The sequence below is a fragment of the Eublepharis macularius genome, chromosome 4, assembly GCF_028583425.1.
Source record: "Eublepharis macularius isolate TG4126 chromosome 4, MPM_Emac_v1.0, whole genome shotgun sequence".
Classification (NCBI taxonomy): domain Eukaryota; kingdom Metazoa; phylum Chordata; class Lepidosauria; order Squamata; family Eublepharidae; genus Eublepharis; species Eublepharis macularius.
The window spans coordinates 2,747,982-2,884,964 of record NC_072793.1 but is presented as its reverse complement, the minus strand read 5'-3'; the positions used below and the strand labels follow the sequence as shown (position 1 = coordinate 2,884,964).

Genomic DNA, 136,983 nt, shown 5'->3' with positions numbered 1-136,983 from the left:
TTTATTTTTGTCAAAGGGGTTCTGGAAGAAACAAAAATAACCTTGGCATCTATTTACGCTCCAAATGACAAGCAAATTGAATTTCTTCATGAAACTCTATCTAATTTAAGGTTGTATGCGGATGGTGAAATTTTGGCAGGGGGGGATTTTAACTGCATAGCAGATTCAAACCTGGATCGATCCCAAAACAACAGGGTACGTCAGAGAAACAAAGTAAATCGATCAAACCTCAATTTACTATTTGACAAATTTGAGTTTAAGGATGTGTGGCGCTCACAGCACGGCCTAGAGAAAGACTTTACCTATTTTTCTGCCCGTCATCAAATCCATACTAGAATAGATTACATATTGGCTTCCCCCAAAATTTATCATAATATAATCTCTTCCACCATAGGCAGTAAAATCTGGACGGACCATGCCTGGGTAGACTGTTTTTTGACCTTTCCGGAAAAAATAAAACAAGACACTCACTGGATACTGAACAAATCTCTTTTATTACACCCAACAATTAAAAAAGAAATTGAATTAGAACTGGAAAATTATTTCAAAGAGAATACAGAAGGTGAAGTCTCTCAAGCAATAATTTGGGAAGCCATGAAGGCTGTAGTCAGAGGTAAAATCATATCATTAGCCTCATTCTATAAAAAAGAGAGAGAGAAGACTAGATCAGAAATTATATCCAAAATCCATGCTCTTGAAAATAAACACAAAAAATACTGCAATAAGAAAGACTATAATCAATTGACTTTAGAAAGGAAAAAGCTGGAGGCACTTGAGACATCTTCCATACAAAAGAATCTACTGTTTTTAAAACAGAGGTACTGGCACAAAACCCCTAAAACGTTACGCCTCCTAGCTTGGAAAGTTAAAAAGAAATCCTCTTCCAACCAAATTTCTTTAATTAAAAGAAATGGTAAATCTCACACTTCCAATAATAAGGAAATCCTAGATATATTTCGTGACTTTTATTCTACTTTATATAAATCAAAGACTCCAACACCATCTGGTATTGAGGACTTCCTAAGCTCTCTTACAACCTTGAAACAAATTACTCCAGAGCATAAAGCTTCCCTAGATCTACCGATCTCCTCTCAGGAAATCACTGAAGTCATCAAAAATCTCAAACTAAATAAAACTCCCGGCAGAGATGGCTTCCCTGCCGAATTTTATAAAAAGTTTATACACATTCTGACAGAACCCCTTCGCCAAACTTGCAATGCAATCCTTTTAAAAGGCAACTTCCCAAAAACATGGTATGAAGCTACAATTATTGTAATCCCTAAGCCAGGGAAGGATGCCACCCTCCCATCTTCTTACCGTCCCATATCATTACTAAATCAGGACGCAAAGATATTTACAGCAGTACTGGCTAATCGTCTGAATAAAATCATAAGTCATTACATACAATCTGATCAAACTGGCTTCATACCAAACAGGAGTATTACAGATAATGTAAGAAAAACTCTAAACATTATCAATCACTGTAAAACCAATCAAATAGAGTCGATCCTGCTCTCATTAGATGCTGAAAAAGCCTTTGACAGCTTAGAAACAAATTATTTAATAAGATTGCTCTCTAGGATGGGATTTGGCCATTCTTTTATTCAGATTATCAAACTATTATATGCTTCTCCTAAGGCCCAAATAAAACTCAATGGATTGAAATCAAAAGACTTTGAGCTCACAAGAGGAACCAGACAGGGATGCCCGCTTTCCCCATTATTATTTGCCTTATCCATAGAACCTCTGGCTGAGGCTATACGGCAAAACAACGCCATTAGTGGCATCACTATTGGAAAACGCGTTTATAAAATTTCCCTGTTTGCGGACGACATGGTCCTTTACCTTGCACATCCATGCACCTCATTACCAGCCCTGGAAAAAACCCTGCATGATTTTGGTTACATTTCAGGTCTTAAAATTAATAAAACCAAATCAGAAATTTACCCTATTCACCTAACTCCAATCATTAGGTCAGAGATGGCTTCTAATTTTACATATCAATGGACCCATAAGCAATGGACTTATTTAGGCATTAAGATACCAGTTGATTTACTGGATATAAAAGAAGCTAACTTTAAACCGTTACAAAAAAAGATAAAAGACAAAATTAAAGAGTGGGCGGAAATGAAGTTGTCGTGGGCAGAAAAGATTAATCTGGTAAAATCTATGATTCTCCCACAATTTTTATTTAATTTCCGCATGCTACCAATTAAACTTACAGATCAAGATTTCCAACATTGGCAAAAAATTATAAACAGTTTTATATGGGATGGCAAACGCCCTAGGATAAACTATTTAACCATGAAACGGTCTGCTAAGAAAGGTGGATTATCAGTCCCAGACTTAAAACAATACTACATAGCTGCCCAACTAGCAAACATCGTAATACTATTAAATACTGTAGAAGGTTCAGGTTGGCCACAAATTGAATCATCACACATCTACCCACACGACTTACAGGATGTGATATGGGCTGAACCTAAGAATAGACCACCTCAAATTCATACTAACCCCTTTCTAAGAACCACCTTAGACATATGGGACAAGTTAAGGCAACATCTTGCTCCAACCATCTCGCCATTATCATCTTTTATAGATCAGAATTGGTTCCCACCTGGCATGGACTTAAATTCTTTTAAATTATGGAAAGTAATTAAACAAAACAGGATTATTGATATAACCAAACATGGGATTATCCTGAACAAGGCTCAAATAGAAAAGGATACAAATGCTACGATCCCATGGTTTCAATACCTCCAAATCAGACACCTACTAGAAAGTCAGCCACTTGTAACCTCATTAAAGCGTGAACTAACTGACTTTGAATATTTACTTAAATTAACACAATCTCATAGGAAAGGTTTAATAGCTAAAATATATGCTATTTTAAACTCAAGGAATGATCAGCTCACATTGAAATACCAAGCAAACTGGAGCAGAGACTGTAATACAATCTTATCTGATGCTCAGTGGTCTTCCATCTGGTCAGGAAACTGCTTGCAATCTAAAGCAGTGAGCATCAGAATGACATCCTTTAAAATAATGGCGAGGTGGTACCTGTCTCCCACTCTTCTCCACCACATCAATCATGAAACGAATCCACTATGCTGGAAACAGTGTGGACAAAATGGAGACTATATTCATCTATGGTGGTCTTGTCCTAAAATTCAGTTGTTCTGGGATCGAATCATACAAAAAATTAAAACAATAACAAACTATGCAATTCCCAAGTGCCCTGAAGTAATCCTGCTAGGACTCTGGGAGGATCAGACGGTCCCATCTACTAGGAAAAATCTGATATTTTTATTGATTGCTGCGGCAAAATTGCTTTTAGCCTCAACCTGGAGACAGGAAAAAACTCCAAGTGTATCACAATGGCTCAGAAAACTATGGGACATTTTCATAATGGAAAAAATAGCGGATCACCTTAAAGGCTTAGATAATCCACAATATCAATCGTGCTTTCTTGTACAATGGCTACCATTTTTAACCTATTGTCATAATACCAATCAGTTACCTAACGTAGATTTACATACACTTAGCTTCTTTGCTATAATGTGACTTCTTATACTCAGTGTATTGTTTTCAATGTTAATATTGGCTGTTTGTTAAAACATCAAGGTTTTCATCTCTTCCATGTATTGCCCATTATGCTGTTGTTTAATTTGGTTATTTGTAGTTTTGGAAAAAGTTATATAAAAATGCAAAATAAAAAGTTAAAAAAAAAAAGTCTTTTGCAGTTTTCTAGATCTCTTTGTCACTTTATTTCTTATTGTAATCAGTCCCGTAATGAGAGATAGCAATCTTTACCTTCTTAGATGTTTCTCTTGGGTTGTAATCGCTGCTTCGATTATCCAATCGATTCAGGTTCCCTTCTTAGTTTGCTGAAGCTTGGGCATGTAGGTCTTATGCCAAAAATTTACTCCAAAGTCGCTGCAGAGATCTCAGCAACCTCTCTTCGGGTGGGACCTCAAGGGTGGATGGGGGCTCATTACGTAGAACCACCCTCAGACCCGAGATCAACGCACCCTCAAGGTCTTGAGCGTACTTGCCTGTTCTCTGCCTGAGAACAGGGGGCTGCGGGCAGTTTGCACCCCTCCAGCCCTACAAACAGCAACTCAGACAGCCCAGCTCCCTGAGCTGCGTTAGACCTCCATGGATCCCAAGCCGGAAGTTCCGTCATCCAGCAGTCTTCATGGCCAAGCTGGGCAAGATTGCTATCAACACTCTGACCGCCCCATGTTGGAGCATGGAAACTGGGCTGTGGTTGAAAGGGACCCTAAATGCAATCTGAAGCCCAGTCTTTTCTGGTGATACATTCTGTAGTTGAGATCTTGAACTGGAAACAGGTTTCCTAGCTGAGCAGTAACAACTCATGCCATGACTTTTTCAGCCCAGCCACGCCATGTCCCTGCCACGTTCTTCAGTAATCCATTGTGACTGGATCATTTACTCTTTTGACCAGCTCCTACTTAATTTGTGCTCCACCTCAGTTTAAAACACCTGCCTCCCGTAGTGTGGAGCTTTCTGCTCGCCTTATAGCAACCTGCCCCTTCCCTTTTGTCTGGCTGCCAACTGAGGGCAGGATCTGACGGAATGAGTTTGGCTGTTTATGCCACATTTATTTCTATTCTTTGAGGTACCACAAGATTCTTCGCTGTCGTAAACACAATGCAATTTTCATTTAACATCAAAAAGATACATGAAATCAAGTCAAAATCCTGCCAACCATCATGTTTACTGAAAAGTATTATAAAATTTTTGTTGTAATATTACCAAAACACTTTGAAATCCATGACCATACATTGAGCCATGAAACGCTGAACTAATTTGTGCCTAAATATTTTACTCTTGTGAACTATCACTCTGACAGAGAGTGGCCACCAGTCCTCTCTAGGAATTGACGATTCCTGGACAGGCATGATGTCATGTCCAGGTTTTCCCTGTTACTGATGGCCACTCCCCCATATATTGCCACCCCACACAGTTTTCCACTGGTTCTACAAGCTATGCCTGGCAATCTTAATGACAGAATCTGGCAGAACTACACTTAACAATTGAGTATTGTTTTCTTTTGCATTCTATACTATTCAAATCAACTACTTCTGATTTAAATGAGAAATTGTATTTTCTGTGTGCGGAATTATTACCTGGTGATTGCATTATTTATTACACAGAAAACATTTTTGAACGGTGTTCCAGTATCTCTGTAGGTAAAAGCAGGGCTTTTTTTCTGGGAAAAGAGGTGGTGGAACTCAAGACCGCACAATGATGTCCCTTTGGGTCAGCTGGAACAAGGGGGGAGTCTTTTAAAGTTTAAATTGCCCTCGGTGAAAATGGTCACATGGCTAGTGGCCCCGCCCCCTGATCTCCAGACAGCGGTGCGGAGGGCAATCTAAACTCCCCTCTGTCTGGAGATCAGGGGGCGGGGCCACCAGCCATGTGGCCATTTTTAAGAAGTGCCGGAACTCCGTTCCACCGCGTTCCCGCTGAAAAAAAGCCCTGGGAACAAGTTCTGCCTTCTCATCATTCATCGTAACCATTGATCATCACTCCTACAGAAAAAATGGGGCGTATATAGGTAATTCTCTTCTTGCACTCAGCTCAGGTCTTACATATGTTTGCTTACATGTTGCATTCTGGCGGCATGAATAGATGAATTGTTTCTCTCTCGGTGCACCGTACTTGTTTCCCCACCCTTCTTCCAAAGGGCTCAAGGCAATGTACGCAGTCTCTCCATTTTATCCTCACAACTACTCTGTAAGGTAGGTTAGGCTGAAAAGCAAGATTGGCCTGAGGTCAGAGTCCCTCTTTCCTTCCCCTCAATAAAGGGGCCACAGGTTATAACTGCACATCAGAGCCAAGCTACAAATGATGCCTGACACAGGTTGGACACTTGTCAGCTTCCCTCAAGTTTTGATGGGAAATGTAGGCATCCTGGTCTTACAGCTTGGCTCTCCATTTAATTGAAGTTTACAGAAACGCCCCCCCCCCCCACGCACACACACACCCAGCGGAGGGGAAGGGGGGCTCGTGGAAAGAGCCCAACACCTGCATTCCCCTTCCAACCGCATGTTCTCCCTCCCATAGACTGCCACTCTGTAAACTTCAATTAAATGGAGAGCCAAGCTACAAGACCAGGATGCCTACATTTCCCATCAAAACTTGAGGGAAGCTGACAAGTGTCCAACCTGTGTCAGGCGTCACTTGTAGCTTGGCTCTCAGAGGCAACTACTGGCTCAATTTACCAGGTCCTCAGACCGAGCAATGCTCTTGGGTACCCCCCCCGGGCTCTCGGCAGCCCTGTTTGCAAGGCTAGAAAGAGGAGATGAAGCCAAGATTCCTTGTTCTGGACGAAGAATGAATCCGGTACCTTACTTAAGGACTGACAGTTTAACTGACTGTTACATATATCTTGCATTGTGGATATATTGTAGCAATTCAGTGTTGTTCTAACATCCTTTGAATAGCGGGCAGGGGTGGAATTGTCACACGTGGTGAACTGACAGAACATTCATGAGGGATGAGAAGTCCTTCTTCCTTGCCTACAAATTGCCTCCAGCAGAGCTCACACACCCATGACTCACGATAAAACTGTAAATCGAAAACTGGGTCAAGAAGACTTGGTACTGAGAGATGGTCGCTGGGCCTATCTCTGTGCCGTAGCTTGCTTTTCGTTCGTATCATTCCTCTTGCTTGCGGCACATTAATGTCTCTGTTGGAACCTTTCGGGGGGGGGGGCAGTGTTGAAGCAAGAAGATAGGAAATGAATGAAATTTCATCCCCTGCTCGTTTCTAAGAGGGGGGGGGGGAAGTCACAAAGAGAACATTTATTGTTGATCACTGAAGCTTCTCTCCTCCTTCCGTGATACTCATTTAGCAATAATCTCTCTGCCATTTTGAGACGTTCCCCCTCCTTTAAAAGAACAGGTGTTAACTGGCTGTAGGCACTCAGATACCTGCAAAAGCCTCTACAGGGTACCTTTCTTCACTACTGAGGAACTCCAGCAGGAGTAGACAACATTTCTAACCATAGTGTTTAACCTCTCCCCCCCCCCTGCAGTGTCTACCTGTGGTGTGCCAATAGATAAAAAGAGGGGAGGGTTCTACTCAGTCACACACACTGTATATAGGTTTGGGGTTGTTGTTTTTTGCATGTTTCCACTGCTGCTCCAGCTGGCCCCAATTCAAATTGGCCACAGAGACAGTACTACCTGAGGGGCACTGCTTCTTTTCCGCAGATGGCCACCACCACATCTCTGGCTGGCAAACTCCCACACCCACCTCACAGTCCAAGCGCACTGAGCCGCAACGCCTGTGCACCAACCACTGGAGCATAGCTGCCAGCTCTCATTGGAGGTAGGGCCAGGAGGAGCATTGGTAGACATCATTGCTCCGGGTCCAAAGAGGGTCCCAGAGCTGTATAATGTCTCATCCCACCCTTACTTTTAAGGTAGAGCAAAGGGGCTAATGAGCAGAGTAAAACCGCCGGGGGCAACACCGCTCAGCCTCTGTGCTGGGGGTTGCACACCTCTGAACGACAGCATTTCCCCGCACAGTTGAAATTAAGGAGCAGGGCTTCTCTCCAGGGCCAAAGGTTTATCCCCCCCCCCAAGTCTTCTTTTTCCCTGCCACCTGTTTTTAGTATTGGGACCCTTTTATGGCCCCTGCAAAACTCGTGCCAGCATTCAGAACCCGCATTCAGTTGCTGCTGCTGATTTTCACCCCTGGGAGGGAGAGCAAATAAGCACTTGTGGACCAGGGCTTGTTCACAGGAGCAGAGGGATGAGCAAAAGCCAAAGGCCTCTGCTTATGACCATCGCTGCTGTCCCTGGTAGTGGAGAGCTGGGGCAGGGAAGTCGTCAAAGAGGTCACAATAAAGAAGGAAGACGAAGGATGCCTTGCCAGTGGGGAGTACATTTGGGCCTGTCTCCACCTTAGCAAACTGCCAAGATAACGTTGAGCAGACAGAAAATGTACCTGTTATCGACAGGACTAGTCTTGTACACCCTTTTAGGTATATAGAGGTGACTATGTCCAGCCAGTGTTCTTCTGTGAGGACACTTGCGTGGGAAGCTGGGAATCCTCAGAAGAAACTTTGTTGTGTGCAAGAAAGAGCCAAAATCTCATTTACCGGGATGCAACACTAGTAGTTTGGGGGGACCACTCTGCTCTTCTTATGGCTGTTAACAAGCCATCTCTTGGAAAGCTGATTGCTGGTAATAGCCCAGAATGGCCAGCTGATGCTTCTTTCCGTGGAAACGAATGGCCAGTGATCCTGATTACTCTTTCTCCTGCTTTCTGACCGGGAACGTTCTGCCATCAGACCCTGAAGGAGGGGAGCCCTCTGGCCGAATGGAGAGGACAGCGATGGAACCACCCAAAGGCAGCTGGAGCGAAAAAAGAATGAGAGAAATTTTGGAGAATGTAAGTTGGCTGCAGACTCCGGCTGCTTCAGCACAGGTTGTGTCCATGTAAAGCTCTCTCTCTCTCTCTCTCTCTCTCTCTCTCTCGTTAGAGCATCCACACAACATTGTCCCCTAATCATTCACTTTCTAGGTTTTCCCATGCTCAGCTCCACTAGCAGGCCAAGTGTGTATGAACATGGTATGGACATGCAGGCGCATACTTTTGAAGGTCCTACCCACATGGGCACCATTTCCTTGCCTCCGCCTTCTAGGACTACCATTTTTCCTGCCATGACACTAGGCTTTAACAGCTATTGCACTGACAATTTATTGCCACAATCTCCTCATTCCTCAGAATTCACAGTTTTCATTTTTTTAAATAGCCCTTTTTCTTGTGACCTCCAAAAGTAAAGGACTAAAAAGGGGTTTTTTTTTAATGAAAATTGAGAATCCTGTAGTGAGAGTATATCAAGGCAATAGATTGCTACAACATTATTGAACTTTGTGCAATGGCAGTTATTGCAGGTTTTTTGTTTTGTTTTTAAAGAAATTTGGGAAATGCCCTCTGGTGAGGCAGTGAGGAAAAATGCAAAGAAAGCCGCAGCTGATGGATGAAAATGCACAAAACTCCCAGGTGGTGCGCTGTTGCCCCCACGAATACCTTTGCTTTAACAGTGGAGATGACAGGGAAGTGGAGAATCCTTGCCATATGGATGCCATATGGATAAATTGACTTCTCTCTCATTCTCTTTTAATACAAACTGCCTTTGGGCTGTTTCACTCACTGCCCTCCCTTCTCATTTAGAGCCCCCCTCCCCCCTTTCACGTTTTGAGGGCAGTTCATCTCCATTCCGAAATTTGGAGAGATTCTCAAAATCTTTGCCTTTGCAGTGGTGCTGATGGCAGGGAAATGGCAGATCCTCACCGTACGTATGCAGCCAAAGATAAGCAGGAGTTTTGTAGCTCCTCAAAGAGTTAACTAGTTTGTATTCTAGTGAAAGCTTTTATGGACTAGAGATGTCTTCATTAGACGAATGGAGCATCCTCACTAGACTGACCTAAGGGCAGGGCTTTTTTTCTGGGAAAAGTAGTGGAACTCAATGGGTTGCCCTTGGAGAAAATGGTCACATGGCTGGTGGCCCCGCCCCCTGATCTCCAGACAGAGGGGAGTTGAGATGGCCCTCCGCGCCGCCCAGCAGCACGAGGGCAATCTCAACTCCCCTCTGTCTGGAGATCAGGGGGCGGGGCCACCGGCCATGTGACCATTTTCAAGAGGTGCCGGAACTCCGTTCCTGCTGAAAAAAAGCCCTGCCTAAGGGTATGAAGGAGGGAAATTATAAACAGCGAGGTCCAAAGGCCATTAGCTGCCCGTTTTTCAACTAAATGGAGCCTAGCCCTGCACTTCCTCCATTTCATGGCCCTTTGACCTCACTGTTCCGCAATCTCAAATCTCTTAGTAATTCGGTTCCTCTTTGTCCTTCCAAGCTCTCCATTGGCCTGTATTAGATTCTGTTTTTTAATTCCAAATGGCTAATAACAGTGCAAACAGTTTTAAAAACTTCTGACATAATAGGTCTGAGATCTTCACCCATTTCTCCCACTCATATCAGATTCTCTTCACCTTGCTGAACCCAGGAACCCTTCTTCGTTCAAAACCTCGACCTTTCCCCACACTTGGAATGCGCTTTCTGAACGTATCCTTTGTTCTTTTTCTTGTAAAAAAAAAATCTTGAAGCCTGTTCTTTTGTTTGCTTTTCCAATTCTTCTACTCTTCAGTTCCTCATAGTTTTGAATTCTTGTTTTTAAAATGTAGAGCACAGCCCAGGCCAAACTGAACGTATTTTGGTTCCATTAATGGGGAAAGAGTAGTGTATGCGCCGTACTGAGTTCAGCAGAGTGTAAACCACAGCCTCAAATTAACCCCACACAGGGAGAGTTGAAAGAGTACCAAGAGGCAAATGTGTTCATAGACAACATTTTCATCATTTGTGGCTGAGGCACATGCATCGTTTGGGAGCGGGAGGACCTTTGTGTCGTCTGTCCGTGGAAAAAGCCACGTGCCTGGTGGTTTGCAGACTGATGCAGCAAGGCGTCAACCCCAGCCTCTCTCTGCTGTGTACCAACAGCCTGTCACAGAGATCCCTTCAGACTCTTCTCTACCACAGCCCTACATGCCAAACTTTTTGCTCTCATTAAGAATGCTGCTTAAGAACAGCTGAGCTTATTTTACCAGATTCAGTTCTAGGTACCGGCTGTCACATGCAAAGTTCTTCATGGATTTGGTCTCTCTGCAAGACTATCCCTCTCTCTATGCTCTGCCACAACAGCTTTGCTCATCTGAGCAGGGCCTTCTGCAGGTGCCACCCCCGCAAACAGGCAAAATCAACAACTGCTCATACACACACATTCTCTGATGTGGCCCCACCTTATAGCATAGACGCAGCAGTTTCCCGGTCTGCTTTTTTCCATCTTCGGCAGGCCAGGCAGCTGGCTCCCTCTCTCTCAACCCGTGACCTGGAAACAGTGATCCATGCAATGGCCACCTCCAGATTGGACTACTGTAACTCGCTCTACGTAGGGCTGCCCTTGAGCCTGACCCGGAAATTACAGCCGGTCCAGAATGCTGCTGCCCGTGTCCTGATGGGTGTGCCTTTCAGGACACCTGTAACTTCAGTTCTGCAGCAGCTACACTGGCTTCCCGTGGAGTTCCAGATCAGGTTCAAGGTTTTGGTATTAACCTATAAAGCCCTAAACAGACTGGGACCAGCATACCTGAGGGACCATCTCTTCCCATATACTCCCCGGAGGGGGCTGAGATCAGCCAGTAAGCACCTACTTGTGGTCTCTGGCCCCAGGGAGGCTCAATTGGCCTCAACCAGGGACAGGGACTTTTCGGTCCTGGACCCAACCTGGTAGAACTCTCTGTCTGAGGACACATGCAGTGATTCCACACACATTGGATAATGCACTTCCAATCCTCTTTAGAGATCATTTGGAACTGGATTTTTCAAGTGTGAAACAAAAAATCCACTTCCAAATGATAGCTAAAGTGCATTGAAAGTGCATTATCCAACGTGTGTGGAATCAGCCCCAGGCCCGCCAAGATCCTGTCTTCTTCAGGCAGGCCTGTAAGACGGAGACGTTCCGCCAGGCGTATGGTTGAGGCCATCAGGGTTTCCACCAAATGAGCCTCTCTCCCGGTCTCATCTATGTCTGTAGGGGGTATTGACCATCCACCCCCCATATATGAGCGACCACGCATGGTTAAGCTGCATCTCCACCTCCATCAGATGCTATATGGTTTTTATACGGTGAGCAGGAGTTTTATTAGAAAGCTGTGTTAATTTATTGTGATTTTATCTTGTATACTTTATCTTCTGTTGTGACCCACCCTGAGCCCGCTTGTAGAGAGGGGCAGGATATAATTAATAATAACGATAATGGTAATGATAGCAATAGCAATAGCAGTCATCTGCCTGAGGTCCGGAAGCCCCTCCCCCCAACCCTCCTGGCATTCCACAAACAGCTGAATTATTTAGGAGAGCTTTTTAGATGGGTAACAGGGATGTACTGTAACAGTTCAGAATAACAACAACTGTGCTTATAAACCACCCTTCTAGACAAATTAGTGCCCTACTTAGAGTGGTGGGCAAAGTCAGTGTTACCCCCACAGTACAGCTGGGGAGCTGGGCTGATAGGAACGGCTTATTCATGGCCATCGGCAGAGGGCTGATTCTCAACACAACCATTTAACTACTATGCTACGGCAGCTCTCAGAAAGATGCTTTGGTAAAAGGACACGGACTGTAGACTACTGGGGATCAGGGGAATGCTGCAGACAGAGTTTTATCTCGATTTCAGTAAGGCTTTTGATAAGGTTCCACATAATATCCTTGTTGATGAGTTGGCAAAATGTAGTTTGGATCCTATTACTGTTAGGTGGATCTATAATTGGTTGACAGATTGCACCCAAAGAGTGCTAATTAATGGTGTCTCCTCCTCTTGGAGAAGAGTGACAAGTGGAGTGCCTGAGAGATCAGTCCTGGGACCTGTTCCGTTCAACATTTGTATAAATGACTTGGATGAAGGAGTAGAGGGAAAGCTTATTAAATTTTGAGATGATACTAAATTGGGAGGGGTAGCAAATATGGTAGAAGACAGTCAGGATACAGGATGATCTTAACAGAATGGAAAACTGGGCTAAAACAAAATGAATTTCAACAGAGATAAATGCAAAGTTCTGCATTTAAGGTAGGAAAAATCAAAGGCATAATTATACTGTCAGGCTATGGATGACAGGATATGGTAGACAGGTCCCTGTACCATTGCAACAAGAAGTCCAGGCTCTTGGTTAAATGGTTTTATTCAGAAATCAAATCATTTCCATACATATGTCCACAGAATTACTCAGAGGCAAGCAGGCATCTAAGCAGTACACGCTTCCTTGATAGGAATAGAAATCTGAAGAAAGAGCAGCTCTAAAGACCCGCTCATTTCCCCCCTCCCACTTAGACCACAGGTTTGCACGGGAAAGGGTCTGGGAAATTCTTCTGGAGTTTCTACATCAGCCTAGACAGGACAAAAGGCATAACATTTCAGGCAGTACAAGGTCACTTCTGTGAGCTTCAAAGAGATAAGGCAGCTGTGTTCTCAGGCTGTTTGAGAAATGAAAGCGATGGTTAAAGCATTTGCAAAATGAAATTAAGTTACAGCATTAGCAATGGTTCATCACATAAAACAATGAGATGAATGTAGGGGTACAGACATGACATATAAGATAGGGGAGACTTATCTCGGCAGTAGTATGGGCAAAAAGGATCTAGGGGTCTTAGTAGACCATACACTGAACGAGTCAGTAGTGTGATATGGTAACTAAAAAGGCAAATGCAATTTTGGGCCATATCAACAGCAGCACAGTGTCCAGATCACGAGATGTGATGGTATCACTCTACTCTGCTTTGGTTAGACCTCACCTGGAGTATTGTGTTCAGTTTTGGGCACCACAATTTAAGGAGGATATAGACAAGCTGGAACATGTCCAGAGGAGGGCAACGAAGACGGTGAGGGGTCTGGAGACCAAGTCCTACGAGGAAAGGCTGAAGGAGCTTGGAATGTTTAGCCTGGAGAGGACACAACTGAGGTGATATGATAACCAAGTACTTGAAGATCTGTCATATAGATGATGGCGCAGAGTTATTTTTTGCTGCCCCAGAAGGTTGGACCAGAACTAAGAGGTTGAAATTAAATCAAAACAGCTTTCGGCTAAACCTTAGGAAGAACTTCCTGACAGTTAGAGCAGTCCCTCAGTGGAACAGGCTTCCTTGGGAGGTGGTAGGCTCTCGTTCTTTGGAGGTTTTTAAGCAGAGGCCAGATGGCCACCTGACAGCAATGCTGATTCTGTGAACCTAGGCAGATCACGAGAGGGAGGGCAGAATAGGTTACATCAGGGCTTAGTTCTCGTGGCCCCATCTTACATGCTCAGGGTAATGCTGATCGCCACATTTAGGTCAGGAAAGTAATTTTCCACAGGCCAGTTTGGCTAGGGCTCCTGATGGTGTTTTGCCATCTTCTGAGCATAGAGCTGGGGGTCAGTAGGGGTGAGGGAAGGTAGTTGTGAATTTCCTGCACTGTGCAGGGCGTTGGACTAGATGACCCTGTTGGTCCCTTCCAACCCTATGATTCTACTTTGTATCATATATACTGCCTGTTCCTGTATGATCCTACTATGTAATTTCTTCATCATTTACCATGTCAGGTTAACGGTTATGCTTTATTTCAGCTGTATTTCCAAATTTCTGCTTGGTTTCAGAGTTCTATAATCCAAATCCTATTGGACTGTTTATTGGATGCCCCATCCTATTGTGTTGACGTACACTGTGCAATCTGTCTTGTTTCTCAGAAAGGCAGACTACAAGAAATGCAGACAAATAAAAAATATATTTTATAGTTCTGCTTCAGAAATAGGGGGATGGAAAACAGAAGGAAGAGCACAAGTTTGCACAGAGATTTCTGCACGACAGGTGCTGTTCTGACCAGGACACAGCAGTGATCCTGCTACACTCAAGGTTGGCACTCTGGATCATCGGGTGCTCTGACACATCTTATGGGACTTTTATGTAGCACGCAGAAGCCACACAGATTGAAGATTTAAATGGACTTAATTCCCGTGATCTATGTCATCACTGTGAAAATAAGCTACCTCGGATACCTATTCCAGAGGGCCAGCCATGTTCGTTGGTTGCGCAAAAAATACCCCCCCCCCCAAATCTAGAGGCACCTGAAAGACTAATAATTTTATTGTGCTATGAACTTTCATGACCCAGAGCTTGCTATGGCACAGCCTATTGCCACACATTTTTAAAGCAAGTAATACAAGCCCTCCATCTAACACAGCCAGAAACGCCGACGCTCCAAAACACGGGCCCCCACTGCCCAACAGGCCGGAGGCCGCTCGAAGCCTGCCAACTCTTCCCCTGGTCACGAACTGCCCCAGGGAGCCCCCCTCGCCCCCGTCCCCAGGAGGCCCTTCCCAACCCCCAAGCACCTGTCCTTTCTCGCGGGAGGCACCTGCGGAAGGGACCGCCGAGCACCTGCTTTGCAAGCGCCTCCCTCTGAACGGCAGAATTGCGGGACATAAAAGCAGAACGAGGCTGGAACCCATTAAAACGGCTCGTGCGAAGCAACGGCCACGCAAACACTGCGCGGGGGCGGGGGGGGCGGGGAGAGGCGGCGCTGGATGAGACCCCCCGCGCTTGCGGGCGGGCCGGCTGGGGGCTGCACGGGCCGGAGGTGCCGCGCGCGGATCTGCAGCGCGGCTTGCGAACGCGCCTCAACCCGCGCCGGTCCTTCTCCTCCAGGCGGGTCTCTCGGGCTGCAGCCCCCGCCTGGGCTACCCTGCAGGGGAGGCGCCCGAGCAGCGCCGGGGCTCTCGGAAGCGCAGGCGGCCCCGCAGTCGGCTCGCCTGGGCTGAGCCCCTCCGCGCTGCCGGCTCTCCGCTGATCGCGGCTCGGGCAAGGGCGGCCAGGCACCCCCTTCCCCGCCCGCGCTCCGCAGGCGGGTCTCTCCCCGAAGGCTCTTTTCTGCTCCGCCCGGCTTCGCGCCGATGCTTGGCGCCGCCCACCCTCTCCTCCCATCCAATCGCGTTCCCGCGCTCACGGCTAAGACTCCTCCCCTCCGCTTCTGCGGCGCCTCTTCTCGGCCCCGCCCACTGCCCTGAACGCGCCAGGCGCGCTCTCCCGCCGGGGCCCCCGGATGCGCGCGCGGCTAGGCTCTCTCGCCATTGGCTCAAAGTAGGTCAATCTCGCCCCCACTCCCCTCGCTCTCACGTGACCCCGACTGTCCGCACCTCCGCCTGAGTGCGGGCGGAGGACACTGCAACGTGAAAACACAGCTGAGTGGGCGGGGTTAGCAAGGTAGACAGCAATTCTCTGGTTCGCCTTCGGTTAAAAGACTAGAACATCTTGCGGGCGGGTCATTCTGAGAACGGCAGAAGGCGGCTCTGCGGGCCGGCGGGGCGCGTTCCGACGTGCGCGCGGGAGGCAGCCTCGCCTCGGCGGCCTCCTCCCGCCCTCCGTCCTTACGGCGCTCGTTGCCCCACTTGCTCAGGGGAGCCGCCCTGTTTTCTCCCACAACAACCCTGTGGTGCAGGGAAGGCTGCGAAATCAAAGGACTGATCTCTCTTTTCTAGATAGATTCGTGCCCCACCCACAGTCAGTGTTATTAACATCCCCAAGGCCCCCTGCTGAGTTCTTGGCAGGAGTGGGATTTGAACCCGCAGAGGGCTGATCCACAGCCTCCGGGGACTTTCATGGCACGGTGCAGATCCTGCGGTCTTCCGGGCCCTCGCTTGAACTTCTGCCGCGCTTTGCGTTCTTGGATTTCAGCCTCCCCCCCCCCCCCCGCAGCTGATGTGAAGCTCCCCCTCCGTCCTGCGCAGCCTTTGGTTCTCCAGCCAGCCTCCTTTGGGCAGCTGTGGGACTTTGAGGCTCTCGCGTGGGTCCTTAAAAAGAGGGCGCTTGGGGCAATGTCCAGTACGTCCCCTGCCCTTCCTTTTTTCTTACACAGGTCACGTAACTGAGGCATTGAAACGGGGCATGCAGTGGTCGAGACCCAGCACGTGAATGGTGGCAGACTGCGCTTGTTTCGCGTTTGGTGCTCCTAAGTTTCCTTCCTATATATGGAAAGGTTAGGCTGTTCCCAGTGCTTTCGTGGATTACTGGGGCTTGCCTCAGGTCTCATGAGGTTTTCTAGGTTTTTGATCCGTTCCTTGGTTAGGTCGGGGAGATAGATGGGTGTGAGGTAGGAGCTTAAGCTTAGCGGTAATTCTGCAAACCTCATCTTCACGCTGCTCAGGGCACCTATTTCAATATGTTCTGAAATGCTGAAAAGGTGCTTTGTGGTCACTTTGTGCTTGCAACAACCAGTCAGCTATGTGAGACAAAACTACAGTTTGTTGCGAGGATCGCCAAGCGCTTTGGGTTTTAGTTAGGCTCCCCCCCCGGCCCCCCTTAACAGCACGATTGGTAGAAATCCGTTGAGGGACTCTGTCACTGTGCGGCCAGGCCTGGGGAAGTTTCACCTGATTATTTTTGCCAGGCGTGTAGTTTTTAAAATCCCCCTTCCAGAAGGAGGGGGGATATAAGGCGGCACCCCCCTTGCAGCACACCTGTTGGCAACATGTGCTCATTCAGGTGACCTTTAATCCTGCATACCAAAAAGTCAGCCTGCATTGAAACAGAAATGGCTTGCAAATCATAGGAGGCAGCCCAGCAAGAACTGGTAGCTTAAGCAAAGGACCTCTTGTATTGCTAACACTTTTCAGCAATATACCTTATAGGCAATACACAAGTGCATTTATTTCTAAAGGTTCTGTACTACGACTTTACCTACTTCTCCTTCATTTCCCCATCCTAAAACCTTCTCTTGGGAAAAGAGGGTTGTGATTGCAACAGAGCGGCATCCTGGGCTTATCTATGTGAAACGATCTGCTGTGGAGCAAGTTATCCCTGTTGCATAGCAACCAGATTCGGATGACCACGTAGAAGAAGTGCTGGCTGCTGCTCCCGGAGAAATTGTCTCGTGCCCCGTAGACAGCGGCTCCTATTTGGTTTGCTCAGCTGTCATTTGCTATGGGATAACCTGCCCCATAATCAAGGTTTTACCGTTCCATTGAAAAGGCTGGCAACATTCATGTTTTCTCCTCTAAATTGCCTTTCTATTGGGTTTTAAAAAACTCAATTTTTTCTAACGTCTAAGGAATGCAATTTTTTTAAAACCCTGATACATCTTGCTACATGTTTACTAAATTGATGAAAGAGCCACGAGTTAGTCCGCATCATCATAATAACACTTAGTAATGTTTTTATACATGCACATCAAGTGTTCAGAAGTGTTTTGCTGCTTGTTTTCAAAGTGTACAACAGCCCTGCAAGGAAGGCCAGGATTATGATCATCCTCCCTATATTACATGTGGTGGGTGGGTGTCAGTTTCTGTTCAGTGGATCTTCTCAAAATATCCGCCCCGATCAGATCAGACAGAGACAGATTCAGTAAATGGATTTTTTAAATTCAGGAACCACAGTACAACCAACGAACATGAGGCAACTGCTGAGAACGACCGTTTAACTGTAATGATGTGGACTATACACTCCTTGCGCCTCCCCTTTTCCTATGGAACGGAACTCTTGGCTTTGACAGCCTTTCAACGCTAGAAAACTAAACTGCAACTATATAACTTCCCTACCTTCTATGACTGACAGGTTAACCCCTGTCAAACATTAAACTGCAACTATGTAACTTCTCTACCTTCTATGCCAGTCAGGTTAACCCCTGTCTGACATTCTGCCCCCCTTATTTTCAATTCCCCCTCAGTTCATCTGGATATCATTTGTGAAACTCCTTTAACTTTGGAGCTTTAACATCTGCTGCTGTGACCCATTCTTCGTGTCTATGATTAAAATGTTTCCACCCAACAAGGTATAATAATGTCCCTCGTTTGTGTTTTGAATCCAAAATAGAGTCTACTTCATGATGAGGTTCGCCGTTCATCATCAAAAGGGGGGGGGGGTCCCCAGGTCTGGGTGCCTCTGATCCGGATCTGGTGCCCTTTTTCAGAGGCTGCAATGGAAAATGGGGCGGACATTCTTTAAATTCTTTGGCAGCTTTAATTTTACTGTTACTCCATTAATTACTTCTATTATTTCAAATAGGCCTACGAACTTCCATCCTAATTTTTTACGAGACTGTTCTCCCCATAAGTTCTTTGTAGATACAAATACCTGTCCCCCTACTTTTAAGTCCCATTGAGGCGAGCACTTCCTGTCTGCCTGGGCCTTGTAGTCATCTTTTGCATTTCTCAGGGTTTGTGAAATTAGGTCCCACCGTACGACAATTCCCCTCCACCAGTTGTGGAGTTCGGTTTTCTCCCCTCCTTCCACTGGACGAATGTCTCTAATAAACGGCATCGCCTTGCCCTCAAACCCTTGGGTGATCTTGAAAGGCAACGCTCCAGTAGAGCTGTGAATGCTGTTGTTATAACAGTATTCAGCAAAAGCTAAATATTCTGTCCAATTATCCTGCTGATAGTTTATGTAACACCTTAGAAATTGTTCTAACACCTGATTGACCCTTTCCATCTGCCCATCCGTTTATGGATAGTATCCCAATGACATCCCTTAAGTGATGCTGGTCACTTCCATTAACTGTTTCCAAAATTTGGCAATAAACTGTGGGCCTCTATCTGAAATTACTTTATCAGGGAAAGAGTGAAGCCTCACTACATGCAACATGAACAGACTGGCTAGCTTCTTGGCTGTGGGTAGCTTGGCACAAGGGACAAAATGATCCTGTTTAGAGAACAGGTTCACCATCACCCAAATCACTGTCTTTCCTTTACTTGGAGGAAGATCCATGATAAAATCCATTGATACTACAGACCAAGGTTGAGGGGGATTCTCCATTGGTTGTAACAATCCTGGTGGTTTCCCCCCTCTCGGTTTTCCCGTTAGGCAGACTTGGCAGGTGGCCACATATTGAGGCACATCCTTCCTCATTTTGGGCCACCAGAACTGCTTTTGGATTAGATTCAATGTTTTGAGGTAGCCAAAATGGCCCGCTAGCTTACTAACATGGCAATTTTTTAATACTTCTCCCCTCAGTCCCAGTGGGATATACATCTTCCCCTTTTGATACCAACATCCATTTATCCTCTTTTCCTTTTTTTCTTTTTTTAAAATAAATTTTATTGGATGGGTTGACATACATTTTACCAATCATTTTACAACACATTTTCCCCATACATTAGTATATGCAGCCCATCCCTCCCCCTCCCCCCGTTTCTATGTTGACTCCCAACAGCACTATGACTCCTTTATTTCTTATTCTTAACTCTATGTTACTTTCATTTGTCCCTATGATTAAAGGCAAAATCCTAACTTATTCTTTATTATTACATTTCTATAATTATCAATGGACTACTCTTATTCTATCAGAACCCCCCTAATTCCACATAGATTTGATTTTAAGTTTCCCCCATTCTATAAGTAGTATCACCTAAGTTTATCTCATAACCTTATCAATCTATTCATTTCCACCATATACAACAGTTTAGATCCAATCTTCAACCTATTACAATTTGTTTCTTTTACCAGTTACATATGTTTAACTTCAATCACTTAAATAGCACTTTTAACTTGAAATTAAAAACTTATTTTTTCAAATAATTCCATCTGTAGTTTCCACCTCTTTTACAAATAGATTTTACTTTTACATTTCCCCAGTCTATACACTACTTTGACTTCAGTCCCTAAGATGACACTTTTAACTTAGAACTAACAACTTATTTCTTCAAATAGTTCCATCTGTAATTTCCATATCTTTTACTAGTAAATTTTACTTTTACATTTTCCCAGCCCATAAAAAGAATTTTACTTAAATTTTATTCTCCTTATTTTCTTATCACTTAGTTCATTTAACTCTACATTTAACATTTTCCAATTTGTTCATTTATCTTACATTATTAATTTATTCCTTTAACTTTACATTTTAACCATAAATTCAGTCCCCTAGGAAACTCTTGTAGCTTAAAGCTAAAAGCGTAGTCCTTTAGGTACTTCCCACTTGTAACTTGAATCTTGTACTTGTGGCTCTTTTCCAGGTTTTCTCTTTCACTTGAACAATATTATCACTTGGTAAATTCTTCTGTTGTACATAACTGGGGTTGATTCTGTATTTTGTGTTTGTTGTTGACTCTTCTGATTGCTTCTTTAACAGTTCCGCCAAAACTTCAATCATTTGTTCCTGCACACTCTGCGTTGTTTCTCCCAGCATATCGCGATTTCCCTGCTTAATGCTTGTAGCTTTGTACTCTAATTCTGCCACACGATCTTGAAATATTTGTTCTTCAACTTTAAAACTCGATGTCAAATCGGTGGTTATTTGCTCCCTATCGTTACTTGTAGCTCATTCTTCACCTCGTCTTTTGCTTTTAGTAAATCCTTTATGTTTTTAATCAAGCTTTCTCCCATTTTCTGCATCGATTGGCTCAATCCTTCATAGCCCTCTGTAACTTTTTCCCCCAGCGATTCTATAGCCGTTCCTATGGCAACCTGCCATTCCTTCTCTACTTTCTTCATACTTCTACACTAGATTCTTCCCCGCCCTAGATATCTTTTTTATCTTTTATTTTGAAAATCCTGACTATTTTAATCTCACCAGATATCGGGCGGAGAGTCTCTATGGTAGCTTGCTTCATCCCTTTCCCTTCCGGAATGGTGGGTATCCACTTCCTTTTGTCCTCGTTGCTATATCTCGCATTGTTTCTTTTGTTTTCCTTCCGAGGTCTTCTTTGCTGTTTCCACTTCCTTCTTGCTCTCCAGATTAAGCCTTTCTAGGCAGTGTCACTCGCTGTTCTCCTTGCATTCTATCCTCTCGCGATGTTTGCTCCGCAGCTTCTCCACCTCCTCCCCTTTTCTCACTGCCGGTTATCTCTCTCCAAACCACAGGTATGTATAAACAAAAATTATTTTCACTTCTTTTACGCTTTATAGTCTATCGAATTTCAATTTTTCCTTCAAAATGCCTTGCTACTTTCTTGTTCTATCAGCTCAGTCCACAATTTTAACTTTTGATTAAATTTCTCTTCTCATTTTAAGTCCGAAAGCAAGATAAAGATCTTTTACCTCAATTTGTTCCATTTGGGTCTTCTGTGCTGTTTCTTTCATTTCCAATTGGCCAAATCTGGTTCTGAAGCTTGGTTTCTGGTGACCTTATGCTAAACAAATGACTCAAAGAGTACTGCAGAGATTTTAGCTCGCCCTTCTCCGAGGGGACCTCAAGGCGATGAGGAAAATCCTATGTCCAGGACCTCCCCCGCTGCCGAGATCGCTCACTCTCCTTTTCTACCTGTAGAGGAGTGGCAGCAGGTGATCTAAGCACCTGGCCTGCCCAAAACAGTCACTCTTGATGGTCCAGCTCCGTAGACCATGTCAGGTCACCATTAGCCAAACCGGAAGTCCCCATTTATCCTCTTTTCCAATTGCTCTGGTAATCCCTCCCCTGGTTCTTTTTCTAGTTCTCTCTTCACCCTCTCTTCCCAGTCCATGGAGAGGGACAGCAGCGGGGAAGTCCCCTTTCTAGTTTGGCTCCTAGTAAGTACTGCCCCCCCAATTGGGTAGGAGAAAACATTGTGTCTACCCCCTCCTCTCTCTGGCTGGCATGCTGTGGGAGGCAAGACAGGGCGCCTGCCAAAAAATAGATATCCCCGGGAAGTATTTAAGGGTGAAATTAAATCGGGAGAAAAACTGCCCATCTTAGCTGTTTTGCTCCCAGTCTGCATGGCTTTCTCAAGGCTTCCAGGTTCCTGTGGTCCATCCACATCTCAAAAGTTACCCTGCCCCCTTCCAACCAATGTCTCCATGTGCCTAAAGCCAGTTTAACAGTGGCTGTCTCCTTATCCCAGACCTCCTAGTTCTGCTCGGTGTCTGAATTTTTTTTTTGATATGTAAGCACACGGATGCATCTTCCCGTCTTCCCATTCTTGTAACAGAACTCCTCCCGTAGCCACATCACTTGCATCTACCTGTATTACGAACTTATGAGCTTCATTTGGGTGGCGTAACACCGGCTCAGAGGTAAACCTAGATTTTAATTCCATAAATGCTCTCTGGCATTCCCCAGACCATACTAACTTTGGGCTTGGTTTAGTTCCATTGGTTTTTAGTAAGTCAGTGAACGGTAGTGCAAGTTGGACAAAATTTCTAATAAAGGGTCTATGAAAATTGGCAAATCCCAAAAAGGATTGCAATTGTCTCCTAGTTCAGGGGGCTTCCCACCCTAATACTACTTCAGCTTTTGCAGGATCCATTCCCAGACCTTTGTGGGACATCTGGTAGCCTAGGAAGTCCAGTTCTTTCCTGTGGAATTCGTATTTAGAGAGCTTGGCAAATAACCAGTGCTGAAGCAGGGTTCTTAACACTTCTCTTACCAAGTTCACATGGGAAGTGAGCTCCTGCGTGTACACCAGGACATCATCCAAATAGACTATCACCCCTTTGTACAAGTACTTACGCAGAGTTGTTAATTAAGTTCATGAACACTACTGGGGCCCCTTGTAGACCAAACGGCATTACTCTGTACTCGAATTGGCCCAGTGGGGTGTTAAAGGCCATTTCCCATTCGTCACCCTTTTTTATCCGTACCCTGAAATACACATCACGTAAGTCTAGTTTTGTGAATACCTTTCCTTGGGCTACTACCCCCAAGATATCCCTAATGAGTGGGAGGGGGTAGGCATTGGACATGAAGACCACGTTAATTCCCTGATAATCGGTATACAACCTCAACCCCCCCATCCTTTTTTTCCTGAATAGCACTGGTGCAGCATGGGGAGATTTCACTGGGCGGATAAAACCCATAGCTATGTTTTTATCTATGAACTTGCGTAACTCCTCCTTCTCCCCTAAACTCATGGAATACAGTTTCCCTTTTGGTAGCTTTTCCCCCAGGATCAGTTTGATCACACAATCAGTTGGCCGATGAGGGGGCAGTTTGTCCGCCTCTCCTTCTTCAAACACTTTGCTCAGGTCCTGATATTCCAGAGGAATCTTATCCCTCTCTTCCATGGTTAAACATGCAGTTTTAGTGATAGGAGGGGGTTGGGACCCCCACTGATTGCTCCACATATGTTTATGACAATGTTTCAAGGGGAAATCCAGGTCACCTGCTTTCCATTTGACATACGGGTCATGATCATACAGCTATCTCACCACTAACACCAGCGGGAACTTTGTGGCTTGGCTGACCATGAAAGACCTGTCCTCCCAATGTTGCCCCATCCCTATCGAAATCTGTTTGGTTTCAAACCCTGGGGGGGGGCGTCCCTTCATGACTGTACCATTAATTTTCTCAAACACTAATGGTTCTGGCAGTTGGTGTACATTTAGCTCCAATCCAGTCACTAGAGAGGGGGCAATCAAATCCCTAGTACACCTGAGTCAATCAATGCTGTAACTCCGGAGATTAGTTCCCTGCCTCGGATTCAGCAGGATGACGACCTAGAAGAATAGAGCTCCCTTCTGTCTCACCTTAGTTGGCACCTGATACTCCGCGACCTGCTGACTGGTGCCCTTTACGGCAGGTCTCCGTCATTTCCCGCAAGTGGCTTGGTGTCACCTTCATCAGTTGCGGATGAGCCCCACTATATGCCTCAGTGTCCCCGTGTGCTCAAGCCCCCCCCCCCACCATCTCCTTCTTCTCGGCCTGATGAGGTCTGGGTTTAGGCCACCTCTCCTGAGTTCGCTTCAGCTTCCGTCTTTGTTCTGGATACACCCTTCTTGTCTCAGGGCACTCCACTATGAAATGGCTGCCTTCCCCACACCAATATAGGTCACCTAGCTGAGGTCATTTGAGAAGATGTCGCCCCACTTGCATAAGAATTACCCCACTTGCACAAGGAAGTACGCCAGGTCTTCAGGGTCTCCCTCAAATCGTGCTTCCAACTTCCGCCAACTCAGGGGGGCTTGACCATGGATGAAGGGGCTCATTGGTTGATTGTGATAAGGTGGTGTATGGCCCCCCTGTTGAAAAGGTGGCAATGGAGAAGGGTGCCTGAGTAAGTTGGAACATCTCTGTGGCAAGTCAGCTGGCGCTCTCAATACTTGGGTGCTTTGCAGGAGTTCCCGCATCCCTCCCACTATCTCCCTCATTCCCACTTTAAGCTCTTCTACTCCCCCCCCCCGTAGAGCTCGTACTTCCCGGGTGCCACGGCCTTTAGAGTCCTCCCCCTCTGTTTCCTCTTTGCTCTCTTCCCTCTCATCACTCAGGATGGCTTCTTCCTCCCCCCCACTCGGCATGAAGAGCTTAGCTCTCCTCCTGTCTCTAAGCTCTCTCTCCGCAGTGGGAGCCAGGTTAGGAAGTCCAGCTCTGTCTGCAGTATTACCCTGGGCCCCCTCACCTCCTCCGCCTTTAGCGTGGCTTCCTTCCGCTGGGTTCCTTGGTCTCCTTTGGATTGTCCTTCCCTGGCTCGACTGCCATGTTGCAGGGGCCAACGGTCTGTCCTCTGGGTCCCTAGGAGGAAAAGATGATTCTCGGCAAAATGTTAGTTTCTGTTCAACGGATCATCTCAAAATTTCTGCCCCCATCAGACCAGGCAGAGACAGATTCAGTAAACAGTTTTATTCAGGAATTCCGGTACAACCAACTAACATGAAGCAATTGCCAAGAATAACCAAGAATAACCGTTTAACTGTAAGGATGCTGACTATACACTCCTTGCCCCTCCCCTTCTCCTATGGAACGGAACTCTTGGCTTTGACAGCCTTTCAACGCTAGAAAACTAAACTGCAACCATGTAACTTCCCTACCTTCTATGCCAGACCGGTTAACCTCTGCCTGTCAGTGGGGAGCTAAGGCAGACAGTCTTGCCTATCGAGTGAGGGGGGGGTGACTTTGCTCAGTAGTGGAGTGTTTGCTCTGCATGCTGAAGGCCCCAGCTTCAGTACCAGCATCTCTATTTTAAGATGGGGCAGGTGATGGTGATGATGATGATGATGATGATGATAAAATAACTGTGCTTATATACCGCTCTTCTAGACAGATTAGTGCCTCACCCAGAGTGGTGAACAAGTCAGTGTTATTATTATCCCCACAATACAGCTGGGGAGCTGGGGCTGAGAGGAGGGGCTCACCCAAGGCCACCTACGGAGCTCATGGCAGCAGTGGGATTCGAACCAGCAGAGTGCTGATTCGCTGCCGAACCACTTAACCACTGTGCTAAGACCTCTGCCTGAAATCCTGGGGAGCCACTGCTCACCAGAGTGGACAATACTAACAATGACAGACCAGTGGGCTGATTCGAAACAAGGCAGCTGAATGGTCATCCATGTTTTCATGGCTGAGAAGAGATTCAAAGTGTATTTGAACCTGCTCATCCACTATGCCAGCCATAATCATTGGTGTTCTGTTTGTTGTTTTAAATGTGCAGTGTGGATTATTTAGATACCCTCCAGTCACCATTTTGAATTATCATAGATACAGTTAGCCGTGTTAGTCTGTAGTCACAAAACAGCAAATAGTCCAGTAGTATCTTGAAGACTAACCTGACGATGTATCTGATGAAGAGAGCTGTGGTTCTCGAAAGCTTATGCTACAATAAAGTTGGTTCTTCTTCAAGGTGCTACTGGATTCTTTACCATTTTGAATGGGGAGATGATATGTGGTTGTTTTTATCCGTCAACATGGAAGCAGAGGTTTACTTTTTCCCCCAGCAGAGATGCAATGTAATTAACTGAACTTCTGGCTCACCCAGTGAAACTGGCACAGCACCCGGATTTCCACGCTTCATTGCCGTCTCTGTTCCAGTGGTGAAGCCTTGCAGCATACATTCCATGCATGTTTGGTCTGCAGTCATATCTTTTCCCTTTCCTCCTTCCCAATCACTACCTAGTTTCAGCAGCATTATCAGTATTGTCAACTGGCAAGATAGGCCTGTGTTAACGGTAAGGAGGAATTGCAGCCGTCTGTTTTTCTGGCTCTGGCCCGATCATATTAGGGGCATCAATGGTGATGGTGATGATGGCAAGAGAACGTGACCACAGAATGCCGAGACGGGCATGGCTCAGTCATGGCTCCAAAATTCCCTCTCCAAGGTGATTTGTTTCTCCACCGCTATCATTGTCTTCAGCCCATGTGTGAAGACATTTCTATTTTGTTTGGCATTCCATCAACAAACCTCACCTTAACTAGCCCAATCTTGCCAGATGTCAGGAGCTAAGCAGGTTCAACCCCGGTTAGTATTTGGGTGGGAGACGACCAAGGAAGTCTAGATTTGCTGCTAGAGGCAGGCAATGGCAAACCACCTCTGAATGTCTCTTGCCTTACAGGGTTGCCATAAGTTGCCTATTGTTACCTGAATTGGTCTCCTTGCTAGTAAATAGAATTTGCGTGTGTGGGGGGGGGGGAGGGGGAATTAGCAAGCAAGGAAGACAGCTATATGATAGGCCAGTAACCGTGGGATTCTTATCACCAATAATTTACGGAGTCCTTTCCCAAGGATATACACACACGAAGCCAGTGTTCTTAATTAAAGGGTGATTTTTATTCAAGGGGCAAATGCATACACACACAAACACACAAGAGGCCTAGCAAAAGCAGTGGTGAAGGTGGGATAGATTTGAGGGATTGCAAGGTGATAATTAACTATCCAAAGAGCAGGCAAGTCTGCGGAGGGAGAGCTTCAAACGCCAGCATTCTTGGCCAAGGGAGCAAGAGGCTTAGGGGAGCAACCCTAAGGAAGCAGCCAGGAAGCACGCACAATTTGAATGAGGCCAAGGCCCTACCTTTATAGGTAAAATGTGCCCTGAGGTGGGAGAACCCACATAGCCATTATAACAAAGACTCGAAGGGTCAGTTCCTGGGACTGACAAAAGGTTTGATTGCCTCGACTGGTAGCTGCCGGGGCGTGTGAAGGCAAATGCAAAATCCATTCTGGTGCTGCACAAAGGGATAGTTTGTTAATGAAGTCCACAGGAGCTCAGTTGATGAATTTAGGTGGGGGAATGTACCTTCCCAGGAACACTGCAAATACTCATGAATGTCATTTGATTAGCTCCTCAATCAAGGACAGGAGATCTCATCACGGGAGGAGGGAAAATAATGTGTTAAGTGGGGATGACTCTGCGAGACCATTGTTGCGCTGGATTCCTTAGGGGCTGGAGGGACTGCAAATCTAATCACCGCAAATCTCTCTGCATTCCTGTGCGGCATTCCATACATGCCGGGGTCTCCTGGGCGGGACTTAGCAACTGTTAGCTGGAGGCCCTCTGGCTGCAATACAAGCTGCCATTTTAAATCCAGAGGCCTGGTGCCATTTTTAATATCACAAGTAGCCATGTTAAAATGGTTATTAAAGATGGTGGAGGCCGGGCCGACTGCTTACCCTGTGACTTGATGGCATTTTCCACCACCACCACCACAACCAGCAAACCTCACTGACCCTCCTCCCTGTTTATGTGTATGTGTGCCTATGTGTGTTTTGCTGAATTGTTTTGTTGTTGTTGTTGTTTTGTTGTTTTATATATGTACATTTTAAAATTTGTTTTAATGTTTTGGTATGCTCCCTCTAACTGGACTATCTGCGGTTCACGCCCTAGTAAAAGTGCGCTGTGAGCCTACGAATGCAACCTCCTTTTCTGTCCCCATCCCCTGTTCATGTCTTGCAGCCCCTTGTTCAGCAGCCAAGTTGCCCTCATTCCCTCTGTCTCCTTTCCTTTCTCAAAACACATCCAGGTGGCTTTATTTTTGGATATTTGGCATGCTGTTTCCATGTTCCTGGTCCTTCTTTCCAGATGTGTGGACTGATGAGCCTTCACTGAGATTCAGGACCAGATGAACAGGAAGATACCCCGCCCGTGGAGCCCGGCCTTCTTGTTCTCTTGGGCAGGATTAGCAATGCCTTCCCCACAATGTTCTGTCGCACTCCTAGGACTTAGCATGTGGCTGGGCAGGTAGGGCAAGCTTGATTTTCAAAGGTTTGTGCCACTAGGGGCAAAAACCCAGTTCAGCTTTCACCTCAGTCATGTCACTGAAAGTACCCGTTTACTTTTCTCAGGGTAGGAGACTGTTTGCCGTTCACTCCTCTGAGGAAAAGTGAAGTGATGCAACTGGGAACACTGCGGAAGTGAGATCCAAACCTGCTGTCCACCCTTAACCACAGGCGATCCACCCTCATGGACAGGAATGTGGCATGTGCACACGTGCACCGGCAAGAATGCACAGAGAAGGTCTCGGCCCACAAGAACCTTCGCCAAATAAAAAGATTTCCCTCCGCACACATGGATAGTTTGGTAGTGATTAAATGTTTCATCAGGTTCCTTCAGTGCCGCTCTCAAACTGTGACCTTTGATCAAGGGCTGAGTTTCATTAATTAAAGCAACAAAAACATTTACCGAGTTAATTTTTACCCAGGAAGCCAATAATATATTTTCTGTGTAGTGGGACAGGTCTAAAATGCCTCTGCCATGATCTTACATGTCATGTGAACACCGTTCTCCACGGAACAAATGAAGGGATGCCCTGTGGCTGCAGCAGGGAGGTGTCCTGTTGCACATATGTGCCTGTGGATTTTTCTCCATTTGCAGAACAGCACCCATTCTCAGCCCTTATTAATCCATATATGCTGTATAATTTACAGTGCAGTCCTAAACCACATTCTATGCTTCTCATTCCATCAAAATCAATGGGATTAGAAATATGTAACGCTCTGTTAGCTTTGGCACCTGTCGTGTAACTTTCACAACATACATTGAAAAATCTCATGCATGTGGGTGGTTTGGGAAAAGCAGCTGCATAAATAATTCAGTTCTCTCTGGACCCCCTCATGCGCTCGATACACCACCTTCTTCACATTGAACATCACATGTGATGTGCAAGTATTCAATCATCTCTGCGGTGATGGGATATATATGAATCAGATGAGCACCTGGTGAGACAGAAGTGTTGAGCATCACCTGTTATACAGCTATGCTGTGTACTGGCTATGTATACATCCCTCCCCTTGGCATGCTGGGACTTCTAGTAGTGATTAGATTCTACTGGCCTGCTGGCAAAATTGTTTGCTTCACAGATGAACGAGGAGACTCGTCTTCCTGGTTTTCCTGTTTAACAGCTGATCGCATTTCGTCTAATAATATGGCTGAGCACGTTTTGCATTAGGAAGTAGATATCCTTAAGAAAGTCCAATTGTCCTGCCCTTCCTTCTCAAGGTTTCCTTTTTCTAATCCTAATCCCAGATTAATATTGTTAGTCAGTATTTCCCAGATTCTCCATTCCTCCTTGAGCTTAGATTTCTTGTTTACCTTCTCTTTCGCTTAATTTTAAGCCTCAGAGGTTCACTTCTGTATTTGTTTGTGTGCATATCAAATAGAAATACATTATGTACCATATCTCTGTATACAACAGCACCAGTCATTTCTCTCGTCAGCGTCAATCCCTCTGTATTTATGTAATTAAAAGTCTCAGATAACTAGCAATTTAGCCTTTTTCTTCCACACGGAGGCTATCTGTACAACCATTGAACCCAGTGGTCCTTTCTGGGAGGGTGGTTCATAATTCACTGTGTCCCTGTTGTTGTGTTACGCTGTGAAATCTCACTGAATATATCCAGGATCTGTGCCAGGCAAAGGCTTCTTAATATCCCTTCGGTCATTGCTTTTTTCCCCCCCTGAGGGTATATTAAAGAACATTTTTGTCTTTCAACAAACTACCTGGTGGCCACTTGAGATTTTCAAGGATTTTGCCTGATAAAGAGGAGAAAGTGCTGCAGGCTGTTAGCTGTGCTAATCTACTGCATGGGCACACGCACACACACTCAAACACACACAATGTTGTGGAAAGGCGCAGGCTGACCCGATGCTCTTGCTTTCCTGAGGGATGGTGCAGGAGGCTGGTGTCACCATGACATCGTCCCCGTGTAACGCCTGCCACTCACTCACAGTGCCTTTGCATCGCCAGCGTTAAAGATAAGACCTCTTGCATGATTGCACCCAGCGTGTGCATTCTGGGTTCATTCTAAAGGTATATAATGTCAAAAGCGCTCAGTATATGAGCAGAACAAGGGTGCTTGTCAACATTTGCACCTGCAGTTCAAAGCACAGATACACCCTCTCCTCTGCTGTGCTATGCAGATAGCCAGTCTGGGCGGACAGAGAGGCTATCTTTACTGGACTGCTTCATGCTTCTTGCGGCATGCGCATGACTCTGTACATGCGGGTGCAGAGCTGCTCAGCAGTTCTGCATGGGATACCTTTATCAACTCTGTGCTGAAGACAGAACGGTGGGGCTATTTTTCAATCCAATGTACATTTGAGGTGACGTGGTAGTTTTATTGGAGCCAGGGGAAAGTGAACACGGTACCTCTTCCTCTGACTTTTGTGTCTGATACAGAAGAGGTCTAGGGCAGTTCAATGATACAGTCCAGCTAGGGTTGCCAACCTCCAGGTGGAGCTGCAGTTCTCTTGGATTTACAGCTGATCTCCAGGCTACAAAGAGCAGTTCTCCTGGAAGACATGGCATCTTTGGAGAGGGGACTCCAAAGCACCCCATCCCCACGGAGTGCCTTCCCTTCCCCAAACTGTGCCCTCCCCCTGCTCCACCTGCAGATGTGCCGGAATTCCCCAGCCCTCAACTGGCAGCTCTGTGCCCAACTAGGCGGCTGCTAGGAAGATCTACTTCAAAGGGTCAAAAGAAGCTACGTGCTGTTCCCTCCTGGCACCTCTGGTTTGCCGTAGGAAATGAACTGGCACGCGTGCTGCGTCTTTGTGTGGGGACATCCCGCCTGGCCTTCCACGGGATGGCAAAAAACCTTGTTCTGCTCCTGGAGAAGGCTGTTAGCTGAGTAGAGTGAGGAAAGGTGGCTGCCTGCATGCATAGGTTCTCCTGAGGCCCTTTCCTTTTTATTACTGCTTTCGTAAATGGACAACTTTTGATTTAAAAAACACTGGCCAGAATCGAGGTAGGATCTGGTGGAAGGCATTTTGTACATAATAGTATAGTACCAGGATGGAATTTGATGGGTAGAGGTGGAGCCAAAGTAAAATCTTGGAAACAGCCAAAACAGGACCTAGAATGTGACGGGACTCAAGACCAGCTCTCGCTAGTGTGAGAATTATCTCGTTGGGCTGTGCAGGGTGCAATCTTATCCCCCATGTTATTCAACCTCACTGTAAAGCCTTTATGAGGAATAATCTGTAACTATGGAATTAGATATCGTCAATACGCAGACGACAGCCAGCTCTGTGTCTCTCTATCCAAATCCCCTGGTGATGTAGTAGAGGTACGGACTGGCTGCTTGACAACTGTGGTCGAAGGGCTGGAAGCAAGCAAACTTGAATTGAAACCAGAAAGGATGGAACTGTTGCTGGCTGGAAAAGCAGAGATCTTGAAGAACGTTGCGCTTCCAACCTCAGATGAGGTTCAGTTGACCCTGGCAGACTCAGTTAAGAGTTTAGGATACTAAAAAAGCAAGTTAATGCAGCTGCAATTTTTTTTTTCCAAATTCAGTCTAGCCCAGAGGATGGTCCCCTACCTAAACACCTGGGCTCAAGCCACAGTAACATTGAGACTAGATTACTGCAACACACTCTGCGTAAGTCTCCCCTCCAAGTCAGCTCGGAGACTCGTTCCTGTTCAGGAGCTAGGGGGAGCAAGCATATGACGCCCATTCTGCAGGCACTCCTTTGGCTACCCGTCAGTGACCAGGCTCAGCTCAAGGTTTTAGCTATCGTCTGCACAACCCTTCCTGGCCTTGGTCCCTCATATCTCTGGGACCAGCTGTCTCCCTGTGCCCTGCCACGACAGCTTCCCCTATCTGAACAGGGCCTCCTGCAGGTGCCGCTCTGCACATGGGCAACATCAACAGCTGCCTGCACAGGTGCCTTTTCCAGGGTGGCCCCCACCTAATAGACTGTCCGAGCTGAAGAGGCCAGGAAAGCTCCCACTCGCCTGGCTTTCCACAAACTGGGCAAAACTGAATTATTTGCAGGTCATGGGACTGCTGTACGGAACGGTTCAGACGGATGCTTTGGTAAAGGGACTGGGGACTGTAGACAATACTACTATGTAATGTCTGTTGCCATCAAGTATGCCCCTACTGGGTAATTTCCATGTCGTTTAATATGTCATGTCAAATTGCTGATGTTTTGTTTCGGCATTGTTTCATCTCTGTATTTAGATTTCTGCCCGATCGTATTGTTTATTGAATCTCCTGGCCTTTGAGCATATTGATTTATTGTAATCCATATTGAATCTCGCTGACAAAGGAGGACTACAAATTATGAATATAAATACAATAATACATACATAAATAAAGTGGGTAGAGTCTCGCAGAACCTGGCACATGAATAGTGCAGAGCAGAATCTGGAATTTCCTAGATGATTCCTGGTGTAGGGTTGTGATTGTGAGCTCTGGCATAGGGTTGAGGCCGTAGCGATCCGAGTGTCAGACTAGGACCCGTGAGGTCAAGAACTGAAGCCCCCGTCTGTCTGCCGTGGAATCACATGGCTTGATCTGGGGCCCCTCTCTCTCAGCTTCACCGGCTCCTTTAGAGGGTTGTTAGAAGGGGAGATGGGGTATTCTTGCCGCTGTGGAGAAAAGCAGGGTATAAATATACCTTCATACATTTTTAAAATATCTGATTAGCAAGTTAGATTGACTGGTGGGGCCAGATGAGTCAGGCTGTGTGTTAGGTCTGTGCCGTAAAGTCACCTCTGACCTATGGCAATCCTGTAAGTTAAACCTGTATTAGAATAGACAATATCATAAAAGCTCTGCAGTTCTTTACCAAAAGCTTACCTAACACTAGCTAGGGAAAAAAATGGTGCCTCAGAATAAAATCACGCCCCTCCTCAGCATCTTTCTCTCCAGCTTTCCCAGGCACCACCCCCAAGTCTCCAGGGATTTCCCAGTCGGCAGTTTGGCATCCCTGAATCAGCCAAGTGTGCTCCACTGTCCCAAGGTCGTTTTGATGCCTTTTCTAGTGTGTGAGACATTCTTACACACACAGAAGGTGCGTTTCTGTATTGAAATGTGTGTGTTATGTGCCCTCAAGCCACCTCTGGCCTGTGGCGAGTTGCGACCTCCCGAAAGGGCCTCCTGTGAACAGGCTTGCTTAGGGGCTTCTTTTCTCGAGTCCAGCCGTCTCGTTTCAGGCCTTCCTTTTTTCCTAGTGCCTTCTACTTTTCCAAGCATTCTTGACTTTTCCAGAGAGTCTCGTCTTCTCATCAGGATATGAACCCCTTGATGCTCAGAATACCCGGTTTAAGCCACAAATACCCACTACTGAGCCCGAGGCCCAATGAACAACTGGACGGGTACAATAGCCGATGGGTTTTGCCACCCTAAACTGGCCACAGAAAAACAACTCTGGGTCGCACCTTGAAGACGAACCAACTCGACTGTGGCATCAGCTTTCGAGAACCACAGCGCTCTTCGTCACAGGCAAGAGGCAAGAGGCGCCTGACGAAGAGAGCTGTGGTTCTCGGAAGCTGATGCCACAATCAAGTCGGTTCGTCTTCAACGTGCTGCTGGACTCTTGCCTCTTTTGCCACTACAGGCTAGCACGGGCAACTCCTCTGGCGCCCTGGACTGGAGTCGGAGCGCCGGGCGAGGCTCCTCCCTTCCCCTCCCCTCCCCTCTCCGGCCCCTGCGGGCGGCCGCCCGGGGAAAAGCAGCCGGGCGGCGACGGGAACCTGAGGCGGCCCCCGGGCGACCGCAGGCCCCGCCCCCCGCCGCCGAGGGCGGAGCCTGTGCGGGCCCTGACGTCACCGTGGGCCGGGGCTGCCGCACATGGAGGGGCCGCGGCGGTGAGCGGCGCGCGGCAGCCCCAGCAGCGCGCGGGTCTGGGCGGAGCGCGAGGGACAGCCGGGCAGGCAGCGCCTCCGCCTCGCCTCGCGTGGCCGCCTCGGAGGTCTTCGGGGAAAGCGCCTCTCCCGCGGCGGCAGCGGCAAAAGAGGAGCTCGCGCGGGCGTCCCGATCCCCGCGGAGCTGCTGCGACTTCCCCCGTTTATTTTATTTTTTAAAAATTGTTGCAATCTCTAAAGACTGTTTGGAGAGCCCCCCCCCCCCCACTCCTCGTAATAATTGCAGGAATATTTCTTTTTGACCAACTCGAGAGAACATGGCTCGACCGCTTCCTCTGAACCCAACTTTCCTACCTCCGACCTACGGCGTGCTGAAGTCTCTGCTGGAAAACCCCCTGAAGCTGCCGCTGCATCATGAAGACGGTGAGAGGGGCTGAGGGTGGGGGCCGGGGGGGGGAGAATACACCTTTAAAACGAAAGTTTGCCGGGGGCTTTGGCTCCGGAGGTCCCCTGCTCAGATCGGTGTGGCTTTTGCAGCGCCTTTTTGCAGCCCGCAATTTTGGTAAAGCGAGCGGGCTCAGTGGGCATTTAAAAGCAAAGTCCCTATGCAGGATCTTGTGCATGTTTACTCGGAAGAAAGTGTCGGTGACTTCGGCGATGGTTACTCTCTAATAAGCGTGCTTAGGACTGCAGCCATGCAGCCCCGTTCGTGCAATTCAGAGCATGCATGCGTGCGTGCATAAGAGTGCATCCCAGCTGTTGGGGTCAAGCCACATTTCAACATCATGGAATTTGATTTCAAGCGTGCAAGGGATGGGATTTTGGCTGGTTTATAAATAGTATGCTGTTAAATTGAACAACAAATGGGTCTCTTTTTTCCTCTTGAGATTAATGCTGTGTGGCAAGAGGTGTGATGGGGTTTTTTTCTAAGCAGATTCTAAAGGATATCAAAATAGGGAATGAATTGCGAGTGATATTTTGGAGCATTGGAACGGCCCTGTACTGATTTCACTTGTAAGTTTGGGCCCTTGGTTTCTATGGAACTTGATTCTAGAAAAGTGTATTTAGGGTCGCAGTCCAAAGAACATGCAGTTTCTCACAGGGGTGCGAGTTTACAGCGGTGTGCGTGCAAACATGCACCGCTGATCGATCGGCCATGGTTTTTTTAGAAAAATAAAACAAGTTAAAAAGAATGGAAGTGTACAAAGTATATTTGAAACACATTTCCAGATTTATGCCAAAATAAATAGCAGGCATTACCAAATGAATCCTATAATGGAAAAATTGTAGGGGAGATCTTGGGCAGCACTTTTTCAGAGGTGTTCAAAATCTAGGTGATACGAACAAAATCTCTATGACTTTGAATGTGCAAGTTACAGTCCGCACCCCATTAAAATCCATAGTCCTGTTACCTGTTAATGGTTGTGGACTGTACAGCACTCCTGGTTTCTCTAAAGTTTTCTAGACGATTTTGTTTACTGAATAGGCCTGTATTTCAATTCCGTGAGGTCTGCATGCATGCACTGCAGGTTTATCGTAGGCATGCTCGCACCAAGGAAAGTCCCATCATATTCCCAAACAAATATGCAGAGAATTGCATAGTCTTGTGAGTGATTCATTAAGGAAAAAAATCAGTAAAAACCATAAATAAGAAACGAGAGACTGGAATAATTCATTTTCCTAAAGGGAAAATTTAGGGGAAAATAAATGATAGCAAATTATAACTATATAGCTGCTGACAGATGAAGTCCGTTTCAGTCTTAAAAAACCCAGCGGGGTCTGCATCCAAGTGCAACGTGTGAGAATCAGATGCTGAGCGTTGCATCTTTTTAGCAACCTGTTAAATCTTTCTAACAAACGTAAACTGTCTCTTTAGCCACCACAACAATAGCAGCACAATTACTGGCTTGCATCTCAATTCTAAACACTATTTGCATGGGCTTGATGATGGAAAGTTTCTGCTACAATAAAGCTATGAAATTACTTGCAGTAGTAGACAAAAGGGGCTATTTGTCCCCGTCCCCCCAGTGTGTTTTTCCCATTCTGAAATTCCCCTGTGGGGGAAGATGCAGGTATTATGGAGCAAACAGTAGCTGGACGTAGCTGGACGCTTTTTCCTTGAAAATTTCTGGTGGGTGGAAAGGATCTCATTTATTCAGGTAGAAATGGAGCTCTCCAGACTATATTTCAGTTTTTAAAAAATCTGAGGAATTATGACATTTGCGTATTACTTTTTCTGCCATTAGAAACGATAACTCTTCATATTGGGAGCCAGTTCCTGTAATTGTTAAAGAGCAAACATTCCAGGTTAAGTTCTAGTTCTTCAAGTCCTGGCAACTTTTTTTTTTTAAAGGGGCCAAACTTTACAAACTCAGCTGTGTGGAGTTTTGAAGATAACTCACCCAAATGTTCCTCTGTTCAGACCCCATTGGAATGAATGGAGACAGTGCGGGAATGGTAACGTGGTCTCGCACCGGCTGGTTCATTGCCAGAGGATTGTGCAAGGCACCTTCCCAGTGGATTGTGCTCCTATAGGGAGCTCGCTGTTTTTCCTTCTGCCTTCCGCTATGAAGAACTCTTAGAGTAGTGTTTGGAGCTTGCTTTTGATTGCAGGCAAGAATGCTGGTGGGATGCCTAATTAAAAACAGGTGAAAACCGTGAATAGATTCTGTGAGTTAAAGATTTGGCCAGACCCTCTGTTGTGGTTATCGTTCTGTAGCAAAGGGAGAGACGGACACAGAGTAATAGTGTATTGTTCTCAGTTTTTCATAGCAGGAAAAAGTCAGCAAATCTTTTGCGGAGTATATTGACCCCCCCCTTCTTTTTGTGTGTGTGCTTATAGCATTTTGTAAAGAAAAAGGCAAAGAGAAAAAGCTGGACGATGACGGCAGCGGGGGCACTGTCCCACAGTCGGCTTTCTTGGGTCCCACGTTATGGGACAAAACACTTCCGTACGATGGTGACACTTTCCAGTTGGAATACATGGACCTGGAGGAGTTCCTCTCCGAGAACGGCATCCCCCCCAGCCCCGCTCAGCAGGACCACGGCCCCCACCAGCCAGCCCTCCAGCCAGCTACCTCCGCTGCACCTTCTGTCGTGGACCTCAGCAGCAGAGCATCCACGTCAGTCCACTCCACCCTGGTCTCTCAAAACTGCATGCAGAGTCCAGTCAGGCCAGGTAATTCTGCCCTGCCCGCGCCGTTATAGTCAAGCAAACAGACGTATCGTAGCTGGGGCACCCAGTAGCAGTAACTCGCACGTCAAGCCAGCAGGCCGTAGGGGTGGGCTTCCTTGCATCCTGACCCCGGAGCACTTTGAAGTAAGCCCCGTCGATTAGGCTGGAACCGTTCTCACATGTTACTAGCACAAACAAGGGGATCCCCATCCCGGTGGCTTTTGTCCTGGTAACCTTGTCATCCAGGGATTGTGTGAGCCATCACCTTTCAAAAGTCACCGTCCCAAATCAGGCAAGGCCAGGAGTTGCATGTCAGCGGCTCCACTTCCGCCCACAGGGTTCCTGGATCTCATTATTGCCACAGTGGTATGATAAGTGACTCCCACATCACTGTCGGCAGTGTATGATTTTGCCCCTGTCGTTCAGATCACAGTCGTGGTCTTTTTTTCCCTTGGATTTTGCTAGAATTTCACAAATCCCCGTGAGTATTTTCTGTTTCAAGAATTTATTCCAAACAGAGGAAGTCAGTACCTTGTTACTGGTTTGTTACTGGTAACAAACACAGGTGCTTGTTGATGAAATTTGAGAACGACGTGCTTGTTTTGAATGATGAGCTCTTCATTGCAGGAACGAGTTCATGAATGTAGCTAAAAGCAAACCAAATACCTTCCATACACGGGTTTTATAATGTGAGGTTGTGGTTGTACATACATCAGCAAGAGTTCATTTTAGCAGTTACAACGAGGATCAGGCCTCTATTGTCACTACGGTGGATTACAGAGGGTCAGCAGCCTGGACTTCAAAATCCAACAGCATTTATGATGGAAGCTTCTTGGCTTGTGGATTTGAGGGTGATTTCCTACATGCTTGCTTTGGAAACGTATTCCCAAACATGCATTTCACTTGCAAAATAACATAGTGTAAGAAGGGGGGACATGAGCAGGGGAACAGCAGCAGGCAGTGTAAGGGTAAAGCACCCCCCCTCCCATCTGTAGAGTCTCCCTGGCCAGGGCCCCCATTCCCAAAGGTGTTTGGTTTTTTGCAACAAGCCTCTGTAACTAGAACAGGGCGCAGGGGGGGGGATTTGATTTGTCAAGGGGAGAATTGATGGACACAGAAGGGCTGAATCACCCTCCCACCTGCTGCTTCTCCTTCTTCCAGTCCAGCATTTTGTGTTGTCTTAGCAAAGGCACCTTTGGGAACATGGGATTGCAGAGAAAGCCAGCTTCGTGTGGACTTCAGAGCTCTCACTTGAGAGTCTGCACCTGGAATTATTCTTTGGGAATTAGCCATCTGCAGAAACTTTCTGGAATCATATCTGCAAACGGGACGTCCCCGAATATAAACCTGTGTATAGAAACACCAAGGGAAAACTGTAGTCCCCCCCACCTGGCATTTCTGCATGGGGGTGTTCATGCGATTGCTTTAAAACGTTTGTGAGCTCAGCGCACTACGTTGGCAACGAGAGACGATGTTCTCCCGTGAGATTGTGAAACGGAATATAATATAATGGGGAAACAGACTGGAACATTTTTAACTTCAACGATACACCTGATAGCCCCCAAAAGGCCATGGACATCTTGTCCACTGAGGTGATGATATTTTGATGTCTTTCGCTTTAGAATTAGGGAAATGGTGTAGATTGGCAGAAGAGTTGCACCTTTTTAAAATCCATTAACTTCATTGTACTTAGAATTGTACCCCTCTGTCAAGATTGCACTAGAAATCAGATAAAATATAGTTCACTCTTGCTGGAGTTTATTTTGGCTCGTCATGCGTATGTGAAAACCAGAAGTGGTTCTCAAGAGCAGGAAACCCCTCCCCCCCTCTGCTGTCCCGGGATGGCCAGCCGTGCTGGGAACATGAAAGACTATTGTCAGAAACCATCAGATAAAAAGACAAAATAAATAAACAGAAAAGCCGGTGCTGGGACAGAAGAGAAGAATGGTGTGAAATCCTTCCACCCCACTCTGTAAAACTTGTGTTTCTTCCCAGTTCAGATACAAAAGCTATGAACTGGCCTTTCTGTCACAAACTGGGGGGGTTTGCACATTGCACAAATGTAAATACTTCATAATTAGTTGTTATGAATGGACCATCACAGCACAAATCTGCTGAAGTCCATTGAAACGGAGCACCTCTCAGGGGTGACGGTTCACACATGCTAGGAGTCATCCAGCAGTGATCACTCAAGAAACGTGAACGTGAGCGTGTGAATTAGAGCTAAGTCACTTCTTTGCCTTTTTTGACAGTTGCTGTTTAAATTTATTTGGCTGAAAAGGGTTTTTTTGTTGTTGACATATTACACAGTGACTTCTTGTATTATCCTTTGAATGCACATCACAGCAAAGAGCCATGACGTGCATAGGTTGTATTTTCGGAGGTATTCGTTTTAGAAGCATTCTTAACAATTGTAACATTTGAAGTAGAATACTACGGGCTTCTGAGGCTGAGCTGCATGTTATTTGGGGTAGATTTCTGTTCTCAGACCTAAATTTGCCAAGGCAGTGTGAACATGGGTGGGCGGGCGGGGCCCTTGTAACATGGAATCGGTGAATGGGGCAGGGAGCTTCGGCGTCTGGTATCCACGGACTCTCCTCTGTGCCTGTCTTCCCGAGGCCATTCAACTCTCCCCCTGCCTCACCCAAGCCGGGCTTATTCCTGGACTCGCAGGCTAGCTGTGTATGCATTTGGGGAGTGGGTTGCCTTCTGCAGGGGAGAACCCATGGGTTAAGCACCCCCTTCCTCCTTTCGGATTCTCCCGTGCTCAAAATTATAAGGCAAACACCAAGTTGGGAATCTCGACTGGGAGAAGTAAAATAAAAGTCTTTCTTAAAGAAGCGTTTTAAGCCATTTCCATGTGCTTATGGATATGTACCAGATTTCTGTCCCCGTTGTTTGAGAGCCAATTCAAGCAGAGGTGACACGTGGCAGAGTCCTCCATGCAGCCCCTCCTTATGCCCCCTCCATGCAGCCTGTCGTCTCCCAAGCACTCCCCTATCAAATGTTCCTTTCATACGGAAAGCTGACACGTTTGAGAAAAAAAGGGCTTGCCTTGTCTGATGCACCAGCTTGTGACGTGCAGCGGTGCTGTGACGCAGGGGGCTCTTTCGAATAAGCAGTCCTTCGTGTGCACTTTCAGGTGGTGCGGTTTCTTGGAGGATTGTACCATGTGCCTTCTATTTGTTTGGATTGGCTCTTGCGTGTACCACATGCACAGACATGTGCTGGAGGAGTGAAAACGATTAGGAGGCATCCTAATCCTTCCCTGCTCCCTTTTCGGAGGCCATGGAAGGCAGCCAACTTTTAACGATCACCTGACAAAATTAATTTGCACACTCTGTTACAGGTTAACTGGCTGTGTGGTTTACACACTCAGTTTATTGTAGTGGGGCCTCCCCACCCCTTCCCCAAGTTGTTTATAGCACGGCACAGATTTTAAATGCTTTTATAACCTTTTTCATTGCAGAAACTGTCTAGATTGTGGGGTAATTCTTCATGTTTGTTGGATTCCTATGATACTTAATAATAATGCCTTAGTCCAATAGATTATTTTCAATTTAGATCTGCAACACATGGGGGGGGGTGATGTGCCATCAAGTCATCTCCAACCTATGGCAACCCTATGAAGGAAAGACCTCCAAAACAACCGATCATTATCATTTAGGTCTTCCACTTTTCCTAGCATTATTGACTTTTCCAGAGAATCTTGTCATTTCATGATGTGACTAAAGTACGATAGCCTTAGTCTTGTCTTTTTAGTTTCTAAGGAGAATTCCGGCTTGATTTGATCCAGTGCCCACTTATTTGTTTTTTTGGCTGTCCATGGTATCCACAAAACTCTCCTCCAGCACCACATTTCAAATGAATCAATTTTCTTCCTGTCAGCTTTCCATTAAATTCACGTTTCTTCATCACTGTCCAACTTTCACACCCATACATAGTAATGAGAAATACCATAGTTTGGATTATCTTGATCTTGGTTCCCAGAGAGACATCTTTATCTTTAAGGATCTTATCTAGCTCCCTCACAACTGCTCTTCCAAGTCTAAATCTCCTTCTGATTTCTTGGTTGAAGTCTTTCTTTTGGTTTATGATTGAGCCAAGGAATAGAAAATCTTGAACAATTTCAGTTTCCTCATTGTTGGCTTTAAAATTGTGTAACTCCTCAGTAGTCATTACTTTTGTCTTCTTGATGTTTGAGCTGTAATCCTGCTTTGGGGCTTTCTCCCTTAACCTTCATCATTAGTCGTTTCAATTCTTCACTATTTTCTGCCAGTAACATGGTATCTTCTGCATATCTCAACTTGTTAATGTTCTTTCCACCAATTTTCACTCCACTTTCTTCTAGATCTAATCCAACTTTCCTTATGATACGCTCTGCATAGCGGTTGAATAAGTAGGGAGATAATATGCATCCTTGTCTGACACCCCTGCCAGTTGGAAACCATTCTTTCCCTCCATATTCTGTCCTGACAGTAGCCCCTTATCCACAATACAGGTTGCGCATCAGAACAATCAGATGTTGTGGCACCCCCATTTCTTTTAAGACTCTCCATAGCTTTTCATGATCCACACAGTCAAAAGCTTTGCTGTAATCTGTAAAACACAGGCTGATTTTCTTCTTAAATTCTCTGGTATGTTCCATTAGCCGTTGTAAATTTGCAGTGTGATCTCTGGTGCCTTTTCCATTTCTGAATCCAGCTTGAACATCTGGCATTTCTCGTTCCATATATGGTAAGAGTCTTTGCTGTATAATTTTGAGCATCACTTTGCTTGCATGGGAAATTAGTGCAATGGTCTGATAGTTGCTGCACTCTTTGGCATCCCTTTCTTTGAAATTGGAATGTAGACTGAGCGTTTCCAGTTGGTGGGCCATTGTTTTGTTTTCCATATTTGTTGACAGATTCTTGTTAAGATTCTGATGGACTCCTTTTCTGTGGCTTGAAATAGCTCTATTGATACTCCATCTACTCTAAGTGCTTTGTTTCTCCCAATTGCTATAGTGCAGCTTTTACTTCACTTTCTAGGATTTCCGGCTCTTCATCAAAAGATTCTTCATCAAAAGTATCTGTCATTCTTCCATCTCTTCTGTTTAGTTCTTCAGTGTATTGTTTCCGTCTTTATTTTGTCCTGATCAGATACTGTAGTTCCATGTTGATCTTTCAGCCTCCCAAGCCATGGCTTGAATTTCTCTTTGATTTCCCAGATCTTTTGGAACAGATCTCTTGTTCTTCCTTTTGTCCTATTTCTCTGCACTGGTTATTATAATAGATTTCCTTGTCTTTCCATGCAAGTTGCTGAAAAGCTGCATTTAGAATTCTGACTCTATTTCTGACACCCTTTGCTTTTGCTTCTCATCTGTCTTTAGCAATTTTAAGTTTCCTCAGTCACCCATTTAGGCTTCTCTGTCCTTTTGGCTACAGGAATAGTCTTTGTGCATTCTTCCTTGATAATATCTCTAGTTTCAGCCCATAGTTCTTCTGGCTCACGATCAATTAAACTTAATATTGCAAATCTGTTCCTTACCTGGTCTTTAATTTCTTCAGGAATATTATTTAGATTGTATGGGAGTAATATTAAGAAATGTTACTTCCAAGCATATACAGAGTGACTCCCCTTCCCCAGTGAGTGCCCCCCCCCAATTAGCCCTGAATAGCTGGAGTTATAAGGAAGGGCTGTAGGGTTTTCCCAGGAATCGTTATTTGTTCCTAAAAAGCAGCCTCAGCAGGTCTTAATGCGAATCAGACCCAGGGGCCTGGGGAAGAATGGACACTTCCCTCCCCCCTCTAATCCAGTTTTGTCATCAAAAATCCTTTCCCCAAACTAGTATGGCCTGTTTACTAAGCAGACTGGACCGTTCCTAATGGAGAAAGAGCATGTAAACAGAGAGGAAGGAGGAAAAGTTAAAGCTTTCCTCGGTATCGTGGCTCTCATCTGTACTGCCACCCTCCCACCCCAGTTCCATCCGCTCATTTTTGAGTATAGATCACACATTGGCCCTTACTGCTAAGTACAAGAAAGCTTCAGCCTCAGTACCTCTTATTTAGCTTCTGTAGGAAATTTAAATGCTTAAAGATAGTCCTACTGAAATGGTGAGTTCAGAGTGGTCCTTGATCAGAGCAGAGAATACAGTGCATGAAATCCCCCTTTTCGAAGCATAGTAATTTGAGTAAGTAGAAAGATCTGGGTTATCACAAAAATACCTGTTTTGATTAGAAGGTCAGAAATCCCAATTTTGAAGTCACTAATGGTTCATCCGTCATAAAGAAGTGTAGTAATTTGTGTTTTAAAAAAATATTTTTTAAGATTTGTAGAAGCAACAGATTGTTTCAAGGAGCTTCTGAAAGCAAAATGTGCATTTTGAAGTGCAGGTGGCCTGAATGGCAACAAAGTTTGATGCGTTTTCCTGCAACTGACGCCCGACTGCTGTGTCGGGTGAGGCCTCAGCTCTGCCCTGTGTAATCCATAATGTTTGAATCGGTCCTGAGAGATACGAGCTCAGCGTTTGTAGGGTAGGGGACGGGGATATCTCTTGAGTGCTTCGTGACCAGATTAGAGTAAAAGACGGTTGAGAAGTTATAGTTGCTGAGAGTTGTGCCGGTCTGGGGAACGAGTAGGTCCCTTGGCTGTGCTGCTAGCAAAACTGTGATGTCATAGTGATAATTATACCTCTGTTTGCTGAAGCCCATGCATTGCAGCCTGTTTGCTGTCCTTGGAGACTTGTCTCGTGTGATTTTGTTATCACTTCTCTTGAAGACGAATGCTTAGAAAATGAAATCCTTTAAAAACAATCTAATGCCTGTGGATCAAAGCCTGTCAGAATAGAATAACAACAACAACATTCAATTTATATACCACCCTTCAGGACAACTTAATGCCCACTCAGAGCAGTTTACAAAGTATGTATGTGGTTGTTATCCCCACAACAACAATCACCCTGTGAGGTGGGTGGGGCTGAGAGAGCTCTGAGAGAGCTGTGACTGACCCAAGGTCACCCAGCTGGCTTCAGGTGGAGGAGTGGGGAATCAAACCAGGTTCTTTTGGTTAGAGTCCTGCGCTGTTAACCACTCCACCAAATTGAACCAAATGGGTTTCTGCTGAGGGCCGTGGAGGAGTCTCTTGACAGAATTGAGGCAGGCATGTACAAACAGTCGCTGTGATGCTGTCTCAGACTCGAACTCACAGTGGGGGTGGGTGTCATGCATTCCCTAGTTTATTGCCGCGGGGTCCGTTGTGCCAGCCCTGGTGGTGGTGGTGGTGGTGGTGGAAAGGGCCATCAGTCACACCTGGCTTATGGAGACCTTTACTGGGGTTTTGAAGGCAAAGGTTTTTGGAGAGCCTGACGGAACCGAACGTGAGCTGATCTTTTGTTAAAAAAAGAAAGAAACCAAGCACGCCTGGATCTAGCGTGAATCCCACCCTTCCTTGAATCTGTAGGGATCTCCCCACCTCTGTTGTATGCCCACAGCAAACCTGTGAGGCAGGCTGAGCCCCACAAGAGAGTGATTGGGCCAGGGTCGCCGTGTGAATTTCGTGTCCAAGTGAGGATTGGACCCGGGGCTCCCTGATCTCAGTCCCAACTGCTCTACCATGTTGTCGCTTAAAAAAAAAAAAGAATTCCAGAACAAGTTACTAGTAGTGCAAGTAACCTGGATTTCAGAGGAAACGTCAAGAATCAAGTCTATTTCTAAAGATTTCTGGATGCCGGGATTGAAAAACACGGGTCAGTTGGAGCACTTGAACTGTAGTTCCTTCTCAGAATTTAGAGACTCTTTGCTTGCTCTGAACAAGTTTCAGGCTTTCATGGATGTGAGAAATAATTTTGAAAACTAGAGACTGCGAGTCAGCAAGCTGGACAAAAAGAAGTTTATTTTCGTAATATTTGTTTCTTCAAATGTTGTGACTGAGATCCAAAGGCATGGTGGATTCGCTGGTTTTGCAAGGTTTGCATGTAGCGTGTCCAGATTCATCCTAAATCCATGGCAGACCTATGAGAGCACCTAAACCTTAGGATCAGTTCGCAACCCAAAGGGGAAAATAACCTGGTCTGCCGCACCCTCCGTCATTACGTGGATTGGCCTGAAGTCCAGATCCTTCAGCCGTTCCACACAAGATACGGAAAAATACGGTAGACTAAGACCTGGTTGGCAAACACAGCAGAATGACCTGGTCGCATCCTGAGGTGTTCTAATGGTTGCAAGTGGGTGTTGCAGTCCTTGACTGTGCTCTACCCCCACATGGCTAACGCAGTTTAGCTCCCAGACTCTGACAGGCTTGGGCTAAGCTGGACTGTTTGGGTCGCTGGAGTTACTTTACATAGGCAGGCCTTGATCCTAAGACAGTTTCCTGAGAGTGAGGCATTGCGATGTAGTGCTTAGGGAGCTGGGCTGGGTTCTGGGAGCCCCAGGTTCAAATCTCCTCTCCGCTGGGTGACCTTGAGCCAGTCACACATTTGCAGTGTAACCTACATCACAGGGTAGTTGTGGGGATAAACTAGAGAAGGGGAGAATGTTGTAAGCCACTTTGGATTCCCATTGAGAAAGGCAGGGCGTAAATGAAGTAAAATAATAATTTTAAAAAATGGGACTTTCTGAATAGCCCTGCCTAGGAACATAACTAGTTTGGTATGTTCCTAGAGTCTGATTTTGACTACACTGGAGACGGAAGTTTGAAACACTGTTTATTGAGGAGAATTAAATATTGGCCGGAAGAAGACAGTTCTCGAAACGAGCCAAAGGAGACAGGGCTGGCTAAGCGCGTAGCCATCTGGTTGGAAATGCCGCCTCTGTGCTTCCCTTTTCTCAGGGGAACAAGCGGCTTCCACAAACTACCGATTGAAAGACTGTGTGCGCTCCGTGACAGGCAACCTTGAAAAAGAAATAAGAAAACATGGTTGTTGGGGGTTTTCCGGGCTGTATTGCCGTGGTCTTGGCATTGTAGTTCCTGACGTTTCGCCAGCAGCTGTGGCTGGCATCTTCAGAGGTGTAGCACCAAAAGACCCCCGGAAAACCCCCAACAACCGGAAAACCCCCAACAACCATCGTTCTCCGGCCGTGAAAGCCTTCGACAATACATCAATAAGAAAACACATGATAATTTTGTGAATGGGACTTTGATTATTCTGGTTTATTTCACTGTTACATAAAATTGTCTATTGTTATCAGGCAATTCAATTGTAACCTCTTTCTGTGCCTCCTTGAGCTTTAGCTCTCTATACTTGGGTTGACTAATAGGAGGTTTCCCTCTCAGTTTTTGGTAGTGGTTAAGAGTGGCAGGACTCTAATCTGAAGAGCCGGGTTTGATTCCCCCTCCTCCTCTTGAAAGCAGCTGGGTGACCTTGGGTCACTCACAGCTCTCTCAGAGCTCTCTCAACCCCACCCACCTCACAGGATGATTGTTGTGGGGATAATCAAGCAAGCAAGACTTTATTGGCATATATATAATATAAAATTTTAAATACAGAAATGAGTCCATACAGAGTAAGATAAAAATTACAGATAGGAATAGGACAACAGTGTAGCAAAACCAGTATAGGATATTACTTGTCAGGGCAAATAGCCATAGCACTGTAAAGAAAGTTTGCTACTATTTCAGTTATTTCCGTTGTGGGAATAATAATAGCATACTTTGTAAACCGCTCTTGAGTGGGTGTTAAGTTGTCCTGAAGGGTGGTATATAAATCAAGTGTTGTTATTATTATACCTATAGAGGCATAAAATATGATCCCCTAGCCAGAAATCTGAAGCAATAGAGTCCATTTTACCACCTTTGGACTCTACCCTATCATGTTGCTGTTTATATATAGGTTATGGACAATACCGCTTTCAGTGTTGCATCATAGGGTTGAATGTTCCTCGCATTAAAAAAAAATAGTTGCATGTGAAAAACTCAAATTCCTGTTTGCAGAACCTGGAAGGGGTTGGGGTGTGTTTAAACTTTATTCACTGATGCAACCGTTTAGTACAGAGACAGGGTTCTTCTGTGTGGGGAAACATTGGAAAATGTCGTTTTCCACCTGCGGTTTGAAGTGCTGCAGCGCCAAATCCAGGCACCTTGTTTGGTTTAATGAGCAGATTGACTTTTCTGAGAGGCCGGCTCAAATGCCATTTGGGATCTATAAATTCTGAACTATCTTCCTCTGCATAGTTGAAAAAGTGACTCCCCCCCCCCCCCCGCCCCGAGGTTTCCTGAGCTTCTCTGTGACTGACAGGAGAAAATTGCATGTAACAGGCAAGCTGTCTTGTGGGCAAAGGAGTCCCTCATGATTCTCTGGGGGGCTATGAAGAAAAGGCCCTGCTCATCATCTGTCAAGAGCATATTTCCTGAGGCAGCTTTCTGGAGTGCCATTTCCTCTGTAGACCTTAGGTCTGCCCCCTTCTTTTAGCTGTGCTGGTGTCCCACTGGAGTAAGTTATGTTTTTATTGAATTCTAAATGGGTTACAGTCAGTCTGTTACGGAGTTGTCAGAGATGCTTTAGGCTGATCTTGTCAGAGATGCCTTAGGCTGATCCTGCAGGGGGTTGGACTAGATGGTCTGTATGGCCCCTTCCAACTCTATGATTCTATGAGTTACTTGTGTTCTGTTTGGAACTTCTTTCATGAGTTTTTGAGCTTCATGCCGGCTTTCAGTTAAGCTCTGGAAATTTTGTGCAAGAAGAAGGACAGAACTCAAAATTTGTTGTTTGGATGATGTATTTTGTAATCACTGTAGAGGCAGTGTGGGGCCCAGGAAAAGGTATGAATGTTCGTAACAGAGCTTTGCTTTCGAAGTCAGGAAAGAGCTGTGGCTCAGTTGTGGAAGGTGTGAGGTTCAGTTCTCAGTGTCTCTCAGGATCAAGTAGTCAGTAATGTGGAAGACATCTGCTTGCGACTCAGGAGAGCTGTTGCCAGTCAGAGTAGACAGTAGTGACTTTGACAGAACCCTGATGTAACTCGGTCTAAGGATGCTTCATGTGCTGCATACACGTATGATTAGGGTTGCCAGACCCTCATGGCTTGAAAACAGGGGACAGAGGGCTGTGGGGGGGGGGGCAGGCAGGCAGGCAGACTTATCTTACACTAGATTGAGGGTTGATTTTTATCAAATCAGCCCTGCGCATGACTCATTGCTTCTGTGTCACACCAGGAATGACATCATTCCCGGCGCAACTAGGAAGTGCTCTGGAGCACACTGCAAGATTTCTAGGCCTCTTCCCATTACACACACCCCCCCCCCCCCGGTAAGCCAGGTTTGGGAGGGTGGAGGCTGGAAATGGGGGATCCCCCACTCCCACTGAGGGACTGATAACCCTATGTATGAAGCAGATTTGGTCTACTACTGGCGTGAGGGGTTACTTGGAATCTCCAAGAACCCTCTAAATTAATTATGGGAGAACCGAAAACAAATGTATCATATAAATGTATGGGAGGAGTGTTATTCTTTTGCAAACTCAGCATGCCTTAACTGGAAGTATTGTGTCTCAGAATGGCACCTTTTTTATTATCCTTGTGGAATTACATGCACCAGTTGAACCATAGGTGTGCATGCCATCATGGGTGGGAATAGATACACACAGCCTTTACACTATCTGCCAGCTATTCTCAGAGTAACAGGGAAGACATATCAGAAACCAAACAGAAAGTGTGTGGTGCATTAGTGTTCAGGTTGCGTTTGTGTTTGATAATACTGTTTTGAAGTTAGGATTAGGGGTGTGCAATTCAGGTTTCTGATTTGAGAAAAATACCCACATTCGGAAAGATTCGGGATTTCAGACTCGGCCCCAGCTTGTCGGATCTGTTTCGGAAACTCCGAATCAAAGACTCCCGAAGCTAGGTAGGATCAAGGGGTTTAAATGCCCCTTTCTGTGGTGCTGCGGAAGGATTGGGTGATTCCCTGGCCCCTTGTGCAGCGGGCCAAGGGAGCGCTCTGCAGCAGGGCTGCAGGCTGATGCCTAGAGCCCCATCACCTCCTTTGACCACTACAGAAGGGGTTGGGGGATTTCCTCCTGGCTGTTCCAGCAGTGGGCCAAGTGATCGGGGGTAGGAGTGTAACCTACACTTTCTAGTTGCTTGCAAAAACTTCCCGCCCCACTGCTTATTTCATGCTTATTTCATTGGGTGAAGTAAGTGGCTGGGCTGGAAGTTTAAAATCTTTTCGGTGTGCTCCAAATCTTTACGGAGCATACCGAAGCGGGTCAATAAGCAATTTCCAAAGTGGCTTACCACTTCAGAAATTGCTTATTTCCGACTTTTTTCCTGCTTGGGAAATTCAGAAGCGGGAAATCTGATTTTTTTTTCTTGCACACCCCTAGTTATGATCAGGAGAACATTAATTGTTACTACTAAATCCCAATGTAGTTTCTCCTTGCCTTTAGAAAGCAGGTGAAGAGGTTAATTATATAGTATCATTTATTTCAAATATTCATCTCAACTAGAAAATTAGTTCCTTGGGTGCTAACAAATATCAAAACAATTAAAATCATTTACAAAAACTAAAAAGAAAGGACAGGGGTGGAGGGAGCGACTAACAGTGGCTTAAGGAAAATTAAATTAATCAAGTACCGAAAACTAGCAGCAGTCAGCAGAATTAAAATCCAGATTTAAATTGGGAAAATCCAGATTAAAAGTAGCTGATAAAACAGATAAAATAATCATCCAAAGTGTCAGGGAAGGGGGAGGATTAAAAGAGAGGTCTCTCCTAAAAGCTTGAGAGAATAAATAGGACTCCGTTGACACCGAGAAAATAGAGAATCCAGCGCTGGGTGAGGACCAAGGGGGGGCACTCCAGAGTTTGGATGCCAAAGAGGCCTCGTTCCCGGTTGTTGCATGCCTTGCCTTTGAGAAAGGAGGGGCAGCACAGCAGGGTGTCAGATTTTGATCTCAGGGGATGAGCAGGAATATATGGGGGGTCCTCTAGATATCCCGGCCCCAAGCCTGCCTTAGAGACATGTGTACCTCTGCTTCTTAACTTGCGTTTTTTACTTCACAATTTTACCAAATTTGAGGCTTCCTGTCTATCTTATTTTATCCTACCTTATCTTCAAAGAGCTCAGGGCCCCTCCATTTTGTTTTTCCTTCTTTAAACTGAAGCCATAGTTTTCATACATGGCACAAAAAGAGCCCTCACGTGCATGGTCAGTGCCCTGTTCCCTAGAACACAGTTAACGTGGAAAGCATTTCTTGAAAAAGAACACCTCAAAAATGCTGCTGTATAGAGTTAACTGTTTTTTTCTCAGAAAATTCTGAGAGATCTTACATAACTTTACTGAAAATGGGGCCTGCAATTATTGTTTTAAAATTGTTACCTCATTGGTTTGCAGCACCTAACTGTTGAGGCAAAATGGCTACCTGAGTGCCACACAGAGAACCAAGACTATTTTGTAAGCCTTCACAAATTGGCCTGGTTTGTTGGAAAGGTTAACATATGACACGAAGAATATGTCATGGGATGGATGATGGGAAACACGGCGTGTAAACAGATTTAAAGTGTCGCACTGCACCTGAGGCCTGTTTACAGTGGCTCTCATAAAGACCAGAACGATAATTGTGGCATATGAGGTGGGAGTTGGTCAACTAAAGTAACGGTGAATACGCTTCTTCCACTTTCTTTCTTAAAAAAGAAGTGGGTGGTAATGCGTTTTCACACAACTTCTTTTTACACTATCTAATCAGACAGCAGCTGCCTGGGCAGGAGTACGCAGGGCTCTTTTGGGCTGTCACTGTGGAATGGCAGCCATGGAAGGAAGAAGGGCCATCCCCAGAAGGTATGAGAGTGGGGGTAGGTGAAGGATTAGGCCTGATTCACTCAATTCGGGTATGGCCATCCTGTATCTATTCAGAATTATCTAGAAACCTGTGTTGGTGCAGGTGACTGCTTTAAGGCCTATCTAAAGGCATAATGTGGCCTCATCATTGTTGGGTGAACCAGGCCTGTCAGCACTAGAGAGGGGCACGAACAGGGGAAAAAAACCCAAACATGATGTTCGTTGTTCATTGCCATCCATGAATAGGGACTCACAAACATGTTCACAAACTTGTTCGTGGTTGGCTGTTTGTGGGGGCAAGCAGGCTCTTCTCCAGCCACCATCCAAGTCAAGATCCCTACTGCACCACTCCCAGAAACCTGACCTGAGCAGGCACCAGGAAAGGTACCAATAATAAATAATAGCTTGGCCCCAGAGCCTGGCAGCAGCCCTGGAACTTGAAGGGGTAGATCCCTATCCCACCACACACAAAGAAAATTCAAGCTCTAATGCACTCTATCAAAATGCCAACAGCAACTTTTCTCTCCCACTCCGCTGTCTGCAAAGTCAGAGCTGAGAGCCCCCCTCCCCCCTGCTCTTAGCTCCCTTGTAACAAATTTGGAGCTCCACACTTGAAAGGAAGACCTGCCTATCAAGCTAAATTGGGCTTAGCTTGAGGTTTCCAGGGCAACAGCAGGAGTTCAGACAGAGTTCAGACAATCCCTGCCTAAGTTGCCAAGGGAATTGATTGCAGGTGCCAGACTGTCTGTCTTGACGAACAGCAATGAATGAGGCTTGTGACGACCACTTGTTCGTTCAGAATGGGGCCTCACGAACAGCTTATGTGCGAACAGCAGATTGGGCTGTTCGTGGCTTTTTTTTGTTTGTATTGCTGTTCATGCCCATCTCTAGTCAGCACCACCCATCCCTCCCTCAGATGCCTTCCGGTGCCAATCTTCTTGAAGTACAAGGGCCTTCCTTCCTTTTCAGCCACCACATCATGGAAATATTTGAGAGTATGGCTGTGCTGTGCTGCTAGATAGCGTATCTTGAGCATGTGTGTTGCTGGATTATGCAGCTGGAAACCCCGGCATTTTTCTGTACCCTAAGTAAAGTAGTCCCAATACAGTGTGGTTTGCCAATCCCTTAATCCTGGCTCGTTTTTCCTTTCTGTCTGTCTCTGTGGTACGTCTTGTTCCAGAATAGCCTTTCCGAGCTATGACCCTGTCATGGCATCACCCATCTTCTAGTGTCTAACGGCGCCTGGTTGTAAACAGGCCTGTGGGTCTGTCATGAGTGGAGCCGTCTTGCTTACATATTGGATAGGCTCAAGGAATTGCAGGATCCCTGAACCTTGGCCTCCCCAGGTGGATTTGCTGAAGCAGGCTAGGTCTTTCCTTGAGCCTTGTCTTTTTGTATTGGCGCTCTTTTTTTAAAAAAAAAATCTTGAGTGCTTTGTAGCCTGAGCAACGATGTGCTTCAGGCACATGGCAGAGCCCTGCGTAGAGTGTTGCTTTCCCCCCAGCAACAAAGCAAGCATATCCCTTCGTCTGTATCCCTGCTACCACCAGCCTTATAGTGAAATCCCAGCCAAATGGAAAAGCTTAGGTGTCTGGGATGTTATGCGCCAGGGAGAGACAAAATACGCAGAAGATCACCCCCCCCCCCAGCTATCTCCTCCCTTTTTCTCTGATTTGCTAGGCTGCAATTTAGATCTAACAGAGATGTGGAATATACTTGAACAAATTTTAAAAATAGAGATTCCCTGGGCATGGAAAGGGAATTGCTGGGTCAGAATGTGCACGATCTGATAGGCTGGAGGCGAGAGAGTGCTGTTCTGCTGCATAGTCCTATTGAAATAAATAGGGGACTTGCACAAGCACATTCATGTGCAGCTCCCATATATTTCAGAGACTTCTGTACAGGCAGAAATCAGCAAGTAGGCTTCAAAAATAGTCTTCCAGTCAGATGTTTTTCATCCTCCAAGACAGATTCTATTTTGCTCATCCTTCAAGTAGCAAGTGGCTCTTGGCCTTTTAAAGTGGAACTGTGACTGGCCTTTTAAAGTGGAACTATTAACTGATCTCGGGGAGGAAAAAAACATCCCTGTTTGGTCTGCTGTTATGCCTCAGCTTGATGTGCAAAAATCAGCACAGAACACTTTTCTCAGTGTGGCAAGGGGCAGGCTTACCTAATATCAGCTGTAGATCAGGCCGCTATGAAAGGCACTGCGACAGCACTACATTTAGTAGAAGGAGACTGTGCATCAGGGCCCGAGTGGTGGCAGGGATTAGTTAATAAATTATGGAGAGAGGGGAAATTACCCATTATTCACTCTGGCAGAGATTTCTGCTTTCACACATGCTGAATAATGCACTTTTATTCTACTTTCAGTGCACTTGGCAACTGGATTTTACTGGCTATTTCTGCACTGTCCATGGTTACTGCCTGTTCCCTGCTTTCAAGCTGTGTTTTGCTGCGTCTCAATTACAGCTCATCTTCCGCATGCAGCACTGATATGCACTTTTTTTTGTGGTTTTTAGTTCGCACTGGAATGTCCAAATGCTCCTGTGACGAAATGCACTTTAAATAAGGTTCCCTAAGTGCAGCAACCAGAAAGCTGGAAGGGAAGGAATTAACCGTTGCTTGAAATGAGAGCTTGATTGACAGGCTGCTCCCTCCTCTCTCTGATTGGCTGGTTAGAACCAGCTTCCCGGATGGCAGTTGGTTGCTGACAAGTTTTTGAGTTCAGTAGAATCTGTGCGAGAGTCTGACAGAGAAGGTCAGACAGATTCCCCTCTGGCATGAGGGAAAAGAAATCTTTTGACCTAACTATAACATCATTGTCTTGAGGATGGATTCTAGATAAGAATTCCAAATATAAAAGCCGGCACAAGCTGAAACCCATTTACACAGCCACAATAGAACTGAGGGTGTGTTTTTGGGTAGGATGTGGAGACTCCCATTCAAGCCAAGTGAAAAAGGGTTAATTCTTCTTAGGAGAAGAATATTAATTCCTGCCCAATGTCTAAAGGGATTTTGTCTCTGAGGAGGACTGTTGTAAAGAAAAAACAGTTTTGATCTACCATCAGGAAATCTAAATTGAGAAAGGAAACTCTGTGAAGATTGTTGCTGTAACCAAAATATTAAATGAAGCATCTCTCACTATCAAGGATTAAGAACTTAGAAGCTAAGCTTAAAGGAAATTATTTTGGCTGTGACATAAAGAGTCATCTGTTCAACCAACATATTTTACTTCAGCACTTTCATTTCCTGACTGTTGTTATTCCATCCCTGCCTGTTCAATAAAGTTGTTTCTTTTAAACGTTATACAGTCTCCAGTGCCATTTCCCACACAGAAGAAGAGGGCTCCTGCTTTTCCCCAATCAAGTTTCTGGGCTGGGCTAAAAAGCCAAAATTATAACTGCTTATCAGGGTGGGACATAAAAGAACTTTACAACCACAAATAGAGATACACTACTTGGGGCTGCTCAGCTAAAGTAGGTGAACATAGATTTTGGTGGGAAAATCTGCTTCAGTGTGAGGGAGTTTGGGTTTGATGGGGAGGCGGTCCTTCATAGCACCAAAAAACACTTTTAGAAAGAGGATTTCGGGCACTTTCGTAACCATTGATGAAAAGCACCCCCCCTTTTTTCTCTTTTGCACATGCTCTATCGCTCTAGAACGCTGGTCAAAAGTTCACGATGCCTTGAATTCTGTTTCCCCTCCCATAAAAAAGCAGTGATTGGCTGTGCGTGTAACCACCAAATTAATTTCAACGCCATTGGTGGAGCCTTTGGGATACCAGCTGCACCTGCGCCTTTGCAGATACTGGACCGTTATGTTGCCGCTCACAAACGAATATTATAATTTGCCTGCTTAGACTATTGTGGCCATGGCTGTGTGTTCATAATACAAGATTAGTGTTATAATGCAATTTTCTAGTGAAATAATTAAAATTGAGTGGGGGGGGGAGCCATTAGGATGTCCAGAATGCTTCCCACGAGTGTAACACTGAAAGTTTTCACTACTAATAAAAGGGTTTTGCCATGGAGTTGCCATTCATCAGCACAACAAAGGGATAATGTGTACGTATAGATTTCTTAACAAAATGGCGCTATAACTCTGGAAATAATGGGGCGGGGGAGGTCAGTTCATGTGGCAACAGTTGCAGGCAGGCGTCAGGAAATGAACAATACTGTAAAGAAGGAGGGGCAAGAGCCACAGAAAAAAGTGGGTAGAGATTTGTGGAGGGTCTCTTCTGAAGCACTTCATACTGTTCATATGCGTGGCAATGCTGCTGAAAAACATGCTGGGAACCAGCAACAAAAAAACTTTTGGAGCAAGTGCGATCTCGGAAAATGCGCAAAAAAACCCGGAAAAAGCACAAAACGCACACGGCTGGCAAATGATCATGTATGCAAGGTTGAGAATAAGCTGCCATAGTTCTGAGGGTGAGCTGCTTTTCTTACGGCATGCGGAAACGACCATTGTATGAAATGGGAAAATCCACTTGTAAATAATTGCTAAAGTGGATTGAACGTGCATTATTCTCCTCATACTGACTATATGATCCAAAAAGTACTGAATGTGATTAAGCGTAATTCATTCTGGTTAGGCAATTACAAGATCTATAATCTGCATAACTTAATTTAATCCCCTCCTCCATTTCAACACTTTGTAGATCACACTACTTCAGTCAAAATCCCTCTTTATGTGTAGAATTCTAGCAGCCGTGTCTGCAGCATCCCAAACGGTGATATCATGAAACAGAACCTGATGATACCACAATGAATAGCACACCTGTATGCCGCTAGGAATTGTACCATAAGGTATCCTGTGAGTGTGTTCAAATTATGTGCCTTGCCAGGGGAGGTCTCGTTCTCCTTTCCACTCACCCTCTCACACACACACATACTTGCGTGCTCTTTTTCAAGCTGTTTGCCTCCATTGCAAGCTTCTTCCCTGTTACGTGAATCGTATAGAGAAGAGATGTGATTAGTGAAAACTGCCCGTATAATCAGTTTACAGGAATAGGAAGCAAAGGGTTAACCGCCACTGCAAAACCTGGCTAAACATTCATAGAAATGATCACCTCCTGCCATTCATTCTCAAACTTGCAAAATTTACCTGAAGCTCTCAAGCTGGTCTCCCTGGGACGTTATACACAACCATCATTTTCTCTCAGTTACATTTAGGAAATCTTGGCACATTTTTCTTCCTGGTTTAGGAAAGAGCCTGGTTCACATGTTACAGTGAACATACGTACAACTTGAATGTATGTGTGTACACCTGTTAGTAAGAAAGAGCCAACTCGCATTAACTTGACAAACGAACCTACCTAGAGATCAGAACCTGTATTCATGTGGGATTTCAGTCACACGTTTAGCTGTACGTGTGTGCATTGTGACATGAGAATTAGTCAAGAAAAATCAAGTGTACACTGTACATGGATTTTATGTATGTTCACTGTAATTTGTGAATGGCTGGCCATGGATGAATGGCAGAGTGAACAGACTGATCTAAATAAGTGAGGCCAATAAGATTAGCTGTTTAACTGTATTAGCACTTCGCAACCCGCCCCCCCCCCCCCATATAAAACCCTATCACGAGACTTCATTATGTTGCGGATAAAAAAATTTGTTACGGGGGGAAAGCGGGGCATTCACATTTGCTTGATTTGGTGCCTATAAAAGAGAAAAAAATGTATCCCTGGTGACTGACCATAAGGTTACACACCACAGTCATTCCTTGCTTGGGATGTGTGCTTGTATGAGGGGGAAAGCTAAGGAGCTCTAACAGAATTCTTGGCACCGGCAGCAAAATAGAGTCCCCAGAATTCTTTTAGGGAAGCAGTGGCAATTAAATAGTACTGTGGAAACACCCTTAATGGGGCTGTTTAATTTGAAAGATCTGATGGATGGGTGTTTTCTTGATCCCAGCAACGCACAAGTTATTGGAGACCTGCATTAACAAGCCCCAGAGGTGGATTTTTCTACAAAAGCTTGGCACCCGGGTTTTTGTCCTGAAAGAAAATGGTGAACAGTATCCTACTACTCTGTGCGTGGAGTGCCCCCCCTCCCATTTCTCTGTTTTTGCAGTCTCTTTATCGCTCCCAGGGAAAGCCATTCTCTCAGCATTGGGCGGGGGAGGGGGCGGGGGGAGAACCACACGGAAGAACAGCAGGTGGGGGACGCTGAATGAGGACGAGGATGAAATAGCTGACCCTAACCCTTTCCTGCAAGCACAGCTCTTCTGAGGAAAGGGGTCGATTTATGTCCCTCCTCACCGCAGCCTCTGGCCCCTCACAGCTGTTTCTCTGCATGGATCCCGCTACCTCTTGAATAATCATTGCAGGGGTCAGAAGAGCAGAAGGAAAGGGGAATATGGGAAAACTCCGTGTCCCCCTCCACTCACAGATAGTAGGATATCGCCTGGTAACTTGAAGAGCCCGAAAAAGAAAACATTTGAACAGGCATAAAATGTCGGTGGGTACGATATTGCTGTGCTGTCCAGTTAGTTCACCAGCCCAGGTCAATGAAGCCTTCAGGGAAGGAGGCGGGAAAGCTGTTTGAATATTTCATTCTTTATAGGTTGCAGCTTGACAGTACACAAAACCAGATATTTCTCAAGTCAAACCAGATGATGCATTGAGAGTTCCAGGCTTGGACTTCATATGCAGACGATGCGCAGAGAGGCCTGATTTTGATGGAGGGGGACGTTGTCTTTCCTCCTGGAGCATTTTTAAGACTTGAAACAGCCCCGTGGAGCTGACATGCTGGTCCACGTATCTGGTTCCAGAAGGTTCTATGATGGGGGAAAGAGCCCCCTGAGGCTGTCTCAGGTCAGGAGAAGTGGCACGGAAGAGAATTAGGGTTACCAGCTCCGGGATGGGAAATTCCTAGAGATTTGTGAAGAAAAGGGAGTTTCTCCAGGGGAACGGTCTTCTGTAGCCTGGAGATCAGTTGTAATTCCCACCTGGAGGCTATCAATCCAGCAGTGGAAAACCACACCTAAGGGGCCCTTAGGTGTGGTTTTCCACTGTTGGGCTGATTGTTATTCACCAAGGGAGCTTCTGTTTTTTTGGGGTTTTTTATCCCACCTGGAGGCTGGCAACCCTAAGAAAAAGGCCGGAAAGCCCAGCCCCAAGTGCTGAGATCTTGGTCAGCAGCAGGGCTGTGTGAGCCTAGCAACATTTTTTAAAAAAAGAAGCAGCAGCTAGGATCCCCAACCCTGGAGCTCTCCGCATTATTTATTTACTTTAATTTAATTTATAGTCCATATAACATATATGGACTACATATATGTTATATGGACTACATATATGTTATATGGACTACAACATATAAATACATATAATAAAAACAATTAAAACTCTGGTAATGTCAGGTCTTGCCAGGTATTTCCCCCAAGCACTTCACTGCATCACTCAGGTATATGAGTTAAAGTTACTTAAAGAAGAATACCAGGACCAAGATGGTCAGGCAGGATCATTGGCTGAAGTGACGCAAGGTAGCAAAGCAAGGTTAATTATAGGGTAAAGTCCACGCCCTCCAGTGGGAAAGAAAGTCAATTAGGATTTTGGCACACTGAGCCAGGTAGCCAGAAGAGAGGGGAGGAGGGAAAGGATGAGCTCTGCTCAGACTCTCAGGAGGTTGGTGAGGTCTCGGCTGGAACTTCAAGGCCACATTCACAGGCCGGCCAGGAAATGGTACTAAAACACCTGCAAGATAAGCAGCTAGCAACCAGTCAGCAAAACAGGTTCCCTCTGCATGTTCTCAGAGGTACACTACGCTCTGCAGCAAGAAATTCATAACACATGGCAGATATGCTGGAGGCGTATCTGACAGGCAGCAGTCATATAAATACAGCAATAAAAACATGTCAATACAGTCTCTCTGTTTTGGCCTTCTGTGTGAAAGATGCCGCAGAGTCCCGTGCCACCCGCAGCCCATGTCACAGGAAGTCAGTTTGTTCTTATTCCTTGTTGTCGTTTGCACGGCTTTCTGTGTTCCTTCTTATTTCCCTGCAGGACTTCTCTGTGACAAAGCGTACTTGGGTTTTGAATGTTCTCTGGGTGAAGAGATGTTCTCGAGATGCAAAAAGTGTTCCAAGTATTACTGGGAAAGAGCTTGAAGTGGGTTATGTGTGGTTGGAGAGGAGGTTTTTGCTTCCTCTGTTTCCAATTGTCAGCTGAGGCTCACTCAACTCGCGCAGTATATTGTCTACTGTTTGCACTTTGAGGAAGAACCTTCCTCTCAATAAACTGCGTGTAATGTCTCATCTGGCTATTGGTTTTTACTCTCATGTTACAAAACATGGTTGCATTTCCAAGTTGGGTGTGTCATTGATGACTGCAGTCCTGCCTCTTTGGGAAGCAGATGGAAAACCTGATCCACCATAGCTGTGTACAAGTGCCACCTCTCCCTGGCAGAGCTTCTGGGGGAGTTGCAACAGAGAAGGTGTGGAGTGGTGTCCGTAACTCTGTGTGTCAGCTGATTTCCCCTTGCAACCCACTCTGCCCTGCTAAATCTGGTGGGATTCCAGACCCATGTTTGTCAGGTAAAATGGGTCTGAAAGCCCCCAGGGGGGGAAGCGGTTGTGGGGGTGAGTTGAGGGATAATATAACCTCCTCAGCTGCAGCTCTGCTGCTATGAATTACTCATTTTATAGTTGTGATTATTGTATTGTAATGATTTAATAAGTATATGTGGGCTTATATTTGGGTTATTATAACTTTTGTCATAAATTTGAGAACAGAACAGGGTAGAAATCTAAGTAGCCCAATTCAAGTACTTTGAGCCATCCAAAGCGTTCAGGTCATGCTAGCGCATAGTTTGCTTCTTGCATGGTGGAGATGATGGGGAACATCTGGCTGTTTTGCCCAGTAGCACATTGTGTGCGACGTGAAAGTGGAACTCGGTGCTATCCCCCTCCCCCCCATCCCTACAGAGCAGAGCAGGGGGTGGGGGCTGGGGCGGGAGAAGAGACGTCATTCCACAGGCCTTCGCTTTCACTCGGGCAAATGAGTCAGGGCGTGGAACCTCCCTGGTCACTTCTGAAGCCAGGCGTGGAGCCCCCAGCTCTTCCTTTATATATATATATAAAACTTGATCCTGCAACGAGTGGCGCGCTCAAGCCTGCCTTGCGCTGCTGTGCTCTGTAACGTCTGCATTTTTCAAGCCCAGTTAGAAGAGGCCAGTGAAGTAAGTGGGTTTAGAACAACAATTCTGAAAGGGATGGAGCACATAGAGGCATGGATCTCACACTGAAGGGACCTCCCACCTGCCCTTGCCTCTCAGGCCCCAAATGGCCATCGAGTCTAACCCTCAGAATTGCTGGTTTCCTTGTGGCCTGTAGGGTTCTCGGGCAGCCAGCCATACGGCTCTAGGGTTCTCGGTCAGCCAGCCATACAACGATTCCCCTCCTTTCCTCTTCACGATCAAAAGCAACTCTTTTGCTCCAATAAATAAATCCACAAAAGTCACTACCCGCTCATATTTTTCTCAATCACTAGGGCAGCCATTTATGACTTAAGAATGGGTAGGGCAGAACTTCCCTGCTCGGTTTCCGGCAGGCAGGTAGCTCTGAATCCAGCCCCTCCGGGAATGGTGGTGGTGGGAGAATGGTGTCTGCCTCCCCTTCCCCATTTCTCACAGTCTGAAATGTGCGGAACGGTTGGATTAAAGCACTAGTGGACATTTGACGAAGGACGCCAGATGGTGGCTTGGCATCCCTGGGAGCTTTAGGGGCAGGGCAAGGAGCGGAAATCACACTAGGCTATGAGCCGACGTCATATCTGGGTATTACCATAGAGTTTCTAAAGTGCAGGCTGACGTCACATCTGTTTTGTTTGGATGTTGCTTGATGTCATTTCCACCCCCTGCTGTTTTTCCACCGCCTGAGAGGCAGGGGCAGGTGGGAGGCCCCTTCAGTGCGAGATTGCCTGCAGGCATTTGGCGTCACTACATATAATACAAACACCACCCCTCCACACGCACAGCCGTATTTTTCATCCCCTTCTCTCTCTGGTCCTAGACTGCTGAAAAGGTCAGTGGAAGGGAGCTGATGCACGCACTCACATGCGCTCCCTGCTGTGGGCTTCAGCTGCCACTACACCTTGCTCTGTTCAAAAGGATGCTGAAGGTCTTGCGCATGTTCTTGTTGACTCAGGAAACGAAAGAAATCCACATGGACTTGATGGGACCTCTGTTCTGCCTTCTGACATCTGCGGGGCTTCCTCGCTGGCGAGAGCAGGTCGATAATTAGGGAAGTAAAACTGGCCAGGTGCCTCCAAATCAATGTGTTCCTTCGATTAATTCATGCTAATCCCTGGCAGATGTCACAATCAAGCCACAGCAATAAATCAGTCGTGGCACAAAGGTCCTCTTCAAATGTGCGGCTGCATAAATAGATTGGGTAGGGGGTACCATACGTTGTTTGGCATAGGATTCTGAACAGCCATAGCCAACTTCTTTCCCAATTATCCTTTGGGAGCTCAGCCTGTGATGTGTTCTTCTCTTTGGAACACAACTGTGGACAATAGGTCAGAGATTAAGTACATTGCAGAAAAAAATATTTTAAAGCCCTGCTCAGTACTGCTTAATAAACAAACCACTGATCGCGGTTTTCAGTCCACAGCAAGGCACGGTTTGGACCTCACACCTGTGATACCCACTTAGAGACTCCCAGTGGCCTTAAGTGCCTGCAAAGGACCCTGCCTGTGCTTTCGGGCAGCCTGGAAAACCAGCAAGCGGAGAGGGGAAGGGAGGGCTGAGAAGCCCCACCACATTTGGCAACAGTCCCAGTTTGGGCTGTATTAAACCAGGGATACCTCCTAGCAATGCTGAGGGCAAAGCCACAACACCCAAGCTGTGTGCAGCTCGTATGGGAGGAGCTGCCTTTGGAAGTGATCTGACTTGGGGGTGAGCGTCCAAAGCAAGCGCCTGGGGCTTTTTGGAGCTTTGGGTCGCTTTCCTCCGTGAAAGAAACAGTGCCTAAGAAACAGCGTAGTTGCTAGGCATACAGTACAGCAAACAGGCTGCAGTCAAGCACAGCGGGGACTGGTCATTGCCTGAGAGGGGGATCTCCCGGGAACTGTATATGTATCACCTTGAGTTCTATGAGAGGAGACAGCGTGGGATATTACGGGCATATACAATAAAAACAAAGTTAATGCGGATGGCCTAAGAGAGAATCGGGGAGGTGGAAGATACTTTGCTGTTTGTTGGGTATCACGTTGGTCTTTGGCCAGTCAGGGCGGCTTCCTTCTCCGTCCGGCTTCCCTGTCAGCCAAAGGTGGCCTCTTCTTTAGCCAGGGCAGACGAGGAGGCCGTTTCATTGACTGACCTGGACTGAGAGACTTACCCTCAGAGTACTTCACTGCATGGACGTCCCCTTGAGCTGTCTGCATTTCTCTGCTTCTGACTTCTGGAAAGATAATCCTTGGGGTCACGGCCACACAAGAATAACTGCAAGGGTCAGGGCAGCGCAGCGAGGAGAAATTGCCTCGTCCTTTCTCTCAGGCCGTTGGTGGCCGAGTGCTTCCACCCCTTCCCTCTTCTCTCTGCAGTTCCCCGGCCTGCATGGGCTGTTTCTCCATTTAGGTCCTGTGACCCCAGGAATGATATTTGCGGGAGTTGGAAGGAGCTGTGGGAATGTGGGGAGAGCTACTGGATACAAGCCACTGTTTTCTGAAAATACTGCAGGTTTTATTTAGTTTTTATTATTCAGAGATTGGTGGGCCGACTGTTGCTGGTAAGTAGATAATTTCTCTCTTCGGAAATGAGCTGCAGGTTTGTGTGTTCAACCCCTCCCTTCACAGATAGCAGTGTGAGTATGCTTTTTAGGGCTAAACATATTTCACAAGAGTCTAGTAACTTTAAGACCAACAAAATTTAATCCAACCTCAACTATCTCACGAGTCAGAGCTTCCTTCGTCAGATGCAACACAACATCCAAATTGGCAAGCTGTTGTTAGCCAAACAAGAGCCAGAAACTGTAGTTTGAAGTGGTTTTCGGATTTTACTTTATTTTATTTATGTCATTTATAGTACGCCTTTCTCACTGAGACTCAAGGTGGATTACACAGTGTGAGATTAGTACAGTCAATATGCCCAATAGATAAAAGTTCACAAAGATACAGCATTAGCAGGAATCCAGTACAACATAGTGGTGGGGTCTATGGTTCCTAACTCATTAATGGATCATCTGAGCTCCCCTCCCTACAATATAGCCCTCCTGTCTCAGTAAAAAGCCCTCTTGATGAGTTCAGTTTTGCATAGTTTGTGGAAAGCCAGGAGAATGGGGACTCTCCTGACTTCCTCAGGCAGGCCGTTCCACAGGGTAGGGGCCACCACAGAGAAAGCCTGCGTATGGGCTGCTGTCCATTTCGCCCATGTGCAAGGTGGCACCTGCAGGAAACCCTATTTGGAAGAGCGAAGCTGCCATGGAGGGACATAGGGAGGGAGGTGATCCCGTAGGAATGCCAGCCCAAGGCCGTGAAAAGCTTTGTAAGTGATAACCAATACCTTGAACTGAATCCTGTAACTGAGAGGTAGGCAAGGGAGAGACTGCAGAATGGGAGTGATATGCGTGTTCTTGCTGGCTCCTGATAACAGTCGAGCTGCGGCGTTCTGCATCAACAGGGGTCTCCTAGTTGACTTAGATAGGAGATCTGTGTATAGTGCATTACGACAGATGTTACCATAGCCTAACATGGATGCTGGTTCGGAGGCAAAGCAGTAACCATAGTTTGGTGATTCAGAGGTCACAGCAAACTACAGTTAGTGGGAAGAAAAGGAAAAAGAGAAGAGCACCTTAAACATGGGGAAGGAAGGAACATGTGATCTTGCTTGGTTATGATCCTCCAAGCGGTTGTCTGGACTGAGTCCACTCAAGCCATCCACAGTGCGCCCTGTTTTGTAATTAAAGAAGAAAGCATCTTATTCACCACAAGGACACGGCCTGCAGCCATGCAACTGTTCCTGCCAAGCGAGCGTTTGTGTCCAGTGTGAGGCAAGCTGCTTCTACAAAGCCCTTCCTGACTAATTCGTACTCAGCAGAAGGCTGGTATTCAACTGTGACAAGGCACAGGGCAGGTTCAATAAATATGGAACCGTTGCAGGCCCAGAACAGGAGAACAGGCTAAGAACCGCAAGGAAGAATCAAAGAATGGCTTTGGAGGATCCTGACTGGGACTGTTCCTTGCAATTAAAGACGTTCGAGTGGTGCGTGTGTGCGGACTCCTGAATTTCTGCATTAGAGAGTTCGCCAAAAAGGGGTGGGCGGGGGTGGTTTGGGAGCTCCTTCTGTCGGCACCTCTGGGAAACAATTATGCGGCTAGTTCTCTGGAGTTTAAATTTGGGGCCTTATTATCTTGAGCCTTTCATCTTACCAAAGGCAGTTCCCGTCCTGCAAGCGGAGAAGTGAGTCCAGATGACCTTAGGGCATGTTTCTTACTCTCTTCATGTACCCTGGAGCCGTCTTTCTTTTCTTTAATAAGCCATTCTGGAAATGTAGAAGGAACTATAGAAACGATACAGAGATTTTTTTAAAACAAAAATTGCAAGTGAGATGCAAGTGCATGGGGAAATGGAAAAAATAATAAAAATGAGGCCACCGTTGGGGGAAAAAAGAGCAGAAAGCCGGAAGGAGAGGGAGAAGTTTTGTTTTCCCTCTCCAGTTGAATAGAAGTTGTGCAATTGAAGCATCGGATTAACCTGGAATGACTTTGTGTTGTTTTTTTTTTCTCGCCAGCGTAGATAGGTTGAATTTCTTGGCACCGTGCGTTGTACAGTACACAGTGTGCTGTAAATAGGGGTGTGTCAGCCTCCAACTTCAGTGCCACAAAAGTCTCACGGAATAATACCGTGCATCTGTGCGGTGAAGGGCAGACTCCCCTTAACTGCTTTGTTTGGGTGTGCTGCTGTGTTAAGGTTTCAGCAGCGACTGAATCCACCCAAGGTTCTTGGAAACGGAGCAGTCTGACATGCAGACGGAGGGAGCATCTCTGCGTGGGAACTTTTCTCATTCTTAATCTGCTGGGGGGGAAGTTTTCCCGGCAAGGAAAGAATGAACTTGTATGCACGGTTACTTGGGCGTAAGCCCTGGTGAATGAAGTGGGGCTTTATCCTGAATAAACGTGCATAAGGTTGCCCGGCGGCTGGGATTTCCTTATAACCAGAAGGCAAGCTGCTCAGAAGTGTGGCACACAACTGTCCCTGTTTCTATCTTGAGGGAGTCTGTTAAATTTGTTCCCTGTTTGATTCTGGTGTTGATGTTCTTCAGGGATTAGCGCCTTCTCCAGAGTATCTTAAAGTTAAATCTCTGACTTGAAAATAGGGGAATCTTATTTCTAGGGTGCGTAACCTACCGTTTCAAACTCTTTAGCTACGAAGATATAATTTAAATTGTTCACAAGAACTTGTTAGACAATTGTACTTTTTCTAGCGTGTATTTAAACCAATAGAAAGACCGTTCTGTTGGCTTTTAAGGCACTGCAGAACAGACTGTAGAAGACAGACTACAACAGGCAGAGAAGGAAGAGTGCGGGGAGGTGTAACATCTGTTCTGAAACTAGAGGTGTTGGAAGTATGTCCTTGTATTTATTTAGATATTTATACCCGACTTACAACGTTGTTCTCTTTTCTCTTTTATCCTCTCAACAACCCTGTGAGGTAGACTAGGCTGAGGATTTTGTAAATTTTGAAGGAGTCACAGGACATTCGGTTGGCTTGTCCTCAGGTGCAAGTCCCCTGGTTTCACTTCAGGGAGGGGTGCTGTGTGGGTGAAACTTCCCTCTGCAATGGAACCACCTGCAAAGTGGTCCACAGGTTGACTTGTGAGATAATTTCTGTGCCTCCAAGTACATGAAAACATTTTGGAAAGCCGTGCAACTTTCAGTCAAGTACACAGGCCGCAGTGGCCTCAGGAGATGTTTTGAGCATGGAGTAACATACATTGGCTTTCCTAAGGGGTCTTTGTGTAAGGCTGAAAAGCAGCAGGTGACCGTAGCGTTGAAGGATGCAGGATTAAAGCAGTTCCTCCGGATCGGGCGTCGTCCAGGTCATCAGGGTTCTGCTTAGACCTTTCTGTACCCCCCTTTGACTAGCTGTTCTTGTGATGCGATGACTAAAGAAGTGACACCCTTTTCCTCATTTGAGTCCCATGGTCCCTGTCACCTACTTGAAAGGAGACCACAGCTGGAGTGCTGCAAGCGGAAAGAAGCAGGCTGGAGTTCCCTCTAAACATTTCCATGCCTAGCTAAGTGTTGGAATCGGAGGCTTCTGCCTTAAGGGGAACATAGGAAAAAGAAGACACGATGTGAGTTTCTGGGAAGGTGGCTGTTTGTTTCCAGTGGTAGCAGCTGAGTTTCAGAAGGGGTTTTTGAAATCCAAGTTGTGTGCTGTGCAGGCGACTTAACGTTGATGCAGAACAGTAAAGGGCATTTTGAGAACATCACCTTTGGGCCTTGTGAAGCGGCCTTCTGTTGAGCCAGGCCACTGGCCAGTCCCGGCCTGGATTGTCCACTCTGACCGAGAGCAGCTGCCCTGTGCCTTCCGTCAGAGGTCTTTCCCAGCACTTACTACGTGACCCTTTCCAATGGAGATGCTAGGAATAGATCAGGGACCTTCTGCCTCCAAAGCAGACTCTGTGCTTCGCTAATTTTGTTGGCACTTTTTTGGCCAATACATTACCTCAGAGGTGTGCCGTGGCTTTTAAAGATCCTCATTGCGCTCTGTGGGGTTTAAGTACACAGAAGACTTCTCTCCTGTTTCTCCGACAAACCCTCTGAGATGCCATCACGTGACGACGGCCAGGCCCATGTTGAAGTCCAAGAAGAAACTTGGTGGTTGTTGGCAAGACTCTGGGGATTGGCCCTCCTCATTCCAAGTAAAGGGCAACCAGCCACAGCTGGGCTTCCTCGAGGGTCTCTGAGCACAGAAAAGTTCTGCCCAGGACACCTGGAAGCCGAGAGAGCAGCTCTCTCAGCATCACTTTCTATATACAAGATTGGTGCTTGCAGCCTGTGTCTGACTTGCTCTTACGATGGGCCCGAGTTCCATAAAGCTTCACAATGTTATCCCCAGGGAATCGCATCTCATTTCTGTAGCCTAAACCTTTTTGCAAGTATTATTGCATGGGCCCTGTCTTCTTGGGTATCTCAGCTGCCAAAGCGGCACTTGGACTTGAGTTTCCTCAGTGCAAGAAATGCTGCTTGCAGCATAGCAAAGAGTCCAGTAGCACCTTTAAGACTAACCAACCTTATTGTAGCATAAGCTTTCGAGAACCACAGATGCATCTGATGAAGAGAGGTGTGGTTCTCGAAAGCTGACGATGCATCTGACGAAGAGAGCTGTGGTTCTTGAAAGCTTATGCTACAATAAAGTTAGTCTTAAAGGTGCTACTGGACTCTTTACTATTTTGCAACTATAGACTAACACAGTTAACTCCTCTGGATCTATTTGCAGCATAAATCAGTATTAAAAAATATTCAGCATCTCAGCATCTGAGCCAGTAGTTTTCAACCCATGGATTGGACCCCTTTGGTGAGTGCTGGAGCCCCACCCATTGAGTTGCAAGCCCTTAGAAAGCCACTATTTTGGGCCGCCTTTTCGAAAGACCTGCTCCTTCTGCCCCTGCACAGAGATCAGGGGGGGCATGCCTCTGGCTGCTCTTCATGTGTACATTGAGAGGAGCAACAGGGCAGTGGCTGGAAGCCAGTCAGTGGCATAGAGGACTCCCCGAGCTCCAAGCCCTTGACTGGTTCCTCAGGAAGGCACAGCCTCTGCTGCTCAGTTTGCTTCCTGCCCCCCAGCTTGCTAGGTCTGCTACCATTGTTCTTGCCTAATCGAAAAGAGTCCAGTAGCACCTTTAAGACTAACCACTTTACTGTAGCATAACCTTTCGAGAATCACAGTTCTCTTCGTCACGCATCTGACGAAGAGAGCTGTGGTTCTCGAAAGCTTGTGCTACAGTAAAGTTGGTTAGTCTTAAAGGTGCTACTGGCCTCTTTTCGATTTTGCTACTACAGACTAACACGGCCAACTCCTCTGGATCTGTTGTTCTTGCCTGAAACTGGTGAAGCCATAATTCTGTGAAACACTCACGTGACTGTAATGTTACATGATGCTGATGTTACCTGTGTGCCGTTACAGGGTCCTGGTTCTAGAATGGTTGAAGACCAGTTCCTTTGACTTTATTTTCCTTTTCCTTCATAATGAGTAGTTATACGCCAGCTTGTCCAAACGCATCTGATTTTGCATAATCCAAATTATAAATATGAAATGGTAGTAAAAGTTTTCAAATAATTTAAACTGGCAGTGGTTCCCCTGTTTCTGAAATTACGTTGCTGCTAATATAAAATGCTGGCAGGCTCTCTCTCCCCTAGTACTTTTGTTTCTGTGAGCACGCCTAGTAAAGATGCAAAACAAAACAAAAATTACCGGAGAGTCAGCTCTTGGGTGTAATCCTGCTCCAAGCGGCTTAGATGACACTCATTCTAGTTGGCTATCAGTATGCCGTTTCAGCTGCAATCCAGAGCCGTTCAGTGAGCCCCCAGCGCCCCACGTCTCCTTGCCAGAGCTGGTTCGGTCTGTGTACCCCTGCCGGTGCTTCATTCTTGCCCTCATTGTAATGGGAATGTGCGGCAAGGGTCCCTAATCTGCTTGCCTCGCTTGCAAGTCCGCAGCTTGTTCTCCAGGTACGAAGAAGGAGCACATAGCCCCCCCCCAATGGATTATTCTGTGCCGGCATGCTAGCCCTATTTGTTAATTTAAAACAATTGCTTTGTTCACTGCCGCAAAGTCAAAGGGTGCCTTGCCTTTACACCTGAGCTGCAGAGAGCCAGTTCCCTGCTCGCAAAGGCAGAGTAATGGTTGCTCCGGGTGTGTCGCTCCTTGCCCTCGCTTTTGCCTCCGCCAGCCTCTTTTCTCCCAAGGTCATGTTATCCACATAATCCCATCTCTTGCTTTCCGTGCATCGCTCCTCCCACCTTTATCAAATGAGCACCCAGAATTTGGGCCTGTGAGTTTAGGAAATGCAGTCCCTAAGGTAGGCTGCGCATTCAGGGCTGGGGGCTTCTCCGGGTTGAGATTCTGTCCTGTCTTACATGCCTTTGGCCAGTCTTTGTGAATCAGCCCCATGCTGTGGCCCTTCCGTACGACTGATGACAGTGCACAGTGGATGACCTGCAAATTCCCTCTCTTTGCAAAAGATTCTAGTACGAGGGAGACTGTGTGTGTGTCTGTCTTGCCTACAGTTGCATTCAAAAGCCATAGCTTGGAAAAGTGAATAGTGGGTCATCTAAATGCGAGCATTTGGCATCTGGAGGTGCTCAGCAGGCTCAAATATTGAATATAGGACCAGTCTCGTCATGTTAAGAGTGGTCTTTGCCATTGGTGGTGTTTGCTTAGTAGCATCTACGAAATGCTGAGTTCCTGAGAGTAATTATCTGTGTCCTGTTCTTTCTTTCTCATGTTTTCCTGGAGCTGCCGGTACATTCAGTGTGAAGATTACATTTTTACCAAGGCAAGGAAATCAGCTTGGCACGAGTGACCCCTGTGTCACGTGGACTGGAGTGTGTTCACTGTGTCCTGCCAGACTGGGGCTGGCTGAGCAAAATACAGTGAAGCGCTGGGCCGCCTGCCAAGTTTTGGTTCCAGTTGGAGCACACAGTCACACATTCGCTATTTGGCAGGACATCCACGCCAGGGTTTGTTTGGATAGTAATCTAGTATAGTTGTGAGGTTTTGTTTTTTTAATTTCCTTTTATACCTCCCCCCCCCCTTTCTTGCCTTCTTTTTAAATCACACATGGAAGGTAATAACAATAATGTACACACGGGAGCCAGTGGGGGCCGGTGTGGGTGCCTTGGGCCGGCCATTCTCTTCCAGCCTAACCTAGCAGGCTGTTGTGAGCGTAAAACAGAACAAACTTCGGCTACCCCATTCTGACTTGCCGGAGAATGCGAGGGGGAATGGAATGGGTAGTCGGAGGAATGAAATCCAGTCACGCTGCTTGTTTGGGGCTAATGCCTTTGACAAAATCTTGTTTTCTTGAGGCTGTTTTCATACCTGACATTTTTAGGCTGCAATCCCAAGAACGCCCTCCTGAATAACTGAATAAAAGGGGGATGAACTTCCGAGTAGAGCTGCTCAGGATGGGGAGGGACTGTGGCTCAGTGGAAGAGCCTCTGCTTTGCGTGCCGAATGCGGCAGGTTGGGTGCCCGGCATCTCCAGGTGGAAAGATCAGGTAGCAGGTGGTGTGAAAGACCTCGGCTTGAGGGCCAGTCTGAGGGGACAATGCTGGCCTTGGTAGGCGAGTGGCCTGGCTCAGCCCAGGGCAGCCTCCCTCGTGACGGCCGCCTCAGCCAACCCGTTTCTGCATTCTCAGGGGCCACTTTAACCCTCCAGATCATCCTTCGGAGACTGGAAGTTTATTTTTCCTTCCCACAACCTACTCAGGGATGGTTCTGGGATAAATCTGGGGCCACCTCCCAGTAAGAGCACCAGTAGGGGCAGAGTCATAAGCTCAGAATTACTAAATTCAAAGCAACATGTAAACAGTACAGGATAGAGCAGTGGTCGGCACACACCGGCACACGTGGTGGACAGTAGCCCACCGCCCCAGAAGGCTGGAACTCCACTCAAGCCACCAGGGCCGGCTCAGCCAGTGGCACTCCTGAGCAGTCCCCTAGGGCACCGGTGGGAGCGAGCCTGGGCTGAGTGGCGGGAGCGCTGCTTTGCGCCGACTATTGGCCTGTCTGTCCTGGGTAGGTAAGAGGCAGGCAATCACCTGAGGGTAATTACATATCCAGCCTCAGGGGCGGGTGTCTGCTTGCGGCTGGTGTTAACGCCGCAAGAGTGCGCTTGTATTTTGCAGCCTTGTGAAGCGGAATTTAAGTGTACTTTGGTGGACCTAATTGCTTGGCCCCTGATGAAATGTCTGTTTGTGAAACAAGTTTGAATGTAATAGCCGGCCACTTGTTGGGCTGGGGGGGTCTTCGGGTCCTGCCCCATCTTGTAGCTCCACCGGCAACATAGAAAAAGAATTACTTACTGTTGGATTGCATACCCACCTGTTGAGTTCTGGCTTCTGTCCGAAGGCCGTTCTTCAGCAACGTCACCTATAAAAAGAAAAAGAAAACTCTGAAGAAACAGAAACTGTTGTGGACTTGAAGTTCTATTACATGGCCGTAACTGTATGAATTTGTATGAATTTGTATTTTGCCCTCCTCTTATAAAAGTTTGTTTTGGATACTTTAACTGTAGACTTTTATGTATTTATGCATATTTATGAAGGCACTAGGCACTATTGCACTTTGAATACAATTATATAATATTTATACTTGAATGGTATTGATTGTATTTTCCCTCCAGTTGTGGTTTTTCCACTCTAGTGTGTTGGGTTTCATAGACTGAGGGAGTCTCTTGTGGTTTGTTACCTGACTTGGATAGCCCAGGTGAGCCCGATCTCATCAGATCTCAGAAGCTAAGCAGGGTTGGCCTTGGTTAGTACTTGGATGGGAGACCTCCAGGGAAGACCTGGGCTGCAGAGGCAGGCAATGGCAAACCACCCCTGTTAGTCTCTTGCCATGAAAACCCCACCGGGGGGGGGGCGGTCGCCATCAGTCAGCTATGACTTGAGGGCATCTCTCTCTCTCTCTCTCTCTCTCTCTCTCTCTCTCTCATTCACTCACTCTCTCTCTCACACACACACAGAGCTACCAGATGCTGGATTCAACCTGTTGAACGTTCCTAGTGTGGGTAATCTCAGTGGAGGAAGAGCTGTGTCACTTCGAAAACGTGGTGCTGGTGCTTATTTTGCCCATGGGAAGCCAACAGCAATAAAGCAGACCTCGTGCCGCACTTCAGGGAGGTGGGCCTGCCTCTTGCTTTCCTTGCACGGGGCGTCTCTGTGTAAGGAATACGAAGCATCCCTTGGCCTCTGCTTATTTATGTGCGCTGATAGCTCCTGCTCAGGATTCTGGATTGATTTAGGTTGTGAGTCTTATTAACCAAAAAACGAGGCCCTCCCCAATCCTCGTTTTCAAAGTAGATTCCACTGGGAATACAGCTGGACATGGAGGTGAGCCGTGTGTTGCCCCCATTCGGCAGCTGGAAGGGACTCGATCCAGAGGAGTTAGCTGTGTTGGTCTGTAGTTGCAAAATAGTAAAAGGTCCAGTAGCACTTTGAAGACTAACCAATTTTATTGTAGCATAAGCTTTCGAGAACCGCAGCTCTCTTCATCAGATGCATCTTTATTGTAACATAAGCTTTTGAGAATCACAGCTCTGTGTTGTCGAAGGCTTTCACGGCCGGAGAACGATGGTTGTTGTGGGTTTTCCGGGATGTATTGCCGTGGTCTTGGCATTGTAGTTCCTGACGTTTCGCCAGCAGCTGTGGCTGGCATCTTCAGAGATGTAGCACCAAAAGACAGAGATGTAGCACCAAAAGACTGAGAGATCTCTGTCTTTTGGTGCTACACCTCTGAAGATGCCAATCACAGCTGCTGGCGAAACGTCAGGAACTACAATGCCAAGACCACGGCAATACATCCCGAAAAACCCACAACAACCAATCACAGCCTTCTTCGTCAGATGCATCTTTATTTTAGCATAAGCTTTCGAGAACCGCAGCTCTCTTCATCAGATGCATCTTTATTGTAGCATAAGCTTTTGAGAATCACAGCTCTCTTCATCAGATGCATCTTTATTGTAACATAAGCTTTTGAGAATCACAGCTCTCTTCATCAGATGCATCTTTATTGTAACATAAGCTTTCGAGAACCGCAGCTCTCTTCATCAGATACATCTTTATTGTAGCATAAACTTTTGAGAATCACAGCTCTCTTCGTCAGATGCAACTTTATTGTAACATAAGCTTTCGAGAACCACAGCTCTCTTCATCAGATACATTTTTTGTAGCATAAGCTTTTGAGAATCACAGCTCTCTTTGTCAGATGCATCTTTATTGTAACATAAGCTTTCGAGAACCGCAGCTCTCTTCATCAGATGCATCTTTATTGTAACATAAGCTTTTGAGAATCACAGCTCTCTTCGTCAGATGCATCTTTATTGTAGCATAAGCTTTTGAGAATCACAGCTCTCTTCATCAGATGCATCTTTATTGTAACATAAGCTTTCGAGAACCGCAGCTCTCTTCATCAGATGCATCTTTATTGTAGCATAAGCTTTTGAGAATCACAGCTCTCTTCGTCAGATGCAACGTTATTGTAACATAAGCATCCGAGAACCACAGCTCTCTTCGTCAGATACATCGTCAGTTGCTTATGCAACAATAAAGTTGGTTAGTCTTAAAGGTGCTACTGGACTCTTTACTATTTTGGAAGGGACTAGAAAGCCACCCCTCTGGCTATACAGCAGGGTCCTATGGTCTAGATGCATAACCGAGACCATAATGTTTATTTCTTAATTAATTTACTTTGTTTATACCCCCACCTTTCTCTCTGGTGGGGAGACCCAAACTAGCTGTCATTCTCCCCTCCTCAATTTTATCCTCACCCCGACCCAGTGAAGTAGGTTAGGCTGAGTGTCACTCAGCAGGCTTCTGTGGCAAAGCGGAGATTCGAACCTGCTTCTCCCAGATCCTATTCCAACACCTCTAACCACTTTACGCTGCTGGCTAATGTGCTGCTAGCTGGAGACTCGACTCTTGCAAAAAAATACGGGGAGGGCACAACAGGGACTCCTCTTCGACGTGGTTAAGGGCAAGGGACATCCCTGCAGGCTGCCTTTGTGCTGTCTGGGAAGACTCCTGGCAGCAGAGAGCAGGGCACATAGGAGGTCTTTGGCCATCCATGGGGTTGAGAGAAGCCCTCTTTACTTCCCTTCAGTCTGGGGGTAAAGGGTAGGAAGGGCCCTGGGCTCAGAGGGCATGCCTCATTCCACAGACACCTGCAGTGGGTCCTTTGGGCAGCAAGAGAGCGGCCCCCTTTATCTCCAGAGCGTAGCTGACTTTGAAAGTCACACAGCACAGGATGCAAGACCAGGTTTTCTTCTTGTCCTTTCAGTGTCAAGGGGGTTTTGCTGCTCAAAAGAGAATAAGAAATTGGCCTTGGCATGTGTGATCTGAACAGCGAGCCCAGCCCACCTTCTTCTCCCCCCCAAGTTATTCTGTCTAAATATAGACTTTGAAAAATCCCCCTTTCCTGTTGTGTGGCTTAAAAAGATGGCCTAGTGCATGAGAGAAGGCAGAAATCCGTGTTAGCTGAGGGTGGAGTTTGGGTAAAGGAAGGAGCTCAGGTGGGATGTGATTGGGGCTGCGGACCTCTCCTTTCCCCCTGGCTGACTGCCACGGGGAGGGGGAATGGGTTGACTCAACAGCAACATGGTGATATGCTTTCCGGTGCAACCTGGAAGTGATGTCATCACATGGGGGCAATGCTCTAGTATTCACCTCAGTTCCGTGGTTGAACCACAGAGTTTTGGGTGAATGTTAGAGCATCACTCCTATGTGATAGCATCACTTCCAGATTGTGCCGGAAATGATGTTATCACAGTGAGCCCCCCCACCCCCACACACACTGCCATGCGATACTAGAGAGTCTGCCCTCCAAAGCTTCCATTTCCTTCAGGGGAACTGAACTCTCTAGCCCGGAAAGCAGCTGTAATTCCCAGAGACCTTTGGGCTGTACCTGGAGGTTGCCAAGCCTGCTTGGGTTCCATTTTGTAATTCACATCAGTCCAGCATGCTGATGTTGCAGTTGATTTTTGGTTGGTGTGCTAAAAAGTGTCAGCAATGTAAGTCTTCATAGCTCAAAGTCCTCAAATGTTGGGGTTTCCAAGTATTTGCTCAGGTATACTTTTTATGCATCAGTCTGGCCTGCTGCCCATGTGTTTTCTCAGATCAAAAACCTCTTTGGACTTAAAAATCAAAGTTTAAATAGGAAAGGAAGCAGCTTTGCTTGAGCGTTCAAAATAGCAAATCAATTCCATCTCTCTTCCCCTTCCTGCATGCATTTAATTTTTTTTCTTAAAGTTGTTTAGTTTTTGCCTGCAGGCCCAGGGGAAATTACAGATTGTTCATTAAATTACAGATTGTTCATTAAAAAAATGCCCGTAAATGTGTTGAGGAAAACTGAAGTATGCAGTCAGAACGAGTACCTGTCTTTGAAAGGTCTGTTTTGGTTGGCTTTCCAGAAGCCATCCTCCCCTTCATCTCATCCTCTTAGGAAGGTGGTTTGCCTGCAATCTGGTGTAAGCATACAAAAACAAATCCTTTGTTTCCTTTAACACTCTAGGAAGTTTTGCGTTTGAGAGGCAGGAGGTGGAGAATGACTGCTTGGTGGTACAAACTCTCTTCATTGAATATGGATCTGTCTCTCTCTCTCTCTCTCTCTCTCTCTCTCTTATTAACAAGCTTCTAGTTACCGGTTTTTATCTCAATCCTCTAAAGGGCTCAGGAAACGTTTTTGTTTCCTAGGATTTCTCTCTCTGCCGCTTCGCTTCATTCCTGGTACTCTTCCTAGTCTGTGTTCTGTTTTTAGGACAGAGCAAAACGTGGTAACATGCCAGGAGGGGATATGGGAGTAGCTCAGGATATTTTTCATTAGTGAGACGTAGTTCTCGTTGAAGAATGGGGACCTCCAAGCTTGTTCGCGGGTGTCACTCTCACCCATCCCTGGCTATAGAGATGGCTGGCCAGAGCAAAGGAGATGGACCCAACATACGTCAAGGCAAACCAGCATTTGAAGGATTATCCATGAGCCAAATCCAGGATTCACAAACTAACCGTAGTTAAAATAAATCATGCCTTTTCTTTATGCCTGAACTAGAGTTGCCAGCCAGTGGCTGGTACCCAGCAGGAGATAAAGGGAGAGGGGTGGGCCAGGAGATGGGGGTCAGGTCAGTTAAGGCAACATGGTGTCACTTCCACGGGAAACCCCCAAGTGATGGTGTGTGTGGGGTGGGTGGGTGGGATCTTTTCCTCCTCTGGCCAACAGAACGTTGAGGGGAAGTGGGGTTTCCAGCAGATGGTCTCTCTCCATGGCGGGGGACCTGGCAACCCTCATCTGCACTGAGCCAGAGAATAATCACCTGCCGTCTGAAACCTGAGAGGAGAAGGAGCTTAATCCTGATTTGAACACTCTTTGTTCCAAGTCCTATTTTGATGGGTGCTGCTTAGGAGAGTACACCTCCCCTTCACGGGTGACTTTGAAATGAGAGGAACTGGTCCCAAGCTGACAGCTCTCTGGTGGATAGAAGGCACTCTGAAATCCACAGCCCCCGTCCTTCCTTCATAGGTGTCCTCAAGTGATCCCTTCTAGCTGCTAAAACTCAACAGACAGGTTCCCGTTAAGCAATTAAGCAGCTGAGCAGAAAGAGAAATAGGGCTTCTCCTAGAGATTAATTCTCTCTACGAACAAAAAATTAACTCCTTCCTCTAATTTTTTCCTCCAGAAAGACAATGAGAGAGAAAGTGAAAAAAGTTACAGAGAGTACAGATGGGAAATTCTGTGATGGATCTCGGTTACATTTTGCTTGGAGTAGAGAAGATAAATGTAAATTTAACAATAATTTTAAATTATGGTAAAACCTCTTTAGAAGGACCAAGAAGGGAATGATCACCATGTTTACTGCAGGGGAAGGGGAGAAGCAGAGAGTTAAATAATAACAACATTCGATTTATATACCGCCTTTCAGGATGATCTAACACCCACTCAGAGTGGTTTATAAAGTATGTCATTATTATCCCCACAACAAAACACCCTGTGAGGTGCGTGGGGCTAAGAGATCTGCTAGAAGCTGTGACTGCCCCAAGGTCACCCAGCTGGCTTCAAGGGGAGGAGTGGGGAATCAAACCCGGTTCTCCAGATTAGAGTCCTGCGCTCTTAACCACTATACCAGACTGGCTCAACTGGCTCTCAAAGTCACAAGGAGGCTGATTTCGGTTGCGAGGAACTGAGGAACTGCCTTGCTTTAAGAGAAGTCAGTACTGAAGATCTGACTGGGAGTATGTTGGCGAGGCTGCAGCTCTGTGAGGCCCAGTCTTGGGGGCAGTCTTGGGTTTTGCACTTCCAAACTCTGTTTCTCAGAAAAATGGGAAGACAGGGATAAAGCGGAGCAAAATAAAATAGATTGCCATCACAGCACTCTGTGCTTTTCCTGGTCTCCCAGGAACAGAAGAAGTCCCAGTCACTCGTGTATATCTGAGGAACGTCAGGGGTGTGCTTGGAATCGCCCAAGTCTTTAAACCAGAACTCTGCCGGTTCTGCTGCAGCCCAGCCGCCTCCCTGTTTTGCAAAGCGAGTCACGTGCCAGGGGTCTTTCATTTCAGGCTAACAGCGGCAGCTGGAATTCATGCAGAGTTCAGTGAAGTCCACACAAGATTTGCACGTGCATCCAAATGGTTATTTTGTGGTTCTTGGAATCGGCACGCAGAGGACATTTTTTTTTTGCTGCTCAAAGATGACAGCTTGACCTTTAATGCAAAAAGAGATGAATCCCTTTTTTTGTTCATTGGCCAATAGAGAACCAATGGCCATAGGTCAATACTGAACAGACATAGGCCATAGGCCAATAGAGAACAGACAAACTGACACAAAAACAAAAATTAGACCCATGTTTCGCTGTTCTTCAGTAATAATCTGAAGTGTTCAGTCCAGTTACCCTTAAATAAATGGGATGTGAGTGAATTCCTTGTGCGTGTATGTGAAATACGGAGCCTGTTTTGTAGAGCTTCTATATCCAGCCTCCATCAGAGGCCCATTCACTTTAAAACGGGGTGTCCAATGACCGGGTTCCCTCCTTTGGACAGGGGCTGGAGACAGTTCAGAGGAAAGAGATATAAATATATTTGGCACAAGCTGTGGACGTGCCAAACTTCAAGCTTGTTGTAAACATGAGCTGTGTCTGGTGATAGCTTGGCTGTGAGATCACCCTTGGCCAAAGCTGCACCCCGCTCCGAAATCCCTAAGGTAGTCCGAGGTTTCTGGGTATTAATCATTCATCCACGAGAAATCTCTGTAGGTGTCAATGCTGGAAATACAAGAACCGTCATTGCTCTTTTTTTCATTTTCTTTATATGATTATTGGAACTAGCAGATGCTTACGTTCGTTCAAAGCGAAGCCGTGAGCAAGTTCACACGTGTGTTCTTGACACTCAGTGACAGACACATTGAGGGATGATTTAACATGTGTGAAGCGGCCATCACTGATCTGGTAGCACGGGCAGAGTTTCAATACTGCCTTCCATCACCCCAAATACGACACATCCTGGGGAAGGCAGTTTGCAGGTTGAGCTGGGAGTAGGCTTGTTAATCCTGGCTTGGGAAATCCGTGGGAGATTTGGGGGCAGTGCCTGGGGAGGGCAGAGCTTGGGGTAGGAGCTCAGTCAAGATGTGATCTCTCTCTAAGGCTTCTGTAGCCAAGAGTCCAGCAGCAGCTTGAAGACCAACTTTTTTGTAGCTCTCTTTGGTAGGTGCATCTGACGAAGAGAGCTGTGGTTCTCGAAAGCTTACGCTACAATAAAGTTGGTTTGTCTTCAAGGTGCTGCTGGACTCTTTTCTATTCTGCAACTACAGACTAACACGGCCAACTCCTCAGGATCTGAGGCTTCTGTTTCTTACATTCTCTATAGTATACCAAAGAGTCTGCCCTCCAGAGTTGCCATTTTCTCCACACTCTCTAGTGTGGAAATCAGTTGCAATTTCTCGAGAACCCCGTGCTCCACCTGGAGGCTTGTAACCTTGGGCCCCAAGGTTGCTGCCCTACTGAATAGTGTTTGTGTGAATGAGGGTCAGACTAGATGTGACAGCTGCCACGGGTTTGTCTCTGTGCCCACTGACAACACTCTTAGCCGGCTTGTAGGTTTTTTTGCACAGAGTTGCAAGGCCGCATCCAGAACAGGCACACAGTCAGGCAGCCCGAGGCATGTGGGCTGGCAGCCTGGCCCGCTTGCCCAGAGGCAGGGTGAAGCCAGGCAAGAACTGGTTGCCTGGCTTCGCTACCGCTGTCGTCTTTCTGCTCTCGCTTGGCTTTGCCATGCGTCTAGGTGAGCTGGCCAGCCTAGGGCTGCCTTGCTGTGGGCCTGCTCTGGCCTTTGCGTTAAAAAACTACAAATCAATTAAAATGGTGTCAGCTGACATGGAGATAAACCCATGGCAGCTGTTACATTTAGCGTGGGCCTCAGTCTTACCTTGTGGCTGGAAGACAAACTGAATCGTACATGTAATGTCACGGGTGTTTCAGACATCAGGTTTACCCGTGTGGGCAAAGCCGCTATAGGGTAGGCTTACTCATTAACCGAGGCTGCATTCAGACATTATGATTGATCACAGTTGGTTTAAACCATAGTTTATTCAACTAATAGTTAGCATAGCAGATAATACAAGCCAACCAGAGTCTTCCTGGAAATTTTGGCTTGTCTGCTGCCAGTGAGTGTCAGAGGGGCAGGGGTTTTTGGGGGGGGGGGGGGTTGCTGCTCTACAGGTTTATCTCTGTGTCCCTTCCCTTGGGTTTATCTCTGTGTCCCAAGATTCCTGCATTTGCATGTAGTGACTAATCAGAATCACTACAAACCAGGGTTCACCAGCTAGGATGGCACTTCGGCGAGAACCTTCATCCCCCCCTTATAGTCCCGAAAATTAGAACACAGGAGAAAGGTCAGCCTTGCATCCCGTTCCTTCTAGGTATTTTGTTCAGAGTTTGCTAGCCTGACAAAGTCTTGACAATTTCACTGAAAGTGAAAATATAAAAACAAAGAAGATCTTTGAACGTTCTCTCGAAGAAAGATGCCTTTCAAGTAGAACGTGCTTACCCTCTAAATAGTGCCCCTGGAGTGAAATCACACACACATTCAGCTGATCATGAGCATAAAAATAAACTATGTCACTGAAACATCATGAGAGGCCGCGTACAGACTTCATGCAAAATGTGCACTGTGGTTGCACTCCAGTTTAACGTGATGTCTGAATGCTGGCCGGTCCACTAACTCTGGTCAACAGGAAGGACACAGACAGCGAATTTCATTGATTACGCTAGCCCCTTATCTCCCATTTCCTGATCAATTGCCTTTATTTTTCAAAAGAGGACTTTGAGGTCTGATCTGTTCCTGCAGTGGAGCGGTGTGGAAGAGATCAGAGGTGGTAGAACTGATTGCCACATGTTAGACTGCAGGTGGGATAAACTCAGTAAGTAGTTGCTGGTGTTTTTTTGTTTTAAACCTCCTGCAAAACATAATTACATCAGGAAGTAGGCAGCGCTAGGACTCCCCCCCCCCCCGCCCTTGTGTGCTAGTTTTTTTTAGTTGCAGGGTGGCTTTGAAGAAGTTGTTGAGCGTTACACTGTAGTGGTACAACCCGTCCTGTGACCTCAGGATTCTTTTGCCTTGTTCTTTCATGTGTTATGGTGCATCTCTGGATCGTTCTTTTTCATTTTTGACAGCATGTGAAATGGACAAATCATCCTGTGTTTTGTGGGTGTGTCGTGTTGCCCAGTTGGATTGTGGATAACTTAGATTGAATGCATATGAGTAGATCAAGCACGAGGAAGTGTATTGATTTTATTTTTTTTACCCATGAACCAAATCAGCGATTTCTTTTAAGGTTACCAGTACACGGAGAGGGCAGTTTTAGGCCGTCTTGGCCTTCTAAGCCATGGACGTAGAAGGGTGCAGCTTTGCTTGGAACTGCACTGTGAGTTGTATTCTTTTGGAAGAACACACAAATCTGTCCTATGAATTCTGACTTCATTGTTCCCTCAGCCACAGAAGGGAGGGGAAAATACACATGAAGAGAAGCATGATGTATCGCCAGGTCTATTAAAATATGCCCTATTTACATTAGGCAGTTCTTAAATCCATACTTCTATATACCTGTATTTATTTGTTACAGAAGACTGCTTTAAAAATAATAAAACGCTCGTCCTATTTTGGGGTGGGTGGGGGTGGAGTGATCTTGTATATCGAAGACAGCAGAAAGTGACATGATTTGACAGTTGCTGTGGAAACCTGCCGAGGTAGCTGGGACTTCGAAACAGTGAATCTCAGAGTGTTGCCAAATTCTGATGAATTTGGCTCAGCCTCATTGCCAAAGGAACGTCCGTCTCCCGCACCCGTGCCCACTACGTTGGACAATAGATTTTCCGTCTGTTTTGACAGGTTCAAACATTGCAAACTTGAAAGGTCTTCAGCGTTCATCTGTGAAAAATTGGTTTTTCTAGGAAGACCAGTGTTCCAGCACGTTTTTGGCTTCCAGAGGACGTCTTCATTCTTGCCTCGTAACCAATTCAGGCGAGAGATTAGGCTATAAGGGACTTGCCGAGTTTCCCCACATCAGACGACTGCTCTTGTCTTGTTCACTGCTCTGGCCTCCTCAGGCTGCGGTCCCGTGTGCGCTTACTTGGGAGGAAGTCTGATGGGGGAGAAAGTGACTTCTTTCTCAGTGAATAGTTGTGGGCTCAGGCTGCACAATACACAACGTGATTATTTTCTGGTTGAGTGTTCTTTCCGAAGCCCCTCAGGCTCCGTGACCCTAAAGTACTCTGGGTGCATGGTCAGAATTCATAAAGCAAACAGCTTTCTGCCCTGTGCTGTATCCAGGTTGGAGACTGTTGGGAAAGGAATGGAGATCTTCTTGTAGCCAGAGGAATGGCAGCTTCTGATGCCATAACATGGTCAATGACGAATATTCTCTTGAAAGTGTGGTTCCACAGTATCCAAAGGCTTGGTTGGGCATCACAGGAACTCTGTGATGGCTACCAAAATCTGTAGCCTTGCGCCTCCTCCTCGTCCCTCTCCCCCGGTAATACATATCAAAATAAAAATGCATGTTGTGACATGGCCATGATCCGGGTTGATCCTCCCCTGAAAATGGTAACCAATAAAAATGGGAGGGGGGGATTTGCAAGGATCCTCAGTGCACAAGAGATGCCGTGTACTCTGGCCGGCTGCCTCGTATCTCCAGCAACGTTTAGTTCTGTCCTGAATGTTTCCAGTTACACATTTCAGCATACAGTGTAGTCACGCTACAGACTTTGTAGTTAGAAGGAGGGATGGGTTGCCCTTGACAGCTTGCGTTCCATCAGGTCATGGAGCCAGCCGTAGCAATTAAAGTGTTGGGCCGGGATCTGGGTTCAGATACTGACTCTGCCACGGAATCTTCCTGAGTGTCCTCGGATCAGGCGCTCTTTCAGCCTAACCTACCTCACGGGGTTGTTGGAAGGATAAAAGTGAGGAGAGAAGAACAATGTGGTAAATAGCTTTGGGTTCCTGTTGGGAAGAACAGCAGAGTATAAATAAATAAATAAATGTATTGTTCTGTTATCCTCAGAGGATGAACAGAGCAGTCATCCTCACTTACACTTGACTCACAACCACTCTACGTATGTGGACACACACACACTCTCTCTCTCTCTCTCTCTCTCTCTCTCTCTCTCTCACACACACACACACACACACACACACACACCACTACAGACTTTCCAGGACTAGCACAGCAAAGCACGATTTGTGCCTGCAGCGGCTTCGGCAGTGTCTGCAGTCCAGTCCAAGCTGAGAAAATAAGTTGTTCTTTTTTATTCATATATTCAGAGCGGTGCTGATTTGATTATGTGAATGAGGCCGTGGTTAGGCACACTTCTGCAGGTCGTTTCAGATTTCCCAGTTGATTTATATACCGCCCTTCAGGACAACTTGACACCCACTCAGAGCAGTTTACAAAGTATGTTGTTGTTATCCCCACAACAATCACCCTGTGAGAGCTGTGACTGTCACCCAGCTGGCTTCAAGCGGAGGAGTGGGGAATCAAACACGGTTCTTGAGCTTAGAGTCCCACTGCTCTTAACTGGCAGGATCCTGGTTTCTCTTCCCAACAATCTTGTGAGGTAGGATAGGCTGAGAGATAAATGGTGCTGTCCTAAGTGGAGTTACACCCTCTTAAGCCCATTAACTTTAGTGGACTTAGAAGGGTGTAACTCAGCTTGGGCTTGCACTGAAAGAGCTTCCTAGCCGTGTGTGGGGATTTGAATCTGTCTCCGCAGCCCACAATCTGAACGTCATGCCTTATACCATGTGATTATATAATCTGTTTGGTTTCATTAGGGACAGTCATACCTTATAATGAGCATGCCAAGGCACATACCTGACCTTTGGGTTCTGTGGAGGAGAGAGACTCTGCGATTGCCCTCTCTTGCGTCATCGGGGAGGGAGGAAGTTAGAAAGCGATCACAACAGTACATGGGTGTGGTAACGTGGAAGAGCGACTTCAGATGCCATTCTCTAGGGAAAAGAGACTGAGTCGCACCTCACATGTCAGGGACTTGCTGAACCTTTCTGTCTAAGTCAGGTTCCAAGGCTGCTCTCCTGGGTATCCTTGCTAGGGCACAAACCCCACGGGGCTCAGCGGGACCTCTTTCTGAATAATCATGTTTACAAATGAGCAGCACGTAGCTTGGCTGGTACTGCAGAACAAGAGAGCCGTTCCCCTTTGGCAACTAACGCTCAAGATTTCGGAAGGAACCTGCAGGTGACGCAGAACTCTTCTTCAGATGTAGGTGATCCAACCAAAAATTAAAATGCATGCCTTGCAAGTGGAAGAGGTGAATACCTGAACATCAGAAAAGCTGGATTGAAGCTGAGTTGCTCCCTATCTTATTTTATTTCCCCTTTAAAAGAAATCCATTGAAGAAGCAAGATCAAACCAAGTTTACATCTTAATTCCCACGGATTTCAATGAGAGAATAATGCATGCAATTGATTTTACTGTTATTCAAAGCAATGATCAAATCTATAATTGAGTTGAAAGTAATATTGCAGCCTTGGAAATATTCAGATTTGACTGGATTGTGCCCAGTATGATAGACCTTCTGATACTGAAAACAACTTGCTTATATTCTCACATCAATACATTGTAAAAGGTCTGTTTATGCTTTGGGCTGATGGATGTTCCCCTCAGTGTGTTTGCCTATTTTGTCTTCTCCATTAAAGCAAAGAAATCGTATTTTTAGAAGTTGTCACATGCCCAGGCTCATGCTAACCTGATCAAACTGAACATTCTCTAAAACCTTCTCTACTCTTTGTTTTTAAAGGTCACTCAACTTCAGTCCATTAACATAATTTGGTGCAGTCCGCTGAAATAAAGACTCAGATCAGACGGGCTGTCTTTCCCTCCAGTAACTGGATGAAAAAAAACAAGACGTGGAATTTTGTGTTAAGGAAAACATCTTGAGTTTATAGTTACCATCTGTGTTCAAATGAAATTCTAGAAAAGGTGGAAGGATTAGATAGCCATCTGTGATTGGTTCTCTGAAAGCATGAGCGATGTGTATTTTAAAAGTCAAATGGTGGTTTACTAATCTAATGCATTTTTATCCCACCCTTTTGCCAAGGCGATCTCAGTGACAACGTGCGGTTCTCGTTTGATCCTCACAAAAACTCACGGACAAGGTTGAGAGCGAGTCATGGGCTCAAGGCAGCCAGCCTCAGTGAAGGGTGGGGGTGCGAACCCAGATCCAGCCCTGCTCTGACCCTGTAAGCGCTGCATCACACGGGACGGCTACGGTCAGCTGAGGGCGGCCTGGGGGTAGTGCAGAGGGGCTTTCTCAAGAACTGCCCTGCAACCGACATCAAAAACTGAGCTTCGTTGCCGTTCAAAAGTCCGATTTCTATTTGGACAGGCCATTGTGTGACCCTGAGTAATCCCAAGGTTAATTTAGACCTCTTGTGTATTTGTATATCCACATGTCTATTAGGGATGACTCTCAAAACTTGGACATAGCTGGGTGTGCCTGGGCCCATCTGGGAACTTGTGCGTTCTTTGGATGTGCGATCATGCAGTGGCTATAAATAACACCAACACCAACAACACCATTCGATTTATATACTGCCCTTCAGGATGACTTAACACCCCCTCAGAGTGGTTTGCAAAGTATGTTACTATTATCCCCACAACAACAATCACCCTGTGAGGTGCGTGTGTGTGTGTGTGGGGGGGGTTTCTGGAGTGGCTTGGAACCTGTCAATACAGGGCAGCTTCAGAAACACGTGACGTAAATCCTGGAATTGCTGCCAGCAGCCTAACTAGAATCAGACTGGACAAGATGGTGAGAAGTTTATGAATGAAAGTCCCAAGCATTTTATATTGGTTCATTGTAGTTTCAGAAGGGGGAAGAGAGGAGGGATGAAGCAAGCCATGTGACGAATGGAGGCACAGTTGTGAGAGACCCCTTAAGTCACGCAATCAGGGCAAGAGGGACAGTGCCCCCCGTAGAGGAGGTTTTAGCATCCGTGTTGCCGCCAGCAGCCAGTCCAAACTCGAGACGAACAGGCATTGCACACTTGGCGAAGAGGCAAACCTGGGACTTTTAGCTGGTCTCAGATACATGATTACGTGTGCCTGAGTGAACTCAGTGCGTCTAACTACGTATTAGATTTTCCGTAGGGGTGCTCTGGATTGACTTGGACGATGGGATATGGATTTCCATACTTCCCAGGTGATTGTGAGTAGAGATGGGCATGATCCAAAAAAAATTGCCGATCCAGCTGATCGTGGATCGGCGCCGGTGACGGTCCCAACTAAATGATCCACACCGATCATCTCCCGTTCCCGATCCGTGGATCGTGGAGGCCAAAGCAGGGCGTGCTGCTATTCCCAGCTATGTGGGAAGGTGGGTGTTGACGGCAGCCACCGGGCCCGGTGGGCATGGGGAGACGGCGACGAGCCACCTCCCCTCAGGGGGCAGGGGGTCTGGCCTCTCGCCTGTGGCACCCCCATGTGCCCGCCCGCCAGGCCAAAAAGGAGCGCGCTGGCAAGAAAAGAACAGTGGGTGATGCCGGCGGCATCTGTGTTTGTGTTTGGCCATCTGTGTTTGGCCATCAGATCTGCCTATCAGGGTTTGCAGGGATGAGATTGGAGTGCCCATGACTACAGAACACCCCCTTCCCCTTCCCTCCCCTGGGTGTCTTCTCCCAACTGGTGACTGCTTTGCTGCTCCGTGGTTGGAAGGAAGCCCTGCTGATCAAGGCAAGCTGGGAATGGAAGTTTCCAGGGCAACAGAAAGAGGGGAAATGCAGCTCAGGCATTCCCCTGGCTCCGTTGCCCCGGGAATAGATTACTGGCACCTGAGTGTCTGGCTTCCCGATCCGAGCACGGTCCAGCCCCGATCCTGCCCCCTCCCAATCACTGGATTGTTGGCCGTGGCCGATCACGATCCGCTGATTGCACAATCACCATTATCGTGGGTTTTTTTGGATCGTAATGCGGATCATGCCCATCTCTAATTGTGAGCCAGGTATGGATTGGGACTCGGGGACATAGGGAGAAAGAGGTGAGCACCCCTCCGTGCTGTTTTCCTGACCTGAACTGGCTCCAGGGACTAAGTGTTTGGTTTTTTGGAAGCCCTGGAGACCATTTCAAGTCAGGAAAATGGTGTGGGGAAAGGCCTGAGCTACTGTTCCCAACACACCTTTGCCCTGGTGAAGCCCTCATACACCTGGCAAGTGTGGGACTCCAGAACTTGTGTCTAGGAGTGACCACAGGATGTCCCTGAGCAAAATGTAACGTTTAGTTAGGCCCAAAGAAACAGTGAAGATCACCTCTCTGCCCATGGGGTGCTTACTGTGGCCTTGTGCAGCCGTAGTTTCCCTTGTGGCTGCATAGGGAAGGCAGGAGGAATTCCGTGCTTCGGGCTGTGTTCCCTTTTGCTGTTCAGAACTGGTGTCCCATGTGGTCCAGGCACTGTCCAGCCTTTTAGGAGAGAGAGGTGTCTTTTTAAAGGACGGCTCTGTTGTTCCTTGCTGCAGGTGGCTGCATTCTCGTTCTCGCTTGTCACGCTCAGTTAGGCACTTGAAAATTGTAAACATGTACCTAAAATATTATGTGAAGTGCCACGGTCCAAACTGAAAGGCTAGAGATAGTTCTGTTATTAGCTCCCACCACTGTTAGCTTTTTCTTTCTTCATCTGCTTTGATAATGAAGAAGGAAACCACTTTGGTGGCAGCCATGGAGCCATTTATTTGGAAGTAAGAGTGGGTCCTCGCACCCAGCGGTCATTTAGTGTAATGAGGGGGTACTGCAACCGGTTTCGGCTAAGTATCAGATTTAGCGTGCTGCTAGCACTGATTTTCAGTCGTATGGATCAGCCTTCGTTACCGTTGGTTCTGGTGAATTGTTCTTAGAATCGGCATGCATGCAGATTTCAGGGCAATGTTGTCTGACTGAAGACAGAGAGTCGAATCATTTGCCACAGCTTTGGGGGAAAGCCCCACTGTTTCCCCTTTCGCCTGTCCCATTGTGTATCTCTGGTCTGCTGACCATCCCTTGTACTGAATGTTGTCACAGCTGTGGAAGGTGCGGCGGATACAGGGATTAGTCTGCTGCTGTTGCTGCTAGTTGTGACCTTTTGTATGATGTCCTCACTTGACCCACCTCAGAAAGGCATGGATTTACGCATCGTAAAAGCAACGGGAGAGCCTGTGTAGAGTTGGCAGAAGATTTATCAGAAATATCACATTTCTATTCCCAAGAAGGAGTTTGAGGTAGTATGTGTAGGGTTCCCGCCCTTCGTTTTATCTTTCAACCCAGCACTCCTCTGAGCGGAAGATCCAGAACGTTACTCATGTTCTCAGCATCACGTAGTCTGTACCACTTCAGAACAGGACAAGATATGCAACCAGTTATCATGTGTGTACCCATATATAGGAGGATCTCTGCACATACAGCAAGCATGTTAGGGGGTGTTGTTTCTAGTACCACATAGATGGGTCATTTTTAAGTAAAGGTGCATAGCTGCCTCCTGGTATCTGTAAATAATGTCTGGGTAAATAAACACAAAATGCCAGAATGATACGGAAAATGAGAAAAGAGGAGAAAATGAAACTGATCTTTCTTGTTCATAATTGGAGGCACCATGTATACAAAAAGAAGTCTACACAATGGGACTACACGGGTTGGGTGGATGTTTCTAAAACAAACAAAAACCTCCAGGTTAAGAAAAAATCTTAAATTTTAAAAGGGGGACAGTTAAATAAAACATAAAGTGCATAAAATAATATGTGAGTGCCAAGATTTTGCGAGACTGCTTCATGAGACCTTGGCTGCCATTTTGGATTGCTTAGGCAACCGACGACAATAATGCCTGTCGAGATTTTGCAAGCCTTTGTTTGGCAAGGCTTTGGTCATCAGATATTCCATGTTTCAACTGCAAGAGGCGATGGGGTAAAAGGAGAGACTGCTGGGATGGGGGCGGGGGGGGGGGGAAACAGGGGCCACTATGAGTAGAGGTGTACATAATTGGGAGCTACAAAATGTGGTGGGGAGATGATAACAACAACAACAACATTCGATTTATACCTTGGTGACCTTGGGCTAGTCATGGCTCTCAGCCCCACCTACCTCATAGAGTGTTTGTTGTGGGGATAATAATAACATACTTTGTAAACCACTCAGAGTGGGCATTAAGTTGTCCTGAAGGGCAGTATATAAATTGAATGTTGTTGTCGTTGTTATTATATACCGCCCTTCAGGATGACCTAACACCCACTCAGAGCTGTTTACAAAGTATGTCATTATTATCCCCACAACAACTATCACCCTGTGAGGGGGGGGTGTTGAGAGAGCTCCGAGAAGCTGTGACTGGCCCAAGGTCACCCAGCTGGCTTCAAGTGGAGGAGTGGGGAATCAAACCCAGCTCTCCAGATAAGAGTCCCTCGCTCGCACTACACTAACGGGCTCTCAGAAGTATGGATAGGCAAGACAGCAGGTAGGGCCATCAGGAAGATTGGGGGCACAGATTAAGTAGATGAGGAGGGAAGTGGAGCTGGTGTAGCGAGAGGAAATGAAGATAGAGCAAGAGATGGAAGCTGGAGAGAGGAGAGAGAAAATTCCTCTCTTGGACAAGTCCTCACAAGTCCCTTATTTGTCACTGTTGAATAATAAACTGGCTGCCCCTGTGTGGATAACAAAAGCTGCTTAATGGAGATCGTGTGAAAGAATGTAGGGCAAGCTACCTACTGAGGGGACTTCCCAGATATGCAGAAAGTATGACTTTTTGAGTTAACCCTAAGGGAGAAAGAAAGAAAAAAGCCTTCAGCGTTAGCCTGATAAAAACTTGGGGATGTGCTTCAGAAAGGATGGAATGTTGAGAGTCATTAATAGTCAGTTAATGTAACTGGGGAGGAGAAGATTGTTTTTTTTTCTCCCCAAATTTCCACACTCACACCCACACACACACACTGTTCCTCCTGCACCACTTAGCTTGCACCCTATATTGCACCCAAATGGAAATAAATTTCATGAAACAGGAAGTTCCTGGAAAGCAGTCCTAGCAGGGACTCCCTGTGCATCTGCTAGCTCTCTCCTGTTTTGTGCCATGGCACCAGCAGAGGTTTGTACAGAAATTTCAAGTGGTGTTACTTCGTTTGAAATCAGTTTCCAGCACTCCGTGTCTTGAGTTGCCGAATAGCCGGACATTCTAGTGGGCCTGGGTAAAGTTAAGAGCAGAGGGGGCCGCTGTGACGGACACAGCCCTGTTGCCCCTCCAGTGTTCCTGCCTTTTATAACATGCTCTGTGAAACTGGCCCAACAACATAGGCCTCCAGGAAGGGCCAGGAAGCTCTCGGGAGGTGGATCAAAAACATGTTTCTCCCAAGAATAAAACGGGGCACAAAAGGAATTCAGTTGTTACCCATTCTTTGAACAACAGAAGGTTTCCTTCTTAGACTGAGGCCATTTTAATTGATGCCAACATGTCAAGTGTTGAAAGCTAGGCATATCCTGTTGTGTTTTAAAAACGTTATTTCATTAACAAGGCATTCTATGCAGTGACAAGAATCAAAAGGGCATATTTAACAATGAACTAGCTCTTGTTCACACATTAGACACGGAGAATTTGTGCATCCTCTTTGCATTCATTGGGAGGCAAGATGGAGTCAGGCGGGCAGCAGCGGGTGGTTTCTCTCCTGTCCTAAGAAGCACTATTAGATATTCAGTACGAGCCCAGGTGTTCATATCTCACCTCATCTACGAACTCTCTGGGCAGCCTTCTTTATTTATCGAGCATATACTTAGCATCCTCCAAGAAGTCTAGGGTAGCGTACATTGTGTGCCCCTCCTCCATTTTATCCTGATAACAATCCAGTAGGTTGGTTAGCGTGAGAGAGAGAGAGAGAGAGAGAGAGAGAGAGAGAGAGAGAGAGACTGGACACTGGATGAATTTCATGGGGATTTGGGGATTCGAACCTGGGTCGGACCCTCTAACCACTACGCTACCAGTCATTGACAAGCCATGATCTCTCAGTCCCTCTTCTGTAATAATAATACTGTTTTGCAGGCTAGGTGCAACAATTCAAAACAATTTGACCAGGTATTTATGGTTCTGGGCAAATCATTATCTCTTAGCCTCAGTTCCCTTACATTAAATCGGGAATAATAGTGATCTACTCTGCTGAGTTGCCATGAGAGCAAAACGACATGTAAAATGTTCTGTTTCTATAGACACCTAAATATTTATTACATTTTAATCCCACTCTTCCATCAAAGAGCTCAGGGTAGTGTTTCATGGTTCACTTTTCTCTAGTTTATCCTCACAAAAACTTAGGGTTACCATCCTCCAGGCAGGGCCTGGAGTTCTCTTGGAATTACTACTAGTCTCCAGAGGACAGCGGTCAGTTCCCCTGGAGGAGGTGGCAACTTCTGGTAGACTCAAAGCATCATATTGTGGCAGAACCCCCCCCCCCCCCCGGCTACTCTGTCCTTTCCAGGCTCCACCTCCAAATCCCTAAGAATTTCCCATGCCACAATTGGCAACCCTGCAAATACATCTGTGAGATAAGTTAGTTGGAGAGTGACCAGCTCATAGTCATCTGGTGTGCAGCAATTCAAACCTCAGCCTCTCAAGTCCGAACCCGTCAGTCTTAACTTCTAGCCCATGCTAGCTGTCTACCACACTGGTTCTCCAGCCAAATAGATCATCAGGTCTGGCTGTTAGATCCCCATAACACTACACTGCACACGCTCCAAGGTATGAGGTAAAGTTACTTTATTAGAGATCCATCAGTATCAGCAAACACAGACAAGGTAATTGGCAGAAGTGATGTGTATCAGGTCGGAGGGGTTAGTTATAGGGAAGGTTCCCGCCTTTAGGACAGGGATGGTTACGTTTCTGGCGCGATGGAGCTGGGGGTGGGTGGGGGGGAGACAGGAGGTGAGAAGAACTGTAGGAGAGATGAAGTTATTTTCGGTTCCCAGAGAGAAGCTGGCACTCAAGGACACATTCTCCAGCGGCTGTGAAAACGAAAATAGACATCACGGCAGGCACCTGTGAAATAAGCTCCCTCAGCTAGACAGGCCCCCAAATGCCACTTCCCATATGCTCAGAGGTTCAACACATAGTACAGAGCACAGAGAATACTCGTGGCAGATATGTAGACAGGCATATATGACATCGATATTTACATAACAATAGTAGTAATATAGAAGTAACATTCCAGGCTGGTATATGTTATATCACTGACTACCAAATCCAACGGTGTTATTCCTTTTCTGATTGGGAACACAATTTTTTCTCTTGCTCCAGGTGCGATCTTGTCCACAACTCGTAACACACCAAGTCCCATCGATCCCGAGACTATTCAGGTTCCTGTGGGGTACGAACCAGACCCTGCTGATCTTGCCCTTTCGAGTATTCCTGGTCAAGAGATATTTGATCCTCGTAAACGCAAGTTCTCTGAGGAAGAGCTGAAGCCGCAGCCCATGATTAAGAAAGCCCGCAAAGTTTTCATTCCAGAGGATCTGAAGGTAAATTGGGACTGGTGACCAGGCTGTGGAAAGTGTTGTAAGGATTAGGTTGGTGCGGCCTGGCGACTAAGCTGTTTGGAGTGAGACCTGATCGAAATCCTCTTTTTCCACAAAGATCTGTCCTGTGTTGCTTTTGAAGGATAAGACATACTTCATTTTTAATTGAATTTGGACGGCCATTTAATCAGCCTTAAGGCTTTTAAAATTCATGAAGGTTAAAGTAAAACAAAGCTTTAAGAGCGAGGAGGGGTATAGTGGGCTTCTGGCTGTAAGTTCTGGATGGGACTTCATACTACGGCCTAGTCCTGAAGGTGCTCCTCTGAAGCTAAGCAGATCTGTGTTTACTTTAGCGCTCAAATGACAAGAAGGGGGGGGGGGGGCAGCTTCTCTAGTGACTGTTGAAATCAGTCGCTTCGGTTTCTGATTTAGAAGGCTCCAAGAGAGCAAGGTTGTCAACAGACCTGGAGAAGAGTATCCTGTCCTGTTAACAGAGGCTTAATCGGATGTTATTTACTAACTGGTCTTATTTACCTCTGTGCCACGAACAGCTTTAATTGTCCATTTCCACCCATTCAGCCTCTATTAAAGGTCCAGGACATCTTTTCTCCAGGCAGTTGGCAACCATATTCCAGAGGATCGTGATTCGAAGACCCTGCCTGAACCTTTCCCTCCTGTCTCTCTATGGCTCTTGGCCTGGTTGAGGAGCTCAGTATAGGCCAGCATTTCAGAGCTCATTTGGAGAGCTGGTGGGAGGGGGAAGTCGCACTCGGAAGGGGGAGATGCTTGTTGCCCACGGTCCTTGCCACGCTACTCTACTATCCTGACTCCAAGCAACAAAACTAATTAGGGGGAAACATATATGCATTTTTGCCTTAATTGGCCCAACTCAGAGCCGTGCTGCAGAAGTGAAGTGAACAAAAACACAGAAAAGCCCTTCCAGAGTTCTCCGGGGAGAACCGGGCACGCAGGGAGGCTCTGCGTTCAAATCCCCTGGCTACATGGAGACATCCCGTTTTTGTTTCTTCTGAGACAGCAGTAAATGTTGCCTCTGCTCGCCGCAGACCCCTTGGCCAAAACACTCCCCTGTGCTGTTGTGACTGAGGATTGGAAGAGGCTAAGCAGATTAGGCGAGCCCATCGCCCCCGGGCCGCACGTGATTCTCCGGTGCCCGGCTGACTTCTTTCCAGGCCTGGATTAAAGGCTTCGCCTTTGTAATTTGTTAAAATAAAGAGGTACTTGGCCCGGATGGCACAGAATTAAAACTGATTTTTTTTAACAGAGAGGAATGAGATGGGAAATTATAAACCAAGATGTAGGTTATAGGGCAGGTTTTTCGCCCCTCTTCCCCTCCACCTCTCACAAAGGGGAAAAAAGGATTCGGCGGCATTCCCCAGACTGGGCTATTGCGGTCAGTGGTACAATTTTAAGGACTTGCTGAGGAATCAGCAGAACCCCAGTTTGACTCTGCTAACAATATTTAGTCTGGAAGGGAGACGACTGAGAGTTGATATGATAACCATCTTCAATGATGTGGACGTCTGTCATATAGATGGTGGCGCAGAGTTATTTTCTGCTGCCCCAGAAGGTTGGACCAGAACTAAGAGGTTGAAATTAAATCAAAGGAGCTTTCGGCTAAACATTAGGAAGAACTTCCTGACAGTTAGAGCGGTCCCTCAGTGAAACAGGCTTCCTCGGGAGGAGGTGGGCTCTCCTTCTTTGGAGGTTTTTAAGCAGAGGCTAGATGGCCATCTGACAGCAATGCTGATTCTGTGACCCTGGGCAGATCACGAGGGGGAGGGCAGGAAGGGTTACATCAGGGCTTAGTTCTTGTGGCCCCTTCTTATACGCCCAGGGTAATACTGATTGCCACCTTGGGGTGAGATGGTGGTTTTCCGCAGGCTGGTTTGGCTAGGGATCCTGGAGGTGTTTCACCATCTTCTGGGCATGGAGCAGGGGTCACTGGAGCAGTTGGGGGGGGGGATATTTGTGACTTGCCTACATTGTGCAGTGGGTTGGACTAGATGACCCTAGAGGTACCTTCCAATCCTATGATTCTATAAGTCTGACTCTGAACATGAGTGTAAAAACCTTCCAAATGAAAGTTCATAACATTTTTTCCCTGACTGGGATACACAGAAGACAATCGTAGCTGATAATGTGTGTTGTGGAACCAAAGGGGAAGAAAAGAAAGGGCAGCACCAAATTTTCAGAACAAGAAAGTCAAACATCTAAAGGTGCTATTTTTGGAGCAGTCCCCATAATCTTGCTTAATGTATTTGAAGCACTGTGAACCATCCGGGCAAGTTGTGCATCTGTTTTTGTCATTTTGATGAAGAGTGCCTCTTCCTGGAGAGCGTATGCCATTCTTGAAGGGCACTGGGCACAGTTAAACAAATCTGACTCCTCTGGCTTAGTATCTTCTTGAATACCCCTTATTCGCCCTGTGCTCCTGCAGCGGGTCCAGAAAGCCGTGAGGAGCTGCCTGCCTCCTTTTTGCTGAAATCTAACTGTCTCCTTTCTTCCTAACTGTGATTAATGAGCAGGATGACAAATACTGGGCAAGACGTCGAAAGAACAACATGGCTGCCAAGCGTTCAAGAGATGCCCGGCGGCTGAAGGAGAACCAGATTGCCATCCGCGCCTCTTTCTTGGAGAAGGAGAACTCGGCTCTGCGCCAGGAGGTGGCGGATTTACGGAAAGAGCTGGGCAAATGCAAGAACGTTCTTGCCAAGTACGAAGCCCGGCATGGCCCTCTGTAAATGGCACGGTCCCTTTCTGTCCCCTCCTCTTTTTTTGTGGGTTGGCATTTAAATATATGGACAGTGTTTTTCCTGTTTGATAGCACCACACCCAACACCAACCTTTCAGTTGTCAGCACTTTACCGGAAAAACAGAAACAAAACCAATGTACAACTTTGTATGCGTGTATCTGTGCGTGCGTGCGTGCGTGCGTGTGTATCTTGGCATGTCCCCTTTTTTAAAAAAAACCTCTACGCAGGGAGATGTTTTTACTTGGACTGCTGAGACCTGCCATATGTAAGCTTTTTATTATATATATAATAGTTTATATATATATATATATATATATATATATATATATATATATATATATATATATATATATATATATATATATATATATATATATATATATATATATATATATATATATATATATATGTAAACTATTTTTCTTCAGTGCTGCTTCAAATAGTTTTTTCCCCCTCCTCTTTTTGTTTACCACCCTCTTGATTTAACTTGGAAAACAAAGAATGCTAACATAAATAGAAAGGAGGGGGTGGGGGAGAGATAGATATTTTGTCAAACTGACATTTAAGATAGACCTAACCAGAAAAAAATTAACTTGCTAACAAATATGCACAAACACTATTCTAGTAATACTCTGCAGAAATATTAATTTATAGAATGCTGCTTTGTTTGTGTGTGTTTTTTAAGGTTTCTGTATTAAAAATCTTCAGATTCACATTGCTGTCGATGGTCCCCCTCCTGGACATCTCAGAGGGAACTTGGATGTTTCTTTCCATTGCCATAAGACCCAAATAGATTGAGAGATCCCAGAGTGTGGTATTCTATGTGGCCTGAACATAAGCAATAATCCTACTGTACAGTGGTGTGTCTTTACTTACAGTGTTCCCAGCTGACATACGATGATGTCTATACCTGATAATGTTTTAATTGGTTCTTAGCAGAAGTGGTACTCATTAGTAGCTTGCTGTGAGAAGCTGGGGGGTAAAAGCCGTTCCAGAGATCCACCCATCGTGACCTGCATGCGCAGTGTCCACTCAAAACCTTTTTCTGTCCTCTTGCTACTCCTTGCCCTGTTTTTTTTTAATATGCTGAGGTGCACAAGGATAGCACCTTAAAGGTTCAAGAGTTGACCTCGGCGCAGTTTTCATTTGCAATGCCTTTTACATCCTTCCTTCCTCCTTATACCACTTCACAACGATGTCTGCCTCCCGGGCAGCCAGCAGGGAGAGACGGGCTCTCGATTAAGTCTCCCAGAATTCGGGGGTTATGAACTGAGCTGATGAGCTGCAGTGATGCCACGGTGGAGCTCCTCCAGATGTGTAGACATCTGCATCGTCTTCTAGTTTGAGAAAACTGAGGCAGGGACTCTTGGAATTTTGGCCCTCTCGGAGGTGGCCTCATTTTGCTTCCGTGGTTGGGCTGGCCCCCGTGCCTGCCGACTGCTGCCCTCTCTGCCTCACTCCCTCTGCCAGACTGGATGATTGGTGCAAACGCATGTTTCGATGCTGATCACCTGTTAATGGCGACAGGAAAATTCCTTCCTCCCCCCACACGCGTCAAACAGGTGATGAGTGCTGCCATTAACGTGTCCTGTGACACTCCTGGGGCGCAGTCCTGAACACCCCTGTCCTTGCTGGATGGGTCACAAACGGTTGCATGAAAAGCAGGAGAGAATTAATTGACAAGAGACCAAAATTAAAATTTTCTAGTCATTGAATTCTAAAAAAGGGAGGGCATTGTTTTCCTTTGATGTTTGCATTCCTCAGAGTCCTGGTTTCTTTTTTCTTTTATGATTCAAAGACTAATGCAGCTTTCTGATTTACCTCTTCTATCACCTATTTTTGTGTGGGTTTATTCCTTGTTGTTTTTCCAAGAATGTTCACACTGATTTACAAGTCACCTTTGGCAAATCCAACTTCCCCCCTCAAAGCGTTGTGTTTGAGTGTCATGAGGTGATTTTTTTTTAACTTTCTCCTGTCATTTATAAGCTTTGGTTCATTTTCTAAACTTATATTCTACTCGAGAGTGGATTTTCCAAAAAAGAAAATAACATTGAATGTAAGAGATATTGAAAGGTGATGGTGCCATCAGGCTGTGGTTAATCCAACCCATTAAAATGTTTTCTGCAGACCAAAAGAAAGATTATTATAAAATGTATAAAGTTTATACAGAATCATTAGAGCGTGCTTTTTTTTGTACAGTATTTTTCAAGGACAAATGTTGACTGTGTATTTTGGGAGAAAGAGAGAATGATATATATTTAGTAAAGAGTTAAAAATAAAGCTTTCACATTTAAAGAGAGAGAAGAGATATATCTCTTTTGTATATATATATATATAATATAATATATATATATATATATTAATATTGTACAAAGAAGAAATGTGCTTCTAGGTTATTTTTGTTTCCCCTTGAAATCTTGCACTTTTTATGTTTACCGTTGACATGGGGTTGTGCTTTGAACTCGGGACAGGTTCCACCTCTGCTCAGACTTGTCTGCCTACACTCAACAAACCCCGTCCCCCTCTTCCCCATTTCACCTTAGCATGCTTTGAATGACTTGTATCCGAGTGAGAGGAAGGGAGGGTTGGGGAAGGGAGAGAGGCAAACAACGTCTGTTTCCAGTGCACCCTGAGCTGACAAGATGTTAGACTCTGTTTAGCACTACTCAGTTCACCCATGTAGAAGAAGAAGAGCTGCCAGATCAGACTGAGGGTCCCCCTCTATCTTCCTGTTTCCCTCCAGGGCCAATCAGATGTCCCTATAAGGTCCCACTCCTCTGAAATGTAGAACTCGACCTGAGAGCCATCCTCCAGGAATTGGACTCATCCCCGTTTAAGCTCGCTGCCAGCGCTCCATGGCAGCCAACTCCGTAAAAGAGCACGGCAGCATGCGTAAGTTGCTGTGCCCTTGTGGGAATGGATCGTGTCCTCAATATTTTACAGAAAGGCCCTTCTTATTTCTAATAAACCAAACAGCATTGTTATTTCCCCATGATTAAAAATGAAATGCAGTGGATCCATTTTGCCCTGGACTGTGTTCAAGGTGTGCAATGCTGGTTTATCACATGGCTTAAATCACACAGCGATGCTGAGGATGATGCGTTGTTTTTGTAAAAGTGGTAACTCCGTGTAAATTATCAATATACTGTCACATTTCACATTGACTGCTATGCCAAGAATTCATCTCCCCCGCAAGGAATACCCTTGGCTTGTGCACATATTTTGGAACGGAAATGGTCTTTTGCCAAGTGTGGTGGGTCCCACTTGAGGCAGGGGAAACCGGAGTCTCTTTGACACTTCCCAGAGGTGTGTGTGTGTGTGTGTGTGTGTGTGTATTGAACCAGAAGACCGAGAGCCAGTACATCAGCGCAAAATGGTAGATTGCGTGTGGAATTGTTTGCGAATAATTCAGGAAGTGGTGTGGCCTTTTCGCCTGCAGAATGTGAGAGCCCGGGTGCTCCATCTGTAAGGGGGCTGCACCCTGGCCAAGCCTCTGCCCCCCCCACCCCGGGCCGTGGGTTTCTTTGGATGATGCAAGCATTTGCAAGAATATTTACATTCAACGAGGAGGAGGGTAAACATAAAACTTCTTAGGTTTCCTCCCAAAAAATGTAATGTGGGAAGTTGCCTTTAGAGACATTTAATTCCCATTAAAATCCGTGGGACCCAAGGCACAACTTTCTGAACTTTACCGAAAAAAACCACTTTTTATTCCCTTGTGTTTTTCCTCGTCCTGCTTCTGTTTCCTACAAAACACCCCCCTCCTGTCTCTACCGTTTCCTTGCCTGCCCCCTTCCCCCAGATTGAGAACAAGGCTGGGCATAGCCATATGGAGACTTCATGCCAAGTTTTGCCTTTGTTACACTTGAGCAGGCTTGAACACTTGCTTTCAATCCTGGGGAGATAAATCCTTGATTAGGTCTGAAAACCCCCAGGAACAACACATTTGCACATCAGGAAATTATGGTGCTATGCATCAATCTCCCAAAGCGTTCTAGGTGATTTTTTTAAAAGAAGAAAAACGGGAAATCCTCAAAGCAAAATCTTTCCCATTCTACAAACTTGCCTTTCTTTGAAGGGACTTAATTGAGTTTGTTATTATTACGAGGCTTTTCCTGAGAGCTTCTCCCCACTCACCCCGTGATGATGCCTTTTAACATTCTCAGCCTTTGACTAGGCCTAGATTTCCGTGGACCATTGTTTTGGTGGAATAACTATGTTGCAAGTATTTGGGAAGTAAATCTACTATTTACTGGCCAGTAAAAACAAGTTTGGCAGTTTATATTACTTTTTAATTAACAGTAATTAAGTATTTGGAGACAGTTGATAAAATATTTCTAAAGTCTACAAAATAAAATGAATGGCTATGATCCAGCCAAAGTTGAGAACATTTATGTACTCCCCTTGAAGCCAGCTGGGTGACCTTGGGTCAGTCACCGCTCTTCTAGAGCTCTCTCAGCTCTATCCACCTCACAGTGTGATTGTCGTGAGAATAATAACACACTTTGTAAAGTTAAGCGTTAAGTTGTCCTGAAGGGTGGCATATAAATTGAATGTTATTATTGTTACTATGTTGTTATTATGTCTCATTGATTCCAGCAGGAGAGGTACTCATTTCTGTTGAAATCCATAATGCTTAGAAATGCTTAATTTTGCTATGTCAAACCCAGTGATTTCCAAAATGCTGGGAGGTGGGGTGGGCAGTGGCAAGTTGACCTCAAAAGTAGCATAATTGACATTTGTAGTTGCCACATGAATTCACACGACTCTTTCATGCTAAGTTTTATCCCACGAAAGTTCCCTAGAGAGTGACGGATGGCGTGGTGGCATGATGACATGATCGCGTCAGTGATAGTCGGCCTGTGATGGCACCTGCCGAAAGTCCGGGTTATCTCATAAACCTGGACAGCGGCTGTAAGCCAGCGAGGGTTGAAGATGCTTGTGCTCGGGCTTAAACCTGTTACGAAGTCGGCTGTTGTGTCAGTGGTGCGCCAGGGGATATCCAGGGGAGCGCCTGAGACCTGGTTGAAGTAGTGGTGGGGAAAGAATTTCTGCTGGCTCTGAAAAATCAGGTCTTAGCCCACAAGCCTCCAGACCACATCCCAGGAGTCGTGGCTTTGGCCTTCAGCTTGCCCGGCCTGCTTGATTAGATTTCCTGTTGGCCCTTCAAGGGCAAATTGAGTCAAACACTCGGGAACGCAAAGGCCAGCCGCTATTGGGTGTGTTACAGAGGTAGGTGGGAATGCTGACTGACAAAAGTTTTGACTTCATGCCGTGATACTCCTTCTGGTGAATGAAGGACACATCACAGTGTGTGTGTGTGTAGCTGTGGTTGGTTGTTAGATGGGCCAAAGGAGCCATCGAATGATGGGGGAGGGGGTGGGTGGGTGGGTGGGGACAAATCCCTTTCTAAACCCTCTCCAGTCTTGCATCTGCCTGAAGGTGGGAGTCCTCTCTCTTGGCCTTGCTGGTTTCCCCTCTCTCCTGATACCAGGTCTTGGATGCTTGGTGAGGGCTCAAAGACGGCTTCTGTCTGGTGACTGCCAGTTGCCCAGGTTTAAGTTCATTACCACCAATCTGTATTGGTTAATGTTGCAACCTTACGAGTGAGGTTTAAGTTAATGAATGAAACTTTAGCCTTGTCTCTGAATTAACTTTCCCACAGTGGGTTTTTCAGTGTTTTTATTCTTGCTTGGAAAATTATTGTGTGTGTGTGTGTGTGTGTGTGTGTGTGTGTGTGTGTGTGTGTGTGTGTGTGTGTGTACAAGTGCGTGTGTCTGCACATGAGCACCCATGTGTCTTTTGAGAAATGAATGAATGAGGTTGGATATTTTCTCCCCATTTGGAAAATATATAATTTTTTTAAAAAAAAACTAAAGTGATCAGCCAATTGTATTTCTGGCAACACCAACCAACAGCCTCTGTTAATAGAAGTTTAACAAATAAGATCAAATTCAGTGTATGTCATGAAATGGATTGCATTCTGTATGCTTTTTGGGCCCGATCTGTCTGTTATTCTTTAATGTTTAATAAAGAAGTTTAAATTTTTTGTTCTCTTGTGTGTCAATTTATTTTCACTCAAAGAATATAAGATGCCTGCTGGGTTAGACCAATGGGCTATCTAGTCCAAGACGATATTTCTCACAGTGGCTAATCAGATGCCCCCAAAGACCCATAGTAGGAGCTCTCTAGCAATTGGTATGCAGAGGTATGCTACCTCCAAACATGGAGGTTCCATTTAGTCACGGCATGTATCTAGGGATGGGCCTTCCCTTCGAGAATTTTTCTGAGCCCTTCAGCCCACTGATAACTTGCTCTGTTGCTCATGGAGAGCCACATACATAATTGCCAGCAATCACAAGAGCTACAGGACTATCGTATGCCCTGCGTGTCACTGAGTACCAGGAAAAAAGCCCACAAGAAAAAACCCACGGTCATAAATGCTCACAAGGAAAAAGGCCACATGGAAAAATGCCCACATGGGAAAAAACCCACACAGAGAAAAAAAAACCACGGAAAGAAGCCCACATGGAATGATACCATTTTTCTTTAATTATAATTACAAATACCATTTTGTATTAATTCCAGCTATGTTTATTGATTTCTCCCTTCCAAATACTTCCAGAGTCAGCCCTGCTTAGCTTCATAGATCTATGAGGCCTTAACTACTACTACTATTCAAGAAAGACGCATATTGAGGGTGCTGCAGGTAGAGAATATGGAATCATCATGACGCGGCCCTGGAACGGTCACCCAAAACTACAAATGGTTGTGAGGGCAAGCAAGGCTTTATTGGCATATATAAAATTAAAAAATTTAAATACAGAAACTCCATACAAAATGAGATTAAAATTACAGATAGGAGCAGGGCAGCACTGCAGCAAAACCAGTACAGAATATGACTTGTCAGGGCGTATAGCCACGGCACTGTAGAGAAACTTTGCTACTATTTCAGTTATTTCCCCATCTGGGTTGTCAAGCAGGAACTGAACCTTAAAATCATCAGAAAACTCTGGAAGTTGGGCTAAAATAGGATGTAGACAATCCTGGCGTGGCGCCAGATAAAAAGGGCACTGGAGAAGAACATGGGGAACAGTTTCAACGCAGTCCATCAAACAAGGACAACACCTGCTATGATAAGGAATCCCATGAAATCTGCCAGATAAAATGGCTGAAGGAAGAACATTAAATCTGGCCAGGGAAAAGGCTCTACGTAAATTGGGAGCCAGGAGTTGGTGAAGGTATACTGCAGGGAAGCTTACATTAGGGACAATCCCCCAGCTTAGGGGAGAACAAGTTCTATTAGCAGAACTATAGAGAGTTTGTAACTCTAATCCCAAAAGACTGGATTTTATTTCTGAGAAGGCCTCAGGCTCAGATAGCAGGGATAAAGATTCTATAGATAAGTTCAAGGAACTTATTTTAGCTTCAATACAGGCTGACCAACTAGAGTTGGCAAATTCAGATAATAAATGATACGTATAACTAGGGGAAATCAGAATTAAAATGGAGTCTCAACCAGTATTTGATAGTGTGTAGCCATGCCTTGGTGGCCAACAGATTCTGACCGCACTCTAAGCATAAGGCAGCATATGGAACACACATAGGAACCCCCATGATCTTACGCAGGAAGTTAGAGTGAACACGTTCAACTGAATTGTCAATAGCATCGATCCAGAGCGGGGCCCCGTACAATAACTGAGCTCCAATTTTAGCATTGAAGGCTTTAAGAGCAGCAGGCACATATTGGTTACCTGAATCAGAAAAATAAAAGCGAGATATTGCTCCAGCATTAACTTTGGCTGTATTAATAGCCATCCTGTGGTGGAAGGTCCAAGTAGCATTAGATTGGAAATAGACACCCAAGTATTTAAAGTGCTTAACTTGTTCAAGTCTACTACCATTGACAATCCAGTTACACAGTTTCCGGGAATTCCACCGCAGTCATCCCAGTGCATGGTCTGTGTTTGATGGGCTGCAGAGGGGCCTTGCTTGCCACAAGCGAACGCTGGCTAATGCACAGGCAGGTCGCTTAGAGGTGAAAAAGAGGAAATAGGAGGCACTACGTGACACGGTTGCCACTTCTCTGCAGCAATTTGAGCAGGTGGAAGATAATTACTTGAGGAAATTGGCTAATTTGCAATGAAAAATTATATCTGAGTTATTGTTGTTAAATAGTTGTTGCTTTTATTATTAGGGCTAGGTAATCTTGTCGTGGTCTCTGTGTGCACCAGAATGTATTTGTTAAAATGAAAGTAAAAGGAAATTGAGATAGGAAATAGACTTACTTTAATGTTACCTTACGGTTATGTTATCTTATGGTTTTAATTTTTACTAACAAAGTAAGTAAATGATATTAATTATTTGAAGATTTTAAAGCCATATAGTTCTTAAGAAGCTGCATATACTAGACAGTCTATACATAATTTAACATCTTTCTGTCTTTACTTTAGAAGTTACTTCATACCAACATTAAAAAGGCTGACAAATTGTAAATTAATAAATTAAAAGCATTTATTTTTATTTTAAAATATTTCTCTGTAAAGTTTAATTTCTGTTGTTATTGTTTTTCCTTCTTAATAAAGCTCATTAATAACAAAATGGCCACTTATATTTTGTTTCATGTGAGTATGACATATTTTAATCCTAAAATAACAATGTAAAATATAGGTAATACCTCTTCATTCTCATAAATGGAAATGAATGGTTATCCACAAATATAAATATCTATGGTGCTTTGCATGAAAATTACAACATGTGGGCATTTTTCCATGTGTGCAAATTAAACATTTTTGTTGCGGCACCCAACAGCATATATCCCAGAACCTCTGCAATTCAATTTAAAAAGGTGTCATTAAAGAAAAATGGTATCGTTCCATGTGGGTTTCTTTCCATGTGGGCTTTTTTCCTGTGGGCTTTTTTCTGGTCACCGCATCATTGTACCAACCCCAGAAAGAAAAAGGTAAGATGTAACAGTCTGGGGTATGCACCAAGGAAGTTCCATTTCAGTTTCAGTTCCGGGGGGCGGAGGGGTTCCATTACTAGTTTGTTCCGGGACGGCCGGTTGTTTTTCTTTCAGTTTGCTGCGCTCGCATGGGCTGCACATGTGCAAACGCACTGTTCTTTAAAAGGGGGGGGGGTGGAGAAACAAGGCTATGGGGCAGCAGTTTTCACTCTTAACCCAAAACAGCATCAACCATTAGTCCCCCTCCTAGTCTAAACCATTGACCCACTGAGTCTTTCCTCAAGCACAATAGCATACATACATCAACAGCAGCTCCGTAGAAAGCAAGTGTCGGTGGGTAGAGCTGCAGAGTGTTCCCAAGTTGGAGAGCGCTCCAACCAGTGCAGTGCAGCAACATTAAAACAAGCCTGCTTCATGTTCACTTTTTTCTTTTTCTGTAGTGCCGGTAACTTAATACTTCTGCATTCGGCTGTTGCTTGTTAGTTTCATGTTTCTTTGTGCTTTGCTCCCATAATGAGGGGCGAATACAAGTCCTTTTGATGCTCTGCGTTCTGATTCAAAATGAGGTGTTCTAGCTGCCAGTCTTCTCCATCCCCCCAAGTGCAGGTAGGCAGAACGATTGGCTGAATCCTTCCCTTCACCCAAGCAGACTTATGCTTTCCCCATAAGTTTTTCTTTTGCTGTGGGAGCAGGCAGAAGTGTTTTTGGAAGGGCAGGGGTAGGCACACATTTCATGTTTGACTCCGAAACCAAGAACCCTGAAAGAGTATGGAAGCAATCCTAAAACAGGTTTCCTCAGATGCTAGACCCTTGTTACTCCCTGGGAAGTGTCTTTTGAGTTGCTGCCTATGATGCCTCCCTTCCAAATGTTTACCAAGTTGATAGAAGGGGAGGGGAGGGGTCTCCCCTTGCGAGGACTGGATTGGCAGGGGGGCAGAGAATGCCATCTCTTGGGTAGCTATGGGGTAGGGGTGGGGAGATGCACTCATGCTGCGCACATTGGTCTCATTCCCTTTCCAACCAACAGCATTAATTCATACGAATAGGTCTCCCCTTTGGATCTGATTAATTTGTTCAGGGAAACAAGCTGCTTCCCTGCCAGACAAGCCCACTGCCTGCCTGCTGCTGGAAGGTGCTAATTGAAATGAAACACACAAACTTTTTGGCGGGGGAACTTGTTACAATTTAATTTCCTGGATTTGGTTCAGCATTCCAGAAACTGCTTTAACGAGCCGAGCCAGCTGGTTCTGTGTAATTTTGGCTCATTTTTCTATTATGCACACCTCTGAAAACAATATTAAATATTTAGCTATTACCTTTTTAATCACCTTAGTACTTCCGAGCATGTAGGGTTCTCTCCACCACTGCTGAACCTTAGACATTAGTCGGGAAGGACTTGCAAGTCAAACTTACAGCACAAAACAGAATAATCTTACAGGTTCTCCAGAATTCTTTCTTAGGCTGCATGTCAAAAAAGAAATGCTTCCCCTATGTTAAAAATCCCTTTCAAGTTGAACTCCGGTGTTGCAGAAGGTGGGATGATGAGACCCTCTCTCCATGCTAAGCCTTTCCTTGCAATGGCCTTACCTGGCCCACTTTCCTGAAAACATGGGACAGGAACCCTGTTGGTGAACAGAGGTCAGAAGAGCCACAGGTGGTTCCCAACTCCCAAGCCACTGAGTATAGCCACCCCAGCTACCGGCCATCATCACCGCCCGTAGCAGTGAGTGCCACAAGTTCCGTGGGTTGTGTGAAGAAACATGTTTTATTTGTCCTCAATCTACTGTCCATAATGACAAATATTCTGATATTTTCAGAGAGGAAAAAAAATTTCACTCTCACCACTTTCTCCAGACGATACATAATTTTATAAACGTCAGTTATATGCCTCCTTAAAGACAGATGGAGGTTCATCAACATACCTGTACCCGGCATTTTGAATAGTTAGCATCTTTAAAGAGTACAGCGTAGAAGATAAAGTGATGGGTCTGGGAGACCACAATCAAAATACATGGTATTTATTCAGTTGCCTTGGGCTGTTTCCTGTCTCTCAGCTTAATCAACCTTGCAAGGTACTGCTTGTGGGGATGAAATGGGATAATTCAATGTACTCTCCTTTAAGTTCCTTGGAGGAAAGAAAGTATACAAAATGTGATAAACAGATGAAAATAACTCTCTTGTAAGCTTCTAGATGCAGAGGAGTTAGCCGTGTTAGTCTGTGGTAGCAAAATCAAAGAGAGTCCAGTAGCACCTTTAAGACTAACCAATTTTATTGTAGCATAAGCTTTCGAGAATCAAGAGAACTTGATTCTCGAAAGCTTATGCTACAATAAAATTAGTTAGTCTTAAAGGTGCTACTGGACTCTTTTTGATTTTGTAAGCTTCTGTTATCTTTTCTTGAGAAAACAAGAATGGCAGATGAATTTGCATCACAAAAGTAATATAATCATGAAGGAAATAAGGGTGTGTGTATTTGGATATTAACTCATAAAGCAAATTAAAAACACTTTGTTAATAAACTCGTTATAATGAATCCAAATTAAAACAAATATAGGAATATAGCTTGATATTTAACTGTCTTCCTTATTTTGGTGCTGTGTGCAACCCTTCATCCCACCTCGGGGTGTCAACTCCAGTTTGGGAAATTCCTGGAGATTTGGGGTCCCTCTCTGGAGATGGCGAAGTTGGGGGGGGGGTTCAAAAGGCATGTGATGTCAGAGTCCACCCTGTCAAGCTGCCATTTCCTCTAGAGGAACTGATCTCTCTAATATGGAGGTCTGTTGTAACTCTGAAAGGACTTCAGACCCCCTCTCGGGGCTGGTGGTAACCCTGCCCCCTCCTCGCAGCTCCCAGTTGGTCCTGGTGGGCCCCATTAAAGACCGGTGAGCAGAGAGAATCTCCCAGGTTTTCTTTCAGTGCCACCTGGGGCCTCTTTGCAAGTCAGGCCTGGCAAGGGGCAGATGTGAACTGGCAAGCAGAGAATATCTCTGCCCATCCCATGGGTAAGTGGCATAGTGGTTAAGTGGTTGGGTTGTGAACCAGCACTCTGCTGGTTTAAGTCACACTACTGGTGTGTAGGGTTGCCAGGTCCCTCTACCCTCCCACTTACCTCGTGCTAGCCACGAGGTCCTTCTTCCAGAAATGACGTCACTGCGCCAGCTGCACGAGTGCTCCTGCAGTCTGCGTAGGGCCGATTCAGCCTGTTTGGGGCCCAAATCGGCCCTAAACGAAATGCGAGGACACTCTCATGGCCAGCGTGACAGCATCACTTCCAGAAGTGACGTCGCTGTGCCTGTGGGGAGCGTGTGCATGGCATGCATTCCTGAGTACCTGCCGGTGGCGGGCAACCTCTGGGAGCTTGCTACCTCCAGCGATTGGCAGACAAGGGGGCAAATCCCCGGGAGTTTGCCTGCCACTGGCAGGCACCTAGGAACCCTACTGGTGTGAACTCAGCAGGTGCGCCTGAGAAAGCCCCTCCTCTCAGCTCCAGCTCCCCAGCTGTATTGTGGGGATAATAATAACACTGACTATGAGCGGAACCACAAGTGACAAAAGGCACAGGTTGGACCCTGGTCAGCTTCCCTCAAGTTTTGATGGGAAATGTAGGCATCCTGGTCTTGCAGCTTGGCTCTCCGACTGCTGTCCAATGGCCTTTTCAACTGTCACTTGTCCAACATTCCGCCAAGCTGCCTACATTTCCCGCCAAAACTTGAGGGAAGCAGACAAGTGTCCAACCTGTGCCTTTTGTCACTTGTAGTTCCGCTCTATGTTCACTATTCAGAGTAGGCACTAATCTGTCTAGAAGAGCAGTGTAAGCCCACTGTTGTTATTATTTGGCATATACAAGGCACTGTGACTTTGTGCACCCTGGGAAATATACCCTCAAGACGCTGGGCCTCTGTTTCCCAGGGTGTCCTGGCATAGGGTATCTTGGATGCAACTCTTTGCAAGGGGAGGAGAGACAAACGGCCCCCCTGCCGTGACAGGCCAGGCCAGCACCTGCTGCAGGGAAGCGGGGGGGGGGGGTGTGGAAATAAAAATAGAACAGTAACTAAAAAGAAATCGGAGTGGAAATGAACTCAACTTTTATAAAATAAAAGTTAATATCCTCCCACACACACACACATCCCACTTAAACTGTGCACTCCTCATTAGGAAGATAAGACAAACGGGAGAAAGAACGCAACTTTCTTTTACTTAGACAGGCCATGTGAAGGTCTTAGCTTCAGAGGATTTTTTCCACCCCTTATTTATTTATTTATTTGCTTATTTATTTGTTTGCTTGCTGCCTTTGCTCCTTTATTCCCCAACGGGGAACCAAAGGGGCCTGCGTAATTCTCCTCTCCTCCAGTTTATCCTGACAACAACCCTGTGAGGTAGGTTAGGCTGAGGTGGTGTGTGACTGGCCCAAGGTCACCCAGCAAGCTTCTGTGGCAGAGGGGGGATTTGAACCTGGGCCCCCCAGATTCTAGTCTGGCACTCTAACCACAGAGTGGTATCAGAGTTTGTGGCATGGCTGCAGTGAAAGGTAATGTGGAATTCTCTAGTTTGGTTGTCTCTGCCTCTTCCAATGGATTACGGCTGTCGCCTAACCTGCCCCTCACAAAGGCAAAGACGAACGGCAGTGGTGTGGGAGGAAGGCACAGACTGACTTCTCAGGGCTAGAATGTGTCCTTCACAGGGCCTTTAGCTTCAGGTTTCCCTTCACATACAGCAATATAGATTCTGTAGAATATTCTAGAAAGCTCTACTCAGTTTGATAGCTCCAGGAGAGAGGAGAGTCTCACACACACACGATCTTTGAGAAAGTTAAGGGAACAGGCTCCATCCACCCTGTCCTCGCCTCCCCACTCACCCCTTCAGTGAGATTGGCTCTTTTTTTCTACTTAACCCCACACAAACATATATATTTTACCCCCATAGTTTGCAAATGTATCTACTTTATTTTGAGTATATATGTATATCCATGTATGCATTTCATGAACACATGACTCTGCCTTGTACGCGCCAAGCTAGACGTGACACCAGGCACATGTTCATTAACATGTCGTGATGCAATTTTACCTGGGAACTGTAGTTTTAAAAGGCAGAACTGCTCGGGATTACTGGGCAGAGGACAGGTGGGGTTGTGCAGCCAGCAGAGGGCATCTTTCTCCAGCGATTCTGAGCGGCTCTGTCCGGGAACTACAGTTCCCAGGTGAAATGGCATCACCCGACACATTGAAACACACTTGCCTGGCTTCACGTCTAAACTCGGCCCTGAGTCAGACCATTGGTCTGTCAAGGTTCGCATTGGCAGCAGTTCTCCAGGGCCTAAGGCAGAGGTCTTCCCCCCCCCCACCTACAGCTGATCCTTTTAATTAGGCATGGCAAGGGTTAAACCCACGACCTTTTGCGTGCAGAGCAGAAGATCTACCGCTCTTTCCTTCATGGATACAAAGGACTGGAAAAATCTTATTTGAAGAAGGCTGATCTATCCAAGCTGAGGAAAAGCAGTCCAGAGCCGTACATCTTCTTACACTGATGAGTCTCATCACTCAAGGAGATCCCGTTTGGTGTAGTGGTTAAGAGTGCCAGGACTCTAATCTGGAAAACCAGGTTTGATTCCCCACTCCTCCCCTTGAAGCCAGCTGGGTGACCTTGGGCCAGTCACAGCTCTCTCAGAGCTCTCTCAGCCCCACCCATCTCACCGGGTATTTGTTGTGGGGATAATAATAGCATACTTTGTGAACCGATCTGAGTGGGCGTTTAAGTTGCCCTGAAGGGTGGTATATAAATCAAGTGTTGTTGTTGTTGTTGTTGTTGTTGTTGTTGTTGTTGTTGTTGTTGTTAAGGTTCACTGCTCCACATATTTTGGGTGGAGAAGGGTGTCCATTCAGCTGTCTACATGTTAAGAGACCAGGTTACTGATTTCCCGAAACATGAGATCGTTATCTACTCTTTACATTGAGAGGGTATCCGAATGCATGATAGAAATTCAACAGGCACGGGCAGTGCTAGTCTTGCTGGTACTGCTGCCCATTCAGGGATTGAGCTGCAATGCAAAGGAAGCGAGTTCTGAGCCGAAAAGCTTCGAAGCAGAATATTTGCACTTCTTCCCTTTTCCCTGGCCCGGGAGGCCATCAGGCCTTTTAGGACTGCTTCAAAGAACAGCCAAGTAAAGGACCAAACATCACACCAGTTACTGTTGCCCCCATTTTCCTGCTTTCAGGCTGATTCGCCTTTCTCCATGGGATGGCCCCTGGCTGCCAGGAGAACAGGCAACACTGCACAACACCTGGTCGCCAGTACTACAAGTTTCACCAGGACAAGCAGACAGTCTCCCATCATCCTGACTTAGGCTTGGGCGTCTTCAGAAGAAATTCCTCGGTGCCACACCCTACAATCGATACAATAATAAATTAGTCTAAGCTGATAGTACCAAACTACAAATGGTCACCTGCCATTGTTGAGAACAGCCTTTCAGCCATCCGTGTAGGCAGTCAACAAAAATGAGTTGCCTGTTGGTGTCCGGAGGACCTGCCCTGGGCCAGCTTCCATTTTTAAGGAAGACTCCTTGGAGGAAGACAAAAATTCCTCAAGGGCTGAGGAGCCCCCCGCTCCCCGTGGGTCCACATTACCCGAGACGTCCAGCACTCCGGAGCTTCCAGAGGAAGATCCCCCCATACCTTCTCTACCACAGTAGGCTCCTGTTCAGCAACTGGTGGGACAAGCAGATCAGGCATCCTCCTTGAAGGGATCCGTCCACCTCCAGCAGGATCTCCCACGGGACATCCTGAACAACCAAGTTGGTGGGGAAGGGCTTTGTAGTCAGAAGATTCCAGGTTCAATCCCCAGCACCTCCAGTTACGAGGAGCAGGCAGGAGGTGACGTGAAAGGCCTCTGTTTGAGACCCTGGAAATCTGCCACCAGTCTGAGTAGACAATACTGATCTTGATGGCCCGATGGGCGGATTCAGTAAAAGGCAGCTTCATGTGTTTCAAATGAGTTCCACAACTGACCTGTGAAACAAAAAATCAGCCCAAGTTCCTTCTCTCCATCAGCTCCACAGCTCAGAAAGGGGATGATGCGCCCTGCGAGCTTCTTCCTCTCCTGTGGGAGAAGTTAAAAGAAGAGGGTGGGCAAGAGGACCAGGTAGGGATCAGGGTGAGAGAAGCCGTAGTTGCATCCTGTTTCTCAACTGTGCATCTATTAAAGACACAGGTTCCCTCTCTTTCGGGCAATACAGCAAACCAAGGAAGTTTGAGATGTAAAAAAGACTGATAATCTAGAGTGGAATCTCCTAGGACAAAAGAGTTATGAAATGTTTTTTACTTATTTAGAAAGTGTATATGATTGAAGTGGCTCACAAGTAAAAACAATTCCATAAAATCAGGGGAGAAACAATATAAATTGTTAATATGAAAAAAAATACATGGGCCATGTCTACACAAAAAAATCAAGCCAGTTTTATGCCACTGTATCAACTTCCCCAAAGAATTCTAGGAAGTGAAATTTGTTGAGGAGGGCTGTGAATTCTCTGTTAAATGTTCCCCATCCCCAATCAACCATTCCTTGAGCTTGTCTGAAAATTTGTTTATGTGAATATGTTGCTATGCCTAAAATCAGCAGGGGAAAGGATAATATATATGGAAAAGCATGATCTTAAAATTAATGTACTCTATCAGAGGCCCCTTTTCGCCCTTATGGTTTAAACCGCCATTTATGAGCATTTGCCCTGATCACAGTGGCTTCGGCATTGTACCTGCTCTTTTCACACTGTCCACTGCGGTTTTGATTTGCCGTCTGAGCTTCATTTCAGACCCACTTTGAAGCCTCGGTGCAGTTTCAGGTTTTCGGGGCTTTGCAATTCACGTCACACTTGGTAACGTTGCAATACTGCAACCCGTTCCCCCATTTTTGCTGATTGGTCTGTCCCAGTATAAATAGAATGTTGTTGTTGTTATTCCCCTACCCACTGGAGAGGCAAATGGTGGCAGAGTTCTGGGGGAAAACATGTACTACTCTCTCTCTCTCTCTTTTTTAAAGCCAAGCCAGGAAAGGGTTAAAATGCTGCTGCTTCTTTCCCTCACTGCCCCTTTGATTTGGAAACAGCTGTGCAAAACGCTTTTTTTTTTTTACATTGGCAGAAGACCCCGGAGGCAGGGGAAAGCAGCCACTTATTCCTTACCTGGCTTTCAATGCCAGGAGAAATTAGGAGTAACATTACAACACTTTCCCAGCTTTGAAAAAAATAATAAGAGTATGCTCATACCACAGAAGGAGGAAGGGGAAAGCAGCTATTTAAGCCTTTCCTGGCTTTTAAAGCCAGCAGGGAATAAGCAGCAATCTTAGGAATTGTTCCTGGCTTTGCCTGCATACCTGGGAGGAAGGAAGCCATGGGAGAAGCAGCTGCCTTATGGCCCTTGCCTCACTTTACATAAATGGCTGAAAAGGAGTTCGGAGAGCTGAGTGGGAGTGGTTAATTCCGCACAGACCAATCAGCTCCCAGGGAAAAGGAGAGGGGGGAGAAGAGAAGCAGAAGGGGAGTACAGAGTTTGCGCGGACATTAATCGGGCCCTCCGCCACGCGGCAGCGGATTCAAAATAAACTTGCGGTATGTCCGCGGGGGGGGGGGGATCGGGGATGCCGCAGACAAACATCGGTTCTACGGACCATGACTACCTTGCAGGTGTGAAAGCCCCTCAAACATGGGAAGCAGAAAAGGTGCTGAAATGCTTTAAAGTCCCAGCGTGGAAAAGACCTAAGAGGCACTCTTTCTTTTTTGTAAAAGAAAATGGGCTTGTTTTGTGGAAAACAACTAAACCAGGGCAGAGGATACGACTTGCAGAGAAATTAATCCTTCAAGAGGGTTTTTTATCAAGATGACATTTTGAAGGGTGCAGCCGATTAGATTTTTTAAAAAAATATATGCTTGCTCATCAGCCAGGGAGAGAGCGCCACGGGGTTCTGACCTGTTTGTGATTCTATGCGGACGAGACAGCAGGTCAGCCTGGAAATGAAGCGCCCTGTCCTGCGTTCCTGAGGGTCCTTTTTGACCTAGGAGCAGCGAAGCAAGGGAGCAGCGGCCAGAAAATCAGAGCAGGTAATGCCGGGTGTGTGGCAATGACTGAAAAGGAAGGAGTGACCCAGGCAGTAATCCCAAGTTCTAGGCCATCCTCACCGTATTTTGCCTCATACAAGATCATACCAGCATGATTCACACCAGGTAGCTCCTTGGTCAATTATGTTTTTCATTCCTTTCCCCCTCATTTCCCCCTTAAACTAATATATCATTAACCGACTCATACTCCTAGAGTGAGCTTTTAAGCTCTGTGAGTGCTGAGATGAAGTCAGGCTAATTTGAAAAACACGGGTGGGACCCTGCAGAAAAGCTTGCAGATATGTTTGACAAAGCCGATCTTTCCCTGCCTTTCTTCTCCCAGCATCTTGCAGTTCTTACCAAAAATCTGGGGGCCTTTATGAGAAGTAAGATAGACAGGCCATTTTACCTGATTCTGCAAGGGATGGGCATTTTTAAAATAAAAGATGTGTTCTGATGAGGACGAAATTATTGTTCCCTAGTGTGACTTCCTGCTAGGTTCATGGAAACAGTAGTTTGGGTTTCCTGGACTGAATTGGAAAGCCAGGATAGCTACTGTTCTCCAGCAATCTACTCAGTTATGAGCATGTGTGCCAAAGGCAACTCTGCCCTCTATAATCGTTTGTTTATCCAATCTGCTTGATAAGATATGCTCACACTTTACAAACTACTGTACCTACTACCCTGTGGAACTGCACTGGCTGCCTACAGTATCTCCAGGCCAGGGATCATATCTTATTTCTAGCCAACATGCCGCTTGTTTGAGCACCCTCATTTAAAAGGAATTAGGCCGCTGGTGTGTGTGCTAGCTGATGTTAACAGATTAATATCGCACTGTCTAGTTGACATTCTCAGTAAGTGACTTACTTTGAACCACTGTCAAATGTAACGGTGTGAGAATGGGTCTGTTCCGTGGGTCATCCTTGGAATTCCTTACGCCACCCTGAGGGTAGGCCAATCTGTAAAACCCCCAGAATCCCGAGGTCTTCTATTTATATGTGAGCAGGTCTCACAGTCTCTACTATCACCCCGTGGGAAAAGTACAATCCTTGCACACTAAAAACAAGCAGATGGTGTGTGTGTGAGTGAGAGAGAGAGAGAGTGAGCTGCCTGTAACCCTTCTACTTGGCATGCTAGTTTTTTATGAGTGTGGCCTCCCCCCCCATGGGGGGAGCACTCGTATGATAGTCGTATGATACTTACCTCATTACTGTCGGAAGTGCCATTTTTTACCACATGCTTTGCTGTTCATATCTGGGAGTAGAAATTGTTGGTTCAAGGATTGATTTGTTCACTGTTTCCATTCCTATTCATGAGCAAAGTGGGAATTCGAATCCATGTTGTTGGTTGCAAATCAAAGTAAGGTAGTTTAGGGGTTTTTTGTTTTAGGTTAGGAGATGTGATCTCCTGTAACAATTCGAATTTGTGTTTTCACTAAAATGCTTGAAATTGTACATGTGATTTCGGTCCTTCTGTTGTTAAAGGTAAAGGTAGTCCCCTGTGCAAGCAGCGAGTCATTACTGACCCATGGGTGGGGGGCGGGGCGTTGCATCATGACGTTTTCTTGGCAGAAAATGAGATGAGTCCTTGGTTCATACAGAAGACTATTATATAGGATAATAAGAGGAACTATCTTAACAATGCCTCTATGATACTCAAACTATTAAAGAGCATGAATAGGAAGAAACAGGGCAGGGGACAGATATTTTATCTATTGTGTTGTTAATTTTTTGCAGCATTTTGATGTCATCACTTTTGTCCAGTACAGAATACTGAGATGATCATTAATTTGATCCAATGTAGGTATTTCTAATATGTTATAAGCTTATCCCATTAAAAGAAGAGCAAGATGTCTAACACAGAGAACAGAAATACGCTTGTGCACTATGAAGTGAAGAAATACCTTTTGGTATTACTACGTAGCTTGCTAATGGTCAACGATAGTCAATTGATACTCTAGAACTACCTGCAGGTGTTTCCGCAATGATTTTTGGTGCCTGGGAAACATGTCTTTGATAAGTTTATATGGTTAATGGCTAATAGGACGCATCCTACGGACTAAGGCTGGGATTGCAGAGAAACAGGTTGGGCCTTGCAACACAACCAACAAATCTGAGTTTTGCAAGTAGATGAGAGGGGGAAAAACGCCTTGGAGTGGGGAAAGGTCTCCGGAAGAGAGTGGCTATTTTGGAGACTGGACTCAAATTTCCACTCTGCTGTGCAGTATTAAGGATGGGCCGTCCCTCTCTCACTGCCTGACGTATTTCACAAGATCATTGTGAGGTTAAAATGGAGGGCGGGGGGGAGGGGGGAGAAAAGGGTATGCCACCCTGAGAAAATGGAGGAGGCTCTTTTACTTGAGGAAATCAATGTTGTTTTAGAAAACAAATTTTAAATTTTTTTAGAAAGCAAATTTTCAGATGGGAAATCTGAGGTCCCTCCTTGGGCAAAAGATCTAAGACCTTAGAGGGACGCAATACGATTAACAATGCAATACAATTTCTCAGCACATTCTCAGAAGCCAGAAATCTCAGCATCTCAGTGAGAGGGGTCTTCCTCACCATGTTTTAATGGACTCGATGGTTTTTGTTTTTATCCTGGAATGTGGATAGACTGGAGATAGGAAATCAAAAGTGATGGTTAGCGAGGGGCGTGGAAGGAACTGCGCATCATTGCAAGTAGGAGGAGCAAGATGACGTCATCTTGAATGCAGACTCATTCTTGCTTGACCTGTGTGGCTTTGGGCCATCTTACACACCACCGGGAGTGTTTGCTTCCTGCCCTGAGGGTCCAGCCAAAAGCAAAGACGCCAGCCAAGGCACAGCCAGCAAACCTAATTGTCCCAGGAGGCATCTGACTTTCAGTGATGACTTGATAAAGGCCATGAACATGACAAAAATGGCTGCCATAGCGAGAGGGCAAATCACAAAGTGGCTTTAATGGCATTAGGCCAATCTCTAACTGTTGAGAAGTTGGGGTGGATTTCCAAGCCAAGCATCGCCCTATGATGGAGGCAGCTGCTTCTAAATGGACGCTCCCTGCAAGTTGTACTTCTTGTTTCGAATAAACAGAGGGATGTTGTAGTTGGCTCTTTGCTTTGGGCAAAATATAGTGTTTGAGTTCTGTTTTTTGACTAAAGAGAGGGCTTGCTCCCTGCACAGCCACCAGGGGAGGTGTCCAGGCACAGGTAGCAAAGGTTACACTTACGCCATGTCTGTGGTACGACTGTCCAGGATGAGCTCTGCTGGGAGGGAGGATCTGAATCTCCCTGTATTTTTCCTGTTCCGTGCCAGGCTCTTTGGATTTTGTCCCAACATCCAAGAAGCAAACAGATGTCAGGAAACACCTTGGCAAGTGTCATGGCACCCCTGGAAGCTATGTTGGAAATCGCTGCCCTAAATGATCCAGCCAGGCAAGGGTCACGTAGGCAGTGTGATGACAACATGGATCCCAAAGCCAATTGGGCTTGACTGTGTGAGGACCATGAAGCCAGAGCAGAGTGAGAGCAAGACTTCCTGCCTTCATTATGAGCGGAGGACCATTTTTATCCCGTTCTGTAGCTCTCCATTATTGTATTACCATATTATGGCCAAATCCCAGAGTGGCTTGCTATACGTATCAAACTGTTTCTCCACGCTGAGGCAAATCTCCAGTTGCAAACTTGGAGCCAATTCTTTGATAGGCATTTGTTGGGCCATTCATGGCCCTTTGGCAGATTGCTTCACCATATTTCTTCCTTGATGTTCAATACGGAATAATTGGCCTTTCACCCATGTGCGTTGTGAATGTGATACAACTAGAGATGGGCACGAACAGGGGAAAAAATGAACTGTGTGGTTCATGCTTTGTCACACTTCATGAACCACGAACTTTCACGAACCTGCCTCTGTTTGTGAACCAGTGGTTTGTGAAAATATCACATCCAGGTCAGCAGAAGTACACTTCCAGGTCAGCAGAAGGTCTGCAGAAAATCCATCCCCTGTTGCCTAGGAAACTGATTGATCGGTGCCAGGCTGTCTGCAGTGATGAACTGAAAAATGAACCAAGTGAACCAGCCTAAAGTTTGTGGTGGTTTGTCAGAAATGGGCTCTGATGAACCGCTGGTTCGTGAACCATGATCCGGCCCAGTTTGTCTCGAGTTTTGGTTTGTATTTTGGTTCGTGCCCATCTCTAGATACAACTGAGTTATACTCCCCCATCCTTGCCTGGCATGTAATTGCTTAAATGGACCATTAAATCAGTCACTATTCATATAAATCAGAACCCTACCATTGGATGTTTGTCTAACTAGTCCTTAGCTGCATTAACGAATGCTGATCTGTTGGGATGAGCAGCATTTTTGCACATGCTAGTTTGGAAGGAAAAGTTATTCAAACCTCTTTGGCAAACGCTCAGGAACTGGCCCTCTGACTGGCTCACATCTAATTGCCTCAGAGAACACATTTTGATGGGAAATTCACAACATCCCTCATAGCAACCCGATAGATCACAATTGCCTTTTAAAAATGAGAGTGTCTATAGGGTAGGAGCCCTGCCTTGAAGTTGTTTATTACAACATAACTGGCCTCCACGCGTAAACAGGTCCTGGAGCCTAGCTGGGTTCTGCGTAATGAGCTGACACGGTTCTCCTTTCGCTCAGCGCCTGCTGTAGAAACGTCAGTAAATCCACCTGATGTGGGAGGCTCTTGTGTAACTAGCTACTATCCTCTAGCTATAATGTGGAAAGTGGGAACAGAGTCTTCCAAAGGAGAGGAAATTATACTGGCCAGCTGCTTTTGTGCAAGCAAGACGTGTCCCACCTGTTAGCAAGATGTGGATTTTCATCTGATTTTTCTCCCTCTCTTTTAGCAAGCGTCATCATTTATTCAAACCAGTCAATAATCCTTTAAAACACCCCCTCTCTGCTCTGCTCATTCAAATCTTGTCATCAGATATAGCCAGAGCAGGTTAAAAGTCCTGCATTGCTTACAGTTTTTACTAACATCCTCTACCCTGCAGTTCAACGTTATTTATTTCAGGGATAGTTTCTGGCTTTACTTTGATAAGGTTAGCAGGGTTATGTTCTTTTCGAAGCACGTTCTCCACATGGATGTGTCAATTCAGGGATGTCAGAGGCTGCACCGTTGTGGGGCTGAAGTTGAGGGCTTCTTGAGGAATACGCTGGAGCATGTATTTGAGGAGTACATAGAGAGAACCGGTGAAAGGATTAGTTTATAGATTTAATGGTTTATGGTTGGATCACCATGGAGACTGGGTCTCTGAAATGTCTGCTTGATAGACACAATCTTCAGTACATGTGTGTATGTGCGCACGCGCGCATATGCATGCATGTTTTAGACTTTCAGCAGCTAGCATGTCACATTTGTGTAAAAAAAATTCCAAGAACAACTAACAAGCTATATGTGAAAACTGATAGTATCCTTTCGGTTCTTTGGGTGTGTTTTTAGTGTCTATTCCCCGTGTTTTCCTGCAAGCCATGGGGATCTGAAGAATGGGATTGGCCTTGTTTGCTGCAGGAGCCCATACCAAGGCTGTGTCATATGGACCACTGAACATAATTAGTACATGTCCTCTTGGGAGCTGTAGGACAAAATGTTCTTCTGCCCTTAACTATAGCCGATAACGGTTTGCAAACTGGCATGTTCAATGGCTACCCCATACCCATGTAAGGCTTTCTCTTACTTGAGTTCCTCTGGAAATTAAGCTGGAACTCAGGGTCACACTTAAGGTCAGGCCATTAGATGCTCTGATACATTTAAGAATTATTTTGAAAAAGAACTTTTAAACTTGAGATATAGTAACTTTCATTTAATGAGAACCTGTTTTTTTATGGTTAAAGCTGCCAATTTTGAAAAATCCTTGGCCATGACTGCCCTTCCTTCCCCCAAGTGGTAATGCTCCAAAATCAGCCCAGCGCTATCCACCCACAACTCCACTTGGCTCAAGATCAGTTTTTTCAAGATCACTATACCATATATCCTACATAAGTCATCCTGGAAAAAATAATCTCCATTTAGCTACTACTGCTAAAGGTGTTCATTATCACTAGGCAAAAGTTTCTGAACTTGAAAATCACTGTTCTTTTAAAATGTATATGCTTCAGCACTTACTATTCATAGACACTGTCAAATATATAGTTCTTGCACTTGGTTGGGAACAGAATTATAAAAAGCTTCTGCTGGTTATAAAGTATTCACAGATTTTCTGTTCGTTTCTTTGAAGCCCATGCAGAACTGAGGCAGCCCCTCTTAATGAGGAAAATGGGTTATCGTTCTGCCTGCCCATCTTTCAGATGTGTATTGGTGGGCCAGTTTTCTGTCAACATGCTTAAGATGAGGGTTAGGTGGTAGAAGTTGTGAGTTGGGTCACAGAATGGGACCTGCCCCTCTCCCCCTCCTGCTGTAACCCAATCCCACCTCCTGAAACAGAGGACTCCCCCAGGGCCAATGCAGTGGTTGGGAAAGGGGAACGGGTGCAAAGTGTCGCCTTCCTCTATAGGTGAAAGTTCCCAACAGCCAGTGGAGGCCGAGGTTTCCGTCCAGTCCTGTGATCTCGAACACAGGCCGTCTCTCTTATCTAGAGTCAAGCCTGTCTAGCTTAGTGTTATTTATACTGAGATCCTCCCTGGCAGCTGACATGTAGCATTTGAGGCAAAGAAAGTCTACTTGAGATCCTACTAACTGGAGATGCTGAAGAATGAACGTGGGGCTTCCTCTGAGCCACGGACCTTCAATAAGAAAAGTAAACAGCTTATATTGTTACTGTGTGATTTGTGCATTTTAAAGTTTTAAGTAAGTTTTTATGCTTTTGAATATTGGGGTGGTTGTAACCTGCTTCTCCACTCCCAAGCAAGGGATATTAAAGAAATAATCGAAAAGAGACCAGTAGCACCTTGAAGACTAACCAATTTTATTGTAGCATAAGTTTTCGAGAATCACAGTTTTCTGACGAAGAGAACTGTGATTCTTGAAAGCTTATGCTACAATAAAATTGGTTAGTCTTCAAGGTGCTACTGGTCTCTTTTTGATTTTGCTACTACAGTACTACGGCGAACTCCTCTGGATCTAAAGAAATAATGGAACTCAAACTCCAGCTCCAGAATCCAAAACAACTCTACCCAGTCACTGGTTCGTTTGGTTCAGGTCCAGCCTGCCATCTGCCGATAGGGAACCAACCGTTTGCTAAGCTGTTTCGTCACATCCTGAGCAAATCCAGATGCTTCCACTCTGCACGAGGACGCTGCTTTCTCCCTCTCACCCCCATCACTCATCTACCACCACTTCCAGTGTTTAAAAAGCACACCCCAAAATGAAAAAGAATCAGTCTGAGATTTTTAAAAATAGAGATTTACTACCTAGGCATCTCCGGGAGCCTTCCATGTCTGGTCATTAGCTAATCTTGCCACCAGTTACTGCCTCTTCTCCAGTAAATGAGATCATGTAATTCTTGGACAGAACAAAATCACCTGAATCTACCTGGGCCTCTAGCACAAGTGGCTACTGGACAGGCACAAAGCTGTTCGGCACAGGGCTATCTATGCTCAAGATAATTTTTGCCAGGGATCATCACGGCGATCTGATCGGTAACTCATTTTGTGTATAATCGAGGGATTCTGAGCAAGATATGTTTAAATGACGACTGCATTTGCGTAAAAGGGCTCAGCATGCCTGATCTTTCAGGCTGGCCATGCCCTCAAGTCAGGGCCACCACAGAGATCTGAACTGTTCGACCGCATCGTCATGGGCTTTATGAATGCCCCCACTCCGGGCTAGTTCAGAGGACTCCCAGCAACTGAAAGTCCAGCCCCTTACCAACTCTCCCATATCGCACGGAGGGGCAAAAACGTTGTCCCTGGGGACGACTGTCTGCCTCCCAGCACTTGTCACCAGAGGTCCAAGGCTAAGTAAACAGAAGCCAGTCGTGTAGCCCTGAAGATCAGCGTGCTGGGTGGGGAGGATTTCCATCACGGAGAGACGTGGACTGTCTGGCTGTTTGGAAGGTACACTTTCTATCCTTTGGGAAGGATGTCTAGGAAGCCTGGACGAGTGCCCACAGTTTTCTTTTTTAGCATTTTTATAGCAGTTGGTGCCCTCTTGTGGCCAAGAGGGACTTGAGTTTAAATAAACGCCAAAGCACTCGATTTATGTACCGCCCTTCAGGACAACTTAACACCCACTCAAGAGCGGTTTACAAAGTATGTTGTTGTTATCCCTACAACAGCAGTCACTCTGTGAGCTCTGGAAGAGCTGTGGCTGACCCAAGGTCACCCAGCTGGCTTCAAGCGGAGGAGTGGGGAATCAAAACTGTCCAGATTAGAGTCCCACCACCCTTAACCACTACACCAAATTGGCTCTGTTGTTGTGTAGTAACATTCTAAAATTTTAGAGTAGCTCTATAATTTCTCCCCTTATGATTAAACTTATGGAATTCACTGCCACTACTAGCCCAGTAGCTTTTTACAAAATGTTAGACAAATGAATGGAGGAGCAGCTGATCGATAGCATCAGCCACTCGGTGCTATCCGTAACGGGCTGCCATGTTCAGTGGCAGTGTACCTCTGGATAATAGGGACAAAGACAAACAGTGTCTGAATACTCTTGCCTTCGTGCCCCAGCTTGTTGCTTTCCCAGCCCCTTTTTAAGCAGTGTGAGCCCATGAGATGCCGCGATTATGGGGCTGGATTAGGACCTGGGAGACCCAGGTTCAAATCCCGACTCTGCCATGAAGCTTGCTGGGTGACCTTGGGCCAGCCACACTCTCTCAGCCTCACCTCCCTCACAGGGTTGTTGGGAGGATAAAATGGAGGAGGGGAGAACAATGTAAGCGGCTTTGGGTCCCCATTGGGGTAAAGGAAAATAAAAATTAAAAATAACAGCAGTTTGCTCTTCAGCAATTAGTAGATGATAATGTTTAGCGCCCTGCCATGAAAAGTTTTGTCTGCTGATTTTAGCAGGTCAAACTTTAACCAAAGTTAAAGGGGCAAAGCAGGCCTGGCCTCCTCCTGCCCCAGCTGGTCAGTGACCAGATCCAAAGCTGACCAAAGCTGACTGCAGCCCTGTTGGTCCGAAATCCCAAACCCAAACCACAATCCACATAATACCTTTTATTAGGACCAACCAAAATGCCACAAAATTGTGGAGTCAGCTTTCATTTTCATCAGAACTCTTTGTCAGGCTCGATGTTGCAAAAAAAATTTTTTTTTAAGTTTTGGAAAGAACAAAAAGATGTTTCATGTCATGGTCGTGGTCTTTTCTCATCAGCATTCCTGTGCTTAATGCCAGTAGAAAAGTAGATATAATGTGGTTCCGTTGGTGTCCAAAAGATCCGAAGTTACTTGATTTAGTGAGCTTTGGTTCTTATTTGAAAAGTGCAGTTGTTAAAGATGACCTCAGACTAGGGTAGTATTTTGGAGTCCCCTTGGCCGTCTTCCGGCCCTTCTTTAGATCACTTCAGTCTGGTGTCCCGGGAGGAAGTTGACAGGATCCGGCAGCAGGTGAGGCCCCCCACAGGCTCCCTGGACCCCTACCCTTCGTGGCTGGTGAAGGCCAGCGCGGATGGGTTGGGGGCCCAACTGGAGGCCATTATTAATCAATCACTGAGCTCTGGGGTTTTAAGGAAGCTGTGGTGAGGCCTCTCCTGAAAAAAAAAACACCTTTGGACCCCACCGATCCGTCCAGTTACCAACCAGCCTTGAACCTCCCGTTTCTGGGGGAAGTGATTGAGCAGGCGGTGGCAGAACAGCTGCAGGTTTTCCTGAAGGGTTCTTCTGTCCTGGACCCATTCCAGTCCGGTTTCCACCCAGGACACAGGGCGGAGACAGTACTGGTTGCCCTCATGGATGAGCTTTGAAGACATCTGGATCGAGGTGGGTCAGCGCGGCTCATTTTGTTGGATCTTTCGGCAGCATTTGACACAGTTGACTATAAACTGTTGACCCACTGCCTTGCCGAGGTGGGGATCCGAGGGGCTGTCTTGCAGTGGCTTGTCTCCTTTCTCCACGGTCAGGGACAGAGGGTGGCGCTCAGGGAGAGCTTATCTGCATGGCAGCCTCTGGTGTGCGGCGTTCCAAAAGGGGCGATACTCTCCCCCTTGTTATTCAACCTGTACATGTGCCCCCTTCCCCAGTTGGTGCGACAATTCGGACTGGGTTGTCACCAATATGTGGATGACACCCAGTTGTATCTGTTGATGGGCGGCAGGCCTGACTCTGCTCCTGATGTCCTAGTAAAAGCTTTGGAGGCTGTAGCTGGATGGGTAAAGTAAAGCTGGCTGAAGTTGAACCCGGTAAAGATGGAGGTCCTGTACTTAGGCCATGGGTTGCCAGATTTGGGAATCCAGCTCCCGACCTTTGATGGGGCACCATTAGTGCCCGTCTCGTTGGTGTGGAGCCTTGGAGTGATACTGGATTCCTCCTTATCGATGGAGGGCCAGGTCACGACAACTACCCAGTCTGCATTCTTCCATCTTCAACAGGCCGGGCAAGTTGCGCCCTATCTGTTGACCCATGACTTAACTACAGTGATCCATGCAATGGTCACCTCCAGAACTGACTAGTGTAACTTGCTCTACGCAGGGCTTCCCTTGGGTCTAGCCCGGAAATTACAGCAGGTCCAGAATGCTGCTGCCCGTGTCCTGATGGGCCCGCCATACAGGGCACATGTTACTCCCATCCTGCAGCAGCCGCACTGGCTTCCCGTGGAGTTCTGGATCAGGTTCAAGGTTTTGGTCTTAACCTTTAAAGCCCTAAATGGACTGGGACCAGCATACCTGCAGGACTGTCTCTCCCCGCATTAAGATCGGCAAATAAGAACCTACTGGTGGTCCCTGGCCCCGGGGAGGCCCGGCTGGCCTCGACCGGTGCCAGGGCCTTTTCAGTCCTGGCCCCAACCTGGTGGGACTCTCTGTCGGAGGACACCCGGGCCCGCCAGGATCTTATATCCTTTCGGTGGGCCTGTAAGACAGAGATGTTCCGCCAGGTGTACGGTTGAGGCCAGTCTTTGATCGTTTAGGAGTCTCCCTACTGGTCTCCCGCTGGGGGGGGAAATGCTATCATCTGCGTCCCTATAAGGGGAGTCACCAGATGGTTATAAACCGTGGCCCCACCCCATCGCTTTCTGTTCTGCTGTTTTATAAGATGGTTGGGAAATTGGAGGGGGGCTGCCGTCTGAAATGCTTATACGTATATGATCCTTTTGGTTTCTAACTGTATTTATATGTTTTAATGCCTATTGAGCATTTTATTATAAACCGCCCAGAGCCCATTCACGGGAAGGGTGGGCTATCAATCAATCAATCAATCAATCAATCAATCAATCAATCAATCAATCAATCAATCAATCAATCAATCAATCAATCAATCAATCAATCAATCAATCAATCAATCAATATTTTGTTCTTCAACAAACCATTTTCCTTTGATTTGGTGGTACTTTGAAAATTTCATTGGCCTTCCAGACTTTAAGCCCTGTAAACAGTTTCTCCTGTGGGTAGAAGAGGAAATAGATGCTGTATAATCCTGTAGAGCATGGTTTGAAAATATATATATTTTTAAAAATCAACAAATGGCCAGACTTTGTCTCCAACTTTCATATACAGCAAACCCCCACACAGGGGGGTAGTTGGTGAAAGCCGAGTGAAACAGGAGGGGATTATGTTTAACTCTGTACTTACATGATTGCTACCAATGTTCTTAATTGCTTGTGTGTATTTATGATGTAAATCCACTCTGAGCCCACACGTGGGGAGAGCGGACTATAAATTAAATAAGTAAGTAATAAATAAATTAAATCGAGATGAACCATATGCTCCAGAGTTTCCCAAACAAAAAAGGGACACTCTTGTATTTGTGAAGCATGCCAGCTCTCTTCCCAGCTCTCATTGCCCAAGCAATTCACGTCTTCCCTTACACATTACAGAAGGCCATCTTCTCCGATGGTAGCATACTGAATTTGTTTGTTCTGCAACAGCCTGTCCTGCATTGGCTTCTGAAAGAAGGGTGTTCATAAACCAACCATCGCCCTTTCCTCTCTTAAAAGAATGCAGAATATTGTATCTCCCAAAGAAGACAACACACAGATGGCAGCCTAATGCCCGCTTTATCCATGTTTATGTTTATGATTGAACATACAAAATGAATGGCGTGGCAGTGCGTGTCCTTACATATATCAGATATTGCTTCGTATTAAAAACTGTACTCTGCTCAAAAACTTCATGGGGTCACATATTATGCCCCCTTTCCAGAAAAACAATATCCTTCTCCTCCTCTTCAGTCTCTCTCTCTTTCTACTTTACCATTTCATGTAGATTTTAACGGCTGCAAAATTGAGAGTTTTCATTTGGGAGATATTTGTCTAAAATAATTTTATTTGCTTTATTTACTTCAGTTACTTTCTGCCCAAAGTGATGTGCCTCAGTTTCTCCGCCTCTATTTTATCCTCGCAACAAGCCTGTGAGGTAGGTTAGGCTGAGGGTACGTAACTGACCCAAGGGCACACAGCAAACTTCCATACCAGAGAGGAGATTCAAATAAAAATCTGATATGATTCGGTTTCGTTTTCCCGGCCATGTCGGACGTTCCTCTCCGCAGGCTCGGGGGGAACTGTCTGAGCAGGCTGACTGGGCAGTTGACCCGCGAGGGTTAACCTCCAGGACTCCCAGGGAGGGAGCCTGGATCCGGGGCGCTGCGGGAAGAACCCTCTGGAAGCAATGCAGGGGGTAAATTGCCCGTTTGCCCCAACGGAGGCCGGCAGACTTGCGCAGCACCGCGTGTGCGGCCGGGCCATGGAGAACGGCAATAAGCAGATTTAAGGTGAAGACCTGTAAGTAAGCGAATCCCTTCTGATTTTTAAGCGTATGCGAAGGATCGGTGGGAATTGAAGCGAAAAGGCGCAGACTTCTTCCCCTGCACCGAGTTTCGGAACTAAGTTGGCGCCCCCCCCTCCCCTAAGATGGCGACGAGAAAGCAGAGCCCAGCAATGAGTAAATCGGTGATGGCAATGCTACAAGGGAAGGGGGAAACGCTGGAAGAGCTGGTGAGACGAGCAGTTTTCGATGCTGTGCAGCCTTTTGTAGCGAAACTGAATGAAATGGGGCAAAAGGTTGATTCTGTGGAGAGCGAGGTGAAAGCCATTAAAGAAACAGCGACCGGAGCAGAGCAGTCTGCACACGAGAACGCAGTACTCATGAAAGCAACAAGTAAGGAAGTGAAGCTTTTGGAGAATCAAATAATAGGATTACAAGTGGACCGTGCCCAAACGGTATTGCGTCTTCAAAATGTAAAAGAAGAGCAAAGTGAAAATTTAAAAGATTTGGTGTCTGGACTTTTGGCGCCATTCGCAAAGGCAACTAAAGAAGAGATTAAAAACGATATCTTGGAAGTTCGGACATCTTCAAAGTATGCAATGAAGCGGCAGCTGCCTCGCAAGATTATTATTGACTTTTCATCTAAGAAGACTCGGGACACCATCTTATATAATTCGTATAATGTGGACTTGGACTATTTGGGCAATAAGGTTAAAATATTGAAGGATGTTCCATTTTTGGCTCTTAAAAGGAGATTCAAGTACAAGGGACTTGCGGCTTCCTTGAGGAAATGCGATATAAAATATAAATGGCTGTTTCCAGAAGGCGTCTGGTTCAGATATAAAGATCAAACCTACAAGATTACATCGGACGTGCAGCTGACAGAGTTTTTGTTTAACCATCAGGAGTTTCAGCAGGAAGAAAGTTCGAAGTCTGAAGGGGAAAGTGGGGGGGAGGAGAGAGCGGGCGCAGCTACTCCAGCTGCGCAGAGAGAACTGAGACCGAGACGCAAAGGTGGGGGGAAGAGGTGCTGATCCTGATTATAATTTGTATTGTATAAGACCTACCAATCTGATAGCATATTAGAAAGTTAACTCTTAAGAAAAATTGCAGTATGAAGGGAATACAAGATATGTAGAGTAGTGTCTGTTGTTTGTATGTTGATTTGTCCTTTCCCCAGTTTTCCCTTCCCCCTTTTTTTTCTTTCCCTTCCCCTTTATACTTTTGTAGTTTTCTGTAGTTTTTTATGTTAGATATTGAAAAAATAAAAAACTTTATATATAAAAAAACAAATAAAAATCTGATACATTCTATTAAATTTTTTTAAAAAAACATCCGAGTCTGACTGGACTTTTTTATATAGAAAAAATTCAGTTCACCTACATTCAGCAACATCCTCTTGGACTCGACCCCACTTTCCCCCCTGTGAGTGTTTGTGGCTTCTCGCATGTTTACCTTCCAATAGCAGGCCAAGTAGAGCAACCACAAACAAGACACAGTCTTGGGCCACAGAAGTTCTGTCTTGGCATACCTGCTTCTGATTGAGAGAGAAGAGACATGCCTCTTGCTGTGTGTATAACTGTAGCTCTTCTCAGGAAGCTTTCTTCTTACACAAGGGGTCATCCAAGAGCCACATTTACAAACATCTTCCCTGTTCTTCTAGGAAATTTCTTTATAATCTAAATGTTTTCATTGTTGGAAAAGAAGGGAAATTAAGTCGTGTCCATCCTAATGTGTAAAAGGAGCAAGGATCTCAGATCTCTCGTGCCCTCCAATTACCTATAAAAGTAGAAAGGTACCTATAACAGCAGCACAAGTCAGTGCTTAATAGTTCTGGTTCACAGCCCCGCATTCAGTCGCCATTAAATCTTTCGACTAATTAGCGACTTATGAAGCGCATTTCCACTTTAAATTTACCAACAAATTCCAAGAAGTGACCTAGAAAAAGGTAATCAGCGCCATCCCGAACTGAATCACTCCCTTCCATTCAACAGTCTTAGAAAGGTGGAACTCTTTTTAGGATTGCACGCCCCCCCCCATCAGTTATCCATTCAAAAGAAACTGATGCTGAAAAGATTTCTGTGTGATTTTTTTTGGCTTGGCATAGGAAAAGTATGTCTGTAGCCTCTGACCATAGAATTCAGTATTACTAATACCAAATACCTCATAGAGCTGCTCAGAAATCAGGGGTAGAAGTACAAGAATTGACTGTAGTCAACAGCTTCAGAAGACGGGCCTCCGGACGTTACAGTCCTTAAGCCTTTAAGTGGCTGCTGTGTGACACCCGGACATCTGAAACCACCCTCAAAGCGGAGAAAAATATCCATGGTGATGTTTAGCTATTGGACACTTTGGCTGCAAACTGGGAGAGCCTGGGCTCTTGGAAACAGGCAGGGGCACAGCAGGGCAGGCATCATCGTCAAACCACATTCCTCAGCTAAAGCTGCTGCTGACTAGTTGTCTTTGAAATGGAACAATGCACGGCATGTGTCCAGATTGTGCCTGGAGTGGGGACCAGCCCACGTGAGGCAGGGCGGGGCCGTGGGGAAGAGAAGGATGATGCAAACACACGGTGCGAGGAGGAATCAGGCCACAACTTTATTGCCTCCAGGTTCCTTGGTGCAGCAGGATAAGGCTGACAGCCCAACGACTGTCAGCACCTTCCCCAACTTGCCTGTTGTGGTAACTGAGGGAAGAGGCCTAGTATTAGAACTGCACGTGGAGGGAACCACTATTCCTACCCATCAGCCTCCTCCTGAGGGCGTGATCGGTGGGTCAGTCCCAAGGCTGGCTGCTGTTCCCCCCATCCCTTAATGGGACTCCTTTTATGGTCATGGAGGAAACAGATCTTGCTGTACTCTTATTAACAGCACAACCGAATGTACACAGTGTTATACTCTTTGCTAGGGGCATGGCCTGTTTGCTGATCATAGCCGTAGGTAAAATTCCTTCCCTGCCATGTTAACTAGCAACCTCCGGTGGACATAGCAAAGGATGGGTAGAAATATACCTCAAAAACATGGGGTGTCTTTGCTGGGAGAGAGCGCTGAAAACCCGGAGTCCTGCTTCACCTTCTTTTCAACATGAGTCACAGACCAGATCGAAAACGTGCAGCCTTCCATTTCACCTTCCCTTCCAGGCCTTCTGTCCACCCTTACGTGGCAAGGAGGAGGGTGGTGAGGAGTCCCTCTGTGACAGAAGACACCCCCCCCCCGCCAGCCAGCCAGCCAGCCTCTCTTCCGGCCACCTCTCCTGAGCCCTCTGGTGCAGTAGAAGGCAAAACCACCCACCTGCCTAGCCAAGCACGGAAGGATCAATATTTAGGGAATTAATACGTTGTGAGTGCGAGATGGTCAAGCCTGTGAAGATGTTTCAGGTAGGGGAACTGAACAACTCAGTACTGAGGCGGAGAAAGTGAATCCCAGCACATTAACCATCTGAGGCCTGTTTTTTTTTTTAAATGCTGAAATAGAAATGTTTGTTTCAGCACATGATGTTGCTTTCAAGTTCTTCCTGATATTATCAACAGTAGCAGGTCCCCCTCCACCATAACTGTAGCCCTTTTTGAGAAAGACTTGAAGAGAATAAATAAGATGTGTCTTTCTGGAGCATTGCTATCGTTTGTTGAAGTGGAGTGGTTTATTTAAAAAAAAACACCTCAGGCTGTTTTCCAAAATATTTTGATTTTCTTTTTCTTTATCATTTCTTTCTGAGAACCCTCTAGACATTCACATAATTCTGGGAGGAGAGGAAACATTTCATTATATTTTGTTCATAGATGCAGAGAAGTTAGCCGTGTTAGTCTGTGGTAGCAAAATCAAAAAGAGTCCAGTAGCACCTTTAAGACTAACCAATTTTATTGTAGCATAAGCTTTCGAGAATCACAGTTCTCTTCGTCAGATGCCTGATACAACAAAACACCTGTCAGCTGCCCAAGAGCTTCAACCACACAGCTTTAAAAGCACGCTCCAGGACATCGAGAACCAAGCCAGGCCAGCCATCCATCAACAGGTATAACTGGGTGTCATCAGCATACTGGTGACACCCAAGTCCAAAACTTTGCGCCAGCTGGGTGAGGGGGCGCATATAGATATTAAACAGTAATGGGGAGAGTATTGCCTCTTGCGGCTCACCGCATACCAACGGGTGGCAGGATGACAACTTCTCCCCCAGTGCCACCCTCTGTCCCCAACCGTGGAGAAAGGAGACAAGTCGCTGTGGTGCTGTCCCTTGTATCTCCACATCGGCAAGGCGGTGGGTCAGAAGTTCATAATCGACCATATCAAACGCTGCTGAAAGATGTAATAGTGTCAGCAGTGCCGATCCAGCTCAATCCAGGTGTCTGTGAAGATCATCCGTCAGGGCGACCAGCAATGTCTTTGCCCCATGCCCTGGGCGTAAACCGGACTGGAAAGGATCTAGGGCCAAGGTATCCCTCAGGAATCTCTGCAGCTGTTCCTCCACCACCCACTCAATCATCAGGTACGGGAGGTTCAAAACTGGGCAGTAACAGACCGGGTCAGTGGGGTCCAATGATGGTTTCTTTAGAAGAGGCCTCATCACAGCCTCCTTTAGCACCCCTGGAAAAACCCCGGAGCGCAAGGACAAGTTGATAATAGCTTCCAAAGAATCCCATAGTCCCTTGACACCGGCTTTCACCAGCCATGACAGACACGGGTCCAGGAGGCATGGGGTAGGCCTCACTGGCCGCAGGATCCTGTCAACCTCCTCCCCAGAGAGTGGGCTGAAATGATCGAATATCGGCCCAGAGGATAGCCAAGGGGCCATCAGTTCACGTACTGTATCAATTGAGGTCAGTAAATTGTGGTGGAGAGACAAGATTTTGTCAGCAAAAAAGCTCACAAAAGCCTCACAGCCAATGTCTGAATTCAAATTTGGCCATCTCCCCCCAATAGGGTGACCAGTGACCGCACCACATTGAACAAATTTTCTGGGCATGAGCTAGCTGACGCAATTCCTTTTTCACAGCTTTCACTGCCACCTCATAGGATTTCATAACCAACCTATAAGATGTTCTTGCCTCCTTGTCCTGTAATCGCCGCCACATGCACTCGAGCCGTCTTAGCTCCTGCTTCTTCTGCCATAGCTCCTCCGTATACCAGAAGGCTCAGTGAACATGGGGGCAAAGAGGGTAATGGGGTGCGATTTTGTCGATGGCTTCGGAGAGCCGGAACTGCCAGTCCTCCACCAGCTGATTCAACGAATTGTCATGGAGCATTGGTTCTCGCAGGGCATTCTGGAATCCAATCGGATCCATAAGTCTCTGCAGGTGAGCATAAAATTAGCTCACCGCCCTTGCAGGGGGTGGGTGGGGGTGGTGGCATATCCAACTGAGCCTTCAGGACCGAGTGGTCTGACCACGGCACTGACTCTATCGCATCCAGAACCACAGTCATCCCCAACCTAAAGATCAGATCCAGCATGTGGCCTGCTTTATGTGTAGGGACCGATACAAATTGGGAAAGTCCTAGTGCTGCCATGGCTGACACCAGGTCCGCAGCCTGCACTGAGGCGGACATTGAAATCCCCCAACATGATCATTCTGGGGTACTCCAAGGCCCACCCCGCAACCACCTGCAGTAGGTGCGGCAGAGTGTCTGCTGGTGCGCTGGGTGGTTGGTACACCAGACAGATGGCCAAACTTTCCTTGGCATTCCACATGAGTCCCACACAATCAATGCCAGTGATCTCAGGGATGGGAAGAGGCCTGACTTAGACCTGGATGAGGGAAGGCAAAACGGTCACCTTGGGAGAACTGCCCCCCCCCGGGGTACTCAGTCCTCCATCAGTCTCGAATGAGAGGCCAGGGGGAGAAGAGCCAATCCTTACTCGAGAGGCTTTCTCCTTCAGGCCTCTTCCCATCCCTGAGATCGCTGGCATTGATTGTGTGGGACTCAGCTCTTGCCCTGGAAGTGGCCAGGTGTAGCAATCACAGGGCAGCAAAGAAAGGGTTAACTCAATCTCAAGTCTGTTTTCTTCACTTCTTCCCCTATGAGCAAATGCTCCGCTGTCCAGGGTCCTGAATGAGCAGAGAGGGGCAGCCCTGAACATCTTTGAACACCAGTGGAGCTCCCCGTTCTAGATTCCAAAGACAAGATCCACTTAAAAGTTGAGCAACTTTTAAGACTCAGTTATTTCAATGAGAGCAACTGACGCAACTCTCCCATTTGGTGCAATGGGGATTAAGGTCAGGTAGTGTGAGCCCTTGAAATTTTCAGCAGCTGTTTCCATAGTTCACCAAGGAATGCATTTAAGATTATGGACTTTTCCATACTGGGCTTTTTTTGTCAATTCTGGCCCCATATAGCTTCAATTTATCCCCAGAGTTCCATGCGCACAGTCAAAGTATTTTGCTTCAGCCTTCAAATTGCTTCCCATACTCTTTTGTGTTCTGCACTGTGAAAGGCTGCATCTGCCGAAGAATCCATTCTGCCCCAGGTTTTCTGATTTTTTCTCCCTGCACACATACCCCAATGCTTTTTTTTTTAAACAGCAAGCTTAAAATACGGCACTTTGAAGTGCAGAATGTTCTCTTTTGTATAAATCCTGCTTTTGCCCTCCCCTTAATCCTCCTGCATCCTGATTGGTTGAACAGCAATGTGTAACCACGCCCCTTTCCTCCCCTCTTGGCCCTCATGCTTCTAAAAAAATAAAATCTTTTCGTTTGTTATGGAGCGTGTGAGAGCTAGCCTCGGCAGTATGAAGTAAATCGTCTTCTCCCCGACACAAGTTTTTTAGGATGAAATTTTGTACAGGTGTCTCGTTGTTTCCTGTATTGTTAGTTCAGTTCTTTCCCCAAATTTTAATTCTTTTAGAAACAACAATATGGCTACATTGCAATGTTGTCATTTTAAAAAAAAGAAAGAAAAAATTGCCATTTTAAAAGTTTCCCTCCAGAACACCTCAAGCAATTAACACAGAAGAATTTGGTAAATTTGAAGAGCTAAAAACAGCACCCAAGAATTGACTAACAAATACAGGGTGAGTTAGAGGGTAATCAAGACACCCTCTAACATCCCAGTGTTGCAAAGTTGTAGTGCATGCACATGCACACAAACAAAAAGCCACACTGATAAAACTACTTACGTCGTCTTCCCTGGAATTTGCTTAGCAGAAACCGGGCATTTTTCTAGCTGCAGAATTAAAAACCATATACCAACCAGACAACACTTCAGCTTGATGCCCACAAGTGCGGAATAACAGAAGCTCAACGCAGGTCCAATTCTCACAGGCTGAATACCCAGAAAACCCATTTGTATGTGAGCAGAAAAGCCCAGTGTTTTTCATGTAACTAAAAGAAGCCATAAAAACACAGAATAAAGTTTTTATTTTATAGTTTAATTTAGTTTAGTTTCTTGGACCTTCCCTGGCAAGTTCCTGCTTTCTTGTCCTGCCCACCAGCTGTTAAAGAGAATGGTCACTTGGCTTGACCTGCCATGGGGCCAGCTCCCCTCTCCTTGTTAAAGATAGCTGTAAACTTGACCTATCTCTACGGTGCAAACTTCCATCCTCCCCTATTGCCGTTCATCTTAGATTTTGAACACTTAGAATAGCAAATATGAGGCTTGTGGAGGCGGCAGATGGAACATTAGCCAACTGCAGAAGTGAGCGGGGGGGGGGGCTTGCCAAAAACTCCATCCCCCTGTGCTTTCTGTTGCTGTGCATCTGGGGTAACAGAGACTATAGATCATCTTCTGTGGTCAATGGACTGTACACCCAGAGACCTCTGGATTTTAGGCCTATCCTGGTGAAATATCAGCTTCCCAATGAACCTTGGTGACTGCTTGTCTGTTGGCAGGTTCAGATCCCAAAATAACTCAATTATGTTGCTAAATTACTAACTGATGATGCTATATGGGAAACTTGCATATAAGCATTGTAATATTGTAATATTCCATTCTGTTATAGTTTTATTTTATCTTATTGTATTGGGTTTTTTGCTTAAGTCCTTTGGTTGAAGAAGCTTACTGTAATGTCTTGAATTTGGATTTTATTTCTGCTTGCTAATGAGTGTACCTTTTTAAAATAAATGGTGCTTTGAGTTTAAAATGCAGGCCTCTGAGGAAAGGAGGAGGGAGGACTGGATGGCTGAACGGAGTGCAATCTGATTGGATGGTAGCTGCACCCTACAGGGCAGAGTGAACTGCAGTTGTTTGTTAGTGTACTGTAAGAGTTCATTGTGGCTCAGTCAGGCAATCTGTGCAGTAAGTGATGCAGGCTTTTGGTAGAGAGCTGTGATCATTTCCACGAACCATTCGATGACAGGGAATGCCACGTTTGCGGTAGAGCCAGAGTATATATGCTGGAGGATCTTGTCCTTTGACTTTGGTTCGGTGGAAGAGATGTTAACCTCCAGCACCTGGGCCATCTGGATCAACTGCTCGGTGTAAGAACGGAAATCGTCCGTTGATGACACCTCTCCTGATTCACCCACCGTTTCATCTGGTGTTTCAGAGGGAGGGGTTGAGCTGTGGTGCTCCCGATACGGTTCTGGTTCCAGCTCTGAACCTGACAACTGATAGGCCACGCGAGAGCTGGAGAAAGAGTGACGTCTCCCTGATGGAGAAAGTGTGGTAAGAGCGTCGCAGGTCAACACCATAGTGAGGATCAGAGAGGTACCACCCCTCCTTCCCAAAGCATTGTTCCCCTGTAGGCAAACATTTAGAAGTTTACTTCCTCCGAGGCAGCTCTCCTTCTTCAGAGGAGAGAAGAGATTGCGATCTGGATCAAGGTGATGGGGACCCTGACCGGAGGGAGGACGTTTGAGGTCGGTCCAATATCACCACATCTTCTTCTAGTGCAGAGCCCTCGGAGGTCTTAACAGAGTGTCCCCTTAGAGCAGTGTTTGCTTTTCTTTGTATGCTTTCTAGGAGGCTCCTCACCTGAGGGTGTTACGCCCTTCAGATCTGATTGGGCCTTTGGTGGAACCGAGGAAGCTGTGGACTCTCAACTTCAAAAGGCAGGACCCTGTCAGATCCGGAGCTGGGGATTGCGGATCCAGAGTGGTTCTGTCTCAGCTTGGGCCTGCTTGAGTCACCTCAGGTGAAGCAGAAGGCGCTCAGTTCCGAGGTGTCTTCGACCCCGATGAGGTGGCTCTTGGAACCGATGATGGTCTCAGAGTCGAGGATGGTCTTGGTTCCAATGGCGCAGCCTCCCCAGCAGCTGGTGGATCTTTTGCCACGGGCATGGGTACCTCCATGGCCTTCACCCATAAAGCCACTTCCAATCAACTAGACCTCTCAGACTGGGCCTTTCAGGTGAATTTTTGACAATGTTTACAACTGCGGCTGGTGACCTTCGCGGAAGCACATCAAGCAGAAGGAATGACTGTCTGTTTTGGTCATTTTTGTGTTGCATTTAATGCAACACTTGAAGAGCGCTTTTTCGGACATTTTCCTCTGAAAGAAAACAGACGGATGAGAAACAAGTAGAAAGGTACTTATCTCCCAATGACGAGCTAGAACCTCTCAGCACGGTGGCAAAAGAGGAACTGAGGGTAGCAGGGGACTCCCCGACTCTACTAGGGCTGTTTCGGCAGGAAAACAGCTGCGCAGGCACTTTGGGAGGAGGGCGCACCCCCTGCTGGAAGTTTTAGCTAGAAAACCTCCAGAATCGGCAGGCCTGCGCAGGCGCAGTCCCATGTGGGACTGCACAGAAGACCAAAGATGAAGAAGGGGGACACCCGCTGGCACTCAGCCAAAGGCCCGGTGGAACATCTCCATTTTACAGGCCCAGTGGAACTGTAACAGGTACCGCAGGGCCTGGATCTCCAGTGGGAGAATGTTCCACCAGGCTGGGGCCAGGGCAGAAAAAGCCCTGGTCCTGGTTGAGCCCAGATGGATGTCCTTTGTGCAGGAGACCACCAGGAATAGCTTGTCTGTAGAGTGCAATGCCCTGCAGGGGATGTAATGGAAGAGGCAGTCCTGCAGGTATGTAGGCCCCAGTCAGTGAAGAGCTTTAAACACCAAGGTTAATTCCTTGAACTGGATCCAGAATGCCACTGGGAGCCAGTGCAACTGGCACAGAACAGGATGAATGTGCGCTCGGATTGGTGTTCCAGTAAGGACGCATGCCACTGAGTCCTGGACCTGCTGTAACTTCCGAGTCAGGCCCAACGGAAGCCCAGAGTACAGTGAATTACAGTAGTCTAGTCTGGAGGTGACCGTTGCATGGATTACTGTAGCCAGGTCCTGGGGCAAAAGATAGGGCACCAGTTGCCTGGCCTGTCGAAGATGGAAAAAAGCAGGCCTGGCAATGTTCGCGACCTGGGCCTCCATTGAAAGTGTGGCATCCAAGGTCACACCCAGGCTCCTCACTATTGATGAAGGTTTCAGTTGTACCCTGTCAAGGGCTGGGAGCCGGGTCCCCAGCTCGATCACCCCGCGACCAGACACACAACCTCCGTCCTCAGGGGATTCAATTTCAGGTGACTTTGATGTAACCATCACCTCATTAACATTCTAGTCGTGACTTTACACGTTCTCAAAAACTTGCTTAAAATACATGGTTCCAAAATTACTTTTCCTATATTTAGGACCTGTTTTCAGTCCCCATACTAAGTGATTAACGCAACAAGGCATGGCACAATGGTCAGAGTGCTGAACTAGGATCTGGAAAACCCAGGTTCAAATTGTTGCTCTTCCATGGAAGTTCACAGGGTGACCTTAGGCCAGTTACACACAGTCTCTCAGCCTAACCTACCTCACAGAGTTGTTGTGTGGATAGAACAGAGGGTGGGAGAATGATGTCGCAAGCCACTTTGGGTCCCCACAGGGGAGAAAAGGGTATAGATACAAACACATCCACCTTGTAGACCCCATGTTCTAATAGTGTGGTGCTACATATAGTTCAAAAACGTTCTCTCCAGAACATAAGCTTTATGCTCAATATTCTGTTGCTGGAGAGGATCATTTATATACAGCAACAAGCAAAGCAAGCAGGCAGCCTCTGGCCCCCAGTTAAGCTTCCTGTGATTCGATACAAACTTCCTGCTGAGTTGCACACAGAGATGGCCATTGGCATCCAGGTAACACAGCTAACCTGTCATGTCTGTGACCCATCCATGCCATTATTTTCATGCTGAACCAGTGATGCTGTTCTGAAGCAATGGTTCATGCTGTAACTTGATGTCATATTACCAATGCCATAACTGTTTTGCATTCACAGGCTTACAGAAGCTGCAGGTGCCTTATCTAACGGACTGTAGAAAATCTCAGTGCTTCTGACCTTGTACCCTGCTCACTCCCATGCACTGCTGTGTTACAACTTTGATCTCCTCCTTTCTCAGTGTCTAGACTTGATAGCACAAATATGAGACGTTCTCAGGACGCGTTCACGCCAAAAGTCCTGTTTGGCTGATGGGAGGGGGAAGGAGTAAATGTGTGAGTTAAGAGGGTTTCCCCACATGTTGTCATTCCTGTCAAATT

General features: G+C 46.1%; 1 protein-coding gene across 2 annotated transcripts; it reads left to right on the top strand.

The window, feature by feature from the left end:
• Positions 1 to 34,265: 34,265 nt before the first annotated feature.
• Positions 34,266 to 94,971, top strand: HLF (HLF transcription factor, PAR bZIP family member). Of its 2 annotated transcripts, none has more exons than XM_054977217.1 (4): positions 34,266 to 34,685; positions 37,105 to 37,440; positions 91,697 to 91,917; positions 94,461 to 94,971. In XM_054977217.1, the coding sequence occupies exons 1-4, from the start codon at positions 34,580 to 34,582 to the stop codon at positions 94,674 to 94,676; spliced, it is 879 nt and encodes a 292-aa protein (XP_054833192.1). In that variant the 5' UTR covers positions 34,266 to 34,579; the 3' UTR covers positions 94,677 to 94,971. The 2 variants fall into 2 exon arrangements, with proteins under 2 accessions (XP_054833192.1, XP_054833191.1); XM_054977216.1 differs by having other exon boundaries at positions 94,458 to 94,971.
• Positions 94,972 to 136,983: the final 42,012 nt, after the last annotated feature.

What these genes read in the sequence shown, in the direction of transcription:
- HLF (XM_054977216.1), top strand. Translation starts at nt 34,580, where the DNA reads ATGGCTCGACCGCTTCCTCTGAACCCAACTTTCCTACCTCCGACCTAC. An exon ending in GCCGCTGCATCATGAAGACG is followed by an intron (nt 34,686 to 37,104) that starts GTGAGAGGGGCT and finishes GTGTGCTTATAG; the next exon opens with CATTTTGTAAAGAAAAAGGC. An exon ending in GCAGAGTCCAGTCAGGCCAG is followed by an intron (nt 37,441 to 91,696) that starts GTAATTCTGCCC and finishes CTCTTGCTCCAG; the next exon opens with GTGCGATCTTGTCCACAACT.